The sequence below is a fragment of the Bos indicus x Bos taurus genome, chromosome 1 (assembly GCF_003369695.1).
Source record: "Bos indicus x Bos taurus breed Angus x Brahman F1 hybrid chromosome 1, Bos_hybrid_MaternalHap_v2.0, whole genome shotgun sequence".
Classification (NCBI taxonomy): Eukaryota; Metazoa; Chordata; class Mammalia; order Artiodactyla; family Bovidae; genus Bos; species Bos indicus x Bos taurus.
Window position 1 is genome coordinate 117063328 of NC_040076.1, and position 144179 is coordinate 117207506.

At 38.6% G+C, this 144179-nt stretch overlaps 1 protein-coding gene and 1 long non-coding RNA gene across 4 annotated transcripts; one reads left to right on the forward strand and one right to left on the reverse strand.

Annotated features, from left to right (window-relative positions):
* Window positions 1-33983: 33983 nt before the first annotated feature.
* On the reverse strand, window positions 33984-85731 carry TSC22D2 (TSC22 domain family member 2). 3 transcript variants are annotated; one of them, XM_027543631.1, is made up of 4 exons: window positions 82722-85721; window positions 72249-72320; window positions 42325-42376; window positions 33984-41384 (listed from the first exon to the last, which is right to left on the reverse strand). In XM_027543631.1, exons 1-4 carry the CDS (start codon window positions 84662-84664, stop codon window positions 41124-41126), a joined length of 2328 nt encoding a protein of 775 aa, XP_027399432.1. In that variant the 5' UTR covers window positions 84665-85721; the 3' UTR covers window positions 33984-41123. The 3 variants fall into 3 exon arrangements, 2 of the variants coding, with proteins under 2 accessions (XP_027399432.1, XP_027399438.1); XR_003511332.1 differs by lacking the exon at window positions 72249-72320 and adding an exon at window positions 59824-59982 and having other exon boundaries at window positions 41348-41384; window positions 82722-85731; XM_027543637.1 differs by lacking the exon at window positions 72249-72320 and having other exon boundaries at window positions 82722-85719.
* An 18374-nt stretch (window positions 85732-104105) lies between these two features.
* On the forward strand, window positions 104106-112664 carry LOC113899122. Its single transcript, XR_003512838.1, has 3 exons — window positions 104106-104733; window positions 110440-110514; window positions 112616-112664. It is a non-coding gene; the product is annotated as an uncharacterized LOC113899122 (long non-coding RNA).
* The last annotated feature ends 31515 nt before the right edge of the window (window positions 112665-144179 follow it).

Here is a 144179-nt window from a genome sequence, read left to right on the forward strand (position 1 = left end):
GCAGATTTTTTTTTTTTTTTTAACACTAGTAACACCTTGGAAGAAAAGTTATGACCAATCTAGATAGCATATTGAAAAGCAGAGACATTACTTTGCCAACAAAGGTCCGTCTAGTCAAGGCTATGGTTTTTCCAGTGGTCATGTATGGATGTAAGAGTTGGACTGTGAAGAAAGCTGAGCGCCAAAGAATTGATGCTTTTGAACTGTGGTATTGGAGAAGACTCTTGAGAGTCCCTTGGACTGCAAGGAGATCCAACCAATCCATTCTAAAGGAGATCAGCCCTGGGTGTTCTTTGGAAGGAATGATGCTAAAGCTGAAACTCCAGTACTTTGGCTACCTCATGCGAAGAGTTGACTCATTGGAAAAGACTCTGATGCTGGGAGGGATTGGGGGCAGGAGGAAGAGGGGACGACAGAGGATGAGATGAATGGATGGCATCACCGACTCAATGGACATGAGTTTGAGTGAACTCCGGGAGTTGGTGATGGACAGGGAGGCCTGGTGTGCTGCAATTCATGGGGTCGCAAAGAATCGGACATGACTGAGCAACTGAACTGAACACCTGGGAAGCCCTGAGCAAGAAGTGCAGCATATAAAATAACAGGCATACTGATATAATGATGCCAAAATGGGAAAGGAATATGGGTAATATTAACTTGGTGGATTTTTTATTTTTACCATTAAAGGGTCATGTGTGTTTTTTAAAAAAATTTATTTTTATCATTGTGTCCCTAAGGTTTGGGCAATTTTAAAAGGCACAGTAATGCAAAAGAAGGAATAAGCATTTGCTTACTCCAGTATTCTTGCCTGGAGAATCCCACAGACAGGGGAGCCTGGCAGGCTACAGTCCATGGGGCCGCAAGAGTCGGACATGGCTTAGTGCACTGTCTGTCTCTGTCTTATTGTTATTACCAGTTAATTGCAAATGTTTCATTTTACCCTCATACATAACCTTAAAGAGGAACAAGTAATACACATCAGATTACTAAAGTGATATTGGAAAATACCAATGGTGAGATAACTTACGGAATTTAAAATGTGTGTTTGCTCTCCCTGTATTTTAGGTCCTTAGGCCTTTGAGCCTTCAGGGATTCTTGCAGGATTAAACACAGAAGCAACCAGAAGTCAAACGTTCCCCCAGCCTTTTGTAAAAGCCCAGAGAAGTGATAAAGCTGGGGTCATGGAGGGTGAGCAAGCAGAGAAGCACAGTGGGTCCCTTGGGGCTGGAAGTGACTCCCGTGGGCACTGGAGGGGAACTTTGGAGGAGACTGCCTAATCCCTTGTAGGGTGTGGAGGCTGGAAGCCCACCAGGCTCACTGCCAGTGAGGACTCCAAGAGAGTCAATGGGGTCTTGGGGGACTAGAAGTGAGACCCCTTTTCCTGATCTATACCTACTTCCAAGGCTGCATAGCTTACGAGGGGAAAAGAGCCCATCAGGATGGAGAAGAGTCTCCCTGTACTACTTGAGGATGGGGTGTTCAAATTAAGGTGATAGAAATTAATATAAACCCCAGTCTATAGCTTGAGATTCATACTGCAAAGCAGATAACCCCAGCAAAGAATGAGAAAGGAGAGTTAAGAACCGGAGCCTGCTGCCCAGTGCTTGGGAGCTAAAGCCAGGTGTTTGAAATGTTAATCACCTATGAAGTACTTGGATATCACAGAAAACTAGTCAATCTGATTACATGGACCACAGCCTTGTCAAACTCAATGAAACTAAGCCATGCCACGTAGGGTCACCCAATACAGGTGGGTCATGGTGGAGAGGTCTGACAGAATGTGGTCCACTGGAGAAGGGAATGGCAAACCACTTCAAATTCTTGCCTTGAGAACCCCATGAACAGCATGAAAAGGCAAAATGATAGGATACTGAAAGATGAACTCCCCAGGTCGGTAGGTGCCCAATATGCTACTGGAGATCACTGGAGAAACAACTCCAGAAAGAATGAAGGGATGGAGCCAAAGCAAAAACAACACCAGTTGTGGATGTGACTGGTGATATAAGCAAGGTTCGATGCTGTAAAGAGCAATATTGCATAGGAACCTGGAGTGTTAGGTCCATGAATCAAGGCAAATTGGAAACAGTCAAACAGGAGATGGCAAGAGTGAATGTCGACATTTTAGGAATCAGAAAACTAAAAAGGACTGGAATGGGTGAATTTAACTCAGATGACCATTATATCTACTACTGTGGGCAGGAATCCCTTAGAAGAAATGGAGTAGCCATCATGGTCAACAAAAGAGTCCAAAATGCAGTACTTGGATTGCAGTCTCAAAAATGACAGAATGATCTCTGTTTGTTTCCAAGGCAAACCATTCAATATCATGGTAATCCAAGTCTATGCCCTGACCAATAACACCGAAGAAGCTGAAGTTGAACGGTTCTATGAAGACCTACAAGACCTTCTAGAACTAATACCCAAAGAAGATGTCCATTTCATTATAGGGGACTGGAATGCAAAAGTAGGAAGTCAAGAAACACCTGGAGTAACAGGCAAATTTGGCCTTGGAGTACAGAATGAAGCAGGGCAAAGGCTAATAGAATTTTGCCAAGAGAATGCCCTGGTCATAGCAAACACCCTCTTCCAACAACACAAGAGAAGACTCTACAGATGGACATCACCAGATGGTCAATACCGAAATCAGATTGATTATACTCTTTGCAGCCAAATTTGGAAAAGCTCTATACAGTCAGCAAAAACAAGACCGGGAGCTGACTGTGGCTCAGATCATGAATTCCTTATTGCCAAATTCAGACTTAAATTGAAGAAAGTAGGGAAAACCACTAGGCCATTCAGGTATGACCTAAAATCAAATCTCTTATGATTATACAGTGGAAGTGACAAATATATTTAAGGGACTAGATCTGATAGACAGAGTGCCTGGTGAACTATGGACAGAAATTTGTGACTTTGTACAGGAGGCAGAGATCAAGACCATCCCCATGAAAAAGAAATGCAAAAAAGCAAAATGGCTGTCTGAGGAGGCCCTTACAAATAGCTGTGAAAAGAAGAGAAGCAAAAAGTAAAGGAGAAAAGGAAAGATATACCCATTTGAATGCAGAGTTTGAATGCTGTTCTCCAGAATAGCAAGGAGAGATAAGAAAGCCTTCCTCAGCGATCAATGCGAAGAAATAGAGGAAAACAATAGAATGGGAAAGACTCGAGATCTCTTCAAGAAAATTAGAGATACCAAGGGAATATTTCATGCAAAGATGGGCTCAATAAAGGACAGAAATGGTATGGACCTAACAGAAGCAGAAGATATTAAGAAGAGGTGGCAAGAATACACAGAACTATACAAAAAAGATCTTCATGGCCCAGATAACCATGATGGTGTGATCACTCACCTAGAGCCAGACATCCTGGAATGTGAAGTCAAGTGGGCCTTGGGAAGCATCACTACAAACAAAGCTAGTGGAAGTGATGAAATTCCACTTGAGCTATTTCAAATCCTAAAAGGTGATGCTGTGAAAGTGCTGCACTCAATATGCCAGCAAACTTGGAAAACTCAGCAATGGCCACAGGTCTACAAAAGGTCGGTTTTCATTCCAATCCAAAAGAAAGACAATGCCAAAGAATGCTCAAACTACTGCACAATTGCACTCATCTCATATGCTAGAAAAGTAATTCTCAAAATTCTGCAAGCCAGGCTTCAGCAATACATGAACTGTAATTTCCAGGTGTTCAAGCTGGATTTAGAAAAGGCAGAGGAACCAGAGATCAAATTGCCAACATCCACTGGATCATCAGAAAAGCAAGAGAGTTCCAGAAAAGCATCTATTTCTGCTTTACTGAGTATGCCAAAGCCTTTGACTGTGTGGGTCACAATAAACTGGAAATTTTTTAAGAGATGGGAATACCAGACCACCTGACCTGCCTCTTGAGAAACCTATATGCAGGTCAGGAAGCAACAGTTAGAAGTGGACATAGGACAACAGACTGCTTCCAAATCGGGAAAGGAGTATTTCTAGGGTGTATATTGTCACCCTGCTTATTTAACTTATATGCAGAGCGAATCAAGAGAAATGCTGGGCTGAATGAAGCACAAGCTGGAATCAAGATTGCTGGGAGAAATATCAATAACCTCAGATATGCAGATGATACCACCCTTATGGCAGAAAGTGAAGAAGAACTAAAGAGCCTCTTGATGAAAGTGAATGAGGAGAGTGAAAAAGTTTGCTTAAAGCTCAACATTCAGAAAACGAAGATCATGGCATCTGGTCCCATCCCTTCACGGCAAATAGATGGAGAAACACGTGGAAACAGTGGCAGACTTTATTTTTCTGGGCTCCAAAATCACTGCAGATGGTGAGTGCAGCCATGAAATTAAAAGATGCTTACTCCTTGGCAAGAAAGTTATGACTAACCTAGACAGCATATAAAAAGCAGAGACATTACTTTGCCAACAAAGATCTGTCTAGTCAAGCTATGGTTTTTCCAGTAGTCATGTATGGATGTGAGAGTTGTACTATAAAGAAAGCTGAGCACTGAAGAATTGAAAGAAAAGCTGAGCACTTTTGAACTGTGGTGTTGGAGAAGACTCTTGAGAGTCCCTTGGTCTGCAAGGAGAGCCAACCAGTCCACCCTAAAGGAGATCAGTCCTGAATATTCATTGGAAGGACTGAAGTTGAAGCTGAACCTCGTGTACTTTGGCCACCTGATGTGAAGAGCTGACTCAGTGGAAAAGACCCTGATGCTGGGAAAGATTGAGGGCAGGAGGAGAAGGGGATGGCAGAGGATGAGATGGTTGGATGACATCACCGACTCAATGGACATGAGTTTGGGTAAACTCTGGGATTAGATGGACAGGGAGGCCTGGCGTGCTGCGGTCCATGGGGTCGCAAATAGACACGACTGAGAGATTGAACTGAACTAAACTGAATATTATATTGCATATATATACTACATTTTGTTTACCCATTCATCTACTTCTACCTTTTAACCTTTTGTAGTATTTTTGTTATATGTGTGTGTTAGTCACTTTGTCGTGTCTGATTCTTTGTGATTCCATGAACTGTAGCCCACCAGGTTCTTCTGTCTATTGGATTTCCCAGGCAAGAGTCCTGGAGTGGGTAGCCTGGAGTGGTAGTCCTGGAGTGGTCTCTTCCTGACCCAGGGATCATACCTGGGTCTCCTGTCTTGCAGGCGAATTCTTTACCACCTGAGCCACCAGGGAATAGTAAATATATTTGTGACTTGGAGACAATGTATATTTTGGAGGAAAAGTAAATAGAAAGGGGATAATGGGCCATTTTTGGTATTTGTGTATTTATTCTAAGTGACTATACAGTTTTAGAAGGAAGTCTTTAGTACATTGTGTTAGATTTTGTGACCCTCTAATCACTTGCATTACCCTACTTGTATGGTCCCCAGTTCTTCGGTGCCTAATGTCTAACACAACATGAATCACTTGGCTAGTGTGGGATAATTCAGCTGAGAACAGGGTAAAGGGTTACAGGGTAGCATCAAATAAAGCCACTAATCAGAGATAAAATTTCTTTCTAGTTGAAACTTTATGAAAGACTACATGTTTGCAAAATACTGTGTGATCAGTTTAATCAGATAGGCATTTTAATAGTCCTCTGTGATTTATGTTTTAATCTGTGAAATCTTCAGATCTAACAGGAGATAAGGAAAGAGGGTTACTCGTGGCTTGGGGAAGTGAGAAGGAAAGACAGCAAAGGGTAAGAGAAACTTTTCAATTCCTTTTAGTGAAACTGACATGCTACAAAGCAAAATTTTCTCTAAGACTACAAAAAATGAAAAAGCAGTATTTGGACATGTGACTTTGAGTTTCTAATGTACTCCTTGTTGTTTTCAGTTGCTAAATCATATGTGACACTTCTATGACCCCATGGACTGCAGCCCTCCACGCTCCTCTGTCTGTGAGATTTCCCAGGCAAGAATATATTTTCTTCTCCAGGGGATCTTCCCCACCCAGGAATTGAAACTGCATCTCCTGCACTGGCAAGTCTACTCCTCAATTATGTCTAAAGTTCAGTAAGAGAAGCAAATAAAAATCAGATGCATCAAAAGAATAGCAGCAGCCAAGGCCTAAGGGATCCCTGCTCAAATGGCCAAGAAAAGTAGCTCCAAATATCCAGGAGGGGAACTTTTCAGGTAACAAACATAACAGACTTAGGAGTTAGCCACAGACCTTGTCAATATCTTGACGGTCAGTAACCTAGAGTTTTAAAATTCCTTAATTGATATACTTTCTTTCTGGCTGTGCTGGGTCTCTGTTGCTGTGCATAGGCTTTCTCCAGTTGCGGAGAGGTGTGTCCACTTTTTGTTGTGGTGCATGGGCTTCGCATTGTGGCAGTCTCTCTTGTCCTGGAGCACGGGGCTCTAGAGCACAGGCTCAGTAGTTGTGGCTCACAGGCTTAGACGCCCCTCAGCACGTGTAATCTTCCCGGACCAGGGATGGAACCTGTGTTCCCTGCATTGGCAGGCAGATGCTCAACCACTGGACTACCAGGGAAGTCTCAGTAATCCAGGTTTTTAAAGGCACCTGTCCCCAAGGAACAACTAAACAGAATTCACAGTGGCTCCCAGGGTCTCACTCTACCCAAATGAAGTGTGGTATTTTGTACCTTGGCCACCCTGCCATCTCTGGCCTTTTCATCTTTGCCTTATTTTGCCTTCTCATTCCTGATTGTTCACTGCAGCAGATGTCCTGTATCCAAGCTGTTCCTCTAGCTGTGCTTTGAGTATCTTGTCTGGGACTTTGCTTTCCTGTTCATTTGGTTTCTCTTCTTTGTGTAGTCTGATCCCTACCATGATCTGCTCATCAATCAATAGCTTGCTCCAATTTAAGTACAGTGTTACAAGCCTTCAGAGTGGGTCTGCACAAGATTATGCATTAACTTGGTGCTCCCACTGGTTCTTTTCATAAGAGCTAAAGAGTCAGGAACTCAAACTTTAGATCACCATTTCCAAAGGGCAGGTGTCTGCAAATTGTAGACCATGTCAGATCACCTGGAGGGCATATTGAAACAAACTATTGCGGGCATGACTCCCAGTCATGCCCCTGATTGAGTAGGTCTGAGTGGGGCTCAGAATTTGCATTTCTAACATTTTCTCAGCTCATGCCAGTGCTTCTGGTCTAGGGACTGCACTTTAGAATTAAAGCTCAATGATGATAATATTAATATGAGAACTACATCTCACAGTTATCAGCGCTTTACGTATTTTGTATTTAAAGCAACTTTTGTTTTTCTTGTTTTCAAATGAGGAGTCACTGAGAAATTAACTACTTTTCCCCAAGTCACACTGTGAGTGCTGGTGCTGGGCTATGAACCTTGATAGTTTCAGAGCCCAAGGGTTTAAATTAACTTCTATAATATCAAGTAACATATTTAACAGTTTGCAATGAGTATATTGGCATACATTTTGCATTTACTTATGGGTGAACCTCTAAAAACTCAGAGATGCTTAAGAAAAACAATTGGTGTTGTTAATATTGAGCCAGTTGTTGCATTTCTCCCCAGTTCTATTCATTTTTACTTACTGTCCCCACTGTGGACCAGAATGATGAAGAATGAGGGATATAAAAAATGTTTAACTGAAAAATGTAGAAAAGATTTACCTCTCAAAATGAAGAGTTCTCTTGCATATTATTTCTCTTTTAGCTCGCCTCCTTTTGAACCAATTTTCAGCCATTGTAGTATTTTTTTTTTTCATGCACTTCAATCACCTGTGGAGATGTGGGTTATTACTTTTCTTCTTCCCAGAGAAGGGCACTTTGTCTCTGCTCCACTGATGCTTTAATCTGGGCTTTCCCAAGAGCTGAAACTGAAAAACATTATTGATTGAGAGCTTACTGCTTGAATGACTATAAATTGTGACAAATTCTCTCCTCTTGGGTCTCCACATCCATGACCATAGTCATTTAGAGCAAAAGAAAGGTCTTGAACGAATATGACTGTTATTTCAAGTCCAACTGCACCTAATTGTGGAAAGAACTATTATGTTATGTATCATTAAAAAAAAAAAAAAAGAATTCTGCCAGTTGACTATGACACAGTGTCTCAGCTGAAGTTCTTAGGCGATAGTTGGTCACACTAATCTCTCATGTCTTTTATCTCTTCTGAAGGATTCGGCAAGGGCTCCAGATTTATTCAGGTGCATTTCTTGGCTTTCGATATATCAGGCTGCTGCTGCTGCTGCTAAGTCGCTTTCAGTCGTGTCTGACTCTGTGCGACCCCATAGACGCAGCCCACCAGGCTCCCCCGTCCCTGGGATTCTCCAGGCAAGAACACTAGAGTGGCTTGCCATTGCCTTTTCCGCGATATATCAGGCAGAGCTTTTCAAACTTGATCTGTCATATGAATCACCTGGGAGCCTTGTTAAAATGTAGATTCTGATTCAGTGGGTCTGGGATGGGCTAACAATCTGCATTTCTTTCTTTTTTAAACAGTATATATATATCAAATTTATTTTTAATTGGAGGATTAATTGTTTAAAATGTTATGATGGTTTCTGCCATACAAGAAAGTGAAATAGCCATAAGTATACATATGCCCCCTCCCTTTTGAACCTTCCTCCTACTCCCCACCCCTTCCTGCCCCTCTATGTTGTCGCAGAGCACCAGGCTGGGCTTCCTGTGTTATACAGCAACTTCTCATTTGCTATCTGTTTTACATATGGTAATACATATTTTTTCAATGCTACTCTCTCAATTCCTCCTACCCTCTCCTTCCCCAACTGTGTCCACAAGTCTGTTCTCTGTGTTAACGGTCTACATTTCTAATAAAATTCCAGATACTGCTGACGCTACTGGTTGCACACCACTTCTTGAGTAGCAATGTGGTAGGCAATTTTTTACATATATCTCCTTAACAAAATGTAATTCCTCTTCATCTACTCTTGGCTATCTTGCTTCTTAGGCCTCATAAAACACTTGTTTGCTGCTTTGCAGAAAGAAACAAAAACCCATAGAGTTCCTTCAACAACATATATTTACTTTACAAATATCAAACCTAAGTACCACACCTGTGCTCTGAGGGCTTTCTTCGTGTGCAATGACTTTCTGTTTCAATATTGAATCATAGAGTAAACATTTTGAAGACATTGTAAAGGGCGATAGAGCTGGACATATCCAATAGGACACTGCACACAACTCAACAGAGGAGAGGATCACATGCATAGCCATGACCAAGTACACGAACACACAGGCGATGAGAACCACGTCACAGCGGCCTCCTGGGTGACAGTGCACATGGGACACCATTAGGGTGCATGCCTTATTTGGATTTCTCTGCAATATTAAAATATGAAGAAAGAATATATGGAAAGTATAATTATGGTATATTAAAAACAAAACAGGGCTTCCTTGGTGGCTCAATGGTAAAGAATCCGCCTTCCAATGCAGGAGATGTGGGTTCAATCCCTGGGTCAGGAAGATCCCCTAAAGGAGGAAATGGCCACCCACTCCAGTATTCTTGCCTGAAAATCCCATGGACAGAGGAGCCTGGTGGGCTACAGTCCATGAGGTCGCAAAAGAGTCAGACATGACTGAGTGACTAAAAAACGATAGAAAACCAAGAGCAATAGGTAGGCAAGTAAAGACTTTGGAAATTAAACTATATAAAGTGCTTTTCACTTACTGGTTTGGTCCTGATCTATTCTTTTATTTACTATAGCTACAGTACTGTACCCGGAGGAAACAGCAGTGAACCAGCAGAACCACAGTTTCTGCCTTCATGAAGCTTACAACTCAGCAGGGAGACTGACGTCAAAGAAACACAGGCAGAGGCCATTGTTTGTGGATTCTGTGTTTGCTGCTAAGTCACTTCAGTTGTGTCCGACTCTGTGCGACCCCATAGACAGCAGCCCACCAGGCTCCCCCGTCCCTGGGATTCTCCAGGCAAGAACACTGGAGTGGGTTGCCATTTCCTTCTCCAATGCATGAAAGTGAAAAGTGAAAGTGAAGTCGCTCAGTCGTGTCCAACTCTTAGCGACCCCATGGACTGCAGCCTACCAGGCTCCTCCATCCATGGGATTTTCCAGGCAAGAGTACTGGAGTGGAGTGCCATTGCCTTCTCCATGTTTGCAGGGAGTAATTAAAAGGAGTCATTTTTTTTTTCTTTCAGTTCCATGAAGGGCTTGTGTTCTACTTTCCAACCACCAGGTGGAGACCACACAAAACTAATTAAGGCAATCCCTGCTGCTGCTAAGTCGCTTCAGTGTGTCCGACTCTGTGCGACCCCATAGACGGCAGCCTACAAGGCTCCGCCATCCCTGGGATTCTCCAGGCAAGAACAGTGGAGTGGGTTGCCATTGCTTTCTCCGAAGGCAATCCCTAAGTCTGCTTTATACTGAATTTTCTCAATTTCTTAACCTAAATCAAGGGCACAGAGAATTGTTTTATCTTGAGAGTGACCACTGACCTCCTAGAGAATAAAACTGTAAATCAAATCATGCAAATTCAAAACAAACACAATTTTTTCCAAGAGAACCTACTGGATTCAAATCAATGATTTTTATGTATTTATTTTTGGTTGCACTGGGTCTTTATTGCTGCATGAGGGCTTTCTCTAGTTGTGGCAATCTTGGGCTACTTTTCGTTGTGGTGCACAGGCTTCTCACTGCAGTGGCTCCTCCTGTTGCAGAGCACGGGCTCTAGGCACGCGGGCTTTGGTAGTTTCAGCACATGGGCTCAGTAGCTGCAGCTCTTGGGCTCTGAAGTTGTGGTGCACAGGCTTAGTTGCTCCCTGGCATCTGGAATCTTCCTGGACCAGGGATTGAACCTGTGTCTCCTGCATTGACAGGAGGATTCCCATCAACTGCACCACCAGGGAAGTCTATCAAACCAATGACTTTTAAAATAAAAATTGGGAAACCTGTATATTTTATTTTTGGCCACACTGTGGGGCATGAGAGATCTTATAGCCCTGACCAGGGATCGAAACTGCTCCTCCTGCAGTGCAAGCCTGGAGTCCTAAATGCTGGACCACCAGGGAAGTCCTGAAACCTGTATATTTTAAATAAATTTAACAAAAGTGAATGTATTTTCATGTTACCTTATGTCCAGTTAGAGGGCGAGTGAGATGAACTAGAGAAAAATAGCAGCCCCTCACTCACCAAAAAAGAGGAAGAAAGAAAAAGCAGGCACAGACAGGCCTATACAGAGTGAAACAGCAGCGGTTGAAAGCTGGGCTAGAGGGTGAACGAGAAGAGGGAGCCAAGTCTGCTGTCTTGGGGCCAGCACTGTTTTGATCCTCCTCCTTGTCCCTGTGCAACACGGCCATCTGGGCCAGCAATCCCTTTCCTGATTAACCTCCCAGCATCCCCCTTTCTGAACGAGGGATTCTCTGCTTTTCTTTGCAAACTTCCAAGTTGAATGTTCAAATGAAGATTTCTGGGCTTCCCTGGTGGCTCAGTGGTAAGGCATTCACCTCCCAATGCAGGAGATGTGGGTTTGATCCCTGATCGGGGAAGATCCTACATGCAGTGGAGCAACTAAGCCCATACACCACAGCTACTGAGGCTGTGCTCTAGAGCCTGGGAGCTGCAACTTCTGAAGCCAGGACACTCGAGAGCCCATACTTGACCACAAGAGAAGCCCACCGCAAAGAGAAGCCTGTGCACCGCAACTAGGGAGGAGCCTCCCTGCCACCCCCTGGCCCCTGATCGTTGCCACGAGAGAAAAGCCCACATAGCAATGAAGACCCAGCCCAGCTCAAAATAAGTCACTACCTAACTAAATAAAAATTATAAAAAGTATGCGCGGCTCATGGGGTCACAAAGAGTCGGACATGACTGAGCGACTGAACTGAACTGATAAAAAGGATGGGTCATTAAAAAAAAAAAATGAAGATTTCTTTTTCTATCCAACTTGAAAAAATTTCCCCACCTCATGTAAAGCTATCACTTGTGTTTTTAAAGTTCCCTCTTTGTAATTTTATAAGTGCTGTCTTTGGGGGTGAGATATTTACTATTCAGAAGCAGTCAAGTAGCCTTATGTCTGGCTTTTCTTTCTCTTTTTTTAGGTTGGGGCTTCTCGTGCCACAATATTTGGAAGTTATAATCATTCTAGTGGCCATATCACTGTTCTGAACCTTGTTGCCAGTCAAACCTCTTGTGTATGTGTGTGTGACAGCCATAGCAAGTCACAGGCACACTGCCTGATTATGCCTTGAGAGGATGTTCTGTGGTAGGAACAGAGATAAAATTGCCCTCTGGGGACTAACAGACCCTGTTTCCTGCCTCTTCAGGGATCCAACAATTTCAGTCACTACAGCTTACCACAAAGAGGGGGAAATAGCCCTGTGTCTGCAGCTCACTTCTCCTTACTTACCAGAAACTAGACGCAGTGGAATTAGCAGCAGAACTTCTCCCTGAGGGTCTTGTTGTGCAGATGGTCTGGCAGAGTTGTCACCGTGACTAGAAAGTCGTGGGGGTATTGAAACCAGTTACACTGTTCAAAAAAAGGCCATCTCATAGATACTGAAAACGACCACATTTTGAGGCTTCTGTAACATTACATCATAGGAAAGTTGGCAGCCTTTTGATGAAAATGTGACAGTGCTCATATTTCTTCCTGTACCACTTGGGGATTTAAAATGTGGGGCGGGGGATTCCTCTGGCAGCCCAACATTTTATAATATCCAGTAGACATGGATATAGAATCTCCCATAAAATAGTGGTAAAGGGAATTCTCTGGCAGTCCAGTGGTTAGGACTCTGTTCACTGACAAGGGTCCAGGTTCAACTCCTGCTCTGGTGAGTAAGAGCGTGTAAGCTGTGTGGTATGGCAAAAAAAAAAAAAAGCTGGGCAAAAAGAAAGCTAATGCTGTCCTGTTATTTAATGAGTATCTCCTTACTTTTTAAGAACTTTAAAACAAACTCCCCCTAATTGCCTTACTGGAAGCCAGCTGTGTGACCTTGGGCTACTCATTGAACCTGTCTGGGCATCTGAGTCTCGAAGGTGGAGCATGCCCTCCTGGAGCCTGGGTGAAGATGATCCACTAGGGAGCTGGAAGAAATGTTACAAGTTTTATTTACTTTTTTTTTCTATCTTATATGTAAGAAAAAAATACGAAGCTTTACTAATAAGTGATACATGGACCAAGAGAGTACAAGTATATAATTTATAAATATACAAAAGTTGGGACTGTATGCTCAAAAGTGTTTCTCTGAATGGCATATGATCAAAAAAATGTGGAGATGACTGATCTACACATTTTCAAGATTAGGCTACATTCAGGGTTTTTTCAAATTGCTGGTTGCAACCTGCTGTTGGATGGTACAGTCCATTTAGGGAACTTTTAAAGAAGAAAAGGGCTTCCCAGGTGGCGCTAGTGGTAAAAGAACCTGCCTGCCAATGTAGGAATTGTAAGAGACGTGGATTCGATCCTTAGGTTGGAAAGATTCCCCCGGAGGAGAGCATGGCAACCCACTCCCATTTTCTTGCCTGGAGAATCCCATGGATTCCTCCTGCCCGAGAAGCCTGGCAGGCTATGGTCCATAGTGTTGCAGAGAGTCGGACATGCCTAAAGCAACTTAGCACACACGCAAAGAAGTAAAATTAAGTATACAATGTCAGAGTGCATTGCTTGTAGTAAGAATTAAGTATTGTTTTGTGGAACTCCTCAGATGAACACATGTATGAATGCTAGGTTCTGGTGTAAAATGTGTCTCCTACTGTGTGGCTTGTACTGAAAGAAAATTGAAAGCAACTGGACTATAGCACTAATGTCACCCTTGAACCAGCAGCTGCATCATGGGAGAACTTGTTAGAAAGGCAGATTCTTCGATCTCACTCCAGATTTACTGCATCAGAAAGTGGGGGTGGACCCAGGCAATCGTGTGTTCTGGGTGATTCTGCAGAATGCTAGAGTTTAGAGCCACTGGCTTAGACCATTTCTAGGCCTCATCTGGTTAGAAAACCTTAAGACTCTGTTAGATATTCATCTAAGGCAGTTCTTTTTGAACTTCCCGGTCATAAGATTCACCTGGTAATTTTAAAGTATCTCAGAGAACCTAAGTAAGCAGCTCTGGGTTGGAGCCTTGGAATCTGATTTTTAGCAAACATCTCTGGTGATTCTTGTGATCAGACAAGTTTGGGAGCTACTTTACCAAGAGATAGGGAGATTAGAAAGAGTCTGGAGAATGTAACTACTTTAGTGAACAGAAACGTGTTCTAGAGAAACAAAGTCCAAGGTTGGAAAATAAGCCATTCAAACCGAAACCAAAAAGCTAAAATTATTTCAACATTCCTAAACTGAATGAAATGACCCACCTTTCATTTTGAATCAGCTGAGACTGTGATTCTCTGAAAAGCTTGCTCTGGAGTTCTGCACAGCATTTCAACTCTAGCACACACTAGCTGTTCAAGAAGAGCTAACTGAGGGACTTGCCTCAGGTCCAGTGGCTAAGACTCTGAGTTCCCAATGCAGGGGGCCCAGGTTCAAGCCCTGATCAGGGAACTAGATCCCACATGCTGTAACTAAAGATTGTGCATGGTGCAACTAACTCCCAACACAGCCAAAAAAAAAAAACCACAAAACACCCATAAATATTAAAAAAAAGAGGTGCTAATTGTATAAACCTTTCAGGCCTACAACATTTAGTCCTGGGGTGGGAGAGGAGGGCAGCTCTGGATTCAGGAGTTTGGGGCAACTGTTGTGGGGGTGGGGATGTCCTCAAATTCCTTCGTGGTTGAACCAGACAAATTTCAAGTGCCTTGATGTGATAGGGACCCCACTTTCAAAAAGTCACTATCAAATTCGACTTAGTTTTGTTACTGCTAAAACTCAATTCCCAGTTGATTGTAATTAAAAATAAAATCTTTATAGGGTAGAAACATAATGTCTGGATATTATAAATATATTCAATAAAAATGTGTATTAAAATGTGAAAATCCTCTGACACCCCCCTCCTATTCTCAGCACCAAATCCCCAGATCATCATTGCTAACAATTTGGAGGATATTTTCTGACTTGTTGATATACATGAATGTTTTTTGACATACATACACATAACCATTAAACATCAAAAGTATTATTGATGTAATTTTTCAGCAGACTATAGACCATGGATATTTTTCTGTGTCATTCTATATCTAGCCCAATTCTTTTGAACACCAGCAGATTTTAAATGTCTAATTTGTTTTTTCAAGACTTAAACTTTTTATTTTGTATTGGGGTATGCTGTGGTGTTGGAGAAGACTCTTGAGAGTCCCTTGGACTGCAAGGAGATCCAACCAGTCCATTCTGAAGGAGATCAGCCCTGGGATTTCTTTGGAAGGAATGATGCTAAAGCTGAAACTCCAGTACTTTGGCCACCTCATGCGAAGAGTTGACTCATTGGAAAAGACTCTGATGCTGGGAGGGATTGGGGGCAGGAGGAGAAGGGGGTGACAGAGGATGAGATGGCTGGATGGCATCACCAACTCGATGGACATGAGTCTGAGTGAAGTCTGGGAGTTGGTGATGGACAGGGAGGCTGGCGTGCTGCGATTCATGGGGTCACAAAGAGTCGGACACGACTGAGCAACTGATCTGATCTGATCTGATAGCTGATTAACAATGTTGTGATAGTTCCAGGTGAACAGTGAAGGGACTCAGCCATACATACATGTGTATCCATTCTCCCCCAAAGTCCCCTCCCGTCCAGGCTGGCTTGTAACTTAAATGTTTAATTTTGGGGAAACTTATTTGATCTCAGAATACTTAAAATTAGAATGCATTTTGATTGAATATCCCCAAGTGCTCAAGGCAGACAATGTATGCTTGGATGAAAGGAGATAGCAAAACAATGTCTTCTAAACAATGTATACTGCAAGAAATGATATAAATTTAATTTATTGCATTTTAAAATCTTTACAACAGGAAGAATAATGAATGAAAAATTAAATTATCGTATTTTACAAAGAACAGATTATGCTGAGATTAAGTAAGATGTTTTTCTTTTGTTATAAAATGTGACATAAAAACAAACTAAAAGTAAAGACAGCATTTGGGGTTATTTCATCCCAAATTAGTAGCTGTAACACTGTTATGGGGGTAAAATTCGTATATGTGTTTAACATATCAGATCAGTTGCTATATGTTATTTTAAGATATCAGATCAGTTGCTATATGTTATGTAAAATTCGTATATGTGGTTAAGATATCAGATCAGTTGCTATATGTTATTTTATAATAATGAGATGTTAAAGGAATCTCATTATTAGTATGAGGACACTGTAACAAAAGTACACAAGCCATACAAACATTTTATGGTCTCCAAGTATTCTTGATTTAAATCTTCTAAAAATCCTTAATTTTGTCCTGTTGAATAGCTCTCTGCTGACTTTTCTAGAAATGACTTTACTAGAATGATGAGTATGATCATTCATTTTCGTGTTGACTTGCTCAGCAATTCTGTTCTTTTAATCTGCACAAAGCTTTTGAACTACAAATTTGTGTTCCATTGAAACTCTTTTTTCTTTCAGCCTTTAGTCTGTGAGGAGAAAGTTTGTGTATTATGTGATTAAGAATACCATAAGTATCAAACAATAACTTCAAATGTGTGTATCAGTATGAGATAAGACATGTAGCATGGAGCAGAGCCATTATCATCCAAAGAGGATGTGCAATGAGGCATTCAGAGACTTTGATACTAGGCATCGTTCTCCTGCAACTTCCTACCATTCTGGGGTAGGAAGCAACTTTAGAATTTGATGAAAGTTTATGGTTTAGGATCCAACTGTAATATATAGTAAGGGAGTAAACAAATGCTAGTAAGATGCTATAGATTTAATTTGGGGGTCAATTTTTTCTAATATCAGAATAAAACTCTTGAATCTGGATTCTTCAGCCCAGGACTCAGACCTAAGGGAGGATATTCCTTTACAGAATTTATTGAATTTATTATTTATTGAATTTATTATTAATTTATTAATTCAATTATAGCAGGTGAGGAGGAAAGGAAACATCCTTCCATAATTTTCATCAAGGCTTCATAACTTTATTTTATAGTCTACAGAAGTATTGTCTATAGACTATTTCATTTAACCCTTAGAAACACACTGTGAAACAGGTATTATTGCCATTTTACAGATGAAGAAACTGAGGCTCAGAGTGGTAAAGTGACTTGTTCACAAGGCCATTCTCTACATCTGTGTCTCTATTCCTGCCCTGCGAATAGGTTCATTAGTACCATTTTTCTAGATTCCAAATGTATGCATTAATATACAGTGTTTGTTTTTCTCTTTCTGACTCACTTCACTCTGTATGACAGACTTTAGGTTCATCCACATCACTACAAATGACCCAGTTTTGTTTCTTTTCATGGATGAGTAATATTCCATCATATATATGTACAGCATCTTCTTTATTCATTCATCTGTTGATGGACATTTAGGATGCTTCCATGTCCTGGCTATTGTAAATAGCCTGTGTTCTTAATAATTAGTAGCATTCCTGGCTTCTACCAACTAGATACCAGTAGCACACTCCCCTGCTTTGCCCTGCTTGGCCCCTGGCAAGTTATGATAACCAAAAATGATCTAGATATTTCCAAAAGTCCCATGTAGGGAAAAAACACCTGAAGTTGAAAACCACTGTATTAGGTTATAATTTGTGTGAGGAGTTAAAAAGAAAATGGAAATTCAAGGAGAAAAGGAATCATGCAATTTCTGCTTATTACAGAAGAGCCTGTTCATTCTTAGTTGATAACATGTGTATAGTCACTAAGGGATTTCAATTCTACTACTCTATATCACCATATAAAGGGAAAGCCAGTTTTCTTTAATATTCTGGGTTGAATTGCACCCTTCCCCCAAAAATATATTGAGATTCTAGCTCCCATGACACTCAAACATGACATTATTTGGAAATAGAGTCAATAAAGTTAAAGTGAGGTTATAGGGTGCGTCCTAACCCAGTCTGACTGGTGTCCTTATAAAAAAGGGAATTTAGACAGAAACAGAGATATGCACAAAAGGGAGACAATGTGGAGATGGCCACGTGATGCTGAAGGCAGAGATTGGACTGATGCAGCTACAAATCAGGGATTGTTAAGGATTGCTAGTCAGCACAGGAAGCTAGGAAGAGGCAAGGAAGGAGTCCATCCTGAGTCCTAGAGGGGGCATGGCCTTCCCAGCACCTTGGCTTTGGACTTCAAGCCTCTAAAACTAGAAGGTAATTTTTTTTTTTTTTAAGTTATCCAGCTTGTGGCCCTCTGTTATGGTAGTAGCCCTTGTAAACTAGTATATTTGTCATAAAAGTAAAACCATTAAAAACAAATACAATAAAACAAGACAATCCTCTTGAATATTATTAAATTCCAGCTAGATGCTTAGAAATCCACTAAAGACAGGCTTGAGCCACAGTTCAGTTCAGTCCATTCACTCAGTTGTGTCCGACTCTTTGCGATCCCATGGACAGCAGCGCGCCAGGCTTCCCTGTCCATCACCAACTCCTGGAGCTTACTCAAACTCATGGCCATTGAGTCGGTGATGCCATCCAACCATCTCATCCTCTGTCATCCCCTTCGCCTCCTGCCTTCAATCTTTCCCAGCATCAGGGTCTTTTCCAATGAGTCAGTTCTTTACATCAGGTGGCCAAAATATTGGAGTTTCAGCTTCAGCATAGTCCTTCCAATGAATATTCAGGACTGATTTCTTTTAGGATTGACTGGCTGGATCTCCTTGAAGGCCAAGGGACTCTTAAGAGTCTTCTTCAACAGTTCAAAAGCATCAATTCTTCAGAGCTCAGCTTTCTTTATAGTCCAACTCTCACATCCTTACATGACTACTGGAAAAATCATAGCTGTGACTAGATGGACCTTTGTTGGCAAAGCAATGCCTCCTTTTTAATGCTACGTTGGTCATAGCTTTTCTTCCAAGGAGCAAGTGTCTTTTAATTTCATGGCTGCAATCACCATCTGCAGTGATTTTGGAGGCCCCAAAAATAAAGTCTGTCACTGTTTCCCTGGTTTCCCCATCTGTCTGCCATAAAGTGATGGGACCAGATGCCATGATCTTACTTTTCTGAATGTTGAGTTTTAAGCCAACTTTTTCACTCTCCTCTTTCACTTTCATCAAAAGGTTCCTTAGTTCCTCTTTGCTTTTTGCCATAAGGATGATATCATCTGTATATCTGGAATGCAAAATAGGGCCTAAGTCAAGAGATACCTGGAGGAACAAGCAAATTTGGCCTTGGAGTACAAAATGAAGCAGGGCAAAGGCTAACAGAGTTTTGCCAAGAGAACATGTTGGTCATACCAAACACCCTCTTCCGACAACACAAGAGAAGACTCTACACATAGACATCACCAGATGGTCAATACTGAAATCAGACTGATTATATTCTTTGCAGCCAAAGATGGAGAAGCTCTATATGGTCAGCATAAACAAGACTCGGAGCTGACTGGCTCAGGTCATGAACCCCTTATTGCCAAATTCCGACTTAAATTGAAGAAAGTAGGGAAAACGACTAGACAACTTAGGTATGATCAAATCCCTTATGATTATACAGTGGAAGAGATAAATCAAGGGATTAGATCTGATAAACAGAGTGCCTGAAGAACTATGGATGGAGGTTCATGACACTGTAAAGGAGGGAGTGATCGAGATCATCCCCAAGAAAAAATGCCAAAAGGCAAAATGGTTGTCTGAGGAGAGCTTGCAAATAGCTAAGAAAAGAAGAGAAGCAAAAGGCAAAGGAGAAATGGAAAGATATACCCATTTGAATGCAGAGTTCCAAAGTATAGCAAGGAGAGATAAGAAAGCCTTCCTCAGCGATCAATGCAAAGAAATAGAGGAAAACAATAGAATGGGCAAGACTAGAGATCTCTTCAAGAAAATTAGAGATACCAATGGAGAAATTCATGCAAAGATGGGCACAATAAAGGACAGAAATGGTATGGACCTAACAGAAGCAGAAGATATTAAGAAGAGGTAGAAAGAATACAGAGAAGAACTGTACAAAAAAGATCTTCATGACCCAGATAATCACGATGGTGCAATCACTCACCTAGAGCCGGACATCCTGGAATGTGAAGTCAAGTGGGCCTTAGGAAGCATCAGTATGAACAAAGCCAGTGGAGGTGATGAAATTCCAGTTGAGTTATTTAAAATCCTAAAAGGTGATGCTGTGAAAGTGCTGCACTCAATCCTAAAAGGTGATGCTGTGGAAGTGCTGCACTCAATATGCCAGCAAATTTGGAAAACTCAGCAGTGTCCACAGGACTGCAAAAGGTCAGTTTTCATTCCAATCCCAAAGAAAGGCAATGCCAAAGAATGCTCAAACTACCACACAACTGCACTCATCTCACACACTAGCAAAGTAATGCTCAAAATTCTGCAAGCCAGGCTTCAAGGGTATGTGAACCATGAACTTCCAGATGTTCAAGCAGGATTTAGAAAGGGCAGAGGAATCGGATCATTGAAAAAACAAGAGCGTTCCAGAAAAACATCTACTTCTGCTTTATTGACTGTGTGGATCACAAAAAAGTATGGAAAATCCTTCAAGAGATGGGAATACCAGACCATCTTACCTGCCTCCTGAGAAAACTGTATGCAGGTCAAGAAGCAACAGTTAGAACTGGACATGGAACAACAGACTGGTTCTAAATCGGGAAAGGAGTACGTCAAGGCTGTATATTGTCACCCTGCTTATTTAACTTATATGCAGAGTACACCATGCGAAATGCTGGGCTGGAAGAAGCACAAGCTGGAATCAAGGTTGCTGGGAGAAATATCAATCACTCTGGTTTGGGATGGCAGAGTAGAAGGACATGAACTCATCTTCTCCTGCGAGAACTCCAAAATTACAACTTGCTCCTGAACAACCGTCAACAGGAAAATGTTGGATCCCACTAAAAAGAGATATCCCATGTCCAAGGGCAAAGGAGAAGCACCAGCAAGATGATAGGAAGGACAAAAGTGCATTTAGAATCAAACCCCATAACCAACAGAGACACTCGGAGGTCTCAAACAAGGGCTCTCCTTGTGCACACCAGGAGAACCCACAGAGACTGAGCCAGACCTGCCTTTGAGTGTTTGAGCGTCTCCTGCAGAGGTACAGGTGAGCAGTGGCCTGCCGCAGGGGCAGGGGCTCTGGGTGCAGCAGGCTTGGGTATGGCATAAGCCCTGTTGGAGGATGTCGCCATTATCCCCACCACAGAGCTGTCAGAACTTACAGAGGGCTGGGGAAACAGAGTCGTGGAGGGCACAAACAACCTTGTGTGCAACAGGACCCAGGAAAAAGGAACAGTGGCCCCAAGAGAGACTGACCAGGCTTGCTCATTAGTGTCTAGGAGTCTCCAGTGGAGGTGTAAGTCGGCGGTGGCCTGCTGCAGGGTCAGGGGCACTGAGTGCAGGCAGTGTGACCTTTGAAGAAGGTCGTCATTGTATTCATTACCTCCAGCATAGTTTGGCCTCAGGTCAACAGAAAATCGGATTAAAGATTTACTAAGTATGGTCTGGCCCATAAGAACAAGACCCATTCCCACTCAGTCAGTGTCTCCCATCAGTTCAGTTCAGTTCAGTCACTCAGTCATGTCTGACTCTTTGCCACCCCATGAATCGCAGCACACCAGGCCTCCCTGTCCATCACCAACTCCCGGAGTTCACTCAGACTCACATCCATCGAGTCAGTGATGCCATCCAGCCATCTCATCCTCTGTCGTCCCCTTCTCCTCCTGCCCCCAATCCCTCCCAGCATCAGGGTCTTTTCCAATGAGTCAGCTCTTCGCATGAGGTGGCCAAAGTACTGGAGTTTCAGCTTTAGCATCAGTCCTTCCAAAGAACACCCAGGGCCGATCTCCTTCAGAATGGACTGGTTGGATGTCCTTGCAGTCCAAGGGACTCTCAAGAGTCTTCTCCAACATCACAGTTCAAAAGCATCAATTCTTCGGCGCTCAGCTTTCTTCACAGTCCAACTCTCACATCCATACATGACCACTGGAAAAACCATAGCCTTGACTAGACAGACCTTTGTTGGCAAAGTAATGTCTCTGCTTTTCAATATGCTATCTAGGTTGGTCATAACTTTCCTTCCAAGGAGTAAGCATCTTTTAATTTCATGGCTGCAGTCACCATCTGCAGTGATTTTGGAGCCCCCAAAAATAAAGTCTGACACTATTTCCCCATCTATTTCCCATGAAGTGATGGGACCAGATGCCGTGATCTTAGTTTTCTGAATGTTGAGCTTTAAGCCAACTTTTTCACTCTCCTCTTTCACTTTCATCAAGAGGCTTTTGAGTTCCTCTTCACTTTCTGCCATAAGGGTGGTATCATCTACATATCTAAGGTTATTGATATTTCTCTCGGCAATCTTGATTCCAGCTTGTGCTTCTTCCAGCCCAGCGTTTCTCATGATGTACTCTGCATAGAAGTTAAATAAGCAGGGTGACAATATACAGCCTTGACGTACTCCTTTTCCTATTTGGAACCAGTCTGTTGTTCTCTCCCATCAGGAAGCTTCTATAAGCCTCTTTTCCTTATCCATCAGAGGGCAGACAGAATGAAAACCACAATCACAGAAAACTAATCAAACTGATCACATGGACCAGGCCTTGTCTAACTCAATGACACTATGAGCCATGCTGTGTAGGGCCAACCAAGATGGATGGGTTATAGTGGAGAGTACTGACAAAACGTGGTCCTCTGGAGAAGGGAATGGCAAACTGCTTCAGTATTTTTGCCTTGAGAACCCTATGAACAGTATGAAAAGGAAAAAAGATAGGACACTAGAAAATGAACTCCCCAGGTCAGTAGGTACCCAATATGCTACTGGAAACTTTACATTCTCCCTGACCCCCAGCCATATATAACTCCAGAAAAAATGAAGAGACGGAGCCAAAGCAAAAACAACACCCAGTTGTGGATGTTGAGTGGTGATGGAAATAAAGTCCAAAGCTGTAAAGAACAATATTGCATAGGAACCTAGAATGTTAGGTCCATGAATCAAGGTAAATTCAAAGTGGTCAAACAGGAGATGGCAAGAGTGAACGTTGACATTTTAGGAATCAGTGAAATAAAATGGACTGGAATGGGTGAATTTAGCTCAGATGACCATTATATCTACTACAGCAGGCAAGAATCCCTTAGGGAGTCCGAAATACAGTAGTTGGATGCAATCTCAAAAATGACAGAATGATCTCTGTTCGTTTCCAAGGCAAACCATTCAATATCACAGTAATCCAAGTCTATGCCCTGACCAGTAACACTGAAGAAGCTGAAGTTGAACAGTTCTATGACGACCTACAAGACCTTCTACAACTACCCGCCCCACAAGAAAAAAGATGCTTGAGCCTCACCATTTCTTTATGAAAAGGAAGAATAGTCAATGTGACACCCATGTTCATAGCAGCATTTTGGCAATAGACGAAAGGGAGAAACCCGAGTGTTCATCAATGAATAAGTAAAAAAATAAAATATGGTGTATAAACACAATGAAATATTATTCATACTTTAAACTACACCACTAATCAATCTTGAGGATATTATGCTAAGTGAAGCACGCCAGAAAGACAAATACTGTGAATGATTTCAATTATATGATGTACTTAGAGTAGTCAAATTCATAGAGACAGACAGTAGAATAGTGGTTGCCAGAGGGGTCTGGGGTCACAGAAAATGTAAAGTTTCAGTTTTTCAATATGAAAATCATTCTGTGGATGAATGGTGGTGATAGTTGCACAACCACGGGAATGAGCTTAATGCCACTGAACCATACACTTAAACAGTTAAGGGACTTGACTGGTGGCCCAGTGGGTGAGAATCTGCCTTGCAATGCAGGGGATGTGGGTTCCTTCCCTGGTCTGGGAACTGAGATCCCACGTGCCGTGGGGCAACCAAGCCTTTGAGCCACAGCTAGAGTCCTTATGCCATAATGAAGATCCACAAAGTGCCACAACTAAGACCCAATGCAGTTAAATAGATATATAAGTAAATAAATATTTAAAAAACAAAATGGAAAATGTTATAATGTGTATTTTACCACAATTAAAAGGAAAAAAATGAATAGACAATGTTAAAAGAGAGGTGTTAAAAGCACAATAGAGGTGATTAGGTCACACAAAATGGAGGTGACCTAATCACACAAACCACCAGTCCATTCTAAAGGAGATCAGTCCTGGGTATTATTTGGAAGGAACAATGCTAAAGCTGAAACTCCAGTACTTTGGCCACCTCATGCAAAGAATTGACTCATTGGAAAAGACTCTGATGCTGGGAGGGATTGAGGGCAGGAGGAGAAGGGGACGACAGAGGATGAGATGGCTGGATGGCATCACTGACTCGATGGATGTGAGTCTGAGTGAACTCCGTGAGTTGGTGATGGACAGGGAGGCCTGGTGTGCTGCGATTCATGGGGTCGCAAAGAGTCAGACACGACTGAGCAACTAAACTGAACTGAACTGAATCACACAAACTGGACATTAGTTTGCATAACTTTCTATGTGAGTGAATATAATTTTTTGCTAGATAAGTGTCTCAGTTCAGTTCAGTTGCTCAGTCCTGTCCAACTCTTTGTGATCACATGGTCTGCAACATACCAGGCCTCCCTGTCCATCATCAACTCCTGGAGCTTGCTCAAACTCATGTTCATCGAGTCGGTAATGCCATCCAACCATCTAATCCTCTGTTGTCCCCTTCTCCTGCCTTCAATCTTTCCCAGCATCAGGGTCTTTTCCAATGAGTCAGTTCTTCACATCAGGTGGCCAAGATATTGGAGTTTCAGCTTCAGCATCAGTCCTTCCAGTGAATATTCAGGAATGTCTTCCTTTAGGATTGACTGGTTTGATCCTCTTGCCAAGTGTCTACACAAAGTCATCTCACAGGGTGGAAAACTCAACCCTACATCATGTGAACTTCCCTAAAAAAGATTTAAGACATACAAAACCAGAGCCAGGACTTGAACTGTGTCCTTTGACTCAGTCTAGCACATTCCCTTATAACACAAAGGATGCTTATTTTGATAATAACACCTGGTCCTTAGTTACTGGACTCTGAACCTGGTGCGGTCTGTTAGGTAGTTTCAGTAGGAAAGTATTCTAGGGTGAAGGACAGAGAAAGAAGAAACTCTTGTATGATTGAGGTTTCAGGGAGAAACTTTCAGAGAGAGAGAGTGGCTGGGGAGAGACAGACAGGGACCAGAAAAAATAAATACATTCTCATTACAGGGCAATTGAGGAGGAAAAGTGAAGATCCCTATTGGAAAACTGCATATTGTATGCCTCTTGGAAAACTACAGTTATTTGACAGTTGTCTATTTTCTTCCTGTTTTGTTTGATCATTCAGGGGAACTGCAGCACAGGTGATTCAGTGCTAGCCGGAGACAGAAGCTTAGCAGCAGTTAGTCTAGAATTAGAAGCCAGAAAGTTGGGGATGATTTTATTAAGGGTGAATGGGAATAGTGAAATATTTTCAGATCAAATATTATTTGAAACACTGTTTTTATGCCTGGCTTGGAAGACACATTTTAAATGTAGGTTTAAAATTAGTTTGGAAATTGTCTTTAAGAGGGGATTGCATAAGTTATTTTAGATGTGGGGCCTCATTAAAAATACATTAAGGAACAATCAGATACTGTGTCTGCCAGTGTGAAGCAGTTTGAGGCACAGAGCACCAGGTAGGAAGCTTCTAGCCAACAACGTGCACTTGAATGTAAGGAGGCCCCTAGAGGTGCACTCCTGCTTATAGGAAATGGGGAGGGGAGGAGAAAGAAGAAAAGGTTAAATGATAACATTTGAACTGAGATTCGCTGTAAAAATGGGCTTCCCTGGTGGCTTAGATTGTAAAGACTCTGCCTGCAATGCAGGAGACCTGGGTTCCATCCCTGGGTCGAGAAGATCCCCTGGAGAAACACATGGCAACCCACTCCAGTATTCTTGTCTGGAGAATCCCAGGGACAGAGGAATCTGGAGGGCTACTGTCTGTAGGGTTGCAAAGAGTAGGACAGGACTAAGCGACTAACACTTGCTGTAAAGTACTTGAGTAAGGGGGGAGAAAAGTGAAAGAACTGTGCACTAGTTTCCTGTGGCTGCCATACAAATTGCCACAAACTTGATGGCTTACAATAACAGAGATGGATGTTACTGTAAGCCAGTACCAAAGATGTAATATCATCTTACATGGAGAAAGAGGTGATCAAGTTAAGGTGGGCTTCCCTGGTGGCTCAGTGGTAAAGAGGACACGGGTTTGATCCCTGGTCCGGGAAAATTCCACATGCCATGGGGCAACTAAGCCCATGTGCCAAAACTACTGAGCTAGTGCTCCAGGGGCCACGAGCTGCAACTGCTGAGCCCGTGTCTGTGTTCCACAACTGCAGAAGTGGGCACCTGGAGCACGTGGTCTGCAACACGTGGTCTAAAACACAGAAGCCACTCTAATGAGAAGCCTGCGCACTGCAATGAAGAGTAGCTCCTGCTCGCCACAAATAGAAAAAGCCCACATGCAGCAAGAAAGACCTAGTGCAGCTAAAAATCAATCAAAAAATAAATGGGTCTAATGGCAATTTTATCAAAAAAAGAAATATACACTGAGAATTACAAAATATTGGTAAGATAAAGACTTAAAGAAATGGACAGGAATTCTATGTTCATGGATTAGAAGACTCAATATTGAGATGGTATTTCTCCCCAAATTGATCTACAGTTTCAATAAATCCCTATAAAAATATCATCAGCCTTTTTTTGGGGGTAGAAATTGATAAACTGATCCTGAATTTTAAATGGAAATGTAGAGAATTTAGACTCACCAAAACAGTCTATAGTCCATACCACCCTTAATTAAAAAAAAAAAAGAAGAAATTTGAAGACTTAAACTATCCTATTTTAAAACTTGTAAACAACAAGGCCCTATTGAATAGCACAGAGAACTATATTCATATCCTATGATAAGCCATAATGGAAAAGGGTTTATATATACATATATATATATTTAAATATATATATATGCATAACTGAATTACTTTGCTATATAGCAGTAATTAACACAACATTGTAAATCAACTATACTTCAATAAAAAAATAAGGAAGGCCTTTCAAAAAAAAAATAAAATGTGCTATAAAGCTACAGAAATTGAGCATATAGTATTTACACAAAGATACACATGTAGATCAATGGCACAGAATTGACAAAATTAGGGGTTATATTTAGCTTCCCTGGTGGCTCAGAGGTTAAAGCGTCTGCCTGCAAGGCGGGAGACCCGGGTTCAATCCCTGGGTAGGGAAGATCCCCTGGAGAAGGAAATGGCAACCCACTCCAGTATTCTTGCCTGGAGAATCCCATGGATGGAGGAGCCTGGTAGGTTACAGTCCATGGGGTTATATTTACATTGTGTGGGTTTTACATTTATAATCAACCACTTTTTTACTAAGATTCTAAGATTCAATAGGGAAAGGGTAATTTTCAGTTGGAATCCATATGCAAAAGGGTAAATTTAAGCTCTTATCTTGTGTGCACGCTGACTTGCTTCAGTTGTGTCTGACTCTTTTGGACCCCATGCACTATAGCCCTCCAGGCTCCTCTGTCCATGGAATTCTCCAGGCAAGAATACTGGAGTAGGTTGCCACGCCCTCCTTTAGGGGATCTTCCCAACCCAGGGATCAAACCCAGGGATTGGACCTATGTCTCTTACATCTCCCGCATAGCGGGCGGATTCTTTACGACTAGCGCCACCTGGGGAGCCCTCTTATTCCATCCTACATACACAAGTTAACTCAAAACGGATCACAGACTTAAATATAAAAGCTCTAAATACATAAAAACTCTGGGAGAGAACAAAGGAGAAAGCCATCTTGACTTTGGAGTAGGCAAAGATTTCTTAGATTAGACTGAAAGAACATAAACTATAACAGAAAATTTTGATAAACTATATTTCATCAAATTAAAATGTTCTACTCAAAATGAAAACAGGCGGAGAGAAAATATTTTTAATACCTGTCTCTAATGAAAGATGGTGCACAGAATACATAAAGATATCTTACAACTTAAATAATAAGAAACCAAATAAGCTAATAAAAATGGATAAAAGATTTGCAGACACTTCACAAAAGAAGATATAGTCATGGCCAATAAGCATATGAAAAGATGCTCAGCATCATCAGTTACAAAGGAAATGCAAATTAAAAAAATCACAGTGAGGGACATCCCTGGTGGTTCAGTGGTCAGGACTTCGTGCTTCCACTGCAGGGGACATGGGTTTGATACCTGGTTGAGGAACTAAGATCACACATGCCGCCATGTGGCCAAAAAAAGAAAAAAAAAGTCACAATGAAATACCACTACATGGGGAGGGAGGAGGGAGGAGGGTTTGGGATGGGGAACACATGTATACCTGTGGCGGATTCATTTTGATATTTGGCAAAACTAATACAATTATGTAAAGTTTAAAAATAAAATAAAATTAGAAAAGAATAAATAAATAAATAAAAAAGAAACACCACTACATACTTCTTTGAAGTCTAAAATTAAAGAGTGACAATACCAAGTCCTGGCAAGAATGTGGAGCAACTGGAACTCTCAGTGAGAAAGACATGTAAACACTTTGGAAAACACTTCGGCCATTTAAAAAATCAACTGAACTATATATTTACCGTATGAATCATTCCTGGGTATTTATCCAAGAGAAAAGAAAACAATGTATCCATACAAAGATCTGTACACAAATGTTCCTACAGCTTTATTCATAACAATTCTAAACAGGAAGCGGCCCGTTATTCACTGACACTGAATGGATGCACTGTGGTGAACTCTATGATGGAATGCTAATCAGGGATACAAAGAAATGAATTACTGATAGAGCGACAAATATGAATGTCCAAAAATACTTCAACGAGCAAAAGAAGCCAGGTTCAGAAGATTAATTCTGCATAATTTAGTTTATATGAAGTTTAAGATAAAGGAAACCTAAAATTTCAAGCAAAAAGTCTGAAAACAAAATCCTCCTGCAAACCCGAACAACAGAAAAAAACAGCCTAGGGCAGGAATGGGTAGGACTCAACTTCAAAGGGGCAGGAGGGGATTGTTAAGGTGATAGAGTTACTCTTCATCTTGACTGTGGTTGTGGTTATACGAGTGTGTACACTTGTCAAAACTCATCAAATTCTTATTTAAAATAGTTTATGTTGCATTTTATTGTCTGGATTATACTGTTATGGAAGGATGTCCATGATTACTGTAGATTTGTAGAAAGCAAGGTGAAGAAGAATATGTTTAGTATGATCCCATTTATGTTAAAAAAAAAAACCACAAAATGTGTATATGCATGTATTTCTTAATTATATGCAGAGAAAACTGTTAGCAGAGATTAACTCTGCAGACTAGGGTTGAGGATGAGTCAGGAGATTTAGATTTTATATTGGAGTACTGCTAGTTATCAACGTTGTGACAGTTTCAGGTGGACAGCAAAGGGACTCAGCCATACATTTACATGTATCCATTCTCCCTTAAACTCCCCTCCCATTCAGGCTGCCACATGGCCATCTTTTGAATCATAGACCTGCCTCGATGAAATCAAATAGATGAATCAATGAATAGAAATAATTTGTGTACAGCTTCAATGTAATGTGTTCTAGAAAAGGAGCTTTTTCTTCCTTTGACCTCTAACTCACTTAAGTACAATGGGAACAAAAACATGCGATGTGGTTTTTTTCCATAGCCTGGAATCTAGTTCTACCACTCAGCAGATTGGAGATCTTACACAGATTATAAGATCTCTCTCTGGATTCTCTACACCTGTTTCCCTATCTGTCAAATGAGCAAAATATTTGCTTTCCCAAGACTCACTAGGATAGTTGTGAGGATTTAATGAGATAAAGGGGGAAAAAGACTTTGTAGCAGGTGGTTTAACTTATCTAGGTGACCTCTATTACCATGGGTGCTATTCTCAGGTCCTAAAAATCACCCAATCTTTTCCTAGGGCTTTTGGTCGAGAAGTGCTCACTATGGGCCAGGTCCCAGTTAAGCAATGCATGTATTTCACCTTGTTTCATCCTCACAACAAGCCTAGGACTTGTTATCTCAGGCTATGTTTACAGATCAGAACACTCAAAATAAAGAATGCGTAACCTATGTGCAAGCCCTTGTTCATTTATCCATTTAGTAACAGTATTAGGTACCAAAAGTACAACTAAGGTGGAGTCCCTGCTCGCACAGATCTTACCTTTGAGGGCAATCTGGCTTGAAGGTCCTCGGCTGTGAATGGCAAAGGAGGGATTCTCTTTGTTTTTTAAAAAAGTACTTATTTATTACTATTTGTATTTTTGGTTGCACTGGATCTTCTTTGCTGTGTGCGCGGACTTTCTCTAGTGGCGGCGGGTGGGCGCTATTCCCGAGTTGTGTGGGCTTCTCACGAGGTGGCTTCTCTTGTTACTGAGCACGGGCTCTAAGCACACAGGCTTCAGTAGTTGCAGCACATGGGCTCAGCAGCTGAAGCTGGAAGGCTCTGGAGCATGGACTCAGTAGTTGCCCCTTTAGCAGGTGAAAGCTTCCTGGCCCAGGGGCTGAACCTGCGTCCTCTGTGTTGGCAGGTGGCCTCTCATCCACTGTACCAGCACGGAAGTCCTCTCCTTCAGTTCCATACCACTCAGCTTCTGGCTTTAAGTATTGTAACCTTCCTGCCCCATGGTTTTTGGATTCTTCACCTTATGTCCGGGGCTTCCCAGGTGACTCTGTGGTAAAAAATAATCTGCCCGCCAATGTAGAAGACTCTGGTTCCATCCCCGGGTTGGGAGGATCCCCTGGAGAAGGAAATAACAATCCACTCCAGTATTCTCCCTGGGCAGAGGAGCTTGGCGGGCTATACAGTCCATGGGGTTGCAAAAGAGTTGGACATCACTTATCGACTAAATAGCAACTTTATATCCCACAAGTTGGTTCCAGAACACGGATGTCTTTTCTCTTTCTCCCCCTGAGATTCCCCACCCTGTGCCAGCAACATTCTTGAATATCCAGGGGTAGAAGCCTTTGTTAACCAGTTTTTGTTGTTCCCCGCCCCCCAAGGTGTGATTATCTGAGCAAAGCAAACCTCCAGGAAAACTGCATTCCCAGATGAGTCAGCCATCATCACAGCGATTACCTAATGCTGAGCTGGATGGGTTCAGAAAGCTGAAGGCAGGAAAAAAGCCAAAACTCACAGGTTTGGAACTCAAGGTCACTGGAAGCCAGGGGTTGGCCGTGTTTCTGCAGCTGGTGCCATTTTACTTGCTCATTCTCTCTGGAGAGCGGGATGGGGTAGCCTTCAAGAGTCCCCTTTAAAAAGATGCTGGTATTTCTGGGAAGAGGTTCCTTCTCAATCTTTCCCGAAGAGCGTTTGTTTACCAAGGACAGTCAACAGGGGCAGAGTGGGGTGGGGAGAGGGGAGAGGAAAGGGCGAGAGGGTAGCGAGAGACAGGAGGATGAGAGGAGTGGTTACTAGGAGGTACTTAAGCTCATGTCTCAATACTGAAGTCTCTTCTTGTGTCCAGGGCAAGACCATAAGAATAATAAATTGATCCTTGTAAAGAGTCAAGACATGGTTAACAAAGGCAATAAACAGAACACATGGGCACCAGTGTCGTTGATTTTATTGCCTTGCTAGAAGAAATGCGGCATAAGCTAAATGTTACCCATCCATGCTGTGTTTCTTAGGAAACTTCCTGGCTTGTTGTCAGCTTGTAAGGAGAGTATTTCCAGTCTCCACTTGGCATAGACTAAGCACACAATATTCCAGGACTCCGTTTGTGTAACTCTTCTTCACTCCCTGGGTCCTCAGGGCACCCTGACCTGCTTTCTCCGGTGGTGTACGCTGCTCTGACCCAGCCCCCAAGCTGCCCAGATACGGGCTTCCTGTCTCTATTCCCTCAAGGTACTCTTGACTCACAAGTTACTCCCAGACTCAGCAGTAAAGAGAAGTTTTCAGGTTGCCATTTCTCAACCTCAGCTTTTTGGGAGTAGTTATTTCCTGGTGTCTCCCTACCAGCCCCTGAAACAGACCATCCCAGATCAACTCACTTTATTCTGTTTCTCAGAATAAAATATCAAGGAAGTCTTCCTCAATCACTCATTTACTTTTTATTCCTTTCCAGATACTCATTATTTTGAAAACTGAGAAATTAAAGTAAAGCATTAAGTCCCTGACCTCCTTATATGAACTGTACCTCAAGGTCACCATGACTTCCCTGGTGGCTCAGACGGTAAAATGTCTGCCTACAATGCGGGAGACCTGGGTTCAGTCCCTCGGTTGGGAAGATCTCCTGGAGAAGGAAATGAAATGGCAACCCACTCCAGTATTCTTGCCTGGAAAATCCCATGGATGGAGGAACCTGGTAGGCTACACTCCATGGGGTTGCAAATAATTGGACACGACTGAGAGACTTCACTTTCACTTTTTCAAGGTCACTGAATTATTAAAAAGGGTAATTTTCTCTCTAGAGAAAGTGTTTTGCTAATGAGTGAGAAGGAACGAGAGAGTTAATAGGTTAATGGGTCTAGGTAATGCTTATCAGTGTTGCCAAAATCACAAAATAGGGATACCCAGACCTTATGTGATGGAAGTATACACTACTACTTATGAATTAATCTTGACAAGATATGAACCCAAATCTGATTAAGCTCCTAGATCTAACTAATTTACAGGAAATGCAGGGATCAGTGACTGTACAAGAATGTAATCAGGAAAACTTGGGAAAGTTGTTGGACAAACAACTCTGATTTTTAATTTCAAGAGGAAAAGAGGGCAGTGAGGAATCTATAGATTAAAAGAGACTTAAGAAGCATGCCAAGCAATTGCAACATATAGACATTAGTTTGATTCAAATTCAAACAAATGCACTATGAAAAAAATTTAAAATAAGCAGGGGAACATAGACATTGATTATTTTTTAATGATATTAAGGAAGGAATTATTGTTACTTTTGTAGTGGAATAATAGTACAGTTATTTTTTTAAAAGAAACCTTATATTTTAAAGATGTTTTATTTTAAAAATACATTAAGTGTTATGGTATCTTGAATTTCTTTCAGTATAATTCAGAGGTCCATGGGGGAAATGGGGCACAAGTGTAAATAATAGATTAGATAATGGTTTAAACTGAATGATAGGTACATAGAAATGCATTATGCTGTTTATTTTTGTACATAATTGAAAATTTCCAAAACAAAATGATAAAACCTGTAAGATAAACCCCTGGAAGAATGGACATGGAATGTATAACTTCCCAACCCTTAGAAGAGATAAAAATGAATAAGAAAACAAAAGGCAAGAAAAGGGAAAAAGGGCGGGCGGGAATCTAAAAAACATTTCAAGCAGAAAACACAAAACAAGATGGTAGAAACATACCTAAAAGTGCCAGTGATGATAATAGATGGAGACAGTTAACTAATCTATTAAAATATAGATTGGGGAATTCCCTGGGGCTTCAGTGGTTAGGACTCCTCATTTCCACTGCAGAGAGCCCAGATTCAATCCCTGGTCGGGAACTAAGATCCTGTAAGCCAAGTGGGCTGCCTTCCACCATACCCAAAAGATAGATTGGGTTAAAAAAATTCAACTTTGTATACACACACACACACACACACATATTACAAGAGCAATCCCTAAAAAATGAAAAGGAGGAAAATGAAGAGATAGAAAACTATCTACTAGGCTAAACAAATGATAAAAAGCTGAAATTAGGTAAAACAGTTCAATAAGGTAAGAATGAAATGCACTGAAAGGAATTAGTAGCAAAGTGACCACTGGTGATCGTGACAAAAATGGTTTGGGGTCACAGTGGGGACTCAATCAGATTGTGTGTGACATGCAGTCAATGGGAGAGAAAGAAGTAGAAAGGCAGAAGGAAAGGCAAGTGGAGGAGGCACATTCCTAGTTGGGGAAGAGGAGTTACTTACCATTTGTTTATCAGTTTGAGCCTGTGTAAATATTGATGCCATGAAGCCAGAGCAGAGAGCCAAGGAAAAGAAATGGGAGAGAACTGAGGGGAAAGCAATTGTGGGGAGCAAGGCTAAGGATAAGATCCAAAGCACCAGGAGAGACTTTAGCAACAGACAAGAAGAAAACATCTTCTATTTTATTTTATTTCTAATTTATTAATTGGTCCATTACACAAACAATACATGAATGCATACTCAAAAACATCAAACATTACAGGTAAAGCTAATGCACTCCACCAAACTACTGTGAACAGTTTGGTTAGTACCCTTCCAGACCTTCTCTATACATTTTTATAATACACAATTAGGTACTTCAGATGTACACTATACAGTATTTGTGTGAATGGGTGTGGTATGTGTTTTAACATCAGTGGTACCATGTGTATTTCATGTATTATCCTTCTATTTTCCCCTAAACTTTTAAAAAACTTAACATTGTATCTTAAGAGATCTTTCCATGTCAGTGCATGTAGGACTCTTGATTCTTTTTCACTGACGCCTAGTGACCTATAACATGTACCATGTGTAACACGTACCATGCTCCATTGCCTAGATGCATATTTTGGTTTTTCCAGTTTTATAGTTACAACCACAGGAACAACAGACATCACCGTAGAAGCTACATTATGAATAAACGTATGTAAAATGTGTTTCATTAAAAATTAGAAATATTGGGTCATGGGGCATGTGAATTTAAAATTGTAATGGATAGCATTAGGTTGTCTTTAGAAGTGGCTGTGCTAATTTATATGCTCCGTGGTAAGGTAGGAATTCTGTTTCCTCACACTCTTGATTTATACTTTCAATATTTTGCCAACTGGATCTGAGATAGTCTCTCGTGTTTTAATGTGCATTCCCCTTATTTGTCTAAAGTTGGGCATCTCTTCACAACCTACTTGCAAAACTTCTTGCTTACATACATTTTCACAGGGATATTTCTAAATATGTGTATGTGACCAAAAAGCGTGAGTCCTGCTGGAATTAATTTTTGTGAGTTAGAGATCTAAAATTATTTTTTACCAAAAGGTTATGCTGTCTTAGTACTATTTGCTGAATAATCCATTCTTCCCTTATTGATTTGAAATGTCACTTTTATCATTTACTCAATGTGTTTCCTTCTGGATTCTCAGCTTTATCAGATTTAATTTTGGTATTAGGTACCTGAGTTATTATTAACTTGGTTCACTGAATGGTAGCTGATTTTGCCAGCTAAGATAATGACAATAGATGATATAATTCATGATACAAGAATTATTTTAATTTAAATCAATTCTGTTATCTACAAACTAGAGTATTAAGAAATGTGTAAACTTCTCTTTCAGACTAGTTCCTTTCTTAGGGGATACCTTGCAGGCTAAATATAGAAATGCAAGGTCTTTTCGCCAGGCCCCCTTTTTCTAAGTATTTGATGTTAAAGCTTTTTGGTGATTTCAAGTTGTTTGCTGGTAATGTCAAAGGGTTTCACATGGCATGGCAGTATTACTGTTCATTTATAAGAATGTTTCATTCCACAAATGAAATGAGGTCCACAAATCATGAGACATACTTTGAAAAACAATGTGATGCTCTAGCTTTTTACATTGGACCATGAACTCCTGAAGTGTTTAAATCATGCCTCATTTTTCTACTCCCAAACGTTCCATTCAGGTTGTAGGCAGTGCCTGACTGAACTAGAATTGAATTGCATTTCAAGAGTGTTCCTATAAAATAAAAAAACAAAACTCAAGTTTCTAAAAAAAAATTTAGGGGCATAACAAAGTTATGCATATTTTTTTCTGTCCATCTGCCACCTGATTAAATTATATATATTTTGTGAATTTTTATTGTTTTCTTAAAGTAGGAACACTAGAATTCAGTTCTAGTGTGACAGTTCACACCCAAGTGTGAGAAAAATGTTCCCTTGCTGTTCATGGACTGCCTCAGGTATGACCTATCTATAGATATACTGCTTGCCTGCTAAATGACAGCAAGAACTGAGATCTGGAAAACATTCTGAATTAAAGTGGGCAAGCATACTTTATGGTTGTTATACAGAAATATATCAGGCATGCAAAGAATGAATTAAAAAGGTAAATTCAACTTTTTATGGGAAAGCAAAAGTGTTACATTTGCTATATTTTAAAATTCAGTTATTTTTATGATCAAAGCACCTTTTCCTTCTTTCAGAGGAGTAACTTTGGCTCTCATGGGTAATACCTTAGTTCATAAACTTCAGTGCTCTGTTTAATAGCTCAACGTAAGACATTAGACCTTGGGAAAATTCCCGAAACTATTTAATCTATCAGTTTCCCTGATGAGGAGAAGGAAAAATAAATCTAACTCACATGATCCAAGAATGCTGAACAAGTTCTATGAGCCAAGTAGAGTGTGCCAGTGCAAAACAGCAGCTTCTTACTTTACCATTATCAATCCTGAAAGGCTGTCTTACTTTTATTTTTGATGATTCTGTTAAAAACAAAAAGGACATCTAAGACCTTTAACTTTCTTTGTATAGTGCCCCGCTTAGCATTATTATTTGTGAACACATGTCAGTCCAATTGCAGACTAAGGAAATCATTAAGAAGCACTTTTATAAGAATCTCTCTACTGATGAAAGGAATACATGCTTATAAACAGCTGATCTTACCATAAAAATTCTGAGACCTGCTAGAGAAATAAATGAAACTGGAATGCATTCTGGAAAGTCAAAAAGGTAAAAAATAGGATGCAAATATACATCTCTAAATAATAAACTATTAGTATTGCTAGAATATATAAACACGGATTACCAGCCAGGAGGGTGGAAGAAAATGTCCAGTTTTGCTTAGGCAGGGGCTCATAGGGCAGAAAGAAACCTGAACTGAACTGTGTCAAAGAATCAAAGGCTACAGCCTAGCAGAACCCATTCTGATTTGGGTTGTCAAATGTCTGCAATGGAGGTAGAACCCATATTATCCTTTCTGGGGAGGAAGACAGAGCTCTGAGGGGCAGACATTGAATTCATCCTTCTGGGCCACTCTAATTCCTAGTCACTATAAAAGGGCTAAATTTGGCTTACCTTTAGGACTGGATTTACACAAAGGCATTAAAGACAGCCAAGGCTCGTCTAGTCCCCCCTACCCTTTACTTAAATTCTTGAAATTCCTTAAACAGGAAACAAAGACTTTCATTTCATAGAGATACAGGGAAGCAAGTCTTACTCAAACTTTCTAAGACTTAAGAGTTCTCTCTGATCTTTCCTTGGAGCAAGAGGCACCTGATGATGGGAATGGAATGTTCATCATGGAGGCAAAGATGATACAAAGACTCCCGACCAACTTCCTTCACGAATGTCAGAAGATTGCCTATGTAATTTTGCCTATCCATCATTTCTTTTACGTAATACTATTGTCCTTCCTAAATTATCTGTCAGCTTCTAGTTTTACCCCTCAATGACCTCTTATGTACTGCTGGAATGATTAATTTTCCTGAAATGAAATTCTAATTACAATCGCATTGCTTAAATTTACTAAATCATTCCTGCTTTCCTAATCAATGCCAGACTACCCAGGTGAGTGAGGCAGTCATTGACTGCCTGCGTCCTAGAAAACAACAGTTCTGTAGCTACCCAAGCCTTGCTTATACTCTGCTTTGAGCAGTTTTACTTTTGTGAACTTCAAGACTCAGGTGTCATCTCTAAGAGGAAATCTTCCCTAACAAAGCCATCCTTAATGGTGCATAACAGATCTTTATTATTGTCATTTTATCTCTTGGTGTATCTATATCCTTAAACTCTGAATGTTGAGGGGTGGGCTTTGTCCTTTTCAATTGAATTCAATTATTAAAGAGAATTGAGTCACATCTTAAAGTGCCTGCCATTGAGCTAGAACTTCCTTAAAAAAAAAAAAAAAAAAGACTTCATCTTAAAACCCAGTGATATTTTAATTCTGGTTCTACAAAGAATTCTCATGAACAGATATTTTGGTTGCTATAATCTTAAGTATAATCTTAACACTGCACCCCTTTATCCCCTTCCATTTTTTTTTTAAAGGTCCATTAGTGACTAGTGTTTGGAACTTGGAGAAATACCCTCATCTCTGACCCATGACAGAATAATGAGTTTTAATTATCCATCATTGAGGGCTTGATGATAAAGCATTCCTGTCTTTATACTTGTTATGCTTAGTTCAGAACACTGGAAATAGACTTGGCAATATCCAGCTATTTTTGGACAAAAAATTATGAGTTAAAATAACCATGTATTTTATATTTCACAACCCCTTTTTTGGGGGGTGGTATAGTAAGCTATAAAATCACATTGTAGCTACCTAATTTTTTAGGGGGGGCAATAAAGTTTGTACACATTGCCATATCAGAAACAAAATGTCCTGATTTTGTAGTTGGCTAAAGTAAATAAACAGAAAACTTCTGTGGTACCCTGGCCTATGAGCATTTCACTGAGAAAATTACAGATGGCATTCATACAAAGAATGTGCTCCTAAACTGGCATCTTAAATTAATATTCCAGCTATGTGTAACTGGAGACCCTAAATATCAGAGGTAACACTGAAATTTAAAGATTTAATCAATTGGAGGAATGGTTGATGTTACCTTAAAATACAGTCTATCTGATGCAGACAAGCTTTTCCACCCTAAGTTGTCCCTGACTTTGCAGTGAGGGACTCATGAGAGTAGGTATGGATGGTACAGGCTTCCTTCACAGGTCCAAAGGGAAGGCAGGGAGTTGGGAAGCGAACGACAGGCACGACTATAGTTTTGCATTTTTGAACATGGCACCATTAGTTATCTTCTCATGTCATTGAACTGAAAAGTTTGTTAATATTTAAGGCTCAGTACATTTTTGCCAACTTACTTTTTAGACATTCACAGAAAGCTTGCCTTTCTACATTAGGTCCTGCTATTTAAAGACAAATAATTTTGTTAAATGTTAATTTGTATTTCTTAGATTACTAGAGGTTGAACACTTAGAAACTGCCAGTTATTTCTTCTGTGAACTATACATGTATTCTACTGTGATTTTTAAAAACTGTAATAGTAATAATTGCTTTTAATTACCATTTTAAACATATGAATCATTTCCTTTGTGACTATTACTTAGGAATTATAGTGTTTTTCTACTCCCAACACCAAAATTGATATTTTCAGAAAAATCCCAACTTTTTCTAATGCTAGTTTTTCTCCACCTATATTAAATATACTGTTTGCACTTCAGGGGCACACCCGGAGAGCCTTTTGGTAAACATTCCAACAAGGAAGTTTCACTTTCTAGCTCATCTGATACAGCTCTACTTAGCAATCTTACTCCACATATCTTCGGGTTGCTTCAAGTCTAAGGACTTAAGTTCCTTTAGTTATTTCTATTAATATTAAAATTCTGTTTTTAGTGAATTTATCCTGCAGCATAACTAGAATATAAAATAATTGGAAGTTCCATGTACACTCTGATTTTATGCATTGAGTTTGTGGTTTAAGTTTTTATTTTAAATAAAGAACATTTATCTTCTTTTAATGCAGAGAGCTAATTATTGATTCTCAATAACTCCTGATTAGCTAGTTGGCTATAGATATAGAGCATCTTAATTTCTACAGGCACCTTTCTGAATTCAAGTAAAAGTTTTGGTAGACAAGGATTTCCTACTTAAATGTCATTGACATAATATGAGTATCGAGTACAAATATTGCTCACTGTTCTTGCATTCTTTAAGTTATTTTACCTTGAAGATTTAAGAACCATCCTTAAGTCATTAGTAACAGGTTTTCATTGAAGGAATATTTGGAACTGTGAAAATACAAATCTAATCAAATTAAATTTTGAACACATATAGAGCCAAATATTTCAACAAAACTGCAGTTTAATTTCAGAAAATGTGTTAAAATATATATTTATACATCAATTTCTGACATACACTTAATGTGTTAGTATACACAAAATGATGCTTTCTCTTGAAACTGTATTTATGAAATGTACATTTTAATTTAAATACTCAGTATACACTGCACTTAATCTGCATGTTGCATTTATTAAATACATTAAAATCTGCAATGTAACAAAACGTTTTCTGCATACGAAATTCAAAACACCATTTTAAATGAACAAAAGATGGCTCACTTCATTTTTATTTTTACAACTAGTGTATAATACACTAGCTCAGCTCCACCACACTACCTGTTCGTTCTTTTTTATTTGACATTGTTCACAGACTAGTACATATTACAATAAGAGTGCTGGATAAAAACATGAGGTACGAAAGTGGTTCAAAGATTATAGGTCATGCAGATCATGCTAGACAGCAAAGAAAATTGTGACCGAGAAAACACTAAATAAAAATACATAAAGAATGTGCATTATAAAAAAAAAAAAACAAAAACAAAACTCCATTACACAGCTTTGCTTCTTTGGTTACAAAGTAGGTTGAACAATTTCACAGCTTTTTATTCCCACCCGAAAAAAGTCATACGAAATGTCAAAAAGCAGAGGAATCGTGGCAATTTCTCTATTAGAAAGTAGAAACAAATGAACAAAGTTTTCTTCATCAAAATAGCCCAATTATTTATTATATCACAATAACTGGTGACTACCTGTACAGTTGCACTATGTTCTTCATACTTACACTATACAAAATTTACATTCAAGCTGGGTCTTTACTACTGAAAATAAATACCGAAGGTAAATTGCCATTAGTGTTAGAAATATGCCAGGATTCTTTTGTTCAATTATTGCCTAAACATTTTATCTATTAAATGCAATCCTGTCTTTCAATTCCTTTACTGATACTTATAATTATTCCAAAAAATTAAAAAAGTTCTGTGACATTGTTCATGTACATTATGAAAATAGCAGCCCTGTAATAAATAAAACACAAATAAATGAAAACTTATGTAGGCAAATGTTACTGATATTGAAAGAAAAGTGGCTCTTTAGATGAACTGTTATTTATAATGTGATAGGAAGGCTCAGGGAAAATCCATGGGTAATAGGAAACACGGGAGAGCCACCAAAGCTCTGAAAAGACCCCACTCGTGCGCACCAGGTAAAATGCAAACTCTGCTCACTTTAATACACCTCATCTATCACTCTCCTTGTGTACTGAGGACAGAAACTGGACACCAACAGCGCTGCATGACATCTCAAAGAGAGGAAAAGCTCTTGTAGAATGATTGTCTAATACTGAAAGGGCCAAACACACAACTGAAGCATGGCTACTTGCTTTCGTATAAAGTGGAAAGAACACCAGTGGCACACAAGGATAGATTGCTTTCAGTTTTTCTTAATGAGGCAAGAAAGCTTTATGCTGAGGAGACATTCGGCTGCTGTGGAGGTTGCGTTGGCTGCGGAGGCTGTGCTATCACTGCTTGCTGTTGAGAAGTGCTACCAGGATTGGCCTGTTGGGCTGGGAGTTGGGATAATTGATCATTGTTTGAAAGAGATTTTAACAGTGCATTTTCTCGTTCAAGTAAAGAGTTTCTTTCAACTAATTCTTTTATTTGTTCCTTTAGAACTTCCACTTCTTCTCTTACTGCATACATCAAATGGCTTTTCACCAGATCCTGTGAAAAACAAAATTAGGAATATCAAAAAGAGTGAAATGGGAAGGAGTTGCTATCTGGTTCTCCTTATAACACAAGACGATTGTGTTGTGCCTTATAAACACAAGACGATTTTATGCTAATTTTCCTGCTCTTGCTTTTTATGTTTCTACTGTTTCCTGACCAACCCTGAGGAAGATGGGGTGGAAAAAATCTAGTTCCCAACTGGGGCAGCAAGTCCAGAATTTTCTTTTCAAAGTCTGGAGTGATTAAAAAAAAAATCAGCTCCTTAAATTGTCTATTAATAAAGCTTAGAATTAAAAAAAAGCTTAAAATCATATACTTAGATGTCAGATGAAGAGAACAAAGGAAACTAAATTGCTATTAAACTAGTTACAGTAAAGCTTTAAGAAATAAAGTGACCTGCAATTTCCAACTTCAAAATCTTAGGATTAAAAAAAAAGCAGACTAATGGCCTTTATTTATAACCTATTTATGGTTTTAATAACTTGAATCAAAATATTTTTAATAATGTTGAGTATAAATCTTTAAGAAAAAGTAAAACAGCAGAAATCAATATCAGAGTCAATAGAAACAAGTCTATTTATAAAAGCTGAGTAATACACTCTCTGTCTACTGGAGCACCAGAGAAGTCCAGGTCTCTAAATTATTCTTGATGCTGAGATATTTAGGGGATCAAATGCATGTTGATTATATATATCCCCCAAAATGGTCCTTATCAATAGCATAACATGAAATGTAAGATGTTCAAGTAGGAAAAGTATTAACTCCAGTGGTATTTCTAGACGAAAAATTCTCAATGTTTTAGCATTTTCAACTAAATCTTATTATTGAAAAATATACTTTGGTCATCTTGGTTTAAAGAAATTAGATACTTGTTTTTTAGGACTGATAAAACCCAAGAATGTATGAAATGAGAAGACTATAAATTTTTACTTACCATTGCTTGTTCTATTTTGTTGTCAATGGCTACACCACCTCCCCCAGATGCACTGGAAAAAATTAGAATATTTCATTAAATTATTCTAAAAAAATGTAAGCTCCCTTCCAACTCTTAAAGTAAATAAAAACATTTTTGTTTTACTTAAAACCAAAATAGTAATTTAAAATAGACTATTAGTCTATTTTCAGAATTTCATACTCAGAGCTCTCACTTTGAAAATGAGGATCTCAGCAAATAGGTGACTTCTAAAAATCCTTTGTTGTTTCACTATTTCCAACTTGCCTATGAAATATATATGCTACTTTAAAAATTAACTCCCAGTTCTATTCAGGAGTTCTCAATTCAGTGACCTTAAGATATATTTCAAATGAGCAGTATCTGCTCCCCATCTCTTCATTTACTAACTATATATTCTAATTAACTTTCATGCAAAAATTTCAGTGGTTACTTATTGCAGTAAATTCAGATGATTACTCCTCTTCTATAGATTTTTATGTTTTTAATATCTCGTTTTTACATTTTAAAAACTGGCTTGTAAAAATGATTCAGAGGGCTTTTGGGCAAACAGTACTTGGAGGGTTGGTTAACCAGGAACTCAACCATCTGGCAGACCCACATGCTTTGTAGCTTGCAAAAATCTTGTACCTGGCAAAAATCACCAAGTAAGGTATGTGGTTTAGCCCAGTTTTTTCCTAGAAACAATTGGGAACAGTCTAGCTGGTAAGTACATCTCAAGTTCAAGCATCATTGTAGCATGTATATGATAATGACACAGAAGGCTGAATAATTATCCTCTTTGGCAGTTTATATTGTCCTATGTATATAGCAAGGACCTATATCCTTTTCTTGGTGTTTTTGTAAATTTTAAAGAACAGTTATTAGATTTTTCTTGCAAATATAAATCTGATATATTAATCTACTGTATCAAAACAGAAAAATGTCTTTAAATTATTTTTATGTAAAACTTTACTACACATTCTTCATTTAGTATTTAGTGATAAATTTAGGTGCTAATATATCTGAAGACTATTTTACTTTAGATGATGGGGATCCTTAATGTTATGAGGCTCAGAAATATCCTATCTGATATAGTGGTGCATTTTATATTGTAATCTAAGTAGATATGGTTACAATCCTGGTTTTGTTACTCACTACCTACCATCAGTAAATCATCTATTTAGCTTCCTCTGGCCTCAGTTTCCTCATCTGTAAAATGAAGGGGTTGGTATCTATGCCTCAGTGATCTTTGAACTTTTTAATCCTCTAAACTCTGAGTCAATGCATGGAAAACACTAAGCTTGTTTATCTGAGCATTTACAATATTAATTACAGCATACTACTTCACTTCCTGGTATTGCTAAGATGAAAAGGAGCTTCTGTATACCTAATAACTGGAAAGGATGTATAGATCATTAATACTTATATATGTTAGGCTTTAAAAGCTTGTAGAGACCAAGTATGGCTTCATGTAACTATAAACTATAGAACTATATAAACTTCAGTGTAAAGTTTAGTTCAGACACCATATGGATAAAGTCACCAATACTGGCCATAATTTGGCAAAAAAGAAGGTAATAGGCATTTAGATTAGAATTTGCCTGAGAATCCTAGATTATACTTTTTTATTCTGTATCAAGGGATAACTGAAATCATTTCATGACTTAAATACAATCAATTCTTTTAATATATCAGTTTAAAATAGAATATTGTAAATGCTAACTTTAATACCAGTTTTACATACTAATGAGCAAACAAAAAATCTAAATAAATCTCAAACTCTTAAAAGATTTCTTTTCTGATAATTAAAATAAAACCTAATCAGTTTTCAAGCCATTTCCTCAGCTAAGGAATAGTAATTAGCATCCTACTCTTTGTTGATAAAATAACCTCCAGTCCTGATGTATATATCTTCACATAGTTCCAATTCACCTGGCTTTCTTTCTACTTGTTTCTTAAGATGCTCACTGCCATCTCTTCTGGAATGCCTTCTAGTTTCCTAAGGTGAACCAATATTCCATCCCTTTTGTGGTTTCACTAAAATAATCACAAACTTTTTACAGTGCATAACCATGAAATTCTGGCCCCTTTATATACTCACTGTGAATTCTAGGAAATTATTTAACCTTCCTAGATCTCAGATTTTTTTTTTTTTTTAATCTAAAATAAGGATGGTATCTTCAGGATTCTTGCCTGGGAAATCCCATGGACAGAGGAGCCTGGTGGGCTACTGTCCACAGGGTTGCAGAGTCGGAGGTGACTAAGCAAGGAGCAAGGATTATACCCCAATTCACAAAACTCCTGTGAGGATTAAGTGACTTTAAATACTACCACTGTTAACTCTATCAGACTTGAGCTCTTTGAGTGAGGTTCATTATCATCTTCACCTCTGTGAAGAGAACAGTGCTTGGCACATAGGAGCTCAGGTGTGTACAGAAAGAGTCAATATGACAACAGTTACTGAATATATTAGAAACAATTACTGGTTCATATTAGGAAGCCATATATTTTTTTGAGTTTAAATAAATCAGTAGTTCTCCATGTGGTCCCTGGACCAGGAGCATCATCAGCATAATCTAGGAACTTGTTAGAAATGCAAATATTCAGGTCCACTCAGATCTACTTTTGAGGTGGGATTCAAAAAATCTATTTTAATAACTCCTCCAGCTGATATGCGGAGAAGGCAATGGCACCCCACTCCAGTACTCTTGCCTGGAGAATTCCAGGGACGGGGGAGCCTGGTGGGCTGCTGTCTATGGGGTCGCACAGAGTCGGACATGACTGAAGTGACTTAGCAGCAGCAGCAGCTGATATGAAAGAAACTAAAGCTTGAGAACTACTGCTTTAAAAATAAAGATACAAAATGGGCTTCCCAAGTGGCTCAGTGGTAAAAAATCTGCCTGCATGACAGGAGACTTGGGTTTAATCCCCTGGACATGGAAATGGCAACTCACTCCAGTATTCTTGCCTGGGAAATCTTGTGGACAGAGGAGCCTGGTGGCTCAAAAGAGTTGGACATAGTGACTAGGCAAGCAAGCACCAATATGGTAGTTTTAAATAAAAACAAATAGGAGGGCATTCTATTTGATGATCCCAGAACATGGGATCAATGAGGGTAATAAGGTGTTTTCTGTTGTGTTCAAAGTCAACATAGTGGTTTGGGGTTTACGATCTTTTAAAATGAGAATGATTAGCTGCAGAAGAATGAGTAATTTTCTTTTATTTGCTTCCTTGACCTAATGTTACAGTATTAGGCCTTGCTTTCTTTCTTATTGCATTCACTACACTATAACTGGACGATTAATAACCAGTTTCCGAACTTAAGTTCCTTAAGAGAAGGCTTCCTAACACTTTGTAACTATTCTGATAAAAAAAAGGGGATAATTTTCATAAAGAAACTTTCTGTTTCCTATGGGTAACTCTTTTAGAATAAAGTCATAAGTGGATTAGCATTTATTAGATGAATAAAAAATTGTAGGTACTGATGGAATGGACAGAAATATATAACTGTGAGAAAAAACACAAGAATGACTATTACTTTTTTATATAATGAATGTTCATTTCTTGGAATTGTGGCTCCCAAAGGAATCAAAAGGAGCTTGATAATGCTCTAAATAAAGTAAATTACAATCACATTCATAAGAAAAGTAAACCTTAAGAGAAAATTAAAACTTAAGTATCAGTGTAGGACGGACTTCCACGCTGTTCATCTTCTAATTTACCCCAAATGGTTCCCCACCACAGTTTTTCTCCACAGGCCTGCTTACTCTTATCACATTAGATTACTTGCAACCTCACTGAGAAGACAAGGGGCCAGATAGGAGACTCTGCTCCGTCTTCACAAGTGTCTTACATTTGCATCCTTCTTAATAGGCTAACTCTTTCATCCATGCTCTCAGCTCAGTGACTGCAAATCATCCCGTCTTTCCTCTCTAAAAATTAAAACCAGTGAAGGCAAAGTTAGGCTTAACTTGATCTCATATTTAAGAAAAATTCCTTATGAGAAATCAAAATTTTTCTTTATTAATGTGAAGAGAGACATCATGACTACTGTTTAAGATAAAAATAGTGCAAATTTCTTCACTATTACACTTTGACTACTGTTGTCTTTCTTCTCAATAGAAATGCCATTTAAAAAATTATTTTTTGGCCACACTGTGCAGCATGTGGGATTTTAGCTCCCCCACTAGGAACTGAACCCGTGACCCCTGTAGTGGAAGAGCATAGTCTAAACCACTGGACTGCCAGGGAAGTCCCACAAATGCTTATTAACAAAGCAACAAGGTAGAGGAAAGGAACACATATGACTTCTCACTTCATGGCAGCACACACATTTTAGTGAGTTCTTACTTCAGCCTGAGTAATACTCTCATTTTACAGTTGAGGAAACTGAAGCCTAGTAACTTACTCAGACACAACCCTGCTGCTGCTGCTGCTGCTGCTGCTAAGTTGCTTCAGTCATGTCTGACTCTGTGCGACCCCGTAGACGGCAGCCCACCAGGCTCCCCCATCCCTGGGATTCTCCAGGCAGGAACACTGGAGTGGGTTGCCATTTCCTTCTCCAATGCATGAAAGTGAAAAGTGAAAGTGAAGTCGCTCAGTCGGGTCCGACTCTTAGCGACCCCATGGACTGCAGCCTACCAGGCTCTTCCGTCCGTGGGATTTTCCAGGCAAGAGTACTGGAGTGGGGTGCCATTGCCTTCTCCAGACACAACCCTAGGGACAGGATTAAAACCTAACCTAATCAATACCAAAACACATGCTTTTCCTATCACAACATTAAGACTGTAAAAGGAAGAAAGTAACTATCTATAATGACCTAAAGGAAATACAGAGTTGTGTGCATTGTAAAAAGTGCTTAAACTTAGTTGTGAAACCATTAAGCATGGATCCAACTATGTTCATAACATGGCATTTATCTTAGCATATTCCTAGAAGAGGTTCAGGTCTGAAAACAAGGTAGGTAGCTTCTAGGAAAAGGTACTTGCTCAGTGATCTTTAGACAACCAGCATAGTTTGATTCTCTGCTAAGGGTTAAAATGTTCTTTTGTTAGAAAGTTGAAGGTACCTTAAGACTATATAGATCCATATGCAGAATATTATTTAAAAAATTACCTTGCTTTACTCAAAGACCCTCCTAATCTTCTCTGTTGAATCACAATACAATTAAAACTGGAATTCCACAAATCACAAAATAAAATGTTTGTGATAAGAACTTATTTGACTGAACTGGCAATCTCATACACTAAGGTTCAAGCACCTTTACCCAAACCAGGTAAAATCAATTCTTTTTAAAAAGTAGAAGCTATAGTCTTTCTTGGAGGCCAGTCCTCAGGAATCACATACTGTTTCCAATACATCATTTACAATCTTCATCCCCTTGCCCGCCACTCATAATAAGCACTATATCATTAGTGCTAGGAATGCTTTAATTCTAACCTGGGTTACACTTTGCCTCCTCTCAAAGAAATGTGTGTTTTATTTTTAGAAAGTAATTGTTAAGTAGCTGATTGCAAAAGAAGAAATCCAATGAATCTACAGCTCAGCAAGCTTATCAAGGTTAAAAAAAAACAACAAAAAACTATCACCCTTTCCGTAAAAGGAATTTTAAAAATATTTACATTTTCTCACAATTAAGAGCAAATAATCCTCCTTCCAAAAAAGATCCTACGTAGATAAAAATTCATATAGATAGTCTCTATCTATATGAATTAAGAAGAAATAAGAAAATTAAGCTAAGAACTCAAATTGTATGTATCCTAATTATTAACCGTAAGTTCTACCAATGTAAAAACAATCTGTTTAATTTCATGGCTTAAAAAACATAGACAAAAGACCCCATGGAAATTTTTATTCTCAGTAACACAAAATAAGTGATTTCTGTGGACCATAAAAGCTATTATCATGCTAAGCAAGCAGGTAAAATGGCTATTCACAAAACTAAACGTTATCAAGTACTCAATCATACTGTGAAAAAAGCTTTTTACCAAGGAAATATTAAAAACCCAGCTAAATATACAAAGATTGATATTTGTTTTTAGCATCAATAAATACCTTGCTCACCAATGCCCTTAGCATATTTTACATTCATCTAATTAATTTCAGGTCAAAATCCTGAAATTTTCTTCCAGAAGAGAATATTTAAAAAGAGGAAAAAAGGATACACACTGTGGATTATACCAATGTCATTTTCTGGACTTCAGGTGTTTTATATTATAGTCATGCAAAATTTTACCATTGGGGGAAGAACTGGATGAAGGGCTACATGAGACCTCCCTGCACTTCTTTTTTTTTTTTTGAGCAACTTATCTATAAGTATTCCAAATAAAAGTTTTAAAGGAGATACTAGTACATGGTAAAGAATAAATTCAGTGAAAGGAAAGTGAAAGTGAAGTCGCTCAGTCATGTCCAACTCTTTGCGACACCCCAACCAGGTTCCTCCATCCACGGGATTCTACAGGCAAGAGAACTGGAATGGGTTGCAATTTCCTTTCCGGGGGATCTTCCCCACCCAGGGATCGAACCCGGGTCTCCCACATTGTAGGCAGATGCTTTACCATCTGAGCCGCCAGGCAAGTCAATAAACTCAGCGAGTACACACAAAAAGGTATACCATCAATATAAAGTCCCTCTCCTACCTCAGATTCCCTTTGTCCAAGTCAACCACATATATGTATCAGTGACCTTAAAAAAGTCCATTTAGGAAGGAATTCTTTACTGTTTTGGAGTGGGAGAGGCCTTTCTAACTATAGGCCTCAAAATATATGAAGTACTTCTATAAATCTGTAAGACAAGAAGCCCCAGTAGAAAAATGGGTAAAATACACATGAACATTCAACAAGACATTAAAAATACTCTATATCTCATAATAAAAATATAGACTAAAACTATAATATGTGATATTATTTCCCTAAACACACTGGCAAACATATTAAAATTTAACGCAAAATTAGTGAGGTTGTGGGAAAATGGGCCTTCTCTTTACTGTGCTGGTGAAAAATGGTATAATGGTATAATCCTTACAGAGAGCAATTTGGTTACATCTAATAAATTTTGCACATACATACACACCCTCACTCTTCAAGTCAGCAATACTACAAGTAGGTATTTATCCAACAGATATTTTTACATACATAGGAAAAATGTACTGACAAAACTACTCATTACAACGTTGTTTGTAATAGCAAAGTTTCTGACTAGCAATAGGAAAGGGCTTAAATAAATCATGGTATAGCCATTCATTTAATACTAGTCATTTAGTAAGAGGAAAAAAAAAAAAAAAAAACCCCACAACGGTGCTGTTCTGTGTACTGAGATGGAAACTGGGAAACTGTATGATGTGTATGTATTATCATTTATGTGAAGAAGGAGATTATGTACTGCATATTATGTATATGAAGACAGACTGGAAACACACACAAAGAAAGTTATCTGTTTGTAAAGGCGGGCACAAGGGGAACAGGGATTGAAGGCTACTTTCACGCACTTTGAAGAATACTGAAAAACATTTTCCAAAATGAAAATGACTCATAAAGGAGTTATTACAGTGTGAACTTAAGACATGACCAAATGGCAGACAGGAAACAAGAAAGGAAGAAAGGAGGGAAGAGGACCAACAACTCCTCTTGCTTTTGGAACTTTTTCTTTCTGAAATATTAGGTACTATGTTTAACACAGGAAACTATTAATATACATGATACTTGTGATTTGCAAAATTTATTTCCTTGGCTTAGGGTGAATTAAAATCACTTAAAAACATAACTCCCAGTATAGTTATTTCTGTTTAAAAGTGATGCTGGTAACTAAATTATAAAAGTCTCTCGGATAAGTATCTAAGATACAACGGGCTACATAAGCTTACACAGTGTTGCATTAAAAAATGAATTCCAAATAAAGCATTGGTAAGATCTTTTTTACTTTTTACACTTCAAAGTTATGATATTTTGGAGGAATTATTATTTGATAGTAAAATTCTGATATAATTAGATAGATATTTTTCCTGAGCTACTCTAAGGAAACAACTTAAAAACTAGCCAAACTATTTTTCTGTTAAAACAGTCAAGATGGAAGATATAAAGATTTAGTCACGAGACTTATATAAAAGGAAGACAGCATAGCAATTTTACCATTACAGTCCAAACATTCCAATACACTAAGAAAGTTTAACATTCTATTACTTCAAGTTAAATACTTAAATGTAGTAAGTACATGAAAAATCATATCTACATAAGATAAATTACATAAGATAAATGAGCTTATGCACTGTTATTTCTTATTAGACTAGCATAAGGCAAGGTTTGACACAATGAAAAAGTTATTTCCTTCCTCTGAGTCAGACTGAAAAAAGAAGGGTGTGAGAAAGGGGTAGGAGGAGGGTAGCATTTTCCCCAATGTTGGAGTGCTTACATTTAAAGGAGACTCTCTTGAAAGAGATTTCATTTTACTGTTTACAAAGCAGCAACTGGTAATTTGGTGATAGCGTAATTACAGGGGAGTGAAGGACACATAACAGAGGTGTTTAAGCCCAAATTTAAAATTTGACACTACAGTCCTGGCTAACTTTACTTCCTGGAGACTGGGAAAACAGTATACAACCGACAATTATCTAGACTGAGATGTACACTGGTATCTGAGAGTGAAAAAAGAAGGAGAGAGATTAGGAAGGTATTTTTCCCAATTTATGTTTAGAATAACTAACAAAAACCTATTTAACCTAGTTATACTGAAAAATAACATAGTGGATATAGTTCCATATATTCATTTTAGATATTCTAAAGCCATTCCTTTTAGTCTGCCGGGATAGAAGCTGATAGTTAATCAACATCTAAAAATATGAGAATTTGGAGATTAAAGTACCATATAGGTTAACCTAGTAAAAGTTCTATGGTTTCTGATACTGATTTTAAGACCTATCTTTCCTACAAAAAACAAAACTTCAGTAGAAGAGAAAAAGTCAATAAAAATTCTTAATATGAATGAAGACATTACAAACACATAAAAGCTCAAATTTTTCCAGCTGTGTTAGGAAAAGGATAAAGATTAAGAAAAAGACTTTCAGGGAAAGGACTATGTTTAACAGCCATTTTGTAGTTAAGATCAATTCTCCTTTAAATGGTTAACAATATGGCATTCCTTCCCTTTGACTATGAGTAAATAATAACACTGTCACCAACTAAGGCAATTTTCATGGTGTAAGTATATGAAAATGAACAAAACTGGAGAAAGAACATTAAAAAAAAAAACAATGCCAAGGGCAATAAAAGCAAAAATGTAAAGTTCTTTAAGATTTACATTTCATTTCAGAGGCCAAGAAGCATTGAATAAATTTTTACCTAGCAGTGGGCCTATTATAAAACAATCTTTTTATGTAGCTAAATTCATCTACAATTTTTAAAGTAACTTCGAATTCTTCAGCAATCACATACAAACGGGCCAAAGTGTGTGTGGCAGGAAAAGTGGGGGAAGAATCAGGAACTAGCTTACTATATGTATCTCTACTGCTAACCTTTACATTATCCCACCTCACCTCCCCCCAATTCCAAATGCCTGCAGCTTTTGAACTGAAAAGCCTAAACTTCTTAAGATGCTCCGCGGTTTACTTTTATTCTCTTTGTTGATACTGCTTCTCACTCTTTAAATACTCTACCATTCTTTTAGAGCTTTCTGTGCAAATATTTTCTCTTCTGGAAAGCCTTCTGTAACTCTTCCAGAAGTAATACAGTAAGTCATGCTTCACACTACACTTGCAGCACTCCGCATATAGGGTGTGTTCTAACAGTTTCATCAATCTTCTACCACACAAAAGCGCTAACAATCTACCATAGGGCTGGCAGACATTTAATAAACAATGCTATACGACTAAAGACTCAAAACCTGTATACTTGGAATTTGAGTCCTGAATACCTTACCTGCTATGCTGACTCTGGGGCCTTTTTTTCGGTAAAGTTGTAACACAAAGTAGCTGTACTGGATCACCTCCAAATCATTTCCTACACTTAACAACAAAACTTTTCCAACATTCCTTGGTATTTAATAAACTTGGGTAACGCTACTATTTTAACCAAACACAAAACAAATAATTGAGGAAACATTCCTTACTCTCATTTCTCATTTTCAATTTGAAACTAAACTTGCTATACGTTCTTGCTAATATTAATGAAATACTCCATACACCTAGGTAATTCAAATACCTTTGGTGGTAACAGGTGATAAATCCTGAACAAACTTCTGCCTCTTATTTCCTAACAGCCAAATCTCAGTAACATTTACCTTTCTAGATGACACTTTTGTAAAAAAAAAAAAATCGAATCTGTCTCCTCTGCACACACACAACGCTCAACAAATATTGGGTGAAGAACATGAAGTTAGATAGTGTTCATCACAGAGAAGACCACTAGATGTGGAATTAGCAAATATACATTGCAACTTAGCCTCACCTCAGGTTTACTATGTCCAGAGGCAAGTTACTCTTATTGGGCTTTTTTCCTTCATCATTTAGTTTTAGAGACTTACGAAATACCCTAACTACTTCAATGTGGTGGTGTGTGTGTTTGGATGGGTATGGGAGGGGAGGGAAGGGAAGAGGGGTGCAGATTCAGTGAGAAGAAAGGATAGTAACATTCAACTCAAGTCTTAAAAAAGTTACCCAAGGAAGTAAAGGAGTAAAGGGAATAGCTAGACACTGTAAAATGCTTGGTCACAGGGATTAAGCAAGGGAAAACGAAAGTTTTATAACTCAAGCACAGAGAATCTTTGAGAAATCAGAGGGATGATAAAAATGAGAGTCACCTATAACATAGAAAACACCAATGACTGCAATTTTTAGTATGGAGCAACTCAGGAGTGGGGAGATAGTTAATGAGTCATAAGAAAGATTGTTAAGATTTTTTGAGGGGTGGAGAGTGAGTGGCAAAGAAACTTGCAGATGGAAATGAGACATTTTAAGCTACATTTGGGACTGCTGACTCTAGGATATAGATCACGATGGAGAAACAAAAGTTGAGAAATAAGGTTACTAGGAATAGGTATGTAGAACTCCATAGAGTAATCTCTGGCAACTAGATTTGAGAGTTGTCAGAATGTGGTAGGTAGCTCCAACTGTAAGAGATAAGCCTAGTTAAAGAGTGAAGACAAATAGGGCCAGGACACTGGAGAAGATCAGCAGGTAAAAAGCTAGAAGAAGGGCTGGGAAGAAACTACCCTTTCTTGAGAAAACTAATTATTTCTTTCACTGAATAGCCTCATAATTGTCTCTTCTTTCTCAAGCATTCCACATATTAATTTTTTAAACTACGCAGCTATTCTTGAACAAATCCTCTCAATCCCATTTCCACAATGAGGCCTAACCAAATGAGTCAAAATGAGACTATCCCCTTGAATATCAAATGTCAAATACCAGTGAAGAGATCATAATTTTTGCTTGTCTTACAGCTAATCTCTTCATTTATGCCTGCAGAGATGTTATTTAAAAAAGCTTTTATAGAAAAAGCGTAATTCTATGGACAATATATTTGACAAAGTAAAACTGATCAGGTTAACCATTAGGGTTATCTGACTAAAACTCAGCTTTTGTTCCCAGGTTAATAATTAACCTTTCTTTACTATATTATATCCCTTCCTAATTGTCCCCAAAGTCCAAGAATAGTAATAAATAAGAATGGAGGTTATCAAGGAACTGTTTCAAAATAGGGATAAACCCAGAAGAATAAAAGTAAAAGTATCATGAGGTTTTTAAAGAGATCGTTGTTTCATTATGACTTAGACTAAAGGGACAGCTCCAAGCATGGTCATTACCCTTCAATAAAGTGAAGAGAATACTGTATCAGGGGAAAAAAATCTGGTCTGTTTTACTTTTAATAAATCAATTATTTTGGGATGTTTTAAAAATATAGGTTGGCCTGGGTTTGAGCAAAGAATTAAGTTGCTCATCTTCAACAAATCTAAGAAGAGTACTGTGAAGGCATGCCCTGAATATTTAAAACTGTCTAGGTTGTCACTTCACTACCGTTTGGCTTAACTGTCTTTTGCTCTCTGCTTCACTCTGGGGTAAGACAGTTGACTTCTTAGTAGCTGCCTAAGCAAAAGGCTGAATTCTCCAAGAGTAATAAAGGGGGTTAAGAACATAGGCTTTAGAATTAGACAAGCTCGTTTTAAAATCCCAACTCCACTACTTACTAATGAGGTGCTCTTACCAAGTTAACATACTGAAACCAGTTTCCTCATCTGTAAAATGGGTCATGGTTTGTACCTACCATAAAGGATTGCTGTAAGGATTATATGAGACTTTTTACAATAGTAGTACTTAAAATTTTTTTGTTCCTCCTATTGTTTGGATCAATTTGGATTTTGACAGTGTTTAAGGTTTACTATCCCAGTGTATCTTGGATTAAAAATGAAGCAGTAAGGTATAAACAAAAATTATGATTAATATTAAGAAACAGCCTTTATGGTCTTTCCCAAAGACAAATCATGCTAGTTATGCTTTCAATCTACTTGATTTCTTGTACTTCTTTGATTATTTTGTACTCTTTGTTAAAGATTCAATGCAGTCACAAAATATATGCTAATAAAAATTGTTTGACTTGAGATTTAAACTCACATCAATGTTTATGAAGCACAGCATTCCTGTGAATTGAACATCAGTAAAATTCTTTGATCTTTGATAGGATTTTAAAGTTTCATTGTTTAGATATATATAATCTTAACTTACTGTAAAAAACTTTTCCAAAGGCCACTAAAATATAACTTAATCAGTTTAATCCAACATAAAAATTTCCAAAAACCAGTTTAACCAAAAATATGTTACATGACATTTCAACAATAAATATTACTAAAAACTCAAAAGAGTGGGATAAAGTGTTGTTTTGCTTCTAAACTACATTTCCCTTAGTTGAGAATCACTGCTTTAGAATTACTTAACTCAAAAAGGGATCTGGGACAATAAAGCAAAGTATAAAGTAGCAGTATTATAAAATTTAAAGGGTTACAAGGTTTTCTCACTCATGGAGAAATGCAGTAAAAAATGCACATCTTCAGCGGCAAAAGTTTTAACAGCTAATTACTTTTTCTCATTTCTTCTTTTTAATCTGGGCCGTTGGCAGTGAAACTGTCATGTCCTAACCACTGGACCAACCAGGGACTCCCTGCTTTTTCTCATTTCAACCTAGATCCATATCCTGAATTATTACAGGCAATAACAATTCTATAAAATAGACATGACTAGTGACAGAACTTTACAATAGTTTGTACACATCAATTTATGTAAAATTTTTATGATGGTTTCTAGACTTACATCATGACCTGAAATTTGTTAAATCAATTTAAATTCTAGAGATAATAAAATGAAATGGTATGCTTTACCAACATAATCTTTGCCCTCTTCCTTTCTTGCCAATAGGCCCTTATCCCTCTGACTCTTCCATAAATAACTGTTTTTGTTGTCTTCACTGAACGTTCTTCTTCCTTGAATTAAACCTTAAAGGTAGGAACTGTGTCTATCTCGAGGGTCTACTTATTACAACACTCTGCATATAATTGACACTGAACATTTAACTGAATAAAGGATGGAATAAAACATATAGTATTTAATATATTATCTAATTATATGTTGTAAGTTCAACATGAACTTATGGCAAGTTGAGCTTACTGTGCTGGGAAAAACAGTTAAGAAATCAACCAGATACTTAAACTGTTAGAAACTAAAGATATCACAGGAACATAATAATAAAGAGAAGGCTTCATTAGAATTTTTTTTCCTCCCTGACAAAGTCAGCTTAAATAAAAAGCCAATAAACTTTTTTCTGATATTCATCTGGTTGTTATTCACTGAAAAGGAAGAAAGTGTAACAGTTTCTATATAACATAGGCAACCAAAGTAGAGAAACTCTAAGTATGAGGAAAAGTCAGCGCTATGGATTTTCAGGTTACTTCTGACAAAATTAAGCCAGTGAAATTTAGCAGTTCTATGGAGATGACAAAATCATAGTAGACTTTGTGGGAAAAAAGTTGGACTTTAAAATTCAATCATCGGGAAGAAGAAAACGAAACCAAAGGCTATCCTGAAAGTGGAAAGAGGAGTTCAAAGCTTGCTGGTTTGGTCAGGTCAGAGAAAGCTGACAACTCAAACTGTCATGTCTTTAAGTGTGTATCATGAACAAGCAAAAGTTCTAAGTGAAGTAGATCCAGGATTCTGAAGAAATTCAGATATACTTCACTCTTTTTATACTGGGGATCAATGCACATATAAAGGAGTCCCATGAAACCCTCGTATCACCTCTAGAATCAACAATTAGGAAGAGAGGAAACATCCTGCGATCTCTAAGATGTTAAGCAATGTCTCCTTATCCACTGAAAAAGAGCTTCAGAACTAAAAACCATGACTCATGGCCATGAACTGGAACCCATATTCTTGACTACAGCTGCTATGAAAACTAACAGAACGAACTACAGAATATTCTCAGTTCAATGTTTCCATAGAAATTGTAGTACAGCTTACATTTTTACATGAACCTAACCTCTCTACTAAATCTTTAAATGATGGCAAGGTATTTTTCTGCTTCACATTTTAGAGTCTCTGCTATACAAGGGTTTATAAAGGTTTAAACATGAAATGGAAAAAGAAAGAAGACCAGGAAGCTAAGATAAACATCACTGGAGGTGTTCAAAGGCTAGATGACAACTTGGAAGGTATGTGGTAGACATAATTCAAGTATAAGACAAGTGGTTTGACTAAGTGACCACTACATTCCCTTCTAACTCAGATTTATAATTCTAGACTCAGAAGTGGTACCAAATAAAAGGTTTTTGTTCTGAAGTCATACCCAGGTTTGAATCCGCATTTGATTTTACGGTATGACTTCACACCAATTATTTAGCCTCTCCAAAGGATAATAAATAGGACCAGATGCTAGGATTCAGTGAGATAATGCATTTGTGTCTTGCACATGGTAAATACTTAACACGTTAACTACATAATTTATATTAGTAAGGTACAGTTTCATTTGTTTTTGCTTTAAGCAGTAATATTATCATAGATTTATTAAGCCATATTTAGACACAGGAACTCTGTTACAAACACTTAAAAACAGGCTAAAGGTTATAAGGTTTGGAGTTCATCTGAAGATAAAATTAAACCAATGAAAAGGACTTGCACCAAGTAGTTGCTCAACAAAAAAAAATCCTGTTTTTCTGACCCCCCAAAAATAAATGTTACATAAATATTTTAAAAGTAAATATAAAATAGGTTTCTTAATGGTTATCCACAACTAAGGGCAAATGTGATGTAGCTTAGTAAGGGGTTTTACATTTGACTCATCTCCCTATCCCAAAATTTGCAGTCTGAAGTAGCCTTTTAAACTGCTGATAGTGTTTCCTATTTATAGATCCTAAATACTAAAGGATGAACTCCTTAATGGTTACACTTAGTATAATACTATTCCAGTAAGTACTAAAACTTTCTAATACATATATACTTGTTTATAATTATAAGCATTAAATTTAAGTGGATGTTATTTTACAATGCAATAAATAATTTTAGATAGTAAGCAACCTAACAAATTTATTTTTTGGCAAGTGCTTTAAAAGATGGTTTTATAATGAGGATGACCCCCTGCTACTAAATTCAAAGGAAGTCAAAATTATGTATTCATATCTTCATACAATATGATATTCTCCCTTATCTTATCCTTCAAGTTTTCCAGGGTTACTCTCTAGACCTGCATACAACTGAGAGCCCAGATTCCACTTAGAAAGCTAGATCTGAACCCTAGTTTCACCACTTAATGGCTATGTGACCTGAGAAAGTTCCTTAATCTAAGTTTTCACTTTCCTTCTCTATAAGCTGAGGCTATTGATAGTATATATACATCTGCTGTGAAAATTAAGTAACAGGTCAAAAATACTTGGCATGATATCATGTTGCATATTTTTACTTAGCAGTCCCTGACATATAGTAATCCCTAAGTAGCAAAAAAAAACAACTACTCTGTGGAGAAATTCAATCAGCACTTGATCACAGAGACTCAAAGGATATACTCTAAACTAAAAGCAATTAGGCTCTGATTTGTTCCATCAGTCTAATGATCACTCATAATAAACTACCCTTGGATAAATATCAGTAAGAGTTACAGATTGGTGTACTCATTAAAAATTTCTTTCATACGTCATGTATTTGGGTGTCTAACAAGGCCTGTTCCTTAGACACAAACATTCACTAGCAATGTTACCCAACTATTTTTGAAAACCTGGCAAATGCTCTGAACCTTTCACTGAAAACATACATAATGTTCTATCCAAAATTCCACAGGCTTCATGACCCTCTGAAGCCTACCCACTGACTACTAAATATAGATACCTTACCAAAGAAATTAGAACTTATTAAAAAATAAAATGAAAAACATATATAGAATAAGGGACAACTGCTATTAGTTTGTTGTATTTTCTTCCAGACTACCACTGATTGCTATTACTGGTTTAAGAAACTTAAGTTTGTATACAAAATCTGATCAAAATGAAGTCATGGAATACTATTATCTGAAGCAATTTAGAATATAATTAAAAAGAATTAGTATGAATGTGTACAAAAGAATAACATACTTCTGATTAAGATTAGAAATAGATACCACAGTCTATTTAGATGATGCTTTTCAAATATCTGACAGGCTTGCAAAATGTGTGTACCATATTTTAATGAAAAATATTAATTCTAATATTTTCTGTATAACTTTGGAAATGTATCTTAGCATAGATTCTTTTTCTTCATATGCAAAATATGATGATCAGGTTGAGGATTAAGATATCCTAAATCTAAACTGTATTATCTAATCTAAACCATTTTATTTTAAGAGTTCCCCTACAAAATACAGCTATGTAAAACAAAGCAAAATTAGAAGACCTATTATAACACAAGTTTACAAATTTCTGCTTTCTAAGCAGAACACAATTCTGAAAGGAAATGTTTTTTCAGGGTATACAAATAATGTATAATGACTTCTGATATATTATTTTCATTTGATATTATCATCTTAGGTATTCTCAAGAACTGAGAGAGTTTCTTCAGCTTTCATTTTTAGTGACAGCATGAAAAATGCCTTTTTTATGAAAAATAAAATCCTATAAGTAATTAAATTATAGTTTATGAAAAAGATGGATGTAAAACTTCTATAAAAGATCAGTATTTCTCAAATATTTCTTGGGATATTAACTAGAAGGTATATGGGGTCCCTAATTATATCGTAAGCATCCACAGCAGATGCGATAGCAATATTTAAATAATCATACTATGATATAGGATGTCACTTTATTTTTTAAACTATTAAATACCACTGCAAAGATACAGCCTGAAAGGATTACATACTCCAAGTATTAAAAATTCCAAGTTTTAACGTATATATTTAATACTATACTCTTACGTTATACAATGTGCTCAGTTTGTTCATAAATATTCATCTCAATACAATAACATCAGGTATAATACATAAAATCTAATCCATTAAGTCTTACCAATTTATGACCTGATGAGACACTCTTGTGGACAACATTCAGTCCTTAGAAGCTAGAATAACCCTTCAACCATGTGAGGGCATCACAACTTTTAAACTTTCGGCTTTCGATCATTATTATGTCACATTCCTCCTCCGATGCTGAATTCTAAAAAAAATTCTAGCAAAGAGTTTAAGTAAATAAGTGTTTTAATCAAATAGCCTTTAAAAATCTTTTATAGCAAAGGTTTATGTTCTACCATGATTACACAACTGATATTTTGTACTTTTTTTTTAAATGTAAAATAATTTCATATTTGATCTGGATACTTCAAGCTTTAAATAACATGGACTTTCAGGCTTCAGGAATACTTGTCAGTAAAGAGTCAAGTAGAAATGTAACCCATCAAAGGTTTAAGATCATGATCCAGAAATTATGATTTAACACCATAACCTGGTATAGATAGCTTTGTAGTTCTGCAGAATGGCACTTGAGTTATACTGTTTCGTCCACAACCATACCAGTTTCTAGACTTACACAGCACAGGTGGCTGGATCAGTAATATCTATATGAATCACTAAATGCTCTAGACAGCATTCAACTTAATACCTAAATCCAAGTCTATCTTTATCATCCCCAGTTTTAAAATTAGACAACACGATGGAAAGAATAAAATTTTAGTACGTGTTTTATGTAATAGATATAACAATCTATCCTACTCGAAAGTAATCCTACTGCTCATCTGTGTATGCCGCTGCTGCTGCTAAGTCCCTATGGGCATGGAAGAAAATAGGGGGATAGGAAGATTAAATAATTGTAAAAATTACTTCATTGAGAATATAATCTTAAATTTATTACATGTTTATAAAAAAGCTTTCAATTGGGTACCTGTTTTAATCATTAGAAGGTAATATTATCATTTTCTGCTTGAATTTTCTGTTTGATAAGAATGTTGATTTATAATTTTAGTCAGCAGTAATCCATTCAAAGGGAACCCACACATTTATGGGCACATTTCTGCCTACATCAAACCCCTAAATAAAATGGCATAATGAGGTAAAGGGGAGGGGGAAAGAGGAAAGCCCTTATTGAGGAAGATTAGATGTGCAAAGTTATAAAAAACTCAAAGACAGCATTGTAAAGGAAACTCTGCAGCCATCTCCAGAGATATTTGACCCAAATATAGGGGGCTGGAGTTACGTTGTTATAGATTTTAACTTTTAATGTTAAATTTTCTATTAAATACACACGGTCATTTAAAAGTCTTCTATATAATCTGAAGGTCTACTTGAATTTTTTCAATTTACAAATATAACCTTTCCAAATGTAACCTGACAACACATTTGACTTCAACAAAATCAAAGATTTTATTTTCAAAGGACAGCCTTACAATGTAATCACCTGGTGAAGGCAAAAATCCATATTTATTAGGATAAATAATAGTTGAAGGTTGTGGTCATTTCATCAACATTACTATCAAAATGCTTTTAGAATGTTTTTATGCAACTCTCATCTCCTATCAACCAAAATTCTACCATAATTTAAAAAATAAAATAAGTTACTTTAATGATTTACTCTTTTGAGGGACAAGTCCCATGAGAAGATACAATACACAGACATATTTAGCAAAGTAAATGGTTCCTGAACTATATAATCAGTAATGCTGGTAAGCTGCTTGTCTGTAAGACTTTGATGAACTGGTCATTTAAATGGCTGACTACTCGGTCTTTTAGTAAAGGACCTACCAACAAAAAGCACTGTCAAGATAAATGCCTGGAAAAAAAATCTCTGAAAGATAGAATTAAACCAGCCATATAAAGCAGATTTAATTATTTGTACTGTGTTATAAAAATGGTACTTTAAGGTTGCGTGCACCATACAAATGTATGGGAAATTTAGGATGTAAGAGTTGTACACATTAAAAATATATAAAACTTCTGTGTCAATTTTTCCCCAAGCATGCTTTCTCAAAATTAGTTCCTACCAAGAACAAGGCTCACAACTGAAGAGTTTCAATCACTAAATTCTAACATGTAGGAAATTCTTATTAAAAATTTGAAATAAAATTGAGTAAATGAAGTGCTTGTAGATGAAAAGAGTTAAGATTAATTAGATATCCTTTAAAATTTAACTTAGAATTCTGAAAGTGAATATTTAGAAGTTATTCATAAGCTTGAATCTCTGGCAAGATTGCTATAAAAAACAAATCTTGAGTATTTCCTATAGTTATCACTTCATTCTTTAATTTTTGAGGAAAAAATTTCTACTGAACTGAGAATGAGCTATTAAATGTTCTTTTAGCCCAGCAAGAACCAGGCTAAAGTTTACAGTCATTTACCTAATTTTATGGCAAACTTGTATTAACAGAATAAAAGAGTGAGCATAGGGGCAAAGAGGTAGACCATTTGCAATTTCCAAGTCATTATTTGAAAACTTGTAAGTGAAATCAGACAAATCTATATATGAGTTCCTAAAGGAACTTGCTATTTGAATGCATGTGCTTAGCTTCTTTTGGTACAAAATTTCACTTTTAAAGTATAAACAACAATTCTTTAAAAAGTTCACTACACGGTTCTGAGATTTCCTACATATTATAAAAATCAATGCTTGCTTCTCTTTAAAAGGTCAGAAATGCTTATTTTTTAATGGAGAAAGGGGGGATATGGAGCAACCCCTCATGCCCGATAATTACATACGGACTTTCCATATGTATAAGAGAAACCAGGCTAGAAACATCAAAGATAAACTTATGGGAAAAAAATCGGTCCAAATGTACCTAGTAGAATAAGAATACTGGAAAGACAGTATTTCAAGAAATTAACATATAAAAATAATATAGCTTTGGGAAAATAAGCTTTAACAAGACAGTTATAGACAGACAGATCTATCATGTTTACTCACAATGATTTATACTTCTCTTTCAAAAAAAAAGTTTATACGGGATACCAAAAAAAACCAAAAAATTGAAATTGAAATTCTAGACTTTAAAAAAAAAAAAAAGAAAAGAAACAAGTGTGAATACTTATTAACCATTATTTTCTTTTGAAGTTTTGAAATACAGTAACAAACAGCACAGAGGTTGATAAAGACAAAATTTTCTGGCATCATTTAAGATGAAACAGTGACTTGAGATAGGAAAGCCACCTTAAAAAAAAAAAAAATTTGAAATTGGGGGTGGGAGAAGATAAAAATGGAAAAACAAAGTAAGTGGAAGCCAGCAATGTATTACTCAAATATATGCAATAACATTCTGCAGGCTTTGTTAACAGAAAGCTGCATATTTGACTTTGAGCTTAACTGTTAAGAACAGTTAACATAAAGCAAATAGAACTGTTCTTAAAATTTTAAATATCATCACATTATGTGTAAGAGTTAACATCTAATTTTGTGAAACAAACTATGTTATGACCATTCCAGACATGTATTTAGCAACATTTTCTGGACTAACTTAGTAATATCTAAGAAACAGCTGCTGTAAATACAGAAATTTTCTGAAGATTAATGGTTAATAGACACTGTGAACAGGAGTGGGATTAGTCAAACACAACAACTCTTTTTCCCTTCTTGTTCTCCTTCTAATAGTGCACAGGGCTAGAAGGAGAATACTTCTTTACCTTGATATTACCACCAAGTAGACATGTAGAAAGATGTTTTTGGCTTCCAGGATATAGGTTACACCATCACTATTTCCATGCCAAATATCACAATTAAATTAAAAACTAAAAAAAATACCATGCAGACCCTCCAAATCTTTTCCTATTTATAACTAAAATCTTTACACTTTGACAATAACCAGGAAACAAAACAGCATAAAAATGCTATTTGAGGATATCTATCAATGAATACATATTCTAAATTATTACCATCTATCTAAATTTACTTGTCAAACGTGGAAAATGTTTTAGAAGTCGTCAAGTAAAACCTAAACATAGAATCTAATTTCTGGTAGCAAATGCATATAAATGATCTATGGCAATCACAAAAATCTAACACATTTCCTGATCTGCATGATTTAGAATATTAGTACAAGTACATGCACACACACAAAGAATGTCAGCTGGAATGGAATCAGTCATTTCTCTTGTCTAACTACCTACAAACCCAAATCTTGCTGAAAATAAAAATATTAAAGTAATTCCACTTAATATTTCTTTCTTCTCAATAGGTTGCCAAAACTATCTGCAGGTTTCAGTACATAAAAGAGGTATGAATTCATATCTTTAAACTCTTAGGAACTAGAATGGAAAAAAACCTCCAAACAGATGTTGTATGTTTGATCTGGTTCAACAATTTCAGGCTATATTTGAATTTCCTTGTCATCTGAACAAATTCAGTCAGAGTCTTTTCTTAAAAAGCTTTGCTACAGAGTTCTAGATTCTGTAGGAAAAAAAGAGATGGGTTTAGCAAATTACACACACATTGTTCTGTTCAAGGGTTTGATTTACTTAAAATCTATTTGGTGAAAAGTTAAACAATTAATATCAACAATAATAAAGAGACCTTACCAACTATTCCCATGTTTTAAAACTGCTTTTCAAGTTTCATCCTAAGAATAACTATCATGACCTTTCAGAGTAGGTAGGTTGTGGTGACTTATATGGAGAAAATTTACTAACTAAAGAGGAAGGCGGTAAGCACATGCACAAAGAAGCATATCATAATCGATGAGCAGTTAATAATTTCTCATCACCAATTCTGAAGTCCAGTCACGTGCTGAAAATAGTATCAGCATGTCAGGTGTCCCATTTCCGTTAGTCACAGAAAAGCTGACAGGAGAACAAATACTTAGGATCCACTGAAACACCACTTCAGACAATGAGATACAGATCTATGGTTAAAAATCTGGCAGCAAACAATCCACCTTAGGCAACTATCACAATAAAACTAGGAGGATAAAACAGACTATAAAGGACAGCAAGCACGTATTTTGTAAACCGAAGTGGTGAGTAAGAAATGTCTTCAAACTATACTATTTTTCTCTACTTAATTAAAATCCCAGCTTAATGTATAAAAAACATAGTACAGAAAAAACTGGTATATGAATATACCTCAATTTCTCTTGTAAGGGATATACCCTCATTAATATCTGCATGTTCTTCCTTTGCTACTCCTTACTGAACTTTAAGAAATACGATTCTTCTTAAAAACTTCTCCAATCCCAGTAGTTGTTTTAGCTGGATTCTAGTCAGCACACCCTTTCATCTCTCTCCTTCCCAACCCCTGTAACATAGACTGTAAAAAGACACGCATCTGTAAAAAGGCAGATGCATTTTCCCCTGTTATTCAAGCAGAACACTGGTACTTCCTTTTTTAGTGACTATTTAAACAATCTTAAAGAAGACTGATACAACATTTATTTACATAAGACAGGAGGAAAAAAGACAAATGTTTCATAATTAAATGTAATCTGTAATCTTTTTAGGCTCTTTGATCAGGTAAAAAATGGTCATAAAGGACATTACTGGGACAACCAACAGAATGTGTACATGAACTGTATGTTACATATTAGGCAAGTCTAACAAATCTGAATTTGGTAGCTATACTATTTTTACATAGTACGAAATATATGCTAAAGTATATGGGGATTAATGAACATGGTATCTGCAAGTTACTCTTAAATGGTTCCTAAACAGTATGTTAGGGTGATAAAGCAAGTGTGACTAAATGCTAACAAATGTCAAATCTGTTAAGATTACTGAAATGCTTTTGTACAGCTGACTCTTGAACAATATGGATTTGAACTGTGTGGGTTCACTTAGTATGTGGATTTTTCCAATAGTCATACTACAACACTACACAGTCTAAGGTTGGTTGAATCCATGTATACAAAACCACAGATATGGAGGAACTCTGTGGCTATGGAGAGCTGACTATAAGTTACATGGGAATTTTCATGCATAGAAGGTTGGTTACCCCCTTTATATCTGCATTAAGGGTCAACAATATTATTCTTGTAATTTTTCTGTAAACTTGAAATTTTTTCAAAGTAGAGATTCAAACATTTTCCCTTCTTTTTGGGTAAGAATTAATATTCTTACAATCTTTTAGTCTCTAAGACCACTTATCTTCAAAGTTTCCCTTGTTCTCTAAATGTATATAGTGTTGCCCAAGGCCTGTCCTCCTGGCCTGCCCCCTTTCCACTACTCTGCTCCTAGAAAACATGAGCCTTTCCTAAAGCCTGAATTCTAGAATAAAATAATATAAACTAAGAAACAAATAAATAAAAGATTCTTCAATCTCTTCTAGCTTTAACTTCTCCACCAATCTGCAGGTTTGCAGCTAGGGCTGTACCCTGAATATTTCCACTTTGACCTTCCACTGGCTCTTCAGCTCAAAGCAAAATCTCATTACTATTTTCTTCTTCCCAAACCAATTATTTCACTAATACTAGTAATAGTACCACTATTCCTTCAGTTAGGTCTGACAAAGTCAAATTTGACTGTTTCCCTGTCATACCTAATCAGTAGCAGAATTCTTTAATTCTAACCTTCTGATAACCATTCTTTCATCAACCTTTCCTTTCGTAAGTGCGAGCGCACCAAGTCACTTCAGCTTTGTCTCTTTGCAGCCCTATGGACTGTAGCCTACCAGGCTCCTCTGTCCATGGGATTCTCCAGGCAAGAATATTGGAGTGGAATGCCATTACATTCTCCAGGAAATCTTCCCAACCCAGGGATCGAACCTATGTCTCTAATATCTCTGGCATTGGCAGGCAGGCTCTTTACTGCTAACGCCACCTAGGAAGCCCCTTTGTTCATCTCTATTGCCTAATTCAGACCTTCATTACCTTCCTAGTATCTTTGGTCTCTAACGAATCTACCATCTTTTCTCTGTTACCTTCAAATGTTTTACGCACCAATCAAATTTAACCATCCTTACCATATACGTCCACAGTGGTTCACGGTATTTCCTCTAACCGGAATGTGCCTTCTCAGTCCTTTAACTCTGCATGACCAAATTCTGGGGCTTCCCAGGTAACTCAGTGGTAAAGGATTTCCCTTCAATGCAGGATCTACCCAGGGTTTGATCCCTATATCAGGAAGATCCCCTGAGAAGGAAATGGCAACTCGCCCCAGTATTCTTGCCTGGAGGAGCCTGGCAGGCTGCATAGTCCATAGGGTCGCAGAGAGTCAGACATGACTGAAGGAAGCAACTGAGCATGCGCACAACTGAATTCTACCCAGTCACTGGTTTCCCAATTTGTGGCCACAACTTAATTGCCTCTGATGTGGGAAATCTGTCCTAATAGGGAAAGAATTTTATTAACCCTCCAAAGGTCTGTTAAGCCTCCATTCCTTCAACAAATACACAGCTCTCGACGTTTTCTAAAACTAATGGGCAACAAAGACAAAACAGAATGAAGTAGATCAATTTCAAAACTTCTCTTACCTCTTTTCTTTCTTTCTTTAGAACTAAGCAGCGCAGTGATACTCTGCACAGTAGGGATTTTAAAAGTAACTGGCTCTAAACCTCAAACATTCCTAACAGCCAGGAAGACCACTTTATTATTTCTAGTGATGGCAGGGCTATTTCCCAGAGGACCCATTTTCTTTCAAAAATAAGCTCATGTCTTCCTACTGAAATACCCACCTGGCTGTCCAGGTGGAATATTAATTAGATTTTCTAGTTAGCTTTGTATTTAGAGGAACCAACCTACAAAAATGAAGTACAGTAGGTCTGTCATCATCTTTTCCTATTTATTCTAGTTATATAAATATTGCCTCACATTACATTAGCTTTTGTGGCAGGCCCTGTCATTTGCTAAGCAGTAACTATAAAATGCAGCCAACTAGTGTATCTCGGTACTTTTTACTCTACCTATTCAGCTAAGTTTCAACCTTCCTGAATTTACATACATGTTCTTTCACTTTCTGAATTTCTGCACATACTTTAGATGGTTAAATTCACAAATGCTATCATCCAATAATAGCTATGACTTCCTCCTTTAATGTCATTTGAACATTTTATAAGCATGTTCTTAGGTTTTCATCTAACTCTGAGATCCAGTCCTAAAAAAGGTGACATGCTAAGTCGCTTTAGTCATGTCCAACTCTTTGTGACCCCCATGGACTACAGCCTGCCACGTTCCCCTGTCCATGGGACGCTCCAGGCAAGAACACTGGAGTGGGCTGCCATTCCCTTCTCCACGATCTTCTCAACCCAAGGACTGAGCCCATGTCTCTTACGTTTCCTGCACTGGCAGGTGGGTTCTTTACCACTAGTGCCACCTGGGAAAAAGATGACTGGCCATTAAAAACTTCCTCTAATTTTTAGCATCTCTGATTATTCTCTACTAGATATCCTTAATTGGAATTGGTCAAAAATACAATCAGATAACAAATTATTTAAGTACTTAAGGTACAAATTATTAAGAAATGTATTTGGTATGGTTACACAACAGTTTGGGCTCATATCCTCAAAGTACTTAACAGTGTAATTATCAAGAAAGCACACTAACCAGTTACAATCTCTAACAAGTAGCCCACCATGGTTAATTCTTTGAAACTTGATTTTTTTCCATTTGGGTTAATAAGTAGGCGTTAATGATGTATCCGAGCTTCCTGGAGGAGGACAGAACAAATAGTCTCATGGTTTAGTTCTGATTTACTTCTAACTTCAAAAGTGGAATCTCATAACCAAAGGAAATGTTGGACACCTTTTCTAACACAAAATTTGTTCTTGTTGTTTCACTGCTAAGTTGTATTAGACTCTTTTGCCAATCCATGAACTGTAGCCGCCAGGCTCTTCTGTCCATGGGATTTCCCAGGCAAGAATACTGGAGTGGTTGCCATTTCCTTCTCCAGGGAATCTTCCAATCCAGCGATCAAACCTGCATCTCCTGCTTTGGCAGGCAGATTCTTTCCCACTGAGCCACTTGGGATACTCCTAACACAAAATACTTGATGTTATTTAATAAGAACATTTTAATGCAACAATTTAGAAACCAAATATAAATAGAGAAAAGTAAATAATCACTATAAAGACTTAATTGAAATCATCAAGTAACCGAGTAAAAGACCCAAAGACTTATTCACTTTAAGCTAATAATTCATGTGTACTACTTTCCTTATTCATTTCTTTTTTAAATTTTGGTGCTGTCATAGGGAAGGACAAAAAGACTCAAGCGGATGGTGTACCTAGCCACTGTTACTCTAACTGTTTAACTACATTTTAAGTATTTTCTTCATTAAGGCAGAAACATTTCTAAGTGTTTATCAGTAAGGATAAATCCTTACAAGCTACCTGATTTTTTTCTTTACTCTAAAGGGAAGAGGTAAAATCTTTTCCCTTTAGTATTCCTTTATCTTCCTGACTCGATATTTACAACAGGGTAAAAGTTGTTTGCTATAAATTCTTACCCTTAGCTTACGCACACAAAGGACTCCCAGTGAGAGCCTATCCCCTAGTGATTATCAGGGTAACTTTCTAAACTAATTCTGTGATGCAACAAAGCAATGCCAGGAATTAAGTTTGGAAAGTTGGTTTTTTAAAGAAGAAAAATAGGAAGTCAAATTCTCAAGTTACTGTTCTGAAATGCCAACAGGCGAGGCTATCACTAAACACTGGCACAGGGCTTAAAAAGTGAAACCTGGAAGCTACATTATTCATTTTAATAAAACAGTCAATGCACTTAATTTGGGTTTCCTAAGAAAAAGTTGTATTATTTTAGCTATTAGAATCTACTGCTCTTTATTTGGTGATGGTTTCAGCTCACTGATTCCCTGAGGACTCTGCAAATGACAAATGGGGAAGACAGAACATGATGGCACCTACAGGAAAAGGGAAAGGAAGGCTTGACAGGAGCTTCGACTTTAGTATAATAACTGAATAAAGCACTGGATATCAACAGAAAGAGGAACTATCTAAATATAGGCAGAGGCCGACTGACACAAAGTCTCTCAGCTTGCTAATTCTAATTTAAATAGTAGAGAAAACAAAAAGGCCATTAGATAGCTCTAAGTCAATGTGAGAAAGATATATCAGTTACCTACATTTTGATTAAAAGATAGTCTGCTAAAAGAATTCTAGGCAAAAAAGATTCCAGTCTTTTGAGTAAGGCAAACCCAAGGATCTTCAGATATCTAGGGCAGGTTTAATAAAAATTGGCACAGGCCTTAAAAGCTGCCCCTACCGAAAATGATTTCCAAGATTTCATAAACAGGAGCCTGAAATACCATATATATACACACTAATAAACAAATTTATACCTCTTAGTGAGTAAATGATGTAAGGAATGTATAGGGCCCTTAAATCCTTTAATGGGGTCTATTTAATAATATCATCCTTAAAAAATACTGTTGGAGAAGGAAATGGCAACCCACTCCAGTATTCTTGCCTGGAGAATCCCATGGATGGAGGAGCTTGGTGGGCTACAGTCCATGGGTCGCAGAGTCGGACACAACTGAGAGACTTCACTTTCACTTTAAAAAATACTGACTTGCCAAATTAGTAATATCTAAAAAAGCTTAAATTTATAATAGTCAAAAATGAATAAGGCAATTTGGTGAGATATTTTTCAAAGCTTAACACACATTAATCTTCAACCTCTGTCTGCAATGAAAAAGAATAAACAGTGCCACAATACTTTACAGGTATTAAACTACTAATAGATATATTAGATATCTGCCAACTGAAGCTGTAGATGCTTAGAACTAACAAAGCCAGCCACTACTCCTCTTCTCAACTGAAAATTAAGCTAGATGAAAAGCTAAAAGGAAACAACTAGTCAGTTTCCATGGGGTTGAGTTTTTCATCTTGGTAACAACATGTCAATTTACAGTGAAGAATGGCTGATCTAGAATAAAAGTTCTGATTATATTTTGGCACTAATACCCTATAGACAACTATCCAAGTATCTGTTATACTTCTTTGGCTCTGGACAAAAGAGGATCCAAGGAGAAGAGAAAATATTTTCAACCCATGAGAAACTAGATATAACAACTTGCCTCACTTCTGATACCTTAAATATTTCTAGGATCTAAAAAAGAAAACATGTATTTAGTGGTAACGGGTGATGAGGCGGCAACTTCTCTGGCTGCTTTATAATGAAAAGAAATCTTTTAATTAGATCCAAATTATAAAAAGTAAAGTTCAAACCTTTCTAAATCATTTTGATGAAAATAATAGGTATTATTCATATTGCTATCATAGTAGCTCATGAAAGTTAGCTATTTCAAATAAATTATCTTATATCTAACAAACATTTTATAACATTTCTAAGAAGAGTGTGATTTTTCCTTTCTCTAAGGGAAAAGTATAAAGTACATCCCTAAAGTACTCACCCTGGCTACATTGGTAAGCCATCTGAATGATTAAAACTTCATGCTGTTTCATGCCACAATTTACATTTATGTCTCGATATTGCTATAGCTGTACAATTTAAAAACTGAATCTATAAATACAGCACTATACATTATACACTTCTTGTTCTACAAGTAACCATTTTAAAACATTTCCAGTTAAGTAAGGAACACATTATCAAAAAGATAGTTTGTTAGAAAATATCCTGAGTGATACAGTAAATCAAGCCTAAGAATTAAAAGACTGTTACAGACCATGTCTTAGCATGACATGTACATGCACGCAGCAATACTTTATTCTAATGAGATGGAGTTCAGTCCATGAGTGTTATCCAAACTATGCCAAAGGACACAAATGCGCTGCCAGGCAGAGTTAAAAGAATCTAACAAAGCTTTGTGTGAATTTTAAAAACATTGTTTGCACTCAACTTCTGTTAATTAGACACAGATTGATGGAGTGCTAATAAATATTCAGCAAAATAAGTGAACACAGCATATACTATCTAAAATGTGTATTAAGCAGAAAGATAAACCAAAGTATCTTTTGCCACATGCGAAGTCCAAGACTTCAGTCTATACTTTAAAAAGTTACAAAAAAAAAATTATAGAACATTTCTGTGAGAAAAACTATTTCAGGTGTTTATAAAACTGTAATGCAGATATAGTGAATTCTAGCAAACAAGCTTAAGGTTAAACTCTCTTGCTAAGAATTAAACGATTGCTACTTTGATACCTTAGTCTTTTCCCTTCCCCAATTTCTTAACATGAAATAACATTCTGCTTTGAGTCACTAAGGCTTTTTAGAGAGAAATTATATAAAACAGCACAAAGTTAACTGTAGGTTTTTTTTAATAGAACATATTTTTATATTAAACACACATGGGTAAGGGGATATTTCATGTAATAAAATACAATAGAGTAAGCCCTTCAAAAATATACTTTAAAGTGCAAAGAAAGTATGTTTATATTCTATTTAAAATACATATTGTCCTTTTGGTTTATTTTGCTGCTTTGTCTCATGCTAAATACCATGTGATTCCCCCCCCTCCCAAAATAATAAAGATCAGTTTTAACGATGAGAAACTGTGCAAAGCAATTCATGCATACATTGTTGCATGTATGCATTTCATATGCAAATATTCATACCTATCCCAGAGGTTCTTTGATTCCTGAACCGTGTTCAAATGGAACGCTTGGTAGAAAGCAGTTGAAGGATTCCTGTGAGACCCAAGAATCAAATGGAAATGAAGTTGAGAAAGTACAGTAAAATCACTACTTTTCAAAAAAAGAAGGAATATTTTAGATTTCTAACACAGTGCAACCACTTTAATTAAAAAAAAAAAACCCATTAGCTTGATTAAAAACATTTCAAAAGAAATTTAAAAACTGGACAAAATCCAGCAGACCCCGACAACAATGCAGGAAAAGAATGGGGTAATACAGATAAAATTAAATACTAACTAGCATCCAGTTGTGTGTGTGTGTGTTTATATGCCTATGAGCGTGATCAACTCATAGCTTAATCAGCAACTATTTTGTATCAGATGCCTTTATAAATCCCTACACATGTCAACAGTTTAACAAAGCTGTTCTCAGGTATAGTGTTCACAAAATGGTGCTGCAACTAGAGGGGAGCTTTCTAATTTCTCTCATTTGTAGAGTGTCCCCTTAAGGGGTAAGAGCTTATACGCCTTTATCACCATCCAGGTCTAAGAATTCCCTGGAGAAATATTCCCTAGGGCTATCCTATAGAATCTTGACGGGCAAGCTCCCAGCATGCTTGTTTCACTTCGCATCTCAGAAGTTGTTTCTCAGGTGACTGCCAGTTTCTCTGCCACCCCAGCATATTTCCAGTCCCCCCAGCTCCCAACCTGCACACCTGCCATACCACTTCCATAATTCCTGATGCATGCTGTAGCAGAGTCACAGCAGCAAGCCAAGACTAAGCAAGCTAAGTGCTGATTACCTACCAGACTCTGTTCTAAGTGCTTTACGTTTATTAACTCAATACTACAACAGTCTTAAGAGGTAGGTGCTATTATTATTCCCATTTCATGGACACAGGAACTGGATCAGAGAGAAGACCCTGCTGAATGTCACAAAGCTAATTACGTGGCAATCTGATCCCAGAATTTATACTCAAACTACTATGCTAAGCATACAGCAGAGTTAAATTTTAACCTTTCTAGGTCTGTCTCTTTATCAGTTAAATGGTGATATTACCAGTTAGCCTTGCAGGGTGGTTCAAGAACTGAGACTATATATAAAGTTCCTGGCATTCTGTCAATGCTCAGTAAGTGACAGCCATTATCTTAATCATCAAAATGAACTTCAGATACAACATGGAAATTCTGAGATCCTAACTAGTGCCTTAGGAGAGTCTGCAGTATTGCTAGTACAATAAGAAAACTATTTCCAAGTTCTACTGGAATAACAACCAAATATCAACAAGTATCATTGATCACCAAATAAAACACTCAATAGAATTCCATGATTACAAAATTCAAGATATATTATCTACTGAATTAAAAAAAAAAAAAAAAGGCATTTTAAATTTTAACCAGAAGGTACCTTTTAGATGATCCCAAACTAAGAAAGACAGACACTAGATGCCAGCATGTCATCAGTGCAACTGTTTGATTAATTAGGAGTCTTCAGTATGTGTTCTTTTTGCTTTCCCTACTTCAACTCCTTTCTATTCTACTACTCCTGCACTTTTCTCTTGACTAAGTCCAAGGCAACTGAAGGCACTGACTAGACCGACTAATTATCAAGAAAGAAAGAAGAGGTTGTTATCGTTTAACAACTTGTACCCTCTCTAGATGTATTTACCATGGCTTTTTTTTTCCCACTGTACTTAGAAAATCTGTCTGCCAAATTAAATGAAAGCCAACTAAACCAACTGAAAACTCAATTTGGCTTTCTTTAGCAGTCTCACCCAAGATCATATGGGAACAAGTTTGCTATTCACACAGGTCTGTTTGGAGACCTTGGGTTTAAAATAAACAAAGTGACACAAAAAGGAAGGTAGTGAATACAAGAAAATAACAAAGAGTAAACTTAGAACTTACTCTGTAAGTCTGGAATTAAACATTTGGGTTGCAAGAGCTGGCAGTTAACAATTCCTTTTTACATATATATTCAAAATATATAAGCCATATGGAGTTATACAATCTATGCAGTATAAAATTTTTTAAATAGTTGAGATTCCAGGGATAAACATTTATATAGTGTTCAAAATATGAATTTTTTGGTTTCTGGAATACTTAAGCTGGGATGTTATCCATACACGGAGAGCTTTTTAGCAAATAGCAACAATTAATCTCAAAACACTGATTAGCAGGCACAGATTAAAGGAGTCAAGTCTATGAAAACTAGTTGATCACGAATTTCAAAAGGGCCATTTGTAAATACTGAAGGGCCAGATCAAAGACTTTTGTTTTGGAATGGTGTAAAATTGAGGAAATCAAGAGTCCAAGGAAAACACTGTTAATAGGGAGCATTTCAAGTTTATAGTCTATGATATTTGAAGGCATCAAGAAGCAACTGATATTAAAAATTCGTTAGAAATACTGAATTTTATGGAGATTTGGACACAAATGCTCTTCTGCTCAAGAAATAAAATTTGAAACCACTTTTCTAACATATTTGATGTCAATGTAAACTAAATATAAAGTATTTATATATAAATATAAGATATTCATTTAAATATAAAGCCAAAGAAGCACTTCTTCAAAGACTGAGGTATGGTTTACTCTCAATTTATTTCAGCCTGCTACAGGAAAACATTTATTTTCCTATTTGTAAAAAAATTTTGCCAGCTCCTAGACAAAATTTCAACACCAGCAGACAATAAACATTCTCTGAGTTTATATACTGAATAGTCTGTCATGATAATTATCAAGTACATGAATGTAATACCTGAGAAAGTAAGTTAAATGTGACATATGTCTACCTGCTAAAGATACTCTCTCTGTAGGGTTGCCAACTATAATAGCAAGAAAAAACATATGTACCTCAACTTCAGAAATCTCTAAATAGAAACCAAGGAAACACAGTAAGCAAAGGAACAAGGGCCATCTCTCCAACATTATCATCTACAAACTTTAAATTATTTAAAAAACATCTTTTAGGTAAAAGGTTACAACACAACAGATCAGTGTCTACAGATGCTTTTCCTTTACCCTATCTCATAGCCAGGAAAGTAATAAAATTAACCCTGGCTGTGGAGTCAGAAAGCCTGAATCTGACCTTGTGCCTTGTTTGACTTAATAGCTATGTGACTCAAATCCTCAGTTTCCTTAATCATAAAAAAGGGGAGAAAAACAGTCACTACAATTGCTGAAAAGATGAAATGAGATTATGTATACATAGGCTCTAAAACAATTAAGCCTGGTCTGTGTTTAATACAGGGTTATGATTTCTAAATGTGTTATATAAAAATCAACTTTTGGTAGAGTATATTAACATATACCAAATACTTTACCATTATTAAGGTACTACTGGGGCAAACAGACTACTTAAGGCAAGCAGAATACATGAACCTGGAGCCAGGTATACACCAAGTTATTTAATCCATTCTATTGGAGAATTCTACCTCTGGGATTCAGATCTCCCCCAGGATTTCCTTATATACAACTTTATCACAAGATTTTAATTAAAAATACAATAATCACTATAAAGAGTATTGGAATGGTTCCAAGATACATACTACTTAAACAATAAAAGCTTTAAGAAACTTCAAGAACAGCAATCACAAACTTAAATTCCTTTCTGTGACATTTAAGCCCTTAAACATTCTGGTTACTGTCAAATTAATCACATCATGTTCCACATCTGACAGTCTTACTCTTCCACATTGTTACACAAAACTGCCCTCCTACTTGGAAAATCATCTGCTTCTTTCATCAGTGACCCAACCTGAATGACTCTTAAGATTCAGTTCAAGAGTTAGCTTCCATAGAATGCAAAAGTAATAATGGGTTGCTTCTGAGGACAGAAATTGGGTAGAAGGACAGAGGTGGCAGAAAGGCTTTCAATTTATACTTGCATATTTTGAATTTTGAACTGCGTAAATGTATTACCTATGCAGAGAATAATTTAAACAGAAATCAATCTAACTATTCCCTCCCTACACAAATTTGACTAGATGTCCTAAATTGTTCCCATTAATAACTTAAATATTCCATCACAGCCTACAATGAAGTATACAATTGGTAATTGTTTCCATAAATCCTGAGATCTTAAAGAAGAAGATAAGTCTTATTTCTGTATCTCTGTCTGTACTACTCAGAGAACGCAGAGAAAGTTGAATGATTGACATACTGCCACTTCAAATGTTTTTCTGGGCATTCAACCTGCTTACAGAGTATTTGTAAACTTCATTTTTGGGGTCACACACTAGTCTAAGGGCAGGAAAAGGGTTTTACCAAGAGGAAGGTTTAAGTTGGCAGCTCTCTCATGTATGGACTTAGGGAATCTTAAAGTCTGACCAAAGGCTCAAATTTTAATTTTACCAATGAGGAAAACCAAGAAAATTAAATGACTTGACCAAATAAATCAGCTAAATGGTGGAAAAGCCAGGATTAGAACACAAGTTTCTGAACCACTTATTATATCATGAATTTTTCTGGCCCGAACCAATGTCTCCTTTTCTCTAATTATATCCATGCCATGCAATTTCATTTTTGGATCAAAACCGAAGACTCTTGATTCCATCATCTGTAATGGTCACTCATGATATGCCGTATGGTACATAACTAAACACACTATAGATTATTTGATCAAGAACCCCCTCTCCTTTGTTTTCAAAAGCTAGGTAGACCATATAACATGGATTTGTTTTGGTTTACTTATAATACCAGTTATTAAAACTGAATTCTAGTTCTATTTTAGAAACTAGTCAGCCTTAAACTGAGTATCCTTCATACACAGATTAAACAATTTACTTGTGTAACAATGAAGATGGATAGCCTAAATCTTTACAGATAACATTTAAAACACACTAGCGTTATTTACAATAATTGACAAATTAATCAGTTTCTCTTCTGGATATCTATATTCTTTAATCAGATTTTAGTAAGAGTTTATGGGAAAGGACGTTTTAAGTAATTTAACATTTAGACTTCACTTATTTGTCTTGCCTACTGTGATGAGTATTAATTATCAGGACGTTTACTAATCGTCTATGTCCATGGTGAACAGTATTAACTCAATGATCTACAAAATTTTCACATAACCGTCATATATAAATGTACAACTTAAAGAGTATGAGTTCGTTTTTTTTTTTTAACAAAAGGTAGCTTGAGTACAAAGACATAAAACTAAAACTAAAAACTTTAACCTGACTTGATGCTTTAAATTTGAGTGGTAAGCAGTCCAAAGTAGCATAGATGAAATTTAATTCACCTGATTTAAAAGGAGAACCAATCACATACTTTTTAGAAGTAGAGCAGATAATCAATATACCTTAATGTTACCAGTCAAAATCGGAAGAGTATACATTAAAATATATTATGAAAAATCATGTAATAATGTATAAGAATGATACAAATTACTGTTCCTAAATCTTTACAGAGGAGTCCCAATTTTTACCCTAAGCAAAGCCAGGTTAAGAATATAACAAATATTGAATCATCTGGTATGTTCAAGAATTATTCTGGTAAAGACCTAATTATACAAATGACTCAGGAATGCATATTCTTTGTGGATGCAGTAATTTGTATTACATGATTTAAAAGAACAGCTTCAAATCACAAGACTACTGATTTAGTATAAAGAAAAAAACTTAAGGGATTTATTACAATTCAGAAATTTTGCTACACATATCCCTTCAACACTGTCAACAATTAAGACTTATTAAAAATCTGCTCTTCCCACTAATAAAAAGATTCCTTAGAACATTATTATTCAGGCTACATTTAACCAGATATACCTGTTTTTGTAAAGCCTCTCTTCTATTTAAAGAGTAATTCAATTAAGAAATAGTATCTTTCTGGAAAAGCAAATACATACTGGTCTAAAACAATTATTAAAAGAAGAAATTAGACCATTGTTCCTTACTAGTAACATGGTATGGTTCCTATTCCTTTTGAGACCATATTCCATATTATTTCACTATATTTACTTCTGTCTTGGTTATCTGCTATTACTTCCTACTCCCTAAACCCCTCAGCATCTACCATTTTAGGGAAAAAAAAGTCAATGTTCTTTTATACTCCCCTATCAAACCATTCCTCAGGAAAGAGATTCATTTTGATTTCTTTACCATCTGATTGGTGGGGCAGCTCTTTGTTACTAGAGGACTCTAGAGGCCCTCCAACTTCTGGTGCTTAGAAAGACTAAGTGTGCTCAGTCATGCCCGACTCTCTGCGACCCCATGAACTGCAGCCAACCAGGCTCCTCTGTCCAGGAGATTTTCCAGGCAAGGATACTGGAGTGGGTTGCCATTTCCTTCTCCAGGGGATCTTCCCAACCCAGGGATGGAACCCAGGTCTCCTGCACTGCAGGCAGATTCTTTACCAACTGAATTACCAAGTACCAGGTCATAAATCTAGTATCATGTTTTATTATTTCCAAATTAGTGCTATCAAAATTCCCAAAGAACAGACTGGTCTTACATTTATTCTCATAAGGGAGAAAATATATACCCCACTACCAGTACTGAAAAAAAAAAGAAAAACTTCTCACTATAATTCAAAATACCCTCCATCCCTTTCAAGAAAAAGACTGTTAATAAATTCGTTAACTTGGCAATGTATCTTACCCACACACATAAAAGCCCTTATATTTTCCAAAGAAGTTAACCAATGTTCAATCCATACAATTTAGTTCACAGAAAATTTTAAACAACTGTGTCACCGTGAATAAAAAAGGCCATATGCCTGCTGATACAATTCCTGGTTTTAAGAATTTCAGACACTTTTTGATCATTGGCCTTTCTGGAAATGTATGATAATGTCCTTGACTTAGAGCCAGGTTTTATGACTAAAGCATACCAGTGAGGCACTCTGATGAATGCATCAATATCAGTTTTTATACTAAATAACAATGTCACTCATTTGATGTCAATCAAACTTTGACTACAAAATCCTTAGTAAGAGTACTTAGGCATAAGATGGTATCTAGTATGTGGTTTAAACATCAACTATAAAGCCACAAGGCAAAATTCAATATCGATAAGGAACCATAAGCTCCCAAAGAAATACAGATTCAAGTAAGGAGCTTTCACTTTTAAAGACTAAATGCAGTTAAGTTTTTTCAGAGCTCTGGAAAGTTACTTACAGGTTTTTAAAACACAGTAAGAGTGACAGTTTTGCCTCCTGATACACATTTACGTAATTCTCTTAAATGTCAAGTAAAAAAAAAAAAACTTCATTAAAAAAAGTATATGTATATCTCATACACGTATCTATGTATACAACTATACAAACAAAATCTGTGTTTATAGCACATACCAGGACACACCACTTAACACTCACAATTTATACTCTTTTATCAGCAGTCATTAGCAAACTACACAAATAAAACTATTAACAAGATATAAAGATATCTGCCACTAGAGGATCCTTACAATCAGGTTTTCAACAGTCTTCTGGTTGCAGTAGACAGTTCACAATTGCAGCCATTCATGAGTTCCTGGAATGTGGCCTACAGAGTTCACATTGGTCAGTTATCTATGGAAAACGATCTGTGCTGTGTTCCTTTTCCAAAAGGGCCAGTAAGATTTTGCACCACCCCCTTTTACCAAATTGGAGTCTGTTAAGCCTATAGGTAGTTTAAAAATTTTTTGTAACCTTTACTGTAGAAATGTCTATGTATTTTTTATGAATCATGTTTTCAACCACTATTACATCCTCCAGTTTACGCAAAATCAATTTAAATAATCTCAACAACTGACCATTAAGCTAGAATGATATAAAATGTTATGCTAATTAACAATATAAGGTCAATGGGCAATGTTAACTGAGAACTTCAAGACTTTTCTTACTTGGCATACAAAACCATCAGTCCCTTTAAAAATAGGATAGTACATAAGGTCTGATTCTTTAAAATAAATGGTCTCAAAATGAGCCAATACAGATCCTTGTATTAAGTAACAGAACCAATATCTACAAGATAGAGTGTTTAATATATCAACTTAAACCACCTGAATCTTTTTATTTTCCATTTTCCTTCCTTTTCTCAAAGAAATAGATTGTGTTTACTAACATCTTAATGGTTTTTTAAAAAGCAAACATCTTTTAAAAAAATATTTAAGGATCTGAAATTTGTCAACCTATTAATAATTACTCAAGACCTCTCACTCCAATATTTTGTTTACATCTGAATGACTGCAAATAAAACTGTATGAAGATTTCAATTAAAGGCAACTTAAAATCACATTAAAAAACAAATATAAAAAGACCCCAAAACTATTTCTACTTAATGGATTTATTCCTTCACCAGGTGTGTTGGTCCAGTGACAAAACAGTCAAATGTGTAAGATTACATCTTAGAAACTGGCATGTTAAATCAGAAACCAATGAAAGACTATAGCAAAAATTAGAAATGCACATTTGATAAGCAATGAAGATTTTAAAAGACTGGGTGGGGGAGGGAAGTGCCACATTTAAAATAGGAGGATACACACAGGAAAACCCCAGCACTGGTTAACTGTTAAAATTGATAAGAACTCTGATACAGTAGTATCTGTAATTCAGATAGTGGTAGATTTGGAAATAAGATTCTTCAAATTCTTGAAATTACCAACTCTTTTAATAAAGAGAAGAAATAAATGCATCCTTGAGGTCATATCCTAAAGGATACAACCCAGAGTTCCCATTTATCAACAGATCTCTCTGCTTCATACCATATCATCACATTAAAGTTCTGGCGAATATAAATGCAAAAAAACTGAGAGGTATGAAGGACAGAAAAATACACTCAGTTCACAGGTGTGCATGTGTTTTTTTGGGGTGCTGAGGGGCTGGGAAACCAGTCATTATTTCTTGAAGAGATATGAGGTGGGGGGATGTACAACAGGAACAGAGAGGTAAACAAATGATTATTAACCAACTCATCAAAAAAACTGGTTTCTGGCAGCTAGAAAAGGGAAGATGCTGATTATTACCAAAGGTGAACAAATAAACTCATATGGCATTTCAGGTGTGCACCAATGTGTGAAAAGTGAAATATGGCAGAAAATGTAGAGAAGGATTTTTCTGAGTGGCTTGTGGAATCAGTCTTTACTTGGTAGTCCCATCCACATAAAATTTCTCAGTGACTAGCTGAGCTCATTTATGGACATGTGGTATTCTCTAAGGGTTCTCAAAATAAAGACACCCCACAAGCAAATCTCCTATTAAAAAAGATGAACTTTGAAGAGAGGATGAATTTCAGTGAGCATTTCAAACCCACAGAAGTATGTAACAAAAATACAAGGGTAATTCAAAATGAAAAGAATGTGAAGAAACTCAGAAGAAAATAAGAAGAAAAAGTTTTAACAGGTCTCATCGTATTCTAGATACCAATTACTCCAGAAATCTATAAAGGTACTTCTGATCCTTTACCACATATAAAATTAAACCTTTCTCAAAACAAAAACCCCAGAAAATAAATTTCTAACTGTGAAGTACCTGAAACTTTCTCTGTGATTTTTAAATGTAATTTTTGGTAATAAGCTAGTTTTTTAAAATTTGCATTATACATACTACGTCAAATTTTCATGTGACATTTCCTCAAAACCACTTGAAATCCTTATTAAACCATAACCAAACATCAACTGTAGTGGACTTGGTATGGCAGTACACCAATCTGCCCTTGAACTGTTTAAAAAGCATCCCCCCTAGAGGGAACCAGTTGTTAACGTTCGTATTTTTACTATAAAATCACCCTAATTTTTAAGAACTACAGCTTTCCCTTCTGTCAGAGTCTCATATCTCCCCTTTCTAAAGTAAAAAGATTGATGAAAATAAGAACATCTTTTCAATACACTTTCTGCCTTTAAAAAAAAAAAAAAAGGCATCTTAAAAAAAGTCACTGGGAAGCCTCCTGGCCTGTCCTCTTTTATTAAAGGGCCGAAGACAGGATCTTCAAAGCCGAATTTGACATTTCATCATTATCTCTCCACCCTTTCCAGATACACTGGAGATATCTTACATGGTTATTTCTCTATTACAGGGCCTCCTGGTTTTCCAGAATGGGAGTCTTAACTCATTTTATGTCTTAGTCTCAAAACTCACACTGACAAAACACTCTGCCATTAAGTGTTCAAGTGTGATCGACATCTAATAAAGGGACAATCGTACGGGGCATAACCTACTAGCTACCACTTACAAAACGAGAAGATTAAACTAATATCCACCCTTTCGAACCAACAATGCTGCATTCCTATCCATTTTGGTGCTTATAAACAGCTATGACATCAATTCTACCATTTTTTACATCAGTAATTTAAAACGAATGTCTTTTCAAGAACCGATAAATCAATTTTATTAAATACAAACTATCTTTTATATTTAGAAATGTTAAGGTCCTCAAATTGGAAAAAAGAAACAAAAGAATCTCCCACAATTGCATCCTAAACTACAATGTTTGGTCAAGCATTCCCATCAAATATTTCAAATAAGATTTCCATACCTGTCTTCATCACCATCAACAGGAATAGCTATGCTGAATACAGAGGTGGCGAGACTGTTCATGGGTGTTAACTGAAGGGGGTTTGCCAGGGCATCTGCAACAGGAGGCTTCACAACAGGCTTATTTTCAGCAATGAGAGAAAGTGGTGGTTGAGGTAGGGGTTCTGATTTTCTTCTAGTATCGTCAACTTGCCCGACTAAAGGCTGGGTCTGAGTCTGAAACTGGCTCAGGTCAGACTGCGGTAGACTCGTCGGGGCACTGGCTGTGCCGGGCACTAAGGGCAGCCCCACGTGCTGGATGCTGCTGCCGCTCCTGCTGACCGGAGGCTGGCTGCAAAGCTGCGGCGCCTGGCCCAGGGGCGCGGGAACATTTGGCATAGTAACAGAAGTCGTCGACACACTAGGCACGCTGGGAGCGGGCGCGGCTGCAGGCACGTTGGCAACTCCGGGCACCACGGCGAGAGGGCCGCTGGGCACGACCGACGGCGCGCCGCTGCCACTCATCTGCGGCGGAGGCGCGGCCTGCGGCTGCCCGACCCCGGCGGGAACCAGGCCCGACGGCGCCGTGCCTCCCACGGCAGCCGCGGGCACTCCGGCCTGCTGACCCGGCGCGGCCGGTCCTCCGGTCGCGGGGCCCGGCCCAGGGGCCACCGCTTCTCCGGGCAAGGAGGGCGCACCCATCACCTGCGCGCCAGTGGAGGCGGCGTTCTGGCCGGTGCCCGCGGGGAGACCGGCGACCGCGGCGAGACCCGCTGCTGCGCCCGCGGAAGAGGGCTGCGCCGGGCTGGGCGGCTGCAGGCCGGCCACGTGCGGCTGCAGGTACTCACTCTGGGCGGCGGGCGGGACGGGCAGCAGATGGCCCGGCGGCATCTGAGGCTGAGAATACGCGAACTGCTGGGGCGGGGGCGCGGTGGCAGCGCCCACGGCAAGGCCGGGCTGCGCCAGGGTTACATTCGTCAGCGGCAGGCCCTGTCCGTTGGGCCCCGGGGGCCCGGCGCCCTGGGCCTGGCTGGGCGGCGGGGCTGCCAACCTCTGCGGCGGCCCGGCCGCGGCTCCCGGGAACAGCGGCAACGAAGCCGAGCTTGGAGCCACAGCCCCACCTACGGGCGGCGGCGGCGGCTGCGGCTGCCCAACGCCAAAACTCTGCGGCGGGGCCGGGGCGGGTTGGCTCATTTTCTCCGACTGGGGTAGCTGTGACACAGCAGTCAAGGAGCTGTCAGTTCCCGAGTCAGGCCCATGCGCGCCCGGCACGGAGGCCACCACCACCACCACCGACCCTCCGGTGGCGCCCAGGCCGCTGTCTCGCTCCGCAGTCTGGTCAAAAGTATTGCTGTGCCTAATGCAATCCCCGGACCGGGTCAGGACGCTGCTATCGGAATCCCGCTCATAGTATTCCATACACGTCCATCGGCCGCGTCTATAAGGCTCCCCGCTGCCATGGTCCAGCTTGATCACGCGAAAACGCGAACTACAAATGGTGGGGGGCTGTGATGAGGCGGCAGTTCCTGGCGTGGCGGACGGCCCTGTGAGCGGGGGGGCGCCGGGAGCCCCCGAGGAGGGGACTGAGGTGGCGGCCGGCGACAGGGTGCTGGCCAGCACCCCGGCCACGCTCCGGGCCGAAATGGCTCCTCCTCCGTTCGCCGGAGCGGCTGTAGCGGCCGCCAGCTGTCCATCCAGGAGGAGGTTGGGGGAGACGGTTCCGGGAGTCTCCGCATCCCCAACATTGTTGAGCGTCTCTTCGGAGGAGCTGCGCTCGCAGACCTCCTCGGGGCCGTAATCCGTGGCCCGAGAAACGTCGAATATCTCGGAAGAAACGTCCTCCGTGCGTGACTCATCCGGGTCGTCCAGGCTCTCGGTGTCCTCGGTGATGCTAGTAGCCACCTGGGCCGTAGTGACACTGGTGATCTGGAAGCAGCTCTTCTTCTTGGCCGGCATCTTGGACATGGTGAGGAAGGCTGGAAGGGCAGAGAGGCACCCGGCTCCTCCGCGATCTTGCCAGAAACCAGGAAGGGCAGAACACTGGCCCCCAAAGACAAAGTCCGCGTCCGTGCTGGGGTCTGAGGCCCGCCGCTCTAAGAGTCACGGGCTGATCCGGGCGCCGGCCGCTCCGTGAGACATCCTCCTCCCGTTTCCTTATCCGAGTCGGTCTCTACGGCTCTGCCCCCGTCTCACTCGTGCGGCGGCTCCTCCTTCCTTCTCGCCTCCCGCAGTCGCGGCGCCTCAATTCAATCCCCCCCGTGGCGGCGAGAGCACTATCCCAGGGGCGGGTCGGCTGCTTCCTCCTCGCGTCTTCGGGCCGCCGTGGTCAATCCAGCTCCGCGCGGTCAGCAGGCCTAGGCTGGGGGTGGGAGTGGGAGGGCGAAGGGGAGGCGGCGGCGGCGGCGTGAGGGGCGGTGCTGCCCCGCTCCGGCTCTTCGAACCTGTGCCGGCGTCAGCTCCGGGCTCTCGGACGCCGAGGGAAGCAGGAGTGGCGAGTCCGGAGCCAGGGATTCCTGATTCAGCCAGGAGCTGCGGGCGGGTGGCGGAGCTTCGGCGCGGGCGGGCGGCCCTCCCTCCCCGGCTCTAGCCGGAGCTCAGTCCCAGGGACATGTCGACTGTCTCAGGCGGAAACCTGCTCCGGGGGAGGGGAAAGCCGGCTCGGTCCTCCCCTATACAGGGGGAGCCACCCCCGCGGGCGGGCGGTGGCGGCGGTCTCGGCCTTCCCCTCGCGGCTCCTGAGAGAGTGAGGGGCGGCGGCCGGCAGGCCGGCAAGCGACGGCGCGCCGGCTGTGTGAGGTAGCTGCGGTAGCTTCTTCCACTCTTCCTCGGTGCGCCCGGTTCGCAGGCCGTGTAGAAACTGAAATTCAAACTGCTGAAGCGGCGGCTGCAGCTCCCTCCCCTCGGCCAAGATGGGGCTGAAATGGCCGCGCCAGGGATGCTGGGAGGAGCAGCAGCCCCGCTGCCGCCGCCGCTGCCGACTAAAATGCCGCCGCTGCCGCAGCCACCGCCAGCGCCGCAGCCGCCGCCGTTCCGTGACGCACCGGCGTCGTGACGTCACCGCCCCGCCCCCTCCGGTTTCCTGCAGAGTTTCGCGTGGAGGCTGGGGGGTAGTGGGCGGGGCTAAAGGTTAAAACGGGGAGCGGTTTTTTTTTTTTAATTTAAAAAATTTTTTAAATTTAAATTTTGCCCTGTACGTCTTTAAGAGTTGAAGAACTAAAGACTCTTAAATTCCAACTCTAGGAAAACTTACAGCCGCGCCAACTGAAGGTTTTTATATCGGTTTATTCGGAGACATTGGAAACTGGAGGTCATGTGCTTGCTGTGTCTAATGTTTAGCAAAATCTTAGTGAAAGAAGGCGATAGGAATGGAGGTTGGGGGATTTAGCTAGGATAAAGAGGGAGACGGCTGGAGGAACCGAATCACTTATAAAAAGCCTTTCCTGAAAATGAATTTTATCCACTATAGTCAGAAGAGTGAAATATTGAGAGAAATGAGGACGATTAACCAAGAATAGCAAGCCAGATTGAGTCAGAAAAAGGATCTTTCAGCCAGAAATTTTAGTCTCCAACAATGGCATCAGGAGATGGTTACTTGCCCAGGATGAGGTCAGTTTAAAAAAAGATTAGAGGTTACCAATATATTCCTAATTTTCCTGAGTTTGTTGTGATTCCAGCATCGAAGAGTTCGTTTAAACATCTTGAGACTGTTTTTACTTTCAGCATGAAATCAGCTTATGGGCTCCATAAATGTAGAACCTACTGCGTTAAATAGTTGTTCTTTCTTCTGTTTATTCTGAAACTCTTAGTTAGAGCCAGAGTGTTAGATGGCTTGGATTGGGCCATGAACAATCAGAGCAAGTTAGAAAGCACTCTTTCCTGTCCAGAAAGCAGCTATGCAAGTACTGGAGAATTTACCATCATTTAGTTACTCTCTGGCAAAAGAAAATGGTAACGTCGTTCTTTTAAGTAGTTTTTAAAAAAAGAGGAAGGTGGCTCTTTGACACATCGTTTAGGTAAAATCTAAAGTGTCTTGATGGAATTCAAAGTTTAATATCTATTACAGCTTTAGCAATCATATCATGACTGACATAAATCAAGGTAATTATTGTATTCAGTTCTCTAATCTTTGAAGAATAGAAATATTTTTTATCCCAAAGGATCTTTTGATAATTTAAAATTTCAGAGAACTTTTTAGGTCATTAGTTGAAAATAATATACGAGGATATGTCTATGTCATTAAACTTTAGGAGAAATTATGTATTCCAAACCAAATGACTGAGGTCAGGATTTGAAATAAGACCACATAATAAAATCCCTGCTTCTTAAGGGGGCGGGAGAGAGTAAAGGAACCAAGGGTAACATAATGCTGCTATTGTGGCAAAAATAGCTAATGGAATGTTTCATTACTAAATCTGTAATTTAAGTAATTGTTAGAGACAGTTTTCCATCAATAAGTTAGATCAACTGGTTACATCAAATATGAGTTTATAAAAACTTCATTTTGGATTGATTTACTAGATTGTTAAAAGTGATGATCAATGGGTGATATTATGTGGGCAGCTTTTGGAAAATAAATATTTTATGCCTGCTTGTCCAATTACATTATATTATTACATCAACTTCATATATACATATATGTCACTTCAGTTCAGTCACTCAGTCATGTCCAACCCTTTGCAACCCCATGGACTGCAGCATGCCAGGCCTCCCTGTCCATCACCAACTCCCAGAGCTTATTCAGACTCATGGCCATTGAGTTGGTGATGCCATCCCACTATCTCATCCTCTGTCGTCCCCTTCTCCTCTCGCCTTCAGTCTTTCCCAGCCTCAGGGTTTTTTCAAATGAGTCAGCTCTTCACATCAGGTGGCCAAAGTATTGGATTTTCAGCTTCAACATCAGTCCTTCCAATGAACACTCAGGACTGATCTCCTCTAGGATGGACTGGTTGGATCTCCTTGCAGTCCAAGGGACTCTCAAGAGTCTTCTCCAACACCACAGTTCAAAAGCATCAATTCTTCTATGCTCAGCTTTCTTTATAGTCCAACTCTCACATCCATACATGACCACTGGAAAAACCATAGCCTTGACTAGACGGACCTTTGTTGGCAAAGTAATGTCTCTGCTTTTTAATATGCTATCTAGGTTGGTCATAACTTTCCTTCCAAGGAGTAAGCGTCTTTTAATTTCATGGCTTCAGTCACCATCTACAGTGATTTTGGAGCCCCCCAAAATAAGGTCTGCCACTGTTTCCACTGTTTCTCCATCTATTTCCCATGAAGTGATGGGACCAGATGCCATGATCTTAGTTTTCTGAATGTTGAGCTTTAAGCCAACTTTTTTACTCTCCTCTTTCACTTTCATCAAGAGGCTCTTTAGTTCTTCTTCACTTTCTGCCATAAGGGTGGTGTCATCTGCATATCTGAGGTTATTGATATTTCTCCTGGCAATCTTGATTCCAGCTTGTGCTTCATCCAGCCCAGCATTTCTCATGATGTACTCTGCATAGAAGTTAAATAAGCAGAGTGACAATTAACAGCCTTGACGTACTTGGACCCAGTCTGTTGTTCCATGTCCAGTTGTAACTGTTGCTTCCTGACCTGCATACAGATTTCTCAAGAGGCAGGTCAGGTGGTCTGGTATTCCCATCTCCTTCAGAATTTTCCACAGTCTATTGTGATCCACTATTTATTTGGCTGTGTCAGGCCTTAGTTGTGGTGCTTGGACTTGGTTGCCCCATGGTATGTAGACTCTTAGTTCCTGGACCAGGGATTGAACCCATGTACCCTGCATTGGAAGGTGGATTCTTAACCACTGGACCATCAGGGGAATCCCACATCAATTTCTCGATTACTTGTTATGCTACTCTTATATTTAAAGGAAACATTTAAGATGTTAAGTAATCCATAAGACTATTTCTCCTTAAAGGATATATTATGAAATGAAAGTGATGACAAAGGTAACTTAGAAGACATCAGTAATGGGCTATACTTCTAGTAAGGATAGAGTTAAAGATGTTAAAGGCATCTTAGCAAAAAATAAGATTTATAAAGTTAGAATTTTTATTTATCTGTTGAAGGATTTGTGTGTGTTTAAACTAATAATATAGTTATCTTGAAAGTAAGTTTTCAAAAGCTTTTAAGGCCCTAGCTTCTTTTATACATTTTCTATTTAAAAATGTAAGGAATTCATTGCATAAAATTTCTATTAAGAAATGATAAGAACTTTGCTTTATGTAAATAAGTTTGAAATTTTATATCAAACAAAAAAATCATATAACTGTGATGAAACTACAAAAAGCTATGTAATTTCTGGTTGGCCCACAAAAAATTAAAAGCCAACATGTAACTAAAAGCAGGATATACATTCAAGTATGTATGTGTGTGTTGGGGTGGGGGGTGCTTCCTGAGTGGCTCAGTGGTAAAGAATCTTCCTGCCAATGAAGGACACATGGGTTCAATCCCTGGCTTGGGAAGATCCCCTGGAGAAGAAAATGGCAAACCAATCTAGTATTCTTGCTTGGGAAATCCCATGGACAGAGGAGCCTGGTGGGCTACAGTCCATTGGATTGCAAAAGAGTCAGACACGACTTAGTGAAGAAACAACAACGTGTGTGTGTGTGTGTGTGTGTGTGTATAAAGTTCATAATAAGTAACTTGGTAGTATAACTCACTGGAACTGGAAAGCTCCCTGGAGTACCAAAACTCAAGGCTGGCTGTATTAAGGCAACTATCCTTGTTTCTTGCCTGACCCAGAAACTGCAGGTGGAAACTGTGGGACTCCTTGGTTACTGCTCTAGCACTTCCAACTTGACTGTCCTGTGCTTGATTCTTCCCTCAAAGACTTAATCTGACATAATTTAGGGGGAAAAATGACTTAGAAACTAAGGAATATTTCCACTGATTGGGAAAAAACAAAACAAAACACAAAACAATTATGGCAGAAAGATCTTTTCATCACGTGAGAGCATCATGCCCCCAAATTTTACTAGGTTATCATCTACCCTTATCAATTTGTTGTTCACTCACTAAGTCATGTCTGACTCCTTGGGATCCCATGGACTGCAGCATGCCAAGATTCCCTGTCCTTCACTGTTTCCCCAAGTTTGCTCAAACTCATGTCCAATGAATCAGTGATGCCATCCAACCATCTCATCCTCTGTCATCCCCTTCTTCTCCTGCCTTCAGTCTTTCCTAGCATCAGGGTCTTTTCCAGTGAATTGGCTCTTCACATCAGGTGGCCAAAGTATTGGAGTTTCAGCTTCAGCATGAATGCTTCCAATGAATATTCAGAGTTGATTTCCTTTAGGATTGACTGATTTGATCTCCTTCCAATCCAAGGTACTCTCAAGGGTCTTCTCCAGCACTACAATTTGAAAGCATTGATTCCCAGATGGAAAACTATTTTATAGTCACAAGATCCTGGGATGTAAACCAGAGATACTCAAGAAAACCTGACTTTTTTTTTTTTCTCAATGAATGAATATGATATTTAAAATAGTAATAGTATATAATCTAAACACTCTGGGATAGAGAAAAGAAAGCTATACTTTCAGTAAAAATGAAGCAATTGCCTAGGTAAAGAGAAGTAACTCTTTAGAATTAATACTACCAGTCAGACAGTGACATTTATTGAGCATTATCTTGTGTGAATTAGGAATTGGATGGTTTTTATTCCAGCAAAGAAATTTTTCTGGAATTTAGAAATAACTTGTATTTATTTTCTATACTAAAAAAGTTTTTTTTTTTTCTTGACTGCACCATGCAGCATGTGATACCTTAGTTCCCTGACTAGGGATCAAACCTGCACCTCCTACAGTGGAAGCACGGAGTCTTAACTACTGCACTGCCAGGGAAGTCCCTATTTTCTATAATTTTATCACTAAATTGTTAGAAAAACACAAAGTGGAGGACTAATTTTCAGGTTCCAAGAGCATTTGTTAGAAGTAAATATCAGTTGTCTAAATAATAAGTACTTCATTTATTACTATGATTTACCTTTGGTCTCATTTATGGAATAATGTCTTATTAATAACCCCTTACAGTGAAGCCATTTTATACTATTTTCCAAAAGGGAAAGAAGTGTAACAGAAAAGGACTAAGGCTAGTGAAATTCCATGAATACTTTTATAAAGAAAAATATAATTGAGATGTACAAACTTTGAGAACAAAGTATGTAAAATTTTCACATTTAAGAAAAGTTCTATTAGATACTCTTCTAAAGTGATATACTAGCAAACAATGATGTCCTTTTTTAATATTGAAGATTTCCTTGAGTCCCAAAGATCTTTGACGTTCAGGCAAAATATAGCAATTTGATGAAAGAAAAGGGTGCATCTTGAACTAAATAATAAATATCCTATTAAAGCCTACTTTCTTTTATTATGGAACTTAATTTAGAATCCAAAACATTAATTCTGTGGTTTTGAAATCTAGCTTAAATAAGAAAATCTATTAATGACTATATCCCCCCCACCATTTTTTTTAAACATTATGTTACCACTTGGAATAAAATTAATCTACATCTCCAGTTTTGCTATCACTTTGTTTTGTGATCACTGACAAGTCTTTATTAATCCCTCAGTTTTCCTGTTACTAAAAAGAAACAACATTGTGGTAAAGGGGTGTTAAACTTCCAACCCCAGAGAAAGAATGGATGGAAAAAGATAATACATGTAGCACTGTTTTGGCATCTTTGGGAAGATAATATCTTTGGCATCTTTGGGAATGTGATGCTATTGGTAGTAAAATTTTCAATACAATTTGTTAATTAAAAACAAAGTTATGAGGTGTACATGATTTTAGGAAGAAGACGTATTCTGTCAGAGATGAGCTATTTATTTACAAACATTTAACAGCATATCCTTTGGTATGTGAATCATCACTGTCTATTCTGTCCTTTGTATATGAAGTTGGTATACGCACAGTTGTGATTATGTATCATTTCAAGTGATGATATACCTATAACTTTAAGTTATGACTTTGCACTCACAAAAGAACATTGAAAGACATTGTCAGTTTCTAGACTTCTGGATTATAGTTCCCTGTGTATGTTAATATTATCATCTTACAAATTTTTTTTAAATATGTTTGAGTAGAAATTTATATACATGTTATTTGGACGTAAAGGATGGTCTAAGTGTTTCCAGCGGTCATGTATGGATGTGAGAGTTGGACTATAAAGAAAGCTGAGCGCCGAAGAATTGATGCTTTTGAACTGTGGTGTTGGAGAAGACTCTTGAGAGTCCCTTGGACTGCAAGGAGAGCCAACCAGTCCATCCTAAAGCAGATGAGTCCTGGGTGTTCATTGGTAGGACTGACGTTGAAGCTGAAACTCCAATACTTTGGCCACCTGATATGAAGAGCTGACTTGTTGGAAATGACCCTGATGCTGGGAAAGATTGAGGGCAGGAGGAGAAGGGGACAACAGAGGATGAGATGGTTAGATGGCATCACCGACTCAATGGACATGGTTTTGGGTAGACTCTGGCAGTTGGTGATGGACAGGGAGGACTGGCATGCTGTGGTTCATAGGGTCGCAAAGAGTTGGACACGACTAAGCAACTGAACTGAAGTGTGGTTGGCTAATAATCTGATGGTCATTCTAACCTGGGTGATGGGACTACTTTTAATTTAAAGGAACAAAAAGTTGAAAGGCACAGCTGGAATCTTGACTACTTTGTATTTGAAGTTATGTTTTAATTCAAAACTAACTAGTTCTTTAGTCATTGGGAACAAAACACTTTTAGCATTTAACTTTAGAATACTTGAAATCCAAATCTGACAGCATTCATTCTCATTAAAAGCTCAACTCATGATCCATGTTTGTACAAGGATTTGTATGTTACTTAAAATGTCCATGAAACAAGCTGCTTCTCTGCAAATTAATACTGCTCTTTCCATCTGTTCCCTAGGATCTTTGGAAAAGAAGGGAAATAGGGGAAAAGTGCAAAATTAAGGTGAAATGCTAACCGAAAGGTCATTCCAGTTATGGCCATCAAATCCCTAATGAATAACCATATTGTGATTATTGTGGCATCCATTTTGTGGTACTTACCTATTTTTAAACTAAATTGACCAGTTACAAATATATTTTCATCTTCAAACATTTAGGGTATTTTCTCCATCTTCAGCCTGTCTTTTTTGATTTTGATACTAATTTTTCTTTTTTTGCATATTGCATACGTTCATTCACTGACTGATCTAATTCTAGATTTTTTTGTTTATAAAAATTTCATTCTTACTTGCTGTATAGATACTCTGTCAATACAGCAGTTCTACCCTTGAAAGAAAAGATAATCAACCTTTTCCACAAAAATGCATATTTCCAAGAAAGAGGAATTGTGTGGTAATGATTCATTCACATTATCCAAGTATTCTCCACTGAATTTCTTTCAGCTTAATTACTATGCTTAAATAGTTGTGCTTTTTTTTTTTGTATTCTTATTGTTTATTTTTATTGGCATTATTGAATAATCTAACAACATCTAAGTGTATTGCTAAGGGTACTACTGAATGTTATAGAGAGAGAGACAAAGGTGAATAACATAAATCAAAACTTGACTACAGCTTACTTCGTTTTCATCGGAAATATTATGTTTTGATGAAAGAAAAAAATCTCTTGGTAACATTAGCCTTATATTTTGAACAAACATCTTTAAAGATTTTTTTTTTTAACGTGGACCATCTTTTAAAGCCTTCAGTGAATTTGTTGCAACATTGCTTCTGTCTTATGTTTTGGTTTTTATGGCTGTTAGGCATGTAGGATCTTAGTTCCCTGAGCAGGGATGAAACCTGCACCCCCTGCATTGGAAGGTGAAGTCTTAACCCTTGGACCACCAGGGAAATCCCTGAATAAACAGCTTTAAATATCTATTTGTTTCTTCATTCAAAAAATATTTAGAAGCCCCACTATATGCTGGCCTCTTCTCTAGACTTGGGAAAACACTTATGAATTAGACTAGAAAAGGAAAGTCCCTTGTTCTAAAGGTCTTATGTTTTAATAGGGAAACAGACACTGAAAAGCAAAAAAAAAAAAAAAGTTGTAATTTCAAATATTTACAAGAGTTAAGAAGAAAGAAAACAATCATGGGAGATGGGAGGCAGGGTACCTTAGGTGTGTGGCAGGTGGGCCTATGGAAAGACATTTTTGAGTTAAGGGCAAGCTCATTGTCAATAGCCAGCATTTAAGGAGGAGAGACAGGTGCAGACAATGACCCTGAGGTGGAAACCAGTGTGTGGTGGAGAGGGAGCTGGAAGCATCTGCAGGGAGCAGGGGCCAAGCAAAAAAACTTGTATTTTATTTTAAATATAATGGAAAGCCACGGGAGGGTTATAAGCAGAGGATTAACGTAACCTGATTTACATTTAAAAAGAAACCTTTTTGTTTTCTTAATCTCTCATAGTTTAGAATATGTTGTGTATTATGTTTAGACAAAGCTAAGCTTCTCATTATGTAGTCAAAGACAAGTTTATAGGGCTATCATATTGTGTCATACCAAAGTGGTAGAAATATCTAACAATCTATGTGACAGTTCTTATATAGAGATTTAATAACTTTATATCAAAATGAAAGGTTAAATCAAAATCAAAATGAATGATTAAATCAAAATCAATACTCATAAATCTTTTTCTCAATGAGACCCTAACTAACTTAATTGCAGTAATTTTGATTACTCAAGAAGAATGTAAAATGCCACATATAAAGAAAAAGAAACCTGTAAACAATGGTGAAAAAAGTTGCATTTTGCTTAAATGCAACATTAGATGAGTGTGATAGAACCCCCTGACAAGAAGAACTTCTAACAAGTAGAGCTAATTTTAGGGAGGCTCAGAAGTGAGCCTCATTTTTCCAATGAGATAAAAATATCCATAGATAAATCTAGGGACACTTTGAAGCATTCAGTGAGTCGTAAAAGAGCCACAGAGGAGGAACCGTTCTGGAAGAGGTAGGAGGCAAGGCCATACATTTTGGTATTGCTGGGTTTACTTTCTTTACGAGATTACTATCTAATTTCCCTTTCGGGAGTTTTACTTGGTTTCATGGGCTATTTCTTTGTTAGCAAGAGAACACTAAGATAGCATTCTTTAAAGAGGTTTCACTCTGGTGTATTAGTGGCCACAACTGGCCTAGCCACTTTCTTCACCCCTTCCTTTGTCTTCTCCTGATTCCAGTCCTTTGTGTAAGAAGGTTAAATTAATTCTTACATGCATGTGAAAAGTTACACAGTCGTGTCGACTCTTTGCGACCTCATGGACTATACAATCCATGGAATTCTCCAGGCCAGAATACTGGAGTAGGTAAACCTTTCCCTTCTCCAGGGGATCTTCCCAACCCAGGTCTTCCTCATCGTAGACTGATTCTTTACGAGCTGACCCACAAGGGAAGCCCCTTACTATGCATGCATGCGTGCTAAATCGCTTCAGTTTTGTCTGACTCTTTGCGACGTTATGAACTGTAGCCCTCCAGGCTCTTCTCTGTCCATGGGATTCTCCAGGCAAGAATACTGGAGTGGGTTGCCATGCCCTCTTCTACGGGATCTTCCTGTCCAGGGATCCAACCCACCGCTAACCCCACCCCCATCTCTTATATCTCCTGTGTTGTTGGCAGGGGGGTTCTCTACCACTAACGTCACCTGGGACGCTCCAGTTCTTACCATCAGTTCAGTCCAGTCGCTCAGCCGTGTCCAACTCTTTGCGACCCCATGAATCGTAGCATGCCAGGCCTCCCTGTCCATCACCAACTCCCAGAGTTCACTCAAACTCATGTCCATAGAGTTGGTGATGCCATCCAGCCATCTCATCCTCTGTCGTCCCCTTCTCCTCCTGCCCCCAATCTCTCCCAGCATCAGAGTCTTTTCCAATGAGGCAACTCTTCACATGAGGTGGCCAAAGTATTGGAGTTTCAGCTTTAGCATCAGTGCTTCTAATGAACACCCAGGGCTGATCTCCTTTAGAATGGACTCGTTGGATCTCCTTGCAGTCCAAGGGACTCTCAAGAGTCTTCTCCAGCACCACAGTTCAAAAGCATCAATTCTTTGGTGCTCAGCTTTCTTCACAGTGCAGCTCTCACATCCATACATGACCACTGGAAAAACCATAGCCTTGACTAGATGGACTGTTGTTGGCGAAGTAATGTCTCTGCTTTTTAATAAGCGGTCTAGGTTGGTCATAATTTTCCTTCCAAGGAGTAAGTGTCTTTTAATTTCATGGCTGCAATCACCATCTGCAGTGATTTTGGAGCCGAAAAAAATAAAGTCAGCCACTGTTTCCACTGTTTCCCCATCTATTTGCCATGAAGTGATGGGACCAGATGCCACGATCTTAGTTTTCTGAATGTTGAGCTTTAAGCCAACTTTTTCACTCTCTTCTTTCACTTTTGTCAGGAGGCTCTTTAGTTCTTTCTGCCATAAGGGTGGTGTCATCTGCATATCTGAGGTTATTGATATTTCTCCCGGCAATCTTGATTCCAGCTTGGGCTTCCTCTAGCCCAGCGTTTCTCATGATGTACTCTGCGTAGAGGTTAAATAAGCAGGGTGACAATATACAGCCTTGACATACTCCTTTTCCTATTTGGAACCAGTCTGTTGTTCCCTGTCCAGTTCTAATTGTTGCTTCCTGACCTGCATACAGGTTTCTCAAGAGTCAGGTCAGGTGGTCTGGTATTCCCATCTCTTTCAGAATTTTCCGTAGTTTATTGTGATCCACACAGTCAAAGGCTTTGGCATAGTCAATAAAACAGAAGTAGACGTTTTTTTCTGGAACTCTCTTGCTTTTTCCATGATCCAGCGGATGTTGGCAATTTGATCTCTGGTTCCTCTGCCTTTTCGAAAACCAGCTTGCATATTGATCAAATTACTCTACAATAACACTGTGTTATTAGTGGAAAAAAGTCACCCAGACTCTTTAGCCTACCCTAGTAATGAATTTTACGTTTGGTTTACTTTTATTTCCAAAAATCAAAACCATTTAAAATATTTATTTATTTTTTAATTGACGGATAATTGCTTTACAGAATTTTGTTGTTTTCTGGAGCTGGTGATTAATAACCTGTCTACCAATGCAGGAGACGTAAAAACATTTAAAGATGAACATTTGGCATTATTTGATATTTAAAAAATGATGGTAAAATAATCAAGTTAAAAAACATTAAACAAAATTGTATCTCATCTTTGGGATAAAATTACATGTACACATAGGATAACAATTTGGGGGAAAATATATCTGCACTTGGTGACTGTCTCTGGGTGATAAGATTATAGGCTTTTTTGTTTAATTTTTAAAAACAGTTTCCAAATTTTCTGCAATGATCACATAAAATTTTCACCTAATGTATTAGTATCATATTTTTAAAATGTATTCACACACACTACCTAAACCAAAAGAGACTTCATAAAGGTCATAAGAAGATATGAGACTACAATTTTACTTTTGTGTTAGATGGCACTTCATAATTGCTGTCCAAAGACAAAGTGCCCGTCATAAGCACTATATATTTGAATGCCATCAGAAGATAATAGTTGGAATGATTAGTGCTTTTTCAGATGAATTAAATTAATGCAGAAACATTTTAAAGAACAAACTTACGAGATAAAAAAGGAATTCAAAAAGGAATTAAAAGGACATGAATGGAAAAATATTTAAAATTCGAGAAGTAAAGCTGAATACAACGGGTGTGTCAGGACACCTTTGTTATCGTATGCACTGCAGCTATCTTTCTGTCTAGCTATGTGTCCTTGCACAGGTCATCACCTCTTTGGGTCTCATATTCTTTATCTGTAAAATAATCAGGTTGAATGAGAGTTTTGATGGTTGAATGGTTTTGATGACTTTTTGGTTTTAAGATTTTATAAATCTAGACTTCCAAAAAACAAGATTGGAGCCTTGGTTTTGCGTGCAACGGCCAACATATACATGGATCCACAAAACATTTTTGCTTTAGCTTTTGTGTTGTTGTTCAGTTGCTAAGTCGTATCTGACTCATTGCAATCCCGTGGACTGCAGCACACCAGGTTCCTTTGTCCTCCACTGTCTCTCTGCTTTTTTACCACCAGACACACCCACAACCGAGCGTCATTTCTGCTTTGGCCCATACGATTCATTCTTTCTGGAGCTATCAGTAACTGCCCTCTGCTGTTCGCCAGTAGCATATTGGACACCTTCTGACCTGGGGGACTTCTCTTCCAATGTCATATGTTTTGCCTCTTCATACTGTTCATGGTGTTCTCCAGGCAAGAATACTGGAGTGGATTGCCATTCCCTCCTCCAGTGGACCACATTTTGTCAGAACTCTTCACTATGACCTGTCTGTCCTGTGTGGCCCTGCATGGCATGGCTCATAACTTTATTAAATTCCATGAGCCACTTTGCTCAGACAAGGCTATGATCCATTAAAGGGTGCTTTAGCTTTGGGAACACTTGAATATGCTAGTTATTGGCTGATTCCCTCAAGGTACCCTTCTGAATCAGGACTTTTGCACTTACTGTACCTTCTGCTCCTTCTCTGAGATATTTGCACGACTAATTCCTTCACCTTCTTCAAATCTTTGCTCAAACATCACCTTTTCAGTGTGACTACCCTGACTATTTAAAACCATAAGCTCCTCCCACATCCATCCCTATTTCCTGCTTTTTCTCTATTGTACTTATTACCTTCTAATATGTTATTCTTTTATTTATTGTCTATCTTCCCACACTAAAATTAAAAAGGGAGAGGGCAAAGTCTTTTTAACCTGTCTTGTTCATTCTTATATTTCCAAGATCTATAATAGAGCCTGGCACATATTAGATTCTCAATAGATAGTGTATAAAAAAATGAATTTTCCATTTTTATAACATCCTACATTTTCATTCAGTATTATGAAAATAAAACAATATGCCTAAAATCATGAACAGTGGGAAATTCACTGCAGTAACATGTATCTTTAAAAGAAAAAATATTTAAATTAGATAAAGATTTTTATTGAAGCAATTTTAATTTTTACAGAAATTTCAGAAAATATGCAAGCTATATATATTGGATCATATGTAGAAGTCCTTGAGAATTCTGTAGTATTCTGTAGAAAACAGAAGGTTGAAATTTTGATCAAGAATACACATTCCTTTGACGTTAGTCATTCTTAATCATATTTAACTCAAGGCACATTGAAATATTTTAAATATTTTGTGTAATAGTTTAGTTTAAATAGCATTTCTTTTACATAGGAACATTTAATAAATAGAATCACTCTAGGGGTTAAAGACCTTATTTAGTTTTTAAAATATAGGTCTTATAGATATGTCACTATAGTAACAAACATTGGAAAAACAAGTCTATTTTGAATTCATAAAGTCTAAGTGTTATGCATTAATGAATACCTAGACTAAAAAAATATCTTTTTTATAGACTCCTTGGGCTTTGTTTTCTTCATGTTTGGTTTGGCTGCTCTCATTTACATACTTGTTCTCATTAGGGTTTCAATTTCAGAGCTGGACTCACTCTGCAGTGGGAACAAATGTCTTGCCACGTGATACCAACTTTCCATTACATCTTGAAGCATTTGCAGTCCCAGAGGCAAAGAATTTATGGTTGGTACACGAGAGATGGAACCATCACATAAAAGAAGGCAAATTTGAAAACACTTTTTCTCGGTGCCAATATAGTTTTAACATAATGAGAACTCAGAATAATCATGTAATGACCAAAAATGAATCATTGTTAAAACACTGTTTTGGGCATAAAATAGCTAATGTTTCTAGTTGGCTGATAATTTTCATAGCAACCATGGTATTTGGCATGTCCTAAACACCTTTCATTAGAGGCCTTCAGATCTCTTTGAAGCAGTTCATTATACTCTGAAACAGTTCAGAGAATAAGAGAGAATAATCCACAAGTTTTGCTGATATTCTATAGCTGTGTAGAGGGCATCACGTAGCAAATACTGAAAATGCACTATGAGATTTCTCAGTAACTCTCTAGTCAAGTAGGAAATGGAGCAGATGCAGCAAGAGACATTCAGAATAAGTACTGAAAGTCAAGTCCCAAGTTAGAGTTTGGTCAGAATTCCAAACTTAATTGTTTTGTTCTTTTTTAAAAGTTGAAGTATATGAATTGCTTTAGTCTTAAAAAAAAAAGTAGATAAATCATGGAGGCTATTTCAATGAAGTTGAAGTGAAGTCGTTCGGTCGTGTCTGACTCTTTGAGACCCCATGGACCAGGCTCCTCCCATGGGATTTTCCAGGCAAGAGTACTGGAGTGGGTTGCCATTCCCTTCTCCAGGGGATCTTCCCCGCCCAGGGATCAAACCCCGGTCTCCCGCATTGTAGGCAGTTGCTTTACCGTCTGAGCCACCAGGGGATAATGAATCATGGAGGCTATTTCAATAGCAGGGTCACTATTAATATCCATAAAAATAACATGGCACCATATTCCCAAGGAGTTTTGTATACTTCCCATTTCTCCGTATTCCTTACCGTTTTAGAGGGTTTTTGGTGGCAAGTATTATTTTAGTTTTGGCTAGAAAATCAAGGGAAAAGAGTATTGAGAATAGCAGTCAATAACTGTAAGAACTAATTGTGTAACTGTTCACATCTCTGATCATACCTTGCACTCATTTTACACTTTATGGTTGTTAAACTCTTGCCATGTATCATATCATTTCACCCTTATAACCATATATCTATGACTTGGGACAAGTCATTCAGCCTATGGCCATGCTTCCCGTTTTTACCAAATGGGCGGCATTTAATAGATATCCTTAACTAAGTCTACAGGAATGTTCCAGAATTAATAATAGTATAGTCCAATGCATTATGAACCCTTTAAAAGAAAGGTACTATTATAAGTGGAAAGTATATTATTTATCTAACTTGGGAAACCAAAATTTAGAGAGACCAAGTGAGTTGGCCTTAAGCATTTAACCACATTAGTCCCAAGAAATACACAGAATCAAGGATTAACATGTTTATATTTTATAGCTTAGGTAAAAAGCATGAGCTCTTATTACAAAGGGCAAGATATTGGCTCTTAAGTGGAAAATAGTACTTTCCAAAAACAGAAACAAATACTTATTCTGACCCATGAACTAACCAATTTTATTTAAATGTATCAAACTGAATATGATTTCATCAGTTATTGATCAACATTCAGGCTACATACATATGACAGCTGATGACAAAATCAGTTTATTTGAGGGACTTCCCTGGTGGTCCAGTGACTAAGACTCCACACTCCCACTGCAGGGGGCCTGGGTTTGATCCCTGGTCAGGGACCTAGATCCTGCATGCTGCAATGAAGAGCAAAGATCCTGTGTTCTGCACCTAAGACCCTGCATACCCAAATAAATAAATTAATTTTAAAAATAAGTATGGAAAAAAAACCATTTATTTGAAAAGATACCCAATTTGAGCACTGACAAAATTATTTGTAGATAATTACAGAATTATCCTGTAATTATTCTGAATTACGTACACTGAAAGGAGAAATAGGTAATATTTTTGATAAAAATAGTATTTTCCAAATATGTATATATATCAGTTAAGTTCAGTCGCTCAGTTGTGTCTGACTCTTTGCAACCCCATGAACTGCAGCATTCCAGGCCTCCCTGTCCATCACCAAATGCTGGAGTCCACCCAAACCCATGTCCATTGAGTCAGTGATGCCATCCAACCATCTCATCCTCTGTCATCCCCTTCTCCTCCTGCCCTCAATCTTTCCCAGCAACAGGGTCTTTTCAAGTGAGTCAGCTCTTTGCATCAGGTGGCCAAAGAATTGGAGTTTCGGCTTCAACATCAGTCCTTCCGATGAACACCCTGGACTGATTTCCTTTAGGATGGACTGGATGGATCTCCCTGCAGTCCAAGGGACTCTCAAGAGTCTTCTCCAACACCACAGTTCAAAAGCATCAAATCTTCAGCGCTCAGCTCTCTTTATAGTCCAACTCTCACATCCATACATGACCACTGGAAAAACCATAGCCTTGACTAGATGGACCTTTGTTGACAAACTAATGTCTCTGCTTTTCAATATGCTGTCTAGTTTGGTCATAACTTTTCTTCCAAGGAGTAAGCGTCTTTTAATTTCATGGCTGCAGTCACCATCTGCAGTGATTTTGGAGCCCCCCAAAATAAAGTCTGACACTGTTTCTACTGTTTCCCCATCTATTTCCCATGAAGTGATGGGACCGGATGCCATGATCTTCGTTTTCTGAGTGTTGAGCTTTAAGCCAACTTTTTCAGTCTCTTCTTTCACTTTCATCAAGAGGCTTTTGAGCTCCTCTTTACTTTCTGCCATAAGGGTGGTGTCCTCTGCATATGTGAGGTTATTGATATTTTTCCAGTCAATCTTGATTCCAGCTTGTGCTTCCTCCAGCCCAGCGTTTCTCATGATGTACTCTGCATATAAGTTAAATAAGCAGGGTGGCAATATACAGCCTTGACATACTCCTTTTCCTATTTGGAACCAGTCTGTATATACATGATCAGAATAATATTTCATATGTAATAGTTAACTTCATCTGTGAGTATAGCCTTACCAAAGAGTTTACATATTGGAATAAAACTCCCTTAAGAACATTGGATATTTATGTCTCAGTTTGAATGATATGATATTCTCTAGTTTCTAAATTATCATTCTCTTTAAAATATATTATTACCCAAAACTACAGGCCTAAAAAATTATTTACTTGTTAGCATTTACTAAACATTGCTAACATTCTCAAATGATCATTTTAAATTATTTTATTTAAAACTTTTTTATAATGGAGAATTCCAGTATATATAAAAGTAGAAAGAATTATATAACAAGTGACAACAATTGCATATTTAGCAGGGTTCCTTGAAAATGGAGAAAAAGTGAGAACAGAGAGAGATGGAAAAGAATAAGTCTTTAGCATGTGCCAGGCAGTGTGGTAAATGCTTAAATGTGTCTTCATGGAATTTCTACGACAACGCTATGGGATAAGCATTATCACCTCTAGTTCGGAGATGAAACTGTTGAGCCTGAGAGAGATTGAGGATTTCCTCAGGGGTTTAGAATCAGAGCCACATTTGAACTGGATCTGAGTGCCCCCCAGGTCCATGTTCTTGCCATGGCTCCATTTGATAATTTATCAACCACCAGATTAGATGTTCCCAAACTTGAGAAGAGAAACTACTTTCTGGATTTTTGTTTTGTTTGGAGATCTCATAATGGTGAAGGAAGAGGCCAAGAGAAAGTGGTTAAATCTGTTACGGATGAATTTAAGGAGAAGGGTTGCTGTTGTGAGGTTCTTGAGTGGGGAGGGAAGTGGGGAGAAGGCAGTTCCTTATCAAATGAAAGAAGCAGCACAGGCTTTCGGGTATGCCAGTCAATTAGGCTGATGCGTTGAGAACCTATACTGAGGTTGAATAAAGCTCTCTAGATGTCTTATTTCTGTTCAGTTATATTAAGGAGTAGAGCTTTTCTGATACCAGATAAAGAATTTTATTTTTCTATTCTTAAACAAAACAACTGGAGGTGTTGGTCTGTCATTCTATTTCAATTAAAATGAAGATGCATCTTTAGCTGGAATGTATGTGTAACTGTCTTGGAATTAGACTCTCCAGGGTCAGACTATCCTCACACAGCAGACAAGCAAATTCCCGGGATACCAGGCAATGTTTTCAGCAGGCTGCTGCTACTTCCTGTCCCGGAGAAGGGGAGACTTTGGTTCTAATCTCAGCTGTGCAACTGGCAAATCATCTTACCTCTCTGGGCCTCTGTTTTTCCTCCTCTGAAAAATAAGTAGGCTGAACTGAACTGAACAATTTCTAGAACTCCTTCCTATGCTTCTTCCATGCGTTTCCATGAAAAGAACAGAAATCACAGTTTATCCCTTAGTCCCTTTGGGGGAATAAAGCAACATGGAAGGAATTACCTTCCATGGTAAAAATCTCTGTCTGCTATACAAATTTTAGTGTCCAAAGATTTAAAGTCCATTAATCCTGAAGACTTGCTGGGAAGCAGGTCAGTTGACATTTCCGTACACTTATTTGAATGTGTTTTAGTGAAGTTAAACATTTTTTTCTGTAGGCTGAATAGAGTCAGATTAAAAAAAAATTTTTTTTAACATTTCAAATGTAATTGACTTGTTTTGAGTGTCTTATTTAGGTGCTTTTAAAATCTCAAAGAATTTTGTCAAACATTCCCAAAACTGTGCTGCACCTTCAGAAATTATTTTAGGAAATATTTCTTGCTCTATCAAATGGAAAAAATGAAAATTTAAATGTTATATTATTTTAGTTATTCAAATATATATACCTTAATGATGGAGAAGGAAGTGGCAACGCACTCCAGTGTTCTTGCCTGGAGAATCCCAGGGACTGGGAGCCTGGTGGGCTGCCGTCTATGGGGTCGCACAGAGTCGGACACGACTGAAGCAACTTAGCAGCAGTAACTAATGATGAATACATACTAAATGGAAACATTTTACTATAAAATTACCTTCTGCTTTTGAATGACATAAAGTTTGTTATTTTATGAATGGGTGGATAACCTTGGTAAGAAAATGAGAAGACTTAAAATTGTGTGAAAATATAAATTCATCTTTCGGAATTGTCGCTTGCTCCACACACTGTTGATTTCCTGCCCGCTTAATGAGCGCTGCCTACTTGCTAACATTACAAAGATGAGTAGATGAGTAAGATATACTCCCTGCTCCTAGGAAATCATAACTAGTAGATATTTGTAGTTTGTCTGGAGAAAAGGAGAGCTAATAAAGTTTTTCTATAGTATTACCTCATTTGAACTAGTGAAGTAGTACTATTATTTTCTTTATTTTATTCATGAGGAGACTGAGTCTCAAGGAGATTAAGTCATTGTCACGGTCAACATGTTATTTGCTCAGTATCTGTGGTTCTATTTAACAGAGGCTGGGACCATGTCTGTCCTTTTCTCTCTGCAGCTCCAGTGCCTACCATAGTACCTGAACATAATAGGTACTCAGTACACATTTGATGGATGAATAGATACTGGATTATTAGTATATCCAACAAATATTGGATTGTAGAGAAACATTAGTAACATTAGTCCTCTCCCTCAAGTAAGTACTCTTTTACTATGCCTTGCTACCTCTTTAATTATATCTGTTTAGTATTAACAGAATGAATGCTTCAGGTCTGGAAAAAGAATCATGGACCACCTAATATTTTAAATAAGGGAAGATTTCCTTTGAAAAGCAGAAGCTGAATACCCTTGCAAATCCCCCAGATTTAAAACTCAACCCTCAAAGTATTCTTTATGAAGAAACAATTATGTATCAAACTTTGCCATTGTTGATGGCAAATCCAATTATTTAGAAATCTTTTGGAATTAGCCATTAGAAGAGATGGCTGCAAGTTTGAAGGTCTAGAAGTACTATGTGTACTTTATTTGTTATAAATATGGGTGATATTTACAAAGCTCAGTTTATAGTTGATGCTAAGAAACAGGGTTATTAACACTTCAGATTATAAGAATGGAATTCAAATGACCTTGGCAAAATGGAGAGTTGTTAATCCTAAATAGGAACACATGTAGGTAGGAAAGACAGATGTACAATAGCTGCAATGTGCAACTGTGGCAGAAAGGAATTTAGAGTACAAATTCAGGAATCACAAAGTGATTCTTGCATTACATTCTCCAGACCATTACTGGAATACTCCCATCAGTCTTGGGCCTACCAGTTGAAGAGATTTTTTTTTAACAAGGTGGATGAGACTCAGAGGATACAGAAAATAACAAAAGACTAGAAATTGAGAAATGTAAAAACAGAAAACAAGTTGAATTTTAGTCATGTAAGTAATTTCTCAAAAATGTGTATCATCCTTACAACCCACTCTCAGAAGCTTCTCCAGATGTGCTTCACCAAAATGAAGGGATGAATCAAGGTAGGAGAAGACAGTGGATTCAGGACACAGGCAAAGGGAATTTCTAGAAGATAGGGAAGGGACAGCCTGGGTGGCCAGTATGCACTTGGTCCAGGACCATCCTTCTCACTGATGCAGGTTACAAGGATCAAGGAAAGACTTCTTTAAGAAGGTAAACATGAAAGAATTTCTAACTTGTTTGAACATCTTCAAAAAAAAAAAAAGTTCAACAAGCTGATGGAGAGTTTGGGGTTCAATTTGTGATAGTACACAGAATATTTGGCAAAACACACAAAAACCAACTCCAAGGAAACAAGTTGGAGCCAAAAAGAAAGAATTATAGTATATAGATGACAAAACTGACATAAAAATAACACTTACATACTGACACTAACATAGATACTAAGTATTAATCTAACCAAGATTATGATCTGGTGATATTGAGTGGATGAAGAGATGAGGAGCAGAATGTGTGTGATGGTCAGGAAGAGGGTGGTGGTGAAAGCTTTGCATTAGATTTCACAGTAAGAAGTCTTAGCATAATCCTGCACTTCAAAAATCAAATTTGCATATAGACAGTCATAGCATACTTAAAATTGTGGGTGGTGGCAGTGGTTTTAGTCACTAAGTCATATCCAACTCTTGCGACCCCATGGTCTGTAGCCCTCCAGGCTCTTCTATCCATGGGATTTTCCAGGCAAGAATACTGGAGTGGGTTGCCATTTCCTTCTCCAGGGGATCTTCCCAACCCAGGGATTGAACCCCAGTCTCCTGCATTGCAGGCAGATTCTTTATCGACTGAGCTACCAGGGAAGCTCAAAATCGTAGGAGTAAACACCAAAAACATCAACCAACCAATGAATTCAAACAAATAAAACAAAATAGCTAAAAACATTGAATATAATGTAAGGAGAAAGGTATTGATGGGACACAAAAGGGACTGCTGTTTTTCACAGCAAGACATATAAATTGGATTCTTTAAATTATGTGCACGTGAGGATGAAAGAGGAGAGTGAAAAAGCTGGCTTAAAATTCAACATTCAAAAAACTAAGATCATGGCATCTAGTCTCATCATTTCATGACAACTAGATGGATAAAAAGTGGAAACAGTGGCAGATTTTATTTTCTTGGGCTCCAAAATCACTGCAGATGGTGACTGCAGCCACAAAATTAAAAAAATGCTTGCTCCTTGGAAAAAAAGCTATGACAAACCTAGATAGCATATTAAAAAGCAGAGACATTACTTTGCTAACAAAGGTCGACATAGTCAAAGCTATGGTTTTTCCAGTAGTCATGTACAGATGTGAGAATTGGACCATAAAGAAGGCTGAGTGCCAAAGAACTGATGTTTTCAAGTTGTGGTGCTGTAGAAGACTCTTGAGAATCCCTTAGACATCAAGGAGATCAAACCAGTCAATCCTAAAGGAAATCAACCTTAAATATTCATTAGAAAAACTGATGCTGAATCTGAAGCTCCAATATTTTGGTCACCTGATGAGAAGAGCCAACTCATTGGAAAAGACCCTGATGCTGGGCAAGATTGAAGCCAAGAGAAGAGGATGGCAGAGGATGAGATGGTTGGAAGGCATCACCAACTCAATGGACATGGGTTTGAGCAAACTTTGGAAGATAGTGAAGGACAGGAAGCCTGGCATGCTGCAGTCCATGGGGTCACAAAGAGTTGAACACAACTTAACAACTGAACAATAACAATCATTTTGATTGGCTTCTCTGATGGCTCAGATGGTAAAGAATCTGCCTGCAATACAGGAGACCAGAGTTTGATCCCTGGGTTGGGAAGATCCCTTGGAGAAGGAAATGGCTACCCACTCCAGTATTCTTGCCTGGAGGATTAAAACAAACCAAAAAAGAAATCAAATTAACATTAAAATCATTAACATAAAAATATAGTTAAGAAGTTACCTAATAATATTACCAAATATGGGGAAATTCGTGTTTTCTTAGAGTGGTAACTAGTTGCTGTATTTGTGAAGTTAAGATTTTGGCTAATGCTCTGTTCTAGTAAGGGTTGATTTAAAGGAGTTGCTAAATGAGTGAGGTGTTTCCTTTCCTGGAGCTGTATGGAACTAACAATCCACACTCAATGGTCTGGCATGACTTATATGCAGTGATGGAGTAAGGTCCGAGTTGCATTGCCTTGGCTCATCTTCTAGGTTCCTTATAACTCTGTGGGCCTCTGGCAGAGGTGTGGTGTGAAGGACAGAACAATAGTAATTTAAGTCATATTATGATGGCATCTATTTAACTCATACAATCAAGAATAGAATTTAAAAATATGTATGTATATGTATATGTATGTGTGTATATATATATACACACACACACATATATACACACACTCAAATATTCAAATTATTATTGCTCTGCATCTGTGAGGAGATTACTACCTCTGAAAGGAAGGAACTTAAATGTTTTGAATATCTTCCAAGTGCCTCACAAACATAATTTCATTTAATCACTCAGCACTGCTGAGGTGGGTATCACATAGCCCCATTTTACAGATGAGGAAATTACAGTTCAGAGAGGTTAGGTAACTTTTCTTCTGAGGTCACATAAATAACATAGGATTGAGCCGGTCTGTGTGTCTACAAAGCCAGTGTTCTGTTTTACCTTTATGCCTATATGCTTGTTTTAATTTTAACATAATGTAAAAAAACTAGTTCTCCCACTCTGAATGAATATGCTTTGAAAACAACTGATTTGCTCAGATTAGATAGCTATTTTGATGTCTTGAATTTTTTTTTCAATTTTTTTGGTCACTCTGCATGACATGTGGGATTTTAGTTCCCCGACCACGGATGAAACTCGCACCCGCCACGTTGGATGCACAGTCTTAACCACTGGACTGCCGAGGACGTTCCCATTTTGATGTCTTGTAGATACAACTTGAGTGTTTATGTGTTGCATGTGGCCTAGTTCTGTGAGAGGACAGCCTGTAGGTGATGGAATAGTCAAAACATGTCCCATCCAACCAGTCTCCCAAATTGCAGTATAGCCCCTTGAGACCCTGTGAATCAGAGTTTATAAACAACTATTCATAGACACAGGTGTTTTCCTTAGGCTATTATTTATGTGAGGCAGCTAAAAAGCAACTATTTTTTCCTTGCTAAGTATTAACTCTAGCACCTGGCTCACAAGGGCAGGGGAGGGAGGGTGGAGAAGAAACCCTTTCGAAAGAGAATCTGAAGAAGCCCACTGCAGAGAGAGGATGGCAAAGAAAAGACAGCCTTTGAAGAAAAGTCTTCCTAAGGAATAAGGACCACGTGGTCCTGTCGTCCTCCATAATCTAGATGCCAAGAATAACTGATCTTGGTTGAAGAGCAACTTGCCACTTACTCAGCTTTGTGATTCCACTTGAAATAGACTTCCAGTTAAAAGATTAAAAAATGACAACAAAAGCCATCTCTTTGTTGCTGCCTCTCAAATGTGCTCTTAACAAATATTGACAGCTCTCTGCCTATGATAGGAGTGCCTATTTTCACAATTGAAATGCTTCCATTCAATAAAGAAATAAATTTTTAAAATGTAGCCAGTAATTATTTTAATTTTTTCAGAATTGACTCACAGTAAAATAGATTTCTCACCTTTAATATAGGTGAAAGAGTTTCTACTTTGTATTATTGAGTTTCTATATTGTATTATTTCATTTTCCCTACCTCAAACAGAAAGAAAATTCCTTTTAACCATTCATCAGTTAGATTCATCAATCCCTTGAATTGGGAGCCATTCTTCCCTGGTAGCTCAGACTGTAAAGAATCGGCCTGCAATGCAGGAGGGCTGGGTTTGATCCCTGAGTCAGGAATATCCCCTGGAGAAGGAAATGGCAACCCACTCCATTATTCTCGCCTGGAAAATCCCATAGACAGAGGAGCCTGGTGGGCTACAGTCCATGGGGTCACAAAGAGCTGGACATGACTGAGCAACTAACACACTTGAATTGAGCACCTGCTACACTTTGGGGACATCAGGTGACTGTGACAGGTAGCTGGCCTGGAGGTCTTATTTTCTACTTAGGAATGATGGTGGAGGCAGAGAAACCTAGATTTGGAAATAGACCATGATGACTGTAAAATTGTATACAAAGGTTAAGACAGCGCAAAAGCTATTAATAGTCAGACTAACTCTGGGACTTTTCAGACAGTCTCCCGCAGATGAGGTGAAGTTCTGGTTTGGTCCTGAAAGCTTTGGGCGAGTTTGCCAGTCAGGCAAAGGGGACTGAAGACATTTGTTAAGGATGACAAAAGAATGGTATATGGGAAAGGAATAGAGTCGAGAACCAAACAGTGTGTTTGCGGAATGGCATGAGGCTCCTTGTGGTTAGGGTAAGGAGTAAATATGGTAGGGTGGTGGAGGTAAATACGGGAGGTGGAGAAATAAGAAGTAGGACATCCCACAGTATGTAATAGGAATAACAGGCTCCAAGACGGATTGTCAAGAAAACACTGACGACAATGAGGGTGGGCTAGCGTGAGGCAAGAGAGTAGTTGGTTGCCCAAGTGGGAGATACACACAGAGTTCTTGAACGTGTGATAATAAATTTATCAAGGAGGGGATGGTAAGGAATCAGAAGTTATTTAAAAATGTGAAGCACTAGGACTTCCCTGTGGACCAGTGATAAAGAATCCCCTTGCAATGCAGGGGACATGGGTTTGATCCCTGGCTGGAGCAACTAAGCCCCTGAGCTGCAATTAATTGAAGCCGGGAAGCTCTGGAGCCTGCATGTCACAACTAAAGGATCTGTGCACTGTAGAAAGATTCCACATGCTGCAACTAAGACCTGATACAGCCAAATAAATAAATACATTTTTAAAAATGTAAAAGACTATGTCATATTATAAAAAGATATTAATTATTGGTATTTATTATCTGTCCTAACTAGGAATGTGTTGTGACAAGCTATCCCTAGTTAAATGAAGATTTCCTGTGACCAATCTAATACACAATGCCTTCTACAGTAAGTATGTGCTACCATCCAACAGTCCTCTCTTGACTCCCCAGAGTTTATCATGGAAGCTATGTGTGGAACCAGCTCGTTTTAGTCTCTTTAAACATCCTAAGATAAACTTAGATTGCTTATTTGATTGTTAAGGATCCTGCAGAAGACAGTTAATTTTACTTCTAGCACATATGATCATATCTGTATAACTTTGTGTAATTGGTAAAATGGCGAACTTTGTGTAATTGGTAAAAGTTAAGGCCTGTGATTTTATAAGCTTTTCACTCAGATGAATGAATTGATGGCCTTGTTGCAGCATTCCAGACTTGGGATAGAATGAAATTCAAGTTTCTTTTAGCCTTCATTTTAAGGAACCAACTGGCCCTTGTAATTAGATGTATGAACATTGGTAAATATACATATTTGGATCTGACCATGATTTAACATTTTGACAAACACCTATGCTAAATCCATCAATGAGACAGCTGAGGAAAAAATTTCTGGAAGAATTTTTACTGTTCTTCAGTGCTCCTCAGGCAGGAAGCCACAGGAAATATGTATTGTGGTACATATTTCCCTGCAGGATTTGGTGTGTCATTCATTGTACACAGTTCTGCTTTCCAGCTGCCTGTAGTTCACATTTTTGTACTTGCTTTTCCCTCCAGGATAATTCAATGAAGTCAGTTCCTCTGAGATAGAAAATGTCTTTTTATTTTTTTTAAGGTCAGAGGTTTTTTTCTTCCTTCCCAATTGAGAGATAAACTTGATTAAACAGAAAAGATTTAAGTAGTCAGAATTAATAATTTTGACATATGAAAAACTGTGATTGCAATTTGAAATAGTCATTAGATAATTTTATTAATCTAATAGGATGAGTGTTTTTTGGGCTAAATGAAAATAAGGTCTGTCAAATTTGGAGCAGTTTAAAATGTAATAAATTAGAATCTGGGATATGGAAGCGGAAACCAGCCTTTTCTGAGAGAACCTTACTGCTATTTTATTAGATATGGTTTTTTACTTTAAAATTTCTCTGCATTTCTTTTCTTCTCACTATCCTGCACCCAATCTTTAATGTAGAGTAAAATATTTCCCCCACTTTGAAATGGGAAGTAGTGAATAGAATGCTTGAAAATCAGTTAGTATTCTCATATTAAGCAACTTTTTAAAAACATATTTAGCTGTGGTTTTTCGATCTGCCTGTGCATGAAAAGCACCTGGAGTACTTAAAACAAACGAACAAACAAAAACACAAACTTCACCCCAGAATTACTGAATGGGGTTGAGCCTGGCTGTTCACATTTCATAAAATCTCTCAGGCTCACTCTAATAATATAAGCAGAGTTGAGACCACTGACTTCTACTTTTCTTTGTACAGGTATCTCCAGGTTCATTTTTAACCTGCTAAACTTGACTCCCTTATCACCAGCTCAGAGATGGCTGCTGGGAAAACTGACAGTCAAGTGCAGTGGTCTAGAAGAGAGGAGTCCGAGATGATTTCTTAGGCTATGGGGAAAACATGAGAACTTCTATCTTTATTTTTGAATCTCATCCTCTAACAAAATCTGTTTCAAAAATATTTTATGGTGCACATATTAATACAACAGAATTTTTTTTTTTAAGTCTGGGGATGTACCATCAAAATCTTCACAACCTTAGAAATAGGCAGAACAGAAAAGACTCATTTCCCTATTACTTACGTCTCTTGATTCTTTATGGTCACTGAAACAGCTCAGATATTGGTTTTTTATGTGTCTATCAATCGCTTCAGAGTTTTCTAGAGCTATGTATGAAGTCCTGCAAGATGGTTGTCCCCTACTTGATAGCCTAGAAAGGCCAGTATTATATGAAAACCTATCAAACACAGTCTTCTCTTGCTGAATCTTAGCTCTTTCCAGAGTTCCCGCTACAACTTCATTTCCTGGTCCCTTCTTGTGGTAAAACTTGTTCTTGTCCTTCTAAACTCTTCTAAAATGCTCAAGTGCCTTTACATACAGCAACAGGAGAGATGTTAATGTAGAAATGCCTTCGAAATATCTCTTGATATTAGGGAATTGTTTTTAAGATATAATATTGATATTGTGGTTATTTAAAAAGAATAAAAAGAATCTTTGTTTTTTAGAGATACGTATGTAATCTTGAAAGTCCCTTGGACTGCAAGAAGATCAAACCAGTCAATCCTAAAGGAAATCAATCCTGAATATTCATTGAAAGGAGTGATGCTGAATCTGAAGCCCCAGTAATTTGGCCACTTGATAGGAAGAGCCAACTCATTGGAAAAGACCCTGATGCTGGGAAAAATTGAAGGCAAAAGGAGAAGGGGACAACAGAGGATGAGATGGTTGGATGGCATCACCGACTCAATGGACATGAGTTTGAGCAAGCGCCAGGGAAATGGTGGAGGACAGAGAAGCCTGGTGTGCTGCAGTCCATGGGGTTGCAGAGAGTCAGAGATGACTTAGCGACTGAACAACAATGTAATGTATATGGAATGTGCTTTAAACTAATATGAGAGTATATTTAACTACAATAAGGTGGCTCAGTGGTAGAGGATCCCCCTCCTAATGCAGAAGATGGGGGTTTGATCCCTGGGTCAGGAAGATCCCTGAAGAAGGAAATGACAACCCACTCCAGTATGCTTTCTTGGGAAATCCTGTGGACAGAGGAACCTGGTGGGCTACAGTCTAAGGGGTCGCAAAAGAGTCAGACAGGACTTAGTGACTAAACAACATTAACTCCCACCTTGTCCTTTTCATCTGCCTTTAGGATTTTCCCATCAAATCACTTGGTTCTCTGCCTCACCCCAAGTCCGCCTCAGACATCAAATACTCCCTCCACTCTAGTCAGCGCCCTCAGGTCATTTTCTCACCCCACCACCTAGTTTTGCCAGGCCGCCTGGCAACAGCACAATCTTTCTCTACTATTTTTCTCTTCTTGCCTGGCTGGGGTGACACCAGAGCCAATCAGGTAGCTCTGCTTGTGTCTTCTGTGAGTGGATTCTTGATCTCTTGGCTCTGGTCTGAAGTCTTCCCCTGTGGGCTCTGTGTCTTCCAGCCTCATATCACAATCCTGCACGGGGGGATTTCAGATATTTACCGATTGGGAGGAGGCAACCTTTCTGTTCCTTTCTCTGAGGCCCAGTGGAAACCACCCTACTCCTTGTCTCCATGAAATGGAAAGTCTAGAGGCAGCTCTCATAGTTTCTGCTGGGGGAATTTCTGGGATGTCTATTTATTTTCCTGAGCTTTTATATTCTTTTTAAATACATGAGTTGCTCTGAAAGTCCCTAAAGCATTTATTTTCATAACTGTAATGAATCCCTGATATTTGGAGGGTTTTTTGAATACCTTAGATATATGTAATCTCACATGTACGAGTGTCTATTGTCTTTTGTTTGTTTTTCTGTTCTTTGTTTTTGTAGTGTGCGGGGCACCTGCTTTGTACTTTCTGTTGCTATACAGAGAAGCGCCACTCTTAGCCACTGGAGTACACGCTCCATCCCACTGTCTGCATCTTATTTCCTTCTTAACTTTCTGGTCCCCCATCCCTAGCATGGCCATTGGATATTGCATCACCACTTCCCTTTCCCCTAATGTCCCGTGACCTACTACGTGAAAAGTGTTGGGCAGTGTGAACAGTTAGCATCTCAGCATTCATCTCCCCTTATACTGGGCCTGGGTTGGGGAACTGAGGGGGAAGGGCTGGAGCTGGGAGAGGGAGAAGAAACTGATAATTGTTCACTTTCTCTTCTCTCTTTGCACTTCCAATTTTAGAGTGAGGAGAGGCAAATCTCCCATTCAGCTGGGATTTCAAGGACACTAGAATAACAAAGCTTAGGACCTGTCAGTCCCATTTGCACACTCCCCACCCCCCGCCCCTCGCCCACCCCAGGACTGAGACCAAACTGCAAGGCAGTCCCAGGAAAATGAGAAGAGAAGGAGCAGGCCATGGGAGAAGAGACAGTAGGGGAGGGGAAAGAAGAAGGTGAGGAGGAGGAAACATTTACTCTTTCATTTAGTTCTTCTTTTAGAATGAAGCTGAATTATCTTGTGCCTTACAGCATTAAAAATGCATTTCACTGGACCTCTGATGAGATATTTGAAATGTCCAAATGGTAGGGGAGCTATTGATATACTAGGAGTTTATGGGCAAAATGAGGCAATTTTTCAAATACTCCCTAACGCAAGAAGTTCCTGACTTTGAAGAGACAGTCATTTGTTGACTACGTTTATCCACATTTACTTCCAAACTCCTCAATAATATATTTCATATAATACACATTTCCCATCAGATTGATGTTTTGACTCAATTTTCCAGGCTTTTAATAGCAGTTGCCTAAGACTCCTGCTTTTGCCTATATAGACAAGGTCTATGTGTTGACAAATTTGATTTATTCTTTTTGTATAAATCCAGGCAGGGGTGTACAGATAACATTTATATATATATATATATATATATATATATATTTTTTTTTTTTTTTTTTGCATTGATGATACGTTCACTTAAGGAAACTCAGAAAAACTACCAAAAAAAAAAAAAACCAACAAGGATCAACCCTCAGAGAGAATTGCTTAGTATTTGGTGCTTATCCATCAAATCAGCTCTATCCACATATGTATTTCTTTTCCTTTTCTTCCCCAGTAGGGATCATGGTGATCGTTCTACTCTGAACCCTTCTTTTTATTTAATACTACATCACAGCCCAGGTGGATCAGTGGTAAAGAACCCGCCTGCCAATGCAGGAGACATGGGTTTGATCCTTGGGTCAGGAATATCCCCTGGAAAAGAAAGTGGGCTACCTTCCTCCAGTATTCTTGCCTGGAAAATTCCATGGACATAGGAGCCTGGTGGACTACAGTTTATGAGGCCTCAAAGAGTTGAACATGACTAAGCACATACAAATACACACATATACACACACCACAGACCCATTACTATGTACACTATAGGATTTTTAAAGTATAAATTTTATTGCAGTATAACATGCAGAAAATTCACAGATTGTAAGTGTGCAGCTTGATGAATGTTCACAAAGTGAACACACCCATGTAACCAACAGAATGCAACAGGCACCCCAGAAACAGGACATACCAGCACCCCAAAGCTTCTCAAAGCCCCCTTACAAGTACTGTGCTCCATCTCAAGTGTTACTGCTATCTTGACTGCTAAAACATAGACTTCCCCATCCCTCCCATTTTTGAACTTTATACAAATGATATATTTATAAAATATATGGTATATTTAAAGTATTTATAAGAACTGCAGTATGTACTTTTTTTGTTTTTGTCTAGCTTTTCTTATCATTATGCTTGTGAGATTTATTCCATTTTGTGTATGGCTGTAACATGTACATCTGAATTATTGTATAGTATTGCCTTGTATGCCTATTCCACAATTTATTGACCCATTCTATTTTTGATGGGCATTTGCCCCTCCTGAGATATTATAAATAGTGTTGCTCTGAACATCTTTGTATACAGCTACAGGTGACATATGCACTCTTTTCTCTCAAAAAAAAAAAAAATAGTTGGTTTACAGGTAAGGCATATGTTTAGCTTTATTAGATAATGCCAAATAGTTCTCCAAAGTGGCACTTTCAATTTTTCACTCTCATCAGTAATGTCTGAGTCCACTTATTTCATATTCTTGCCAATACTTGGTATTTTAAAAAGTCCAGGCCATCAAAGGTAATTAATTACTAGAAACTCTTCTTTTGCCTAGACAGATAAGGCCTATATATTTGTTCTTTTTATGTATATTCTCCAGAATCATATAGAGTCCCTCCCTTGGAAGGCAAGGAGGTCAAACCAGTCAATCCTGAAAGAAATCCACCCTGAATATTCATTAGAAAAACTGACAGTGAAGCTGAAGTTCTAATACTTTGGCCACCTGATGCAAAGAGCCGACTCATTGGAAAAGACCCTGGTGCTGGGAAAGATTGAAGGCAAAAGGAGAAGAGGGCAACAGAGGATGAGATAGATAGCATCACTGACTCAATGGACATGAATTTGAGCAAACTGCAGGAGACAGTGAAGGACAGGGGAGGCTGGTGTGCTGCCATCCATGGGGCCACAGAGTCAGACACAATGTAGCAACTGAACAACAATAACAGCAATAAGTATTTTATTATTATTATTATTACAATGGCAATATGTTCACTTAAAGAAATCCAAGCAAATTTTGGTCACTTGGGTGGGTGGATAATAGTCTCTTACTGCAGTTTTGATTTTCATTTCGTATATTTACCAGCCATTTGAATACCCTGTTTTGTGAAATAATTCTTCAAGTCTTTTGCCTGTCTTTTTTCTTGGGTTGTCTGTTTTTTCAAGTTGGCTTTTAGGAGTTCCTTATACCTTTGGAGGAGTCCTTTGCTGGATATGTCCTACAAATATCTTCTCTGTGACTTGCTTTTTCATTCTTAATGATGATTTTTTAATGGAATAGAAGTCCTTAGCTTTAATATAATCCAATTTATCAATCTTTTATTTTATGGTTAGTACTTTCTGTGTTCTGTTTGAGAAATCTTGGCCTATTTTAAGGTCATGAAGATATTCTCTTATGTTTTCTTCTAAAAGCTGTATTATTCTACCTTTACATTTACATCTGTAATTTTTACATGTGGTTTGAGGTAGAGAATCAAGACTTTTTAAAAATAATTATGTACCTATGTATCTAATCCATCCAGTGTCCCTTATTGAAGGTACAGTTCCTTCCCTAAACAATGTGAGTTTTACGTGGGTTCATGCCTGCCAAGGAACTTCCCAGGTGGCACTAGTGATAAAGAATTTGCCTGCTGGTGCAGGAGACATAAGAGAACTGAGTTCAGTCTCTGGGTCAGGAAGATCCTCTGGAGGTGGAAATGGCAACCCACTCAAGTATTCTTGCCTGGAGAATCCATGGACAGAGGAGCCTGGTGGGCTACAGTCCATAGGGTCGCAGAGTCAGACATGACTGAAGTGGCTTAGCATGCCTGCCATATCTAAATATGCCATTTAACCACTTGGGAGAGCATTTTCTTGCATATTCTTCCTTGATATTTAGCATGAGTGACTTAAAAAAATACTGATGTGAGTGCTAGATTACTTATAAAGAAAAAATATCAAGATGCTGAAAACAGCCAAGCATTTGTTAAAATATGGCTAAAATCTCTTAGTTATAATTTTGAATTGACCATTATGAGCCAATAAAAGGTTAACTTTAAAAAGTGAATTTTGACTGCTTGTATAAATCAGTATTTTCGGGGGCTTGGGTTAATTTTAGTTAAAAATGCACTGATCTTATTTTGAATAATTAAGCTTCTCTTTTATTATTTTGAAGACCAGTTTGGGGAATGTAATAAATTTTATATTTACCAGAGGAAACTTAGTTTGAGAATGTGTGTGTGTGTGTGTGATTAATCACGTCCAATTCTTTGTGACCCCACGGACTGTAGCTTGCCAGGCTCCTCTGTCCATGGAATTTCCCAGGCAATAATACTGGAGTGGGTTGCCTTTTCCTACTCCAGGGGATCTTCCCAATCCAGCAATTGAACCCATGTCTCTTACATCTCCTGCATTGGCAGGCAGATTCTTTACCACTGTGCCACCAGGGAATTATACTATTAATATTTATTGTTATTACACTATTAGCATTCATTCCCTCAGTGACTTATTTTGAAGTCTCCATTTTATTTGAGATAGCTCATAATTTTAAAGGTATTACAAAATGGAAACTTAACGAGAAGCTATTTGACAAATAGAGCCATAATATATAGGAAGTGGGTTCTGTATATTCTGATGATATATATGTGAACTGTATGATTGAAATTTAACATTTTCATATGTTTGTAATAATTATTTTACACAATTATCTTTACTAGAATAAATCTAATCAGGAAATATAAATTCAGTTTCCCAAATGGACTTTAAATATAATATAATACAGCTTGATATTAGAGAAACATGCTATTAGTCTTATTTTTAGCCACCAAGAGAGTGTCAGCATTGTTAATTAACCTTTGATATGGAATTTCCCTCCCTCTTTTAAGTATCTATATTATTATAAAGTGTGATGTATTTGATTTTTAAAAATTAATCTTAAAATGCTTAATAATTCTGTCATTTAAAATGGTTGTAATCAAAATAAGGAAGTTGGATTTGTGATGAATAGGCTTAATGTTTTTTGCACTTGGCTGAGCAGAAATTAATTTTAATTTAAAACATCTTACTCAGCCTCAGGGCATAAATGAGCATTCAAATCGGATTTTAACCTTTAGTAATTAAACTTCTTATTTTTCATGAAACTTATAGTAGGCTACAGTCCATGGGGTCGCTAAGAGTTGGACACAACTGAGCGACTTCACTTTTACTTTTCACTTTCATGCATTGGAGAAGGAATGGCAACCCACTCCAGTATTCTTGCCTGGAGAATCCCAAGGACAGAGGAGCCTGGTGGGCTGCCGTCTATGGGGTCACACAGAGTTGGACACAACTGAAGCGACTTAGCAGCAGCAGCAGCACACATATTTATATTTATATGTATTAGCTATTTGTAATTCTGTTGAAATTATTTTAAGGTAAATAAACATTCAGTTTAGTCCAGTTGCTCAGTCATGTCTGACTCCTTGCGACCCCATGAACTGCAGCATGCCAGGCCTCCCTGTCCATCACCAACTCCCGGAGTCCACCCAAACCATGTCCATTGAGTTGGTGATGCCATCCAACCATCTCATCCTCTGTCATCCCCTTCTCCTCCTGCCCTCAATCTTTTCCAGCATCAGGGTCTTTTCCAATGAGTCAGCTCTTCACATCAGGTGGCCAAAGTATTGGAGTTTCAGCTTCAACATCAGTCCTTCCAGTGAACACCCAGGACTGATCTCCTTTAGGATGAACTGGTTGGATCTCCTTGCAGTCCACGGGACTCTCAAGAGTCTTCTCCAACACCACAGTTCAAAAGCATCAATTCTTCTATGCTCAGCTTTCTTTATAGTCCAACTCTCACATCTATACATGACCACTGGAAAAACCATAGCCTTGACTAGACAGAACTTTGTTGGCAAAGTAATGTTTCTGCTTTTTAATATGCTGTCTAGGTTTGTCATAACGTTCCTTCCAAGGAGTGAGCGTCTTTTGATTTCATGGCTGCAATCACCATCTGCAGTGATTTTGGAGCCCCCAAAAATGAAGTCAGACACTGTTTCCACTGTTTCCCCATCTATTTGCCATGAAGTGATGGGACCAGATGCCATGATCTTAGTTTTCTGAATGTTGAACTTTAAGCCAACTTTTTCACTCTCTTCTTTCACTTTCTTCAAGAGGCTCTTTAGTTCTTCACTGTCTGCCGTAAGGGTGGTGTCATCTGCATATCTAAGGTTATTGCTATTTCTCCTGGCAATCTTGATTTCAGCCTGTGCTTCCTCTAGCCCAGCGTTTCTCATGATGTACTCTGCATAGAAGTTAAATAAGCAGGGTGACCACATACAGCCTTGACATACTCCTTTTCCTATTTGGAATCAGTCTTTTGTTCCATGTCCAGTTCTAACTGTTGCTTCCTGACCTGTATACAGATTTCTCAAGAGGCAAGTCAGGTGGTCTGGTATTCCCATCTCTTTCAGAATTTTCCACAGTTTATTGTGATCCACACAGTCAAAGGCTTTGGCATAGTCAATAAAGCAGAAATAGATGTTTTTCTGGAACTCTCTTGCTTTTTCCATGATCCAGCGGATGTTGGCAATTTGATCTCTGGTTCCTCTGACTTTTCTAAAATAAATGTAGTAAAATTAGATTAATTGAGACTTTTGCATTTTTTACTTTCACACTTGTAAACCGAACTATCTGTTGTATCTTTTAAAAAATCACATTCCTTTATTTATTTACTGCTTCCACTAAACAGGATGAAACTGGAAGCTAGGAATGACCACAGCAAGGCTTGTGGGTTGTGGAGACTGATTTAGACCAGAGCTTCCCAGAATTTGTTTTACAAAATATTCGTCCACAGGATTTAACTTGTATTGTCTTAAAACAAAACCACAAAACAGATATAGTGGTTAAATTAATTTGAGAAACAAAAGTTAACCAAGTTTTCCAAATGCTGAGTTTTTCAGAGCCTTTAATGTGCTAACATGCATTGTGAGTGCCCAGGTGGTAGGGGTGTAGAGAGTGGGGAGAAGCAGTGTAAGAAAAGTGTTTCCCAAACTGGAGACTTCAGCGTGACTTTAGGTTGACTACAGCATCTAGTCCAGTGTTTCTGGAACATTCTTCAGAAATGTTGATTTATAGAGACCTACTTTATGCTAAGGTCACCAATTCAGCCAGCTCCTAATCACTCCTCCCTTACCACCCCTTCATCAACAACAACAACAAAAAATACAAAACCTGTCTAAGCTGTAGGTGATAATATTGATGCTTTTTTTGCCTTTTGTTCCTGTACTAAAAAGTTAGTATATCCTGGTTTCTATATGGGAGGAATTTGAGTCCTCTTTACATCCTTGAGGTAGATCCCTACCAATCCCTTCTTTTCTTCTACAAAACGATTATAAGCTCTTACTCTTCCCTCCGCCTGGAATAATCTTACCCTCAATATTCCCAGGAATGACTGGATCCTCATCAGTTTTTTTGCACAAATACCATGATTAGACCACTTTTTCTTATATTGTCTTTCCCTTCCCTCCTCACTATGCAGCACATTAGGCCATTTCCTAGGCTTCATAGCACCTGTCATTATCTGAAAATACTTATGCATTTATGTAAATTACTTTTTGGACATGCTGCAGTCCTTGCAGGCTGTTGGTTTCCTGAGAAGGGATGGCGCCCACACCCTCAGCAATGCAAGTGTGGAGTCCTAACCACTGGGCTGTCAGGGAACACCCTATGTATTCGTGAACTGCTTGATTTACCTCACTGGACCAGGAATCCCAAGATACCAGGGAGTTTCTCTCTCTTGTCCGTTGTGTTCCCAGTTCCTACAATTGTACCTGATATACAGTGGACCCTAGAAAGGGCCTGACCTCTTCCCAAGGTCAGGGAACACGCATTCTAAAGAGAAAGTTGGCAAAATATGGAATCTCATGTGCTACCAACCATGCTTGAGGTAAATGTAGGCTGATCTGGGACCTCCAGAAAGGAATTCTGCTCTTGGATAGCAGTGGTGAGAGGGGCAAAGCATGCCATAGAAGACTTCTTACAGGCAACAGCTGAGCTGAATCTTAAAGGCCAAGTAGGACATATCACTGTTTTGAGCCAAGGAAATAGCCCATGCAAAGGGCCAAAAGTGAGTTAGATGATTCAGATAAGTACACGTGTTTAAGGGAGGGCCACTGGCAGAGTGGGGGAACTGAGGCTGACAAAGATGGCAGGAAGAAGTGACAACACGACTGGAAAGTTGGGCTAAGGAGTTGGATCTTTATTCTGAATTTGATGTGCAATAGTGAAATTGCAAACATTATAATCAAGCTTGAATGAATGTTTTATTTCTGGCAGCAGTGAGGTTGATGGATAGGAAGGCATGAAGCCACTGGTGGGAGGTCAGTTGGAACACTTTGAAACCAAATAGAGGGACTTCCCTAGTGGTCCTGTGGTTAAGAATCTGCCTTGCAATGCAGGGAACGTGGATTCAATCCCTGGTTGACAAACTAAGATCTCACAAGCTGGAGCAACTAAACCCAAGAGTTGCAAGTACTGAGCCCATGAGCCGCAACAAAGATCCCACATGATGCAACTAAGACCCGATGCAATCAAATAAATAAGTAAATAAATAACTATATATATATATATATATAAAAGAAACCAAATAGAATTAATTAGTACTTGAGACCTGCTACACAGGTTGCCCTTTCCTTCTTTTGCTCATAGCTATTGCTTTGGTGGAAAACATTTTTTCTTTCATAGTCACATTAAAAAAAAATTTATTTATTTTTATTTGAAGAATAATTGCTTTATAATATTGGTTTGATTTCTGCCATACGTCAACATCTAAGGCTACCTATTGTTCAATGCTCAGTTTGAATGAATGAATATTGACACTGTGGGCCAAAGAAAACCAAGTATACAACCCTGAATTTGTTCCTGAGAGCAATTGGCAAGAGATCATCCTGATCATTCATGCAATTATTCTGGGCATTTAGGACTATATAGACCCATTCAATATTTTATTGTTTTCTACATGGCAGATACTGTGTGAAATGCTATATTTATAAGAATTATCTATTTAATCCACACAACCACTTGTACACTAGTCATTGTGATTAGCTTTACATTATGGATTAATCAACCGAAGCACAGCTTTGTAAATAAGGTGTTCAAAGTCAGACCACTATTCAGTTCAGTTCAGTCGCTCAGTCGTGTCTGACTCTTTGTGACCCCATGAACCACAGCATGCCAGGCCTCCCTGTCCATCACCAAGTCCCGGAGTCCACCCAAACCCACGTCCACTGAGTCGGTGATGCCATCCAACCATCTCATCCTCTGTCTTCCTCTTCTCCTCCTGCCCTCAATCTTTCCCAGCATCAGGGTCTTTTCCAATGAGTCAGCTCTTCACATCAGGTGGCCAAAGTATTGGAGTTTCAGCTTCAACATCAGCCCTTCCAATGAACACCCAGGACTGATCTCCTTTAGGATGGACTGGTTGGATCTCCTTGCAGTCCAAGGGACTCTCAAGAGTCTTCTCCAACACCACAGTTCAAAAGCATCAATTCTTCAGCGCTCAGCTTTCTCCACAGTCCAACTCTTACATCCATACATGACCACTGGAAAAACCATAGCCTTGACTAGATGGACCTTTGTTGACAAAGTAATGTCTCTGCTTTTTAATATGCTGTCTAGGTTGGTCATAACTTTCCAGCCAAGGAGTAAGCGTCTTTTAATTTCATGGCTTCAGTCACCATCTGCAGTGATTTTGGAGCCCAGAAAAATAAAGTCTGACACTGTTTCCACTGTTTCCCCATCTATTTCCCATGAAGTGATGGGACCGGATGCCATGATCTTAGTTTTCTGAATGTAGAGCCTTAAGCCAACTTTTTCACTCTCCTCTTTCACTTTCATCAAGAGGCTCTTTAGTTCTTCTTCACTTTCTGCCATAAGGGTGGTGTCATCTGCATATCTAAGGTTATTGTAATTTCTCCTGGCAATCTTGATTGCAGCTTGTACTTCCTCCAGCCCAGCGTTTCTCATGATGTACTCTGCATATAAGTTAAATAAGCAGGGTGGCAATATACAGCCTTGACCTACTCCTTTTCCTATTTGGAACCAGTCTGTTGTTCCATGTCCAGTTCTAACTTGGGGCCACCCAAGACGGGTGAGTCATGGTGGAGAGGTCTGACAGAATGTGGTCCACTGGAGAAGGGAATGGCAAACCACTTCAGTGTTCTTGCCTTGAGAACCCCATGAACAGTAAGAGAAGGCAAAAAGATAGGACACTGAAAGAGGAACTCCCCAGGTTGGTAGGTGCCCAATATGCTATTGGAGATCAGTGGAAAAATAACTCCAGAAAGAATGAAGGGATAGAGCCAAAGCAAAAACAACACCCAGTTGTGGATGGGACTGGTGATAGAAGCAAGGTCTGATACTGTAAAGAGCAATATTGCATAGGAACCTGGAATGTCAGGTCCATGAATCAAGGCAAATTGGAAGTGGTCAAATAGGAGATGGCAAGAGTGAACGTTGACATTCTAGGAATCAGCGAACTGAAATGGACTGGAATGGGTGAATTTAACTCAGATGACCATTATATCTACTACCGTGGGCAAGAATCCATTAGAAGAAGTGGAGTAGCCATCATAGTCAACAAAAGAGACCACTATTATTCAAGATTAAAAGTGGGATCTTGGAAGATTGGGACTAGAAACATAATAGCATTATCTTATAAGGAACATTAGACTAAAAGTCAACAGAGCAGGATTATAGTTAAAAATTAATAGTTACCGTACATCCAGCTCAACAATCCAGTAAAATAGGTATTATCATCCCCATGTTAATAGTAAGGATACTGTGTATTAGAGTGTTTAAATTACTTGTACAAGGCCACATGGCTTGGGATTTGAACCCAGATCCATATGATTCCAAAGTCAACAGTTTTAGCCACTTGGAAATCCTCTTCCTGGCAGCTCTGGTAGTGATTCATTTGAATGATATATGACTTTAGACTCTGAGGTCCCAGATCTGTCATTTGTGAAATGGCAGAATTGGACTGGACGACATCTGTAGTCCTTTCCATTCTGTGATCTGTGATCTACAAGGAGCTCTCACTAATTTCTTCCCTTTTACTCAGCTTAACACTTTGAGTTGCATTTACTCCTTTGAATAGTGAAAGAAATATGAGGACCTCCCTGGTGGTCCAGTGCTTAAGAATCCACCTTCCAGTGTAGGGACGTGGGCTTGATCCCTGGTTGGGGAACTAAGATCTCACATGCTGTGGAGCATATAAGCCTGAGTGCCACAACCAGAGAGCCCTCAAACCTCAACTACTGAGCCTGCGTGCTCTAGAGTCCGTGCTTTGCAACAAGAGAAGGCCAAGCACCACAAGTAGAGAAGCCCTTGTGCTGCAGTGAAGACCCAGCATGGGCAAAAAATAAGTGAAAAGGAAAAAATATGAATACAGATGACCTGGCTAGGTAGCTTGCAAGGTGAGCATAGGATAGAGAGCAGAGGGCTGGCTCCCAACCAATTGGAAACTAAAAAAAGAATTGAGATGAAAACCTTCTGAAGGCAGTCTCCATACAGACAAAAGATTGGAGGAAAACAATGGGGAAATGGTTACAAAATGTCAAGGTTGCTCAGAGGCCCTGTGAGAATGGTGAGGGAATAACCAAAGATATGTTAGCAACTAGTGCATGTGGCCAGTGTGGTGGAGAGAGAGAAGTAAGAATGGAATTCAGTGGAGAAAAACCAGGACTTAGTGGATCCTCTGTTGAGACAACATTGTGTTGAGAATAAAGGTAGAGAAAAGCCGGTCAGTTGGGTGACACCTGATCAAGGCAGCTTGTCTAAAATGAAAAGATCACATGCCATCTGGGGACATTTCCTAGGAAATGTGTTTGGAGAAAACTTGAGTTTTTAGTAGATCAATGGCTGGGAAAGCTTTCAGGAGAAAAGATGCAGGTCATGTTTGCCTGGCTCGTTACACATATGTGGGGTTTTTGAAGGAATGCAATTAGCAATTTGCCTCTTTAGAGTTTTCACATCAGGGAAAACAGAAGTGTAAAAGATGAGAAAGGGTGAGGCTTTAAGGGAGTGAAGGGATGGGGGAAGGCTTAATTGGCATGTGATAAAGAAAAAAAGTAGGAAAATAGAAGTCTTTATTGTTCAATCCCTGGGTAATACAACTGCAATAGATCATTAGGAAGGAGGCTCCATTCCCGAGTCTTGCAGGCCTCTCTACAATTGCTTAACTGTCTCTGTCTGAAATATTGAAGAAAACTTCTCTTGTTGAAGAGAATAAGTTGTCATAGACCCAGAAATATTCTTGTTGTGGAATCTTCTACATCAAAAATGTGATGAGATTCAGTTCTTTTTAAAAGAATAAAGCTAATCAAACTTTCAGTACTGGGGCCTGATGATTAGAGATACTCTTCCCCTGGGTGGGGAAGATCCCCTGGAGGAGGAAATGGCAATCCACTCCAGGATTCTTGCCTGGAGAATCCCATGGACAGAGGAGCATGGCGGACTATAATCCATAGGGTCACAAAGAGTCGGACATGACTGAAGCAACTGCACATGCATTCCCTTATCTTTTGGTCTTGTTTTCTCCATGTAGCAGTGGTCCCCAACCTTTTTAGCACCAGGGACCAGTTTTGCAGAAGACAGTTTTTCCACGGAGGGGAATGAAAGCAGTGGGGAGATGTGGTAAGTATTAGATGAAGCTTTGCTCATTCACCTGCCACTCACCTGCCGGGTGGCCTGGCTCCTAAAATGCCACTGACCAGTACTAGTCCATGACCCAGAGGTAGGGGACCCCTGCCTTATAGAATAGGGCTCATTTAAGTAAGGTATGCTGTACATGTAGTAGAGGAGATGCTTACAAACTGATGAATGTAAAAAATAAAAATTGGAGATATTTTGACACAAGGTGAAGTGATAGAAAATTATCACTTACAATTCTAGAATCTTAAATGCTATGAAGTGTTCTGAAAATATGACCTGTCATAACAATGTGACCAACCAAAGTTCTGTGTCACAACTAGAAGTCTGAAAGATTAAAATAGAAATACAGAGGCTGTTTTAGGGTAAATGATGATATAACATAAGTAGTTCTCAAGAGGCAAATGCATTAATAATAAGGGAGAAACTTGAGACTTCACAGATGTTCAAGTATTTAGGAAAATGTGAAGGCTTCCTTAAGCAAAGGAACACAGACAACATAGTGCCTGATTCTCAGGAGATCCTCAGTAAGTCGTCCTTTTTCTCATTTTCTCTACCCCTAACTAGTGAGCTGGCGTAGGAAATGGCAACCCACTCCAGTATTCTGGCCTGGAAAACCCAATGGGCAGAGGAGCCTGGTGGACTACAATCCACGGGGTTGTAAAAGAGTCAGACAGCATCTGAGCAACTAGTGAACATGAGAAAAGAGAGACTTCCTCACTCTTCCAACACTTTTATTGAACTGAAACCAAGTTCATGTGAAATTACTGCAGAGAAGAGAAATAGTGTCTGTAGAAACAGGATAAATTCTCTGAGGACAGAGGCAAGCAAATTAGCATATAGTATTTATTGAGCACCTATTTTGTTCCGGGCACTTTACTACATCCCAGTGATTTTATTTTGTGCTCACAACAGTCCAGTCTCCCTTTTGAAGGTGAGGAACCAGAGATCAAAAGTGTGAAAATTTTCCCCAAGTCACATAGCTGCTTATGATGTAAAGTTGGAGATTGTTTCCAATACAAATTGCACTCTTTCTTAAACTGTGTGTGCACTCAGTCACTTCAGTCCCGTCTGACTCTTTGTGACCCCATGGACTGTAGCCCACCAGGCTTCTCTGACCATAGGTTTTTCCAGGCAAGAATACTGGAGTGGGTTACCATTACTTCCTCCAGGTATCTTTCCCACCCAGGGATCGAACCTGTGTCTCCTGCATTGCAGACAGATTCTTTACCACTGAGCCACTGGGGAAGCCCTTCTTAAACTAGCCAACCCTTAAAATCATCATGTAAGTCCTTAAAGGGCAACTTTAATGATGCAAGATGTAGACGGTGGTACAGGAAGGTCACCTGGCTGATGTGCTTTAAGGGTGAGTAGAGACATCACTTGCTTCTCGTCTACCTGGCCTTAAGTACAGCAACAATGTTTTGCTGTTGTTGTTGTTCTACTTGCAAAGATAATACAAGTTATTCACACCTATGGAAAGTAAAAAGAAGAAAACAAAAGTCACCCAGGAACTTTCCTGGCAGTGCAGGGGTTAAGATTCTGAGCTTCCAGTGCAGGGAGCTCAGTTTCCATCCATGGTTGGAGAACTAGGATCCCACATGCTAAGTGGCGTGGGCAAAAAAAAAAAATAGTTACCCAAATCCTGCCACCCAGAGATTGACAGAGTTAATATTTTTATCTCTCTAATGCTTTTCTGTGTGCTTATGTACAGCTAACCCTTTAACAACTTGGGGGTTAGGGGCCCGTCCCTCAGAGCAGTTGAAAATCCATGTGTAACTTGACAGTCCACCCTCCCAATGGAAGCTTCTGCATCTATGGATTCAAACAACCTGGGATTGTGTAATACTGTAGTATTTACTATTGAAAAAAATCTGCATATAAGTGGGCCCACACAATTCAAACCTGTGTTGTTCAAGGGGCAGCTGCATTTATAAATATTATATTTGTACAAATGTACATTTTATTAAAAGTGATCATAATTACATAGTTGCTTTGCAAACTGATTTTTGCTCTCAACAGATGGCATGTGAAAGAAGTTTCTTTACCTTAAAATTATTAGGACTGGAAATTTAATTAAAATTTCTATTTTAATTAATAGAAAAATTATTATTATTATAACAATATTTTGATCAACAAGTCTATTTGCATTACTGAAAGTGTTACAATATTCAATTTATTAAGACTGACAGAGGAGGAGTAAAATGAATGAGTGTTAATGCTATTTATATCCACTGAAATAACATTCATTATGTGAAGCACAATAGCCTAATCTCACACAAATTTGATGTCCAATGCTAATACCAGTGCTGAAAGGATTGGGTATACAAAACTAACTATGTTTCCTTTGAAACTACAATTTTTATACACCTTCAATCAGCAATGAAGAGCACAAGAGTTAAGTTCTTTTCAGGCATTATGAAACCTCAAATTATGTTATTACATTAGTCTGGCTGAGAAAAATAATATTCAGAGAACAGTAAGTAATATACTATTCATCTTCTCCTCTAGAGTACTCAAAGTTCTATCTTTGGCTCAAATAATATCTTTAGGCTATAATGTATTTATGTATCTCTTTTTTTTTTTTTGCTGCAGTGTGCAGCTTGTGGGATCTTAGTTCTCCAACCACGGATTGAACACGTGCCCCTGCATCAAGAGTGTGGAGTCTTAACCAGTGAACCACTAGGGAAATTCCCTATTTATATATCTTGAGTCTTTCATTGACTTTAATGAGAATTCCTATAAGAAGCATGTATGTGAAATTCACTCCTATTTTCGCTGTAGTAATGTCCTTGAGTGTCGAATACAGTCTACCACCCTACTTCATACTTCCAATATTAAACTATTTGAGAGAATTTGTTTTAGGCTTCAGCTGAGAAACTGAGAAACTTACTGAGAAACTCATATGCTTCTTCCTTCGTCATCATAACAACAATCTGAATGATTGTAATTCCTGACCTTCTCATCACCAACCAGGAAGTTTAGAGTCAAATTTGAGCCAAATCAAATAAATTATATTAATAACGTCAACATGTTTGCATTTTCCTCTTTTGTGGTATTGCTCTCTATTTCCATTTTGTGACCCTTGGGTTATATTTGTATTTAAAGGACAATTCTTTCTTTTCTCTCTTTAGACCAGGGAGTTAAAGCAACTATCTTTTTGTTAAAGGAATGTAATATAAATATTGTGTTTTGCCACCTTACTAATTTATTTTGTTCATTTCAATTTGCTGTGTGTATGTAATCTTGTAGGATTTTTCTTGTGATCCTTGGAATTTAGAAAGTGTGACAGGATGTAGCTAAGTGTGATTCTATTTTCAATAATCTTACCTGGCTATTAGTGAACTCTCTGGACCTGAAGACTAAAATTTCTCTCACCCTAGAGAAATTTTCTTCTTTTGTTTCTCTGATGATTGCTTCCCCTTCATCTATTCTCTCATGAGCTAACTTTTGGAATTAAACCGGTATAAAGTGGTGAACTCAACCTGGTATGCCTGGGGCTTTGCCAAGTTTAGTGCAAACCAGGACAGTTGGTTACCCTATACTTAGCTAAGCTATTGTGTCCCTGGGAACAGTGGTTTTCAAACTATTTATAGTGCCAGAGGAGATATACATTTTTAATTTCTTATCTATTTTAGGGACTGATTTTTAAAAAAATATAACAAAAATAAATACAACAAAAGAGAAATAAAAAATACCTACAGAATACAGGTCCAATTTAAAAAACTATTATTGGATTAAAAAACAGACAATCACTCTGTCAAATTGCTCTAAAAGTTTCACATGATTTCTCTTATTTTCTGTAAGTAGCTTGTGAGATCTGGTGTTACCTTGTGGATGACATTTTGAGTAGCTCTGCTCTAGAATTTTTCTAATCTGTTCTGATAGTCCCTTCCATCTCCTCCACTCCACATTCTGTTCTCTCCAGCTTGCACTCAATGCCTCTTTTGTGTTCAGATACCTCATTACATTAAGTTGTGTGCCCCTTAAAGGAGAAGGATTGAATCTTACGTATCATTTCTACATTCAGCATCTACCGCACTGCCAGGCAAGGAGTTCATTAGGTTGTTGTATTCATTCTTTATTGAGACTGGAAGAAATTTAGAGTTTTAGTTATGCTTTTTTTAGGGGGAGGGTGAGATTGTGGGGTCTCCTTTTTTTTATATTTTTCAGTATTTCCTAAACTTTTTCTAACACGCATCTACTACTTTTTGAATGAGAAAATTGAATTAAATTTAACAATTTAAAGTTGTTAAAATTATTTTAACAACTGATATTGTAGAATAACTGATGTCTACCTTGTGGCTTGTGGTCAGTAAAAAAGTCTGCTTTCATAGTGTAGCTGAATTGTAGGAAAGAAGCCAACTTGTGTTAGAACAGAGAACAGTAAATAATTCCTGTCTTCATCGAAGAACAGGATCCTATTCTCATCCTATTTGGATTGGGGAAATCAAGAGATTGAAATGACTAACTTTAGAATACAGTTGAGGAAATATTGCACAAATTTTCCCCTAAAAATAGAGGATAGAAAGTGTTTCCTTTTTACATGTTCCTTTTTTAAGTAGCCTCTGAATTTGTGGAGTTTAATAACCACCTCATTTGCATTGTTCAGACGCTGAAATAAATGGATGTAATCATTGAAACTATGAGTGATGGGCCCCTGACTTCCCTCATTAGACAATGGTGCTGTTTGAAAGGGCAGTTAATCATAGTTTAAAAGTGACTTATCGGTAATATACAATGTGACTAATTTAGTAGCTAAGCAGTTTCATTGTGATCTTGGTGTCAGTGGAATTCCTGTCACCTATCCAACAGTTAAGTCATATTGCATAATTGTTGAGTGACATCACCAGGCTACAAGATTATTGGCTGAAGGAATTAAAAAAAAAGTTTCCTGGACTGTCAGCCTTTCCGGTATCTGAACAAACAACTTGTACTGTGACTGCAGTACAGCCAGAGAGCAAAGAAAAAGTGTGAGTTGAAGTGGCAGGCTTTCGGTGTCTCTTTGAAAAGCACAGTCTGCAGCATACGAGGAGACTCTCCAACAAGGCTAATTATGAGATGTAGTCCGTTTCTGTGAGACTCCACAGTGCCAGTCACTAAAGAGTGGAGTGAGAGGACTGAGACCCTGGCATGCTTTTGTCATGAGGGCATTTAATTTTTCTGAGAACTTTACAGTCTTCTCTTTGGGAGGAATAGTTGAAAGAAATGCAGCTCACCATCTGCTATACACATAGATGCTGAAAAGATGGTCAGCTGGGATCCAGTTGAAAACCTTTGATAGTGAAAAGCCTGGCTTATTTCCAAGGGAGCTAGTAGTTCAGGTTAATCACCACAGAACACATAAACTTTGTCTATTAAATTGCACACAATATCCAGCTTTAATATTACCCACAGACATGCATAAAAACTGGATCTATGGCTTACTGGAATTTATGCTAATGATGGCTTCATTTATTCTTTATGGTGCATAAACACTATGTATTTTGCATATAGGAATTTATTTCATCTTATGAAGTAGATGCTATTATTCCCAAATTACAGATGAGGGAATGAAGGCTATGGGATTGTGTAGCTGGTAAAGAGCAGAATGATAATCCGAACCCAGGTCATTCAACACTAGAAGACACAGTCTTAACTGTTGCCCTCCACTGCATTTTTTATAATAATAACAACAACAACAAAACAACTGCTCCTACTATTTCCATCAACTGAATGTTTTTGATGTGACAGGCACTGTATTATAACTATCCATATCCTTTCATCAACTCACAGATAGAAATTATTCCCATTTGATAGATTTGTTAACTGAGGCATAGAGAAAATAAATCACACTGAGAGTAGGTAATGAAACAAGAATTCAAACCCAGACAGTCTAGATCCAAATTTCAAACTTTTAACCACCAAGCTACATTGCTTTTCACTGTTGCTATTTATCTACTAATGTGTGATTTTCACAATAATCCTGCAAGACCTGTGATCCACAATAATACCTGTATTGTAGGTATTATTATCCCCAATTTATAGATGAGGAAATTGAGGCTACAAGAGATTGCATAACTTGTCAGCTTCTAAATAGCAGAGCTAGGAGTTTTCCAAGTCCATTGAATTTCATGAGACCCTAAGGTAGAACCCACACTACCTCTCAAAACTCAAACCTGCAAGTCTGATGCAGGGTGACAGATCACATGTCAGGGAAAAGGCTGGAATCTCAGGAGTCACTGAGGGTGAGGAGCCAGAGCTGGGCCTGAGCATCCCCAATGGGTGGGAACTGATAAAGAGATGCCAGAAGGGGCCTGGCAGTCAGAGGTACCCTTCCTTGAATGCACTTTCTCCATTTGGGGGTTCTGAGGGATCTCCTGAATGTGGCCAAACTCCCTTCTCTCCCTTAAATTCCCTTTCTCTTTCCATTAGCCTCAGTGTTTCCAAAACTGCACTTCTCTGCCCTTCTCTTTGTACAGAGCTTTGCACATGCTCAGTTCTCTTGCCTTGTAAGGGTTTCCTCCCCACTCCCAGCCTCCTTTCCTTTCACAGCACATATTCAGTTCTCTGGAATGTGGCCACTCATAAGCATGACACACATTTTCAAAGGGCTTTAGAAATGAATGTGATTAGTGAGTTCAATTTTGTTAAAGGAGAAGTGTATCAACACTGCACACGTGTAACCTGTCCTGCATTCAAGAGTATAATAACTTGAAAAAAGTCTGAAATCACAACAAAAAGAAAAACCAAACAACCTAAAAAACAACAGAAGTTTGAAAAAGTTTGCATACTGCAAAAATATTTACCTCAGAGTTTTTAAGGGTAAAGGGCTTTTTAAAAATGGTATTCTATTAAAGGAAATCAAGTGTGTGTATTGAACAACAGCATGTCTGACATGTCCTGCATGTATCTAAGTACTTATAAAACAAATAGTGAAACAAACTATCAGATAGGGTTGGTCCAATAAGGAAGTGAAGTCTCTAGATGAGAATAATCAGGGAAACCTCTTGAAGGAGCAGAGTTTTGGCTGAAACTGGAAGAACTGGTAGAATTACAATCAGTTTATATGAGAAGTTGAAGAAAGGACAGTCCCTACAGGGAACTGGTGTGACACAAAAGGATAAGATGAAGGTAAAAGGTCATGAGGCCTCCTTCAGGGTACACAGCTTCTAAGTAATGTGAGAATCTTCTGTAAAAATCTGTAGAGATGGTAGGTTTTATATCAAAGATTAGGATTTAGTGGGAAAGTGTGTCTCATAACAAAATTAAAAAAGGAAAAATTTTAACATATCGATGTGCTATGAGTTGGCCATTTCTTGGACCCATGAATCACCTTTGAATGAAGAAAGAACACAGTATTCTAAACAACTGGACAACACTCAGATGTGTGAGCCTCTAAAACTCATGCTGGTTATTCTCAGTAGACAAGGAGTCTCTTCCTGACCTTCTCAGTGACCTCAGGTCAATCACCCCATCTTCTTTGGTCTGAGTTAATTTTCCTGAAATATGACAAGGTCCTTCTATTCAAAGAGTGGGTGAATTACACATGGGGACCTTTTTCAAGTGCTGTTTGTGGTTCCTAGTCAGTATCTGGAGATGACTTTATTATAGCTAAGACTGCCTTAAGATAAATGAGTTCATTTTGGTTCTTCGATTACTTTGGGATATAGTCCAGAGGAGGTCACTTCATTCATTCATCGATTCATCCCTTTAGACATTGAATAAGTACTACTGTGGCTGTCAGCCTCTAAGAAGGAATCCAGTGATCCCTGCATCTTGGTATGCATGCCCTGTATAGATTCTTCTACATTTACCACGGTTGTTCTCTGTGACAAATAGAATACAGCAACAGTAATGGTATGTCACTTCTGAGATAGATTATAAAAAAGTTGTGACATATGCCTTCCTTTCTCTCTTGGACTACTCTCTCTGAAGCAAGCCATTTGCCACGTTATGAGGATAGTTAGTACTCTATGGAGAGGACCATGTGAGGAACTGAGGCCCTCTGCCAACAACCGAAGAAGAACTGAGATCTTCTATCCACAGTTTTGTGAATAAGCCATCTTAGAGGAAGATTCTAAGCGATCAATGCAAAGAAATAGAGGAAAACAACAGAATGGGAAAGACTAGAGATCTCTTCAAGAAAATTAGAGATACCAGGGGAACATTTATGCAAAGACGGGCTCGATAAAGGACAGAAATGGTATGGACCTAACAGAAGCAGAAGATATTAAGAAGAGGTGGCAAGAATACACAGAAGAACTGTACAAAAAAGACCTTCACGACCCAGATAATCACGATGGTGTGATCACTCACCTAGAGCCAGACATCCTGGAATGTGAAGTCAAGTGGGCCTTAGAAAGCATCACTACGAACAAAGCTAGTGGAGGTGATGGAATTCCAGTTGAGCTCTTTCAAATCCTGAAAGATGATGCTGTGAAAGTGCTGCACTCAATGTGCCAGCAAGTTTGGAAAACTCAGCAGTGGCCACAGGACTGGAAAAGGTCAGTTTTCATTCCAATCCCAAAGAAAAGCAATGCCAAAGAATGCTCAAACTACTGCACAATTACACTCATCTCACATGCTAGTAAAGTAATGTTCAAAATTCTCCAAGCCAGGCTTCAGCAATACATGAACTATGAACTTCCAGATGTTTAAGCTGGTTTTAGCAAAGGCAGAGGAACCAGAGACCAAATTGCCAACATCTGCTGGATCATCGAAAAAGCAAGAGAGTTCCAGAAAAACATCTATTTCTGTCATCTATCTTTGACTGTGTGGATCACAATAAACTGTGGAAAATTCTGAAAGAGATGGGAATACCAGACCACCTGACCTGCCTCTTGAGAAATTTGTATGCAGGTCAGGAAGCAACAGTTAGAACTGGACATGGAACAACAGACTGGTTCCAAATAGGAAAAGGAATACGTCAAAGCTGTATATTGTCATCCTGCTCATTTAACTTCTATGCAGAGTATATCATGAGAAACGCTGGGCTGGAAGAAGCACAAGCTGGAATCAAGATTGCTGGGAGAAATCTCAATAACCTCAGATATGCAGATGACACCACCCTTATGGCAGAAAGTGAAGAGGAACTCAAAAGCCTCTTGATGAAAGTGAAAGAGGAGAGTGAAAAAGTTGGCTTAAAGCTCAACATTCAGAAAACGAAGATCATGGCATCTGGTCCCAGCACTTCATGGGAAATAGATGGGGAAACAGTGGAAACAGTGTCAGACTTTATTTTTGGGGGGCTCCAAAATCACTGCAGATGGTGACTGCAGCCATGAAATTAAAAGACGCTTACTCCTTGGAAGGAAAGTTATGACCAACCTAGATAGCATATTCAAAAGCAGACACATTACTTTGCCAACAAAGGTTCATGTAGTCAAGGCTATGGTTTTTCCTGTGGTCATGTATGGATGTGAGAGTTGGACTGTGAAGAAGGCTGAGCGCCGAAGAATTGATGCTTTTGAACTGTGGTGCTGGAGAAGACTCTTGAGAGTCCCTTGGACTGCAAGGAGATCCAACCAGTCCATTCTGAAGGAGAACAGCCCTGGGATTTCTTTGGAAGGAATGATGCTAAAGCTGACGCTGTAGTACTTTGGCCACCTCATGCAAAGAGTTGACTCATTGGAAAAGACTCTGATGCTGGTAGGGATTGGGGGCAGGAGGAGAAGGGGACGACAGAGGATGAGATGGCTGGATGGCATCACTGATTCGACGGACGTGAATTTGAGTGAACTCTGGGAGTTGGTGATGGACAGGGAGGCCTGGCGTGCTGTGATTCATGGGGTCGCAAAGAGTAGGACACGACTGAGTGACTGAACTGAACTGAACTGAGAGGAAGATTCAGCAGCCTCAGTCAAGTCTTTGGATGACTGCAGCCCTGCCTGACACCTAGATTTGAGCCCTGTGAGACCCTAAGGCAGAACCCACTCATCTAAGCTGCTTTTGGACTCCTGACCCTTGGAAACTGTATGAAACTGTCACTTTAAGATGCTAATTTTTAGAGTAATTTTTTATATGGCAGTAAATAACTAATAAGCCTACCATTTGTTTGTTTCTGCTGGGAATGAAGATGGCTTAAATTTTTGCCCTCTAGAAGCTCATAGTTCTCAGAAAAACAACACAGCAATGCCAATAACAATAGATATGTAAGCATCTACTTAGAACACAATGCTGCAAGGGAGATCCTTACCAAATGCCATAGGGAAGAGGAGATTAACAATTAACTCTATTTGAAGAGAAAAAGAGTCCAAAAAGCTTTCCGAACAGATATTTGGAGATTAATATACCAGAAAAATCAGGACTTTTCTAGCAAAGAAAAGGGAATGGCATATGCAAAGACCTGGAGTGGGGAGACCTGTGTCATGTCATAGGGAGTGTGTTCAGTTCCATACAGTTTTGGCCAAGCATTCGTGTGAGGAGTCCTCGCTAGGAAAGATGGATTTATTCTAAGATATGGAAAGCTATTGACAAAGTTTAAGCAGGAAATTGACATGATCAGATACATGTTTTAGACAGGTGGCTGTTGAGGATTTCATCAAACGGGCATAGTAAAACTAGAAGCAGGGAGAAATGGAGGCCATAAAGAAAATGACTAGTTCTTTTTCAGTAGCTACTCCTGTTAAAGATTAGTGAGCTTCTGACCGACTATGTCATTCATATTGTTTTTCACTGATCCTTTAATTAGATACATATTTTCTCATAATAATTAAAAATTTTTATTTTCATCTTGAAGTATTTCAGATTTACCAAAAGTTTGAAAAATGAATACAGGGAATTCTTACATACTCTTCATCCAGCTTTTGCAACTGTTACCATTTTATTTAGCCACAGTGCAAATATCAAAATTAGGATATTAACATTGACCTAACACTTTACACTAGTCTACCAACTTTGTTCAAATTTCACCAGTTTTCTGGTTAGTGTATTTTTTTTTTTTTTTTTCTGGTTCAAAATCACACCTTGGTTTTAGTTGTTATGTTTCCTTAGTTTCCTTTCATCTGGGACAATTTTTCAGCCCTTCTTTGTCTTTAACGACCTTGGTACTACTGAAGAATACTATCCAGTTATTTCGTAGAATGTTTGCCAACTTGGGTTTACCTTATCTGATGTTCTCTCATTATTAAATCTAAGTTATGCATTTTTGGCAAGAATAACACTGAAAGTGCATCATATTGGAAGTCTCATGATTTTGAGACTCATTATTGATGATGTTAGTGCTGATAACTTGGTCAAGGTCGTGTTAGTGCTAAGTCTTTCTACTGTAAGTTATTATGATTCCCTTTGTAATTATTAAGTTGTTTCATGAGAAGATACTTTGAGACTATACACATTTCTTTTTTGTTGTTGTTTTTTTGCCATGCCACAAAGCTTGCAGGATTTCAGTTCCCTGACCAGAGATTGTACCTGGGCCATGGCAGGGAAAGTTCCAGATCCTAAACCACTAGACCACCAGGGAACTCCCTCTTATTTGTTTTCTTAATCATACTTTCAGTTATTTTAACATTTTTTTGATGCCTAAAATAACAAATAACTTTGGCGGTGGTTTAGTTGATAAGTCATGTCAGACTCTTGTGACCCCATGGACTGTAGCCTGCCATGTTCCTCTGTCCATGGGATTTCCCAGGCAAGAATACTGGAGTGGGTTGCTATTTCCTTCTCCAGGGGATCTTCCTGACCCAGGCATTGAACCCATGTCTCCTGCATTACAGGCAGATCCTTTACCAACTGAACCAGTGCTTGCCAAAAGGTGACAGTCAAGAGATTTTAGATTGCGTTGTGTGGTGGTTTTAAAACATGTCCACAAGTTTTTTGATATTTCATCCTTTAAGAAATGGAGCCTGCTTCCCCTCTTCTTGTATGTAGGGTATTCTTAGCACCTCTATTCCAATGAATACAAAATGGCAGAGGTGATTTCCAAGGCTAATTTGTAAAATGCACTGTGATTTTCTCTCTGCTCTCACTCTCTTGAATCACTTGCTTTGGGGAAGGTGAGCTGCCATGTCGTGAAGCACTCAAGCTGCCCTATTGAGGCTCCATGTGGAGAGGAACCAAGGCCCTCTGCAATGGCCCGCACTAACTTGGAAGGAGTATGAGTGAGCACCCTAGAAGTGAATCCTCCGGTCCCAGATAAGCCTTTAGATGACTGCAGCCTTGGTAGACCTCTTGACTACAACCACAGAAGAGACCCTAAGTCAGATCCTAAGGCCCTTCTGCTTTCCTGAGCTACACAAATGTGTGTGTGAGATAGTGTATTTGTTTTAAGCCACTAATTGTGGGTATAAGTTGCTATACAGAAGTAAATGATGAATTCATGCTTGTAGATAGGAAAAAATCATTAGAAAATGTTAAGAGTAAATACTAGGAAAGAAAGTATACCCTCAAAATGGGATAGGAATGAAAGCCTACCACTCTCCAGATCAGCTAAAATTTTAAAGTCTGACAATGCCAGGTATTGGGAATTAAACACTGTTGGTCATAAAGTACATTGATAGTCATTTCAGAAAGTAGTTTTATATTATCTAATAAAGGTGAAGATATACATACCACCAGATAAGTTATCATAATCCTACTCCTAGACATATATGTAACAGATACAGGTGCACATGGATACTGAAAGACATGTACACGAATGTTAATAGAAGGATTACTCATAATAGCCTGGAACTGGAAACAACCCAAGTATCCATTCACAGTAGAATATATAAACAAATTATGCATCATTCATTCACTAGAATACTAGATATAAATAAAAATCAAAAACTATATCTACAGACAAAAATGTGACTGAATCCAAAAAACAATGTCTAGTGGAAGAGATCCAGCACAAAGGAGCACAGATTCAGTTCAGTTCAGTTCACTTCAGTCGCTCAGTCGTGTCCGACTCTTTGCGACCCCATGAATCGCAGCACGCCAGACCTCCCTGTTCATCACCATCTCCCGGAGTTCAATCAGACTCACGTCCATCGAGTCCGTGATGCCATCCAGCCATCTCATCCCCTGTCATCCCCTTCTCCTCCTGCCCCAAATCCCTCCCAGCATCAGAGTCTTTTCCAGTGAGTCAACTCTTTGCATGAGGTGGCCAAAGTATTGGAGTTTCAGCTTTGGCATCATTCCTTCCAAAGAACACCCAGGACTGATCTCCTTTAGGATGGACTGGTTGGATCTCCTTGCAGTCCAAGGGACTCTCAAGAGTCTTCTCCAACACCACAGTTCAAAAGCATCAATTCTTCGGCACTTAGCTTTCTTCACAGTCCAACTCTCACATCCATACGTGACCACTGGAGAAACCATAGCCCTGACTACACAGAACTTTGTTGGCAAAGTAATGTCTCTGCTTTTCAATATGCTATCTAGGTTTGTCATAACTTTCCTTCCAAGGAGTAAGCGTCTTTTAATTTCATGGCTGCACTCACCATCTGCAGTGATTTTGGAGCCCCCCAAAAATAAAGTCTGATACTGTTTCCACTGTTTCCCCATCTATTTCCCATGAAGTGCTGGGACCAGATGCCATGATCTTCGTTTTCTGAATGTTGAGCTTTAAGCCAACTTTTTCACTCTCCTCTTTCACTTTCATCAAGAGGCTTTTGAGTTCCTCTTCACTTTCTGCCATAAGGGTGGTGTCATCTGCATATCTGAGGTTATTGAGATTTCTCCCAGCAATCTTGATTCCAGCTTGTGCTTCTTCCAGCCCAGCGTTTCTCATGATGTACTCTGCATATAAGTTAAATAAGCAGGGTGACAATATACAGCCTTGACAGACTCCTTTTCCTATTTGGAACCAGTCTGTTGTTCCATGTCCAGTTCTAACTGTTGCTTCCTGACCTGCATACAAATTTCTCAAGAGGCAGGTCAGGTGGTCTGGTATTCCCATCTCTTTCAGAATTTTCCACAGTTTATTGTGACCCACACAAAAGCTTTGGCATAGTCAATAAAGCAGAAATAGATGTTTTTCTGGAACTCTCTTGCTTTTTCGATGATCCAGCAGATGTTGGCAATTTGGTCTTTGGTTCCTCTGCCTTTGCTAAAACCAGCTTGAACATCTGGAAGTTCATGGTTCACATATTGCTGAAGCCTGGCTTGGAGAATTTTGAGCATTACTTTACTAGCATGTGAGATGAGTGCAATTGTGTGGTAGTTTGAGCATTCTTTGGCATTGCCTTTCTTTGGGATTGGAATGAAAACTGACCTTTTCCAGTCCTGTGGCCACTGCTGAGTTTTCCAAATTTGCTAGCGTATTGAGTGCAGCACTTTCACAGCATCATCTTTCAGGATTTGAAAGAGCTCCACTGGAATTCCATCACCTCCACTAGCTTTGTTCGTGATGATGCTTTCTAAGGCCCATTTGACTTCACATTCCAGGATGTCTGGCTCTAGGTGAGTGATCACACCATCGTGATTATCTGGGTCATGAAGATCTTTTTTGCACAGTTCTTCTGTGTATTCTTGCCACCTCTTTTTAATATCTTCTGCTTCTGTTAGGTCCATACCATTTCTGTCCTTTATTGAGCCCATCTTTGCATGAAATGTTCCCTTGGTATCTCTAATTTTCTTGAAGAGATCTCTAGTCTTTCCCATTCTGTTGTTTTCCTCTATTTCTTTGCATTGATCGCTGAAGAAGGCTTTCTTATCTCTTCTTGCTATTCTTTGGAACTCTGCATTCAGATGCTTATATCTTTCCTTTTCTCCTTTGCTTTTTGCTTCTCTTCTTTTCACAGCTATTTGTAAGGCCTCCCCAGACAGCCATTTTGCTTTTTTGCATTTCTTTTCCATGGGGATAGTCTTGATCCCTGTCTCCTGTACAATGTCACGAACCTCATTCCATAGTTCATCAGGCACCCTATCTATCAGATCTAGTCCCTTAAATCTGTTTCTCACTTCCACTGTATAATCATAAGGGATTTGATTTAGGTCATACCTGAATGGTCTAGTGGTTTTCCCTACTTTCTTCAATTTAAGAAGAGTTAAATAAAGAGTTCATGATCTGAGCCACAGTCAGCTCCCAGTCTTGTTTTTGCTGACTGTATAGAGCTTCTCCACCTTTGGCTGCAAAGAATATAATCAATCTGGTTTTGGTGTTGCCCATCTGGTGATGTCCATGTGTAGAGTCTTCTCTTGTGTTGTTGGAAGAGGGTGTTTGCTGTGACCAGTGCGTTCTCTTGGCAAGACTCTATTAGCCGTTGCCCTGCTTCATTCTGTACTCCAAGGCCAAATTTGCCTGTTACTCCAGGTGATTCTTGACTTTCTACTTTTGCGTTCCAGTCCCCTATAATGAAAAGGAGCACAGATTATATGAGTCTATTTATGGAGAGTTGAAAAGTAGATAAAATTAAACTATTTTTAAGAGATGCATATTTAAGTGGTAAATCCATTAAGAAAAGCAAAAAAAGTAAATACCTTAGGAGTCAGAATTTTCTTTAGTGAAGAATGTAAGAGTTGTGATTAGAAAAGAACCATGGGTGGGGATTTTCTGAGGTGTTTATAGTATATTATTTCTTTTTACTTTTCCTTTAAAAATCATTCTTATTGCGGTTTAACTCACATTTAATGAAACTAATATAACCCTTTACATATGCATAATGTATATATGTAAGTAATGTATAATGTAAACTTATGTTAGTTATACAGATGTTGACTTTATAATAATCCATTTAACCAAACATTTGTGTTCCATGCAAAATAGGTGCTATATTTTACAGTTAAAAAAGGTAAAAACAGACTTTGAGTACAGCAGAGGATCTTAGGAATAAGGCTGCATCAAAGGTGAATATGAACTAGCAACTAGGGCTCCGTTAAAAGAAATGAACACATGTTGGAAAATAAGAATAAAGTAGACAAGAAACTATTCTTGCAGCTTATGTGTAGAAGCATCACTGGGTGATGCCAAAGCAGGTCTTAAACTTGTGCATTATATTGTTGTTTGTGTCCGACTCTTCTGTGACCCTGTGTACTGAAGTCCACCAGGCTCCTCTCTCCATGGAGCTCCTCTCTCTGGAGTGGGTTGCCACTTCCTTCTTCAGGGGATCTTTCCAACCCAGGGATTGAGCCTGTGTCTCCTGCATTGGCAGGTGAATTCTTTATCACTGAGTCACCTGAGAAGCCCTTCTTGTCATATATTCATATCCAAAGTCAAGTCAAACCTAAGACCAGATGTGTTTATGTCTAATCAGTGGTGTTTCTATCATAGCACAGAGGCCAAAGGTGTTTGTACCTTAACCTTTATCTCTGATTATGAATGAAAGGTTTTGTATCCTATGAAAGAAATTTCTGTCACCAGTGACTGGCTGTATGAGGTATATCTTGGGTGGAGTGGGCCTTCCTGCCCCTGAAGTAGCACACAGTAAGCTCTGATATGGCATGTCTTGGGGAGAAGCTGACAGTAACTTCAAAAAAATCACCCCAGGTGATTCAGATATGACAATCTGTATCCTGTATGACAACCTGCCTTCTCTCCACACCCCAACTCTTGCTGAGAACCACCCATTTCCAGGAAGGCCACTCACTGAGCAGATATAATATCTATCCATCCAGCCAGCCATTCATTCATTCAACAACTATTTCTTAAGCTCTAACATGTGTCTGGCCCTGGGCTAGCACTGATGATTCAGGATTGAACAAAAACAGGCATGGGCCCTGCCTTCTTGGAATGGTTTAGTACAAGACACACTTTAATGAAATCAAGCAGATAAATGTAAAATCACCAGTCAGGTAAGTGTTACAAATGTCCATTTACTCATTGACAAGAGAGGTGAACTGAGGAGTAGCTTAATAATTAGGATTTTCAAATACAAGATGAAGAAATTATATGGAGACTTGATAACTATTTTACATTGAGAAAATACATAAAATTGATGTTACAAAGGAGATTTGCTGTAACATAAAGAATTTAATGTAATAACTATCTTTATCAAAGGGGCTGCTCTGTGCCCAGCAAGGTGTTAAGTGATGTATAGCTATGTATATACATTTATATGTCTGTATATATATAGTTCAGGCCAGTCGCTCAGTCATGTCTGACTCTTTGCGACCCCATGAACCACAGCACGCCAGGCCTCCCTGTCCATCACCAACTCCTGGAGTTCACCCAAATCCATGTCCATTGAATTGGTGATGCCATCCAACCATCTCATCCTCTGTCCCCTTCTCCTCCTGCCCTCAATCTTTCCCAGCATCAGGGTCTTTTCCAATGAGTCAGCTCTTTGCATCAGGTAGCCAAAGTATTGGAGTTTCAGCTTTGGCATCATTCCTTCCAAAGAACACCCAGGACTGATCTCCTTTAGGATGGACTGGTTGGATCTCCTTGCAGTCCAAGGGACTCTCAAGAGTCTTCTTCAATACCACAGTTCAAAAGCATCAATTCTTCTATGCTCAGCTTTCTTTATAGTCCAACTCTCACATCCATACATGACCACTGGAAAAACCATAGCCTTGACTAGATGGACCTTTGTTGACAAAGTAATGTCTCTGCTTTTCTATGTATAAGCATATATAAAACATATATATATATATACATTTATATATATGTGTATATATATATATGTGTGTGTGTGTGTGTGTGTGTGTATATATATATATATAACTTAAAATAGTGATTATATATGTTTGAGTAAGTGAGTTCTTAGTTGCTTATATCTGACTCTTTGCGACCCCATAGACTGTAGCCCACCAGGCTCCTCTGTTCATGGGATTTCCCAGGCAAGAATACTTGAGTGGGTTGCCATTTCCTACTCTGGGTAATCTTCCCAATCCAGGGATCAAACCTGCGTCTCCTGTGTCCTGCATTGCAGGCAGATTCTTTATCCACTGAGCCATCGGAGAAACCCATATATATGCATAAACGTCAGATTACATATATAAGAATGATTACAAATA

What these genes read in the sequence shown, in the direction of transcription:
- TSC22D2 (XM_027543631.1), bottom strand. Translation starts at nt 84,664, where the DNA reads ATGTCCAAGATGCCGGCCAAGAAGAAGAGCTGCTTCCAGATCACCAGT. An exon ending in GTTGATGGTGATGAAGACAG is followed by an intron (nt 72,321 to 82,721) that starts GTATGGAAATCT and finishes TGGGTCTCACAG; the next exon opens with GAATCCTTCAACTGCTTTCT. An exon ending in TCAAAGAACCTCTGGGATAG is followed by an intron (nt 42,377 to 72,248) that starts GTATGAATATTT and finishes AATTTTTTCCAG; the next exon opens with TGCATCTGGGGGAGGTGGTG.